The sequence below is a fragment of the Macaca nemestrina genome, chromosome 7 (assembly GCF_043159975.1).
Source record: "Macaca nemestrina isolate mMacNem1 chromosome 7, mMacNem.hap1, whole genome shotgun sequence".
Lineage (NCBI taxonomy): Eukaryota > Metazoa > Chordata > Mammalia > Primates > Cercopithecidae > Macaca > Macaca nemestrina.
In genome coordinates this window covers 69,299,238-69,443,416 of record NC_092131.1, presented here as the reverse complement: position 1 = coordinate 69,443,416, position 144,179 = coordinate 69,299,238, and the positions used below count along the sequence as shown (strand labels likewise).

At 38.3% G+C, this 144,179-nt stretch overlaps 1 protein-coding gene and 1 pseudogene across 1 annotated transcript; both read left to right on the top strand.

The window, feature by feature from the left end:
- The first annotated feature begins 32,282 nt into the window (after window positions 1-32,282).
- Window positions 32,283-33,747, top strand: LOC112425949 (keratin, type II cytoskeletal 8 pseudogene; annotated as a pseudogene).
- Window positions 33,748-40,491: 6,744 nt separating this feature from the next.
- On the top strand, window positions 40,492-112,401 carry LOC139364009 (uncharacterized). The gene is made up of 6 exons (XM_071099236.1): window positions 40,492-40,570; window positions 54,576-54,623; window positions 55,842-55,900; window positions 57,066-57,199; window positions 100,236-100,414; window positions 112,171-112,401. The coding sequence occupies exons 2-6, from the start codon at window positions 54,600-54,602 to the stop codon at window positions 112,399-112,401; spliced, it is 627 nt and encodes a 208-aa protein (XP_070955337.1). The 5' UTR covers window positions 40,492-40,570; window positions 54,576-54,599.
- Window positions 112,402-144,179: the final 31,778 nt, after the last annotated feature.

Sequence of the window (144,179 nt, the reverse complement as noted above, 5' to 3'; positions counted from 1 at the left end):
TGCAAAAGATTAATGAATCAAAAAGTTTTTTTCAAGAGTTAAACAAAATTGGCCAACCTTTAGCCTGACAGAAAAAAGAGAGAGAGAATATCCAAATAGATAAAATCAGAGATGAAAAAGGAGACATTACAATGGATACTCTAGAAATTCAAAGGATCATTAGTGGCTACTATGAGCAACTATATGCCAATAAATTGGAAAACCAAGAAGAAATGTACAAATTCCTAGACACATACAACCTACCAAGATTGAACCATGAAGAAACCCAAAACCTGAATACACCAATAGTGAGTAATGAGATCAAAGCCATAATAAAAAGTCTCCTGGTAAAGAAAAGCCCAGGACTCAATGGCTTCACTGCTAAATTCTACCAAACATTTAAGAAAGAACCAATACCAGTCCTACTCAAACTATTCCAAAAAATAGAGGAGGAAAGAATACTTCCAAACTGATTCTACAAGAACAGTATTACCCTGATATGAAAACCACACAAAGACTCATCAAAAAATAGAGAATTACAGGCCAGTATCAATGATGAACAATGATGCAAAAATCTTCAACAAAATACTAGCAAACCCAATTCCATAACTCCATAAAAGGGCCATTCATCATGACCAAGTTGGATTTACCCCATTATGCAAGGATGGTTCAATAAATACAAATCAGTCAATGTGATACATCATATCAAAAGAATGAAGAACAAAAACCATATGATCATTTAAATGGATGCTGAAAAAGCATTTGATAAAATTCATCTCTTCATGATAAAAAAAAAACTCAAAATACTGCGCAGAGAAGGAACATACCTCAACATAATAAAAGCCCTATATGGCAGACCCACAGCTAGTATCATATTAAATGGAGAAGAACTGAAAGCCTTTCCTCTAAGATCTGAAACACGACAAGGATGCCCACTTTCACCACTGTCATTCAACATAGTACTGGAAGTCCTAGCTAGAGGAATCATACAAGAGAAAGAAGGAAAGGGCATCCAAATTGGAGTGGAAGAAATCAAATTATCCTTGTTTGCAGATGATATGTTTTTGTACTTGGAAAAACCTAAAGACTCCGCCACCAAAAAAACTATTAGAACTGATAAACAAAGTCAGTAAAGTTGCAGGCTACAAAATCAACATACAAAAATCAGTAGCATTTCTACATGCTAACATGTAACTATCTGAAAAAAAATCAAGAGAGTAATCCCATTTTTAATAGCTACACATAAAATAAGATACCTAGGATTAAAATTAATCAAAGAAGTGAAATGTCTCTACAATAAAAACTGTAAAACTTCAATGCAAGAAATTGAAGAGAACACCAAAAAAAAAAAAGGAAATATATTCCATGTTCATGGATTTGAAGCATCAATATTGTTAAAATGTCCATACTGTTACATGCATTCATGTGAAGAGACCACCAAACAGGCTTTGTGTGAGCAACAAGGCTGTTTATTCACTTGGGTGCAAGTGGGCTGAGTCTGAGAAAGGAGTCAGCAAAGGGAAATAGGGGTGGGTCAGTTTTATAGGATTTGGGTAGGTAGTGGAAAATTACAGTTAAAGGTGGTTGTCTCTTGTGGGCAGGGGCAGGGGTCACAAAGTACAGAGTGGGGAGATCATGAGACTCACTGTCCAGGGGAGGGATGTCACAAGGTCGATTGATTGGTTAGGATGGGGCAGGAACAAATCACAATGGTGGAATGTCATCAGTTAAGGCAGGAACTGGCTGCTTCACTTCTTTGGTGGTTCTTCAGTTACTTCAGGCCATCTGGATGTATACATGCAGATCACAGGGGTTATGATGGCTTAGCTTGGGCTCAGAGGTCTGACACATACTACTCAAAGTGATATACAGATTCATTGCAGTCTCTATCAAAATACCAATGACATTCTTCACAGAAATAGAAAAAACAATCCTAAAATTATGTGAAACCAGAAAAGACCCAGAAGAGCCAAATCTACCTTAAACCCACACACAAAACAAAAACAAAAACAAAAAACAAACTGGAGGAATCACTTTACCTCACTTCAAATTATACTATAAAGCTAGAGTAAACAAAACAGCATAGTACTGGTATATAAATAGACACATAGACCAATGGAACAAAATAGAGAACCCAGAAACAAATCCACACACCTACAGTGAACTCATTTTTGGCAAAGGTGCCAAGAACATACATTGGGGGAAAAATAGTCTCTTCAATAAATGGTGCTGAGAAAACTGGATATCCATATGCAGAAGAATGAAACTAGACTCTTACCTCCTGCCATAAACAAAAATTAAATAAAAATGGATTAAAAATTAAATCTAAGACCTCAAACTATAAAACTACTACAAGAAAACAGTGGAGAAAGTCTCCAGGACATTGACGTGAACAAAAATTTATTGAGTAATACTTCACAAGCACAGATGACCAAAGCAAAAAATTGGACAAATTGGATCACATCAAGTTAAAAGCTTCTACACAGCAAAGGAAACAATCAACAAAGTGAAGAGAAAACCTACAGAATGGGAGAAAATATTAGCAAACTACCCCTCTGACAAGGGATTAATAACCAGAATATATAAAGAGCTCAAATAACTCCATAGGAAAACACCTAATAATCCAATCAAAACATGGGCAAAAGATATGAATAGATATTTCTCAAAAGAAGACATACAAATGGTAAACAGACATATGAAAAGGTTCTCAACATCACTGATCATCAGAGAAATGCAAATAAAAACTACAATGAGATATTATCTCAACCCTGTTAAAATGACTTTTATCCAAAAGGCAGGCAATAACAATTGCTGGCAAGCATGTGGAGAACAGGGAACTCTCTCACACAGCTGATATACAAATGGTGGTGGTAATGGAAATTACTACAACCACTATGGGAAACAGTTTGGAGGTTGCTCAATAAACTAAAAATATAGTTACCATGTGATCCAGCAGTCCTACTGCTGGGTATGGGCCCAAAAGAAAGAAAATCAGTATATGGAAGAGATAATCTGCCGTCCTAAGTTTGTTGCAGTACTCTTCACAATATCCAAGATTTGGAAGCAACTTAAAATGTCCATCAACAGATGAGTGGATAAAGAAAATATGGTGTATACACAATGGAGTACTAGTGAGTCATAAAAGAATGAAATCCTGTCATTTGCAACAACATGGATAGAACGGGAGGTCATTATGCTAAGTGACATATGCCAGGCACAGAAAGACAAACACCACATGTCCTTACTTATTTGTAGGGAAAAATCAAAACAACTGAGCTCATAGAGATAGAGAGCAGAAGGATGGTTACCAGAGGCTGAGAAAAGCAGTGGGAGCATACAGTGGAGGAGGGGATGATTAATGGGCACAGAAAAATAGAAAGAAAGAATAGAAAGAATAGGCTGGGCACAGTGGCTCATGCCTGTAATCCTAGCACTTTGGGAGGCCAAGGCAGGTGGATCACTTGAGGTAAGGAGTTCCAGACCAGCCTGGCCAACGTGGTGAAACTCCATCTCTACTAAAAATACAAAAATTAGCCAGAAATTGCTTGAACCCAGGAGGCAGAGACTGCAGTGAGCCGAGATCGTGCCACTGCATTCCTGTCTGGGCAACACAGCAAGATTCTTGTCTCAAAAATAAAAATAAATAAAACCTAGTATTTGATAGCACAACAGAGTGACTATAGTCAATAATTTGATGTATGTTTAAAAATAACTAAAATAATATAATTGGATTATTTGTAACACAAAGGATAAATACTTGGGATGGGTACCTCAATTTACATTATGTGATTATTATTCATTGCATGCCTATATCAAAACGTCTCATGTATGCCATAAATATATGTACCCACAGAAAGTAAAATTAAAAGACACACAATAAGCTTTGTTTCTCTTATTGATAAATACGTGCAAACACATGCAAAATCCATGCAGGGATTGGCAGATACTCTTAAGAATGCCCATGTTGGTAGGCACCTAAACTTCATTATCTCTTTGGTAGACAATGCACTATACATAGAAAATGCCTCAATATATATATTGAGTTCTACACTAAAGTATTTTTTTCTTTTGTTTCAATTTTATTTTTTAAGTTCCAGGGTATATGTGCAGAATGTGCAGGTTTGTTACATAGGTAAATATGTACTATGGTGGTTTGCTGCACCTATCAACCCATCACCTAGGTATTAAGTTCAGCGTGCATTAGCTATTTTTTCTGATGCACTCCCCCACCTCCACCCTCTCCCAACAGGCCCCATACACTAAAGTATTATTAGAAGAAGAATGGCAGTAGTTGTTTCCCTGGGCAATCTAAAATTAATCTGTATTTTCATGAAATAAACGGTTTGAGACAATAGCTTCTCCTTGGGTAAGACTGAATTTGTGTTACCAAAGTATAAACTTGCTCTGGAAGTAAAGACTGGATTAGGATCTAAAATTAGATTATGACTTACACAACAGATAATATTTTAAAAACTAATAACTCACTGCATAATGAATTCTCAAATTTTGAAGACTGGTTACCAAGTTAGTTGATTAATTATCTAGGCCCTCTGTCACTATTCTTCTAGCCATTTTATTATTTATCAATATGTTTTTAACAGAGAATGAAAAAAACAAGTCACAGTATATTTAACTGTTGTCAGCAGCCAGGATCCACAGGTTGGTGCCAGAGGTCTATTAAAGATTATTGAAGATTATCCATTAAAGACCAATAATTTTCTTTTCTTGGATTTGTTACCTATGTTTTCCCTGACCCATTTATCACAAATAATTGAGTTGTTTACACAAAAGAGGAAAATTAAAAATTTCTTCAAGTCAATGCAAGGTACATTTTTAAAATAATATGCAAATTTTAAGAAACAAAAGACCAAGTGCAGAGGCTCACGCCTGTAATCCCAGCACTTTGGGAGGCCAAGGGAGGAGGATCACCTGAGGTCAGGAGTTTGAGACCAGCCTGACCAACATGGAGAAACCCCGTCTCTACTAAAAATACAAAATTAGCTGGGTGTGGTGGTACATACCTGTAATCCCAGCTACTCAGGAGGCTGAGGCAGGAGAATTGCTTGAACCTGGGAGGCGGAGGTTGTGGTGAGCCGAGATCGCGCCATTACACTCCAGACTGGGCAACAAGAGCGAAACTCCATCTCAAAAAAAAAAAAGGAAAAAGAAACAAAACACCTGGCCAGATAGCTCTGCTAATAATGAACTCTTAATCTACTAGGATTTTGTTTGTTTTAGAACTCATAATCTGCCACTTGTTTGTTTTTAGCTCTAAGAAAACAATAGAGGATGCATGACGGCCATTTGCAATGAATGTGAGCACTGGAATCATCGTCTCCCTCTATAGTTGACCATAGCTCAGTAACAAAATCTTTCTTTCCAATCATTTTATGTTTAACAAGCAGGAAGAAGCTTATTCTTCTATGAAACATTCAAAACATTATTCTTTTGTCTCTTGCCTTCATCTTGTCTGTCATCCTTATACAGGATTTAAAGTTGAAACATCTCAACTACTTCATCCACCTCTACACGCTCTGCTTCCTACAGAAGCTGACCTTTTTATACAACTGTTCAGACAGCTGGATGAACCTTTTATATACAGTAAATTTTCTCCTATTTTGAAAGCTTATACTGGCTTGTTTTCTGGCACCTACACTTTCACGTAGGTAATACATAAATGTGCAAGTCTGTGAATGCTCTTGAAATCCAGCTGGCAGAAAATGCCAGTTTATAAATAAAATTTACCATGCTCATTTCATTTTCCTTTATGTGAAATGTACTCTAAAAGGAAATAGCGTCTTGCTGAACAAAAAATCTAAGAACAAAATATACACAGCTCTCTGGTCTAATGAAAGTATTTTAAATGGGTAATAAAGCATGAAAAGAGAAAAAAATTATAACACAGATCACTGAACCAAATGATCAACTAAGGAGTCCTCTCTAAAGTAACGGTCAACATCCAGCATGCACTTAGGGGGTTGTCAAGCAACAGGGATTTCAGCAGGATCCTTTCTGCTTAAACGAGTTGAAGTTCAATGAAACTGATATGAAACTCAAAGTCGTATCAGTGACATTCTACCATGGAGCAAATAACATTTTTACAAGATTGAGGTTCTTGTTCAGTGAAGTTGTAGTCACGGTATCAAACGCTTGGTTGCTTTAATAAAATAACCTAAAGAGAAATAGCAGCTATAGTTGAAAATGTTAAAAGAAATATGCTTTAAAAATACTTGATCTACCATCATTTTCCAGAGCAGAAGAACAGAAAGCCCCAAGTAACTAGGGATCCAATTCAAGAGGCCTCATCTGGGCAGGTCCTCATGCTCTGATTATCCATCTAAGAACTATCTCCTGCCACAATCAATGATCAGACCAATTACTTCCTTCTAAAGAGTACAGTAAAAAATAACTTCTAGTTCTCATTTCTCAAGTTGCCAAAACTTGGTGTAGAATATTTACTTGAAACTAAGACTGGTCGTGATTCTAGGCCAGGATCTGGAAAAATTTTCCTATAAAGGGCTAAATAGTAAATGTTTTAGGCTTTGTAGGTCGCATACAGTCTGTCACATATTCCTTGAGGTATCTTTGTATGTTTCGTGCAATCCTTTAAAAATGTAACAAACATTCCTAGCTCATGGGCCATGCAAAAATGGGTCACTGGCTGGATTTGACCCATGAGCTGTTTAGCATTTGCCAATCTCTGTTCTAAGCATTGTTCTTCCAGTGCTTACCTGCTAATTCCCCTGGAAACGGACCACACACTAGTAGAGCCAGCAGGAATCTTTGGTTTGAACAGGCACCCACGCTCAAAATGTCTGCTAAGAGATTAAGGGAACCCTTAAAGGAAGGGCTTGTGGCCCACTTGTGGGGAACGCACTCAGCAGACGGCCTCCAGGTGTCAGCTCCTTCAGAATCAGCCTCAGCTGCAGAGAGATGCTTCACTCCACATTACACCCTTTTCAGAGCAGCTTGCGTCCAGTAATTGAGCAAGGCATGAAGATAAATGTCAGGCCACTGTGTCCCAACATGGACAGTTCTGCTCGCTCCCCATTCCTTTCATAGGTCTTGATCCCTAATAAACACCTTGCACCGAAACTCCGTCTCAACGTCTGCTTCTGGAAAGTCCAACCTGTGACGAACTTAAACTCTATATATGACAACTGAATTATTCAATATGCTACACCAAATTAATGAATACCATTTTCCCAATTGCGAACCAAAAAGGTCACTTTCAGTATCACAACTGTATATAATCTTTTTGTTACTCTAGTCAACATCTTACATTTTTTGATTTTTTTCATATCTAAACTTCAAAGAAGAGTAGAAACTAATTGTGATCTTATTCCTGTGTTTTATGAGATTTCTTACCTCTTTAGAAGTCCTTGTTTGAGTTTCAAGTTTGTGGTAAAGCCCTCAATCATTCTTCAATTCCTCAAAATTATTTTAAAGATTTTTCAACACAAAAGAGAGTTATTTTAAAGATTTTTCAGTATGCCAGTCTCTCTCCATTAACCTATCAAGTCTGCTCTCTACTCATGGGCCCTTCTCCAAGATAAAGATTTTTAATGATTGTGCTTTAATGTAAGGTCACTCACTCACATTGAGAGACACCATAATAAACAGTGCTGTGAAACCTGTCAGTGTTTCTGTTGTAAGGACACCTGGAGAACGTTCATCATTAAATTGAGCAGTGTCATCTTCATGAGGCCATTCAGGGGCAATGTTTCTTATCTCACTATCAGAAATTGTTGTGCTTATCTTAAGCAATTCATTTTCTTTTATCTTACCTGTATCATGTAGAACTCATCACGTGAGACGGCAGTCCAGTGGAGTGGTTAGACTGATCCAGACTGCTTCATAGCCTAGCTCCGCTGCTTGCTTGCTCTACAACTTTGAATGAATCACTTCAACTTTCTGTACCTTACTTTCCTCATCTGTAAAATGGTAATAATAGTACCTTCCTCACAGAGTGATACCAAGAGCTAAATGATGTATATAACATGTACGTAATACTTAAAAGTCCTAGCACAGAGAACACATTCAATAACTGTTAAATTATAATTTCCTTTTTAAATTGGACTACTTAAGGCCAAATTCGTCTTACTTCATGCCGTATATTTTATGTTCTCTGCTCACTTCCCATGTCTTTTTTGTTTGTTTGTTTTGTTTTTTTGGTTTTTGTTTTTGTTTTTGTTTTTTTTTGAGACGGAGTCTCGCTCTGTCGCCCAGGCTGGAGTGCAGTGGCGCAATCTCGGCTCACTGCAAGCTCCGCCTCCCGGGTTCACGCCATTCTCCTGCCTCAGCCTCCCGAGTAGCTGGGACTACAGGCGCCCACCACCACGCCTGGCTAATTTTTTGTATTTTTAGTAGAGACGGGGTTTCACCGTGTTAGCCAGGATGGTCTTGATCTCCTGACCTCACGATCCGCCCACCTCGGCCTCCCGAAGTGCTGGGATTGCAGGCGTGAGCCACCGCGCCCGGCCACTTCCCATGTCTTTTTTGCACTTGGTTTTCACTGTGCCTTAAATTTCTCAACTTCCTCTTTTTGAAATGTGTAATATTCATCATCTTTTTCTGATTATAAAATTAATAAATCTGTAAGGTCTAAAATTTATAAATCTGAAATTATATAACGTTAATTATTGATATAAATACTATTTATTAAATACTTGGTATATGCTAAACACTATGCTAAACGTTTTGCATATATTAGCAAATTTAGCCCTCACAGCAACTGTATTGTTATTTTCTTCATTTTATATATGAAGGAATTAAGACCTGGAATAACAACAAAATTTAACCAGAATCTCACAGTTAGAAGTTGGACCCGCATCTATTTTACCATTTCACCATCCTAAGATAACTACTGGAAACATTTCAATAAATTTTCTTCACTTACATGTGTTCTTTGCCTATAAGTATATATACAATAGACATATTTTTAATTAAGAAAATTTATATAATTTTAAATTTATTTATGGTTTCATGTCATTAATTAGTATTTAAATAGAGGTTTTAAGAGCTGCATAATACTCTGTTTGCGTCAAAATGTGTTTGAGCCAGTTGCCTCACTGATTTTGCCAACTTCGATTTTTTTGTTTTTTTAATAGAAGGGGTCTCACTCTATTGCACAGGCTGGGGTACAGTGGTGCAATCATGGCCCACTGCAGCCTCTAACTCCTGGACTCAAGTGATCATTCCACTTCAGCCTCCCAAGTAGCTTGGGACTACAGGCATGCACCACACCATCACACATAGCTAATTTTTTTTTTTTTTTTCATTTTTAGTAGAGACAAGGTCTCACGATGTTGCCCAGGCCAATTTTCTTTATAAAGCTTTGACAAACATTCTTAAACATGGAGTTTTATTAACACTTCCAATTACGTATCTAGTATCCAAACTGGAAATATTAAGAGATCTGAACATTTTAAGATTATTCACATTTTCCAAATGTATTCAAGAAACATTGACCAGTTTATTCTCATACCAAAGTCCAAAGGCCTTATGTATCATGTCCAAAGTCAAATTTTGAAATATGTGTGTATGTATTCAATCCTATTGAATTTTTATTGGAATTGTATTATAAACATAAGCTCACTCAGGGAAAAGTAAAATCTTTACAACCAAGAGTATGGCATGCCCCACCATTTATTCAAGTCTTCTTTCATAATTCAGTAAAGCTTTATTTTTCTTTATATAGGTTTTATATGTTTGAGGTAAAATGTATTTCTAGATATTTCATAGTCTTTATTGTTACTGTAAAAGTGGTTTTTCTCCATTGTATTTTATACTTGATTTTCTATTGAATAAAGAAAGGAAAGCTATTTGGTTATGGTTTTATTCCTTTTATTAATATTTAACTTGTAACAGAAAATCTTATTTCTCATATTAGTACTATTCACTGCTTAGATGGTTTTCTTATATTCCTAGATGCCAATTTGAAGATCAGTAAAGAAGCAAATATTATCTACTTGCAGCTTCCATCCCCTCCCTCTTCCTCTGCCTTTGGACCTGGTGGAACAGTCTCTTGGAGCCTTGGCATTAAGGGGAGAGCAGGAATTGGTGTGGTCGGCCCCAGCAGGGAGTAGTATTTTCTCATTGACATGGCTTAAATGTCCAAGCTCACAGCAGCAGCTATGCTCTCTGTGCCCTGGGCAGACTCTCCCACCACAGCCCCTGGGTAGCCACAGTTCTGTAAAGGTTCTGAGAGGGCTTCTCACAGGAGTATGCTAGTAGGAGATCATACCTGGTTCTACATGGCCAAGAGTGGACAAAGGAATAATAAATTCATTAAAGTACCCTAATATTTTTCAAAATGTAGACTATCTGTAAGGTGTTTTAGTCTTTTTTTTTTTAATTTATTTATTATTATTATACTTTAAGTTGTAGGGTACATGGGCATAACGTGCAGGTTTGTTACATATGTATACTTGTGCCATGTTGGTGTGCTGCACTCATCAACTCGTCATTTACATCAGGTATAACTCCCACTGCAATCCCTCCCCCCTCCCCCCTCCCCATGATAGGTCCCGGTGTGTGATGTTCCCCTTCCCGAGTCCAAGTGATCTCATTGTTCAGTTCCCACCTATGAGTGAGAACATGCAGTGTTTGGTTTTCTGTTCTTGTGATAGTTTGCTAAGAATGATGGTTTCCAGCTGCATCCATGTCCCTACAAAGGACTCAAACTCATCCTTTTTGATGGCTGCATAGTATTCCATGGTGTATATGTGCCACATTTTCTTAATCCAATCTGTCACTGATGGACATTTGGGTTGATTCCAAGTCTTTGCTATTGTGAATAGTGCCGCAATAAACATACGTGTGCATGTGTCTTTATAGCAGCATGATTTATAATCCTTTGGGTATATACCCAGTAATGGGATGGCTGGGTCATATGGTACATCTAGTTCTAGATCCTTGAGGAATCACCATACTGTTTTCCATAATGGTAGAACTAGTTTACAATCCCACCAACAGTGTAAAAGTGTTCCTATTTCTCCACATCCTCTCCAGCACCTGTTGTTTCCTGACTTTTTAATGATCGCCATTCTAACTGGTGTGAGATGGTATCTCATTGTGGTTTTGATTTGCATTTCTCTGATGGCCAGTGATGATGAGCATTTTCTCATGTGTCTGTTGGCTGTATGAATGTCTTCTTTTGAGAAATGTCTGTTCATATCCTTTGCCCACTTTTTGATGGGGTTGTTTGTTTTTTTCTTGTAAATTTGTTTGAGTTCTTTGTAGGTTCTGGATATTAGCCCTTTGTCAGATGAGTAGATTGCAAAAATTTTCTCCCATTCTGTAGGTTGCCTGTTCACTCTGATGGTAGTTTGTTTTGCTGTGCAGAAGCTCTTTAGTTTAATGAGATCCCATTTGTCAATTTTGGCTTTTGCTGCCATTGCTTTTGGTGTTTTAGACATGAAGTCTTTGCCCATGCCTATGTCCTGAATGGTACTACCTAGGTTTTCCTGTAGGATTTTTATGGTATTAGGTCTAACATTTAAGTCTCTAATCCACCTTGAATTAATTTTCGTATAAGGAGTAAGGAAAGGATCCAGTTTCAGCTTTCTACTTATGGCTAGCCAATTTTCCCAGCACCATTTATTAAATAGGGAATCCTTTCCCCATTTCTTGTTTCTCTCAGGTTTGTCAAAGATCAGATGGCTGTAGATGTGTGGTATTATTTCTGAGGACTCTGTTCTGTTCCATTGGTCTATATCTCTGTTTTGGTACCAGTACCATGCTGTTTTGGTTACTGTGGCCTTGTAGTATAGTTTGAAGTCAGGTAGCGTGATGCCTCCAGCTTTGTTCTTTTGACTTAGGATTGTCTTGGAGATGCAGGCTCTTTTTTGGTTCCATATGAACTTTAAAGCAGTTTTTTCCAATTCTGTGAAGAAACTCATTGGTAGCTTGATGGGGATGGCATTGAATCTATAAATAACCTTGGGCAGTATGGCCATTTTCACGATATTGATTCTTCCTATCCATGAGCATGGTATGTTCTTCCATTTGTTTGTGTCCTCTTTGATTTCACTGAGCAGTGGTTTGTAGTTCTCCTTGAAGAGGTCCTTTACATCCCTTGTAAGTTGGATTCCTAGGTATTTTATTCTCTTTGAAGCAATTGTGAATGGAAGTTCATTCCTGATTTGGCTCTCTGTGTGTCTGTTACTGGTGTATAAGAATGCTTGTGATTTTTGCACATTAATTTAGTATCCTGAGACTTTGCTGAAGTTGCTTATCAGCTTAAGGAGAATTTGCGCTGAGACAATGGGGTTTTCTAAATATACAATCATGTCATCTGCAAACAGGGACAATTTGACTTCTTCTTTTCCTAACTGAATACCCTTGATTTCTTTCTCTTGCCTAATTGCCCTAGCCAGAACTTCCAACACTATATTGAATAGGAGTGGTGAGAGAGGGCATCCCTGTCTTGTGCCAGTTTTCAAAGGGAATTTTTCCAGTTTTTGCCCATTCAGTATGATATTGGCTGTGGGTTTGTCATAAATAGCTCTTATTATTTTGAGGTATGTTCCATCAATACCGAATTTATTGAGCGTTTTTAGCATGAAGGGCTGTTGAATTTTGTCAAAAGCCTTTTCTGCATCTATTGAGATAATCATGTGGTTCTTGTCTTTGGTTCTGTTTATATGCTGGATTATGTTTATTGATTTGCGAATGTTGAACCAGCCTTGCATCCCAGGGATGAAGCCCACTTGATCATGGTGGATAAGCTTTTTGATGTGTTGCTGAATCCGGTTTGCCAGTATTTTATTGAGGATTTTTGCATCGATGTTCATCAGGGATATTGGTCTAAAATTCTCTTTTTTTGTTGTGTCTCTGCCAGGCTTTGGTATCAGGATGATGTTGGCCTCATAAAATGAGTTAGGGAGGATTCCCTCTTTTTCTATTGATTGGAATAGTTTCAGAAGGAATGGTACCAACTCCTCCTTGTACTTCTGGCAGAATTCAGCTGTGAATCCATCTGGTCCTGGACTTTTTTTGGTTGGTAGGCTATTAATTATTGCCTCAATTTCAGAGCCTGCTATTGGTCTATTCAGGGATTCAACTTCTTCCTGGTTTAGTCTTGGAAGAGTGTAAGTGTCCAGGAAATTATCCATTTCTTCTAGATTTTCCAGTTTATTTGCGTAGAGGTGTTTATAGTATTTTCTGATGGTAGTTTGTATTTCTGTGGGGTCGGTGGTGATATCCCCTTTATCATTTTTAATTGGGTCGATTTGATTCTTCTCTCTTTTCTTCTTTATTAGTCTTGCTAGTGGGCTGTCAATTTTGTTGATCTTTTCAAAAAACCAACTCCTGGATTCATTGATTTTTTGGAGGGTTTTTTGTGTCTCTATCTCCTTCAGTTCTGCTCTGATCTTAGTTATTTCTTGCCTTCTGCTAGCTTTCGAATGTGTTTGCTCTTGCTTCTCTAGTTCTTTTAATTGCGATGTTAGAGTGTCAATTTTAGATCTTTCCTGCTTTCTCTTGTGGGCATTTAGTGCTATAAATTTCCCTCTACACACTGCTTTAAATGTGTCCCAGAGATTCTGGTATGTTGTATCTTTGTTCTCATTGGTTTCAAAGAACATCTTTATTTCTGCCTTCATTTCGTTATGTACCCAGTAGTCATTCAGGAGCACGTTATTCATTTTCCATGTAGTTGAGCGGTTTTGATTGAGTTTCTTAGTCCTGATTTCTAGTTTGATTGCACTGTGGTCTGAGAGACAGTTTGTTATAATTTCTGTTCTTGTACATTTGCTGAGGAGTGCTTTACTTCCAATTACATGGTCGATTTTGGAGTAAGTACGATGTGGTGCTGAGAAGAATGTATATTCTGTTGATTTGGGGTGGAGAGTTCTATAGATGTCTATTAGGTCTGCTTGCTGCAGAGATGAGTTCAATTCCTGGATATCCTTGTTAACTTTCTGTCTCGTTGATCTGTCTAATGTTGACAGTGGAGTGTTGAAGTCTCCCATTATTATTGTATGGGAGTCTAAGTCTCTTTGTAAGTCTCTAAGGACTTGCTTGATGAATCTGGGTGCTCCTGTATTGGGTGCATATATATTTAGGATAGTTATCTCTTCCTGTTGAATTGATCCCTTTACCATTATGCAATGGCCTTCTTTGTCTCTTTTGATCTTTGATGGTTTAAAGTCTGTTTTATCAGAGACTAGTATTGCAACCCCCGCTTTTTTTTGTTCTCCATTTACTTGGTAAATCTTCCTCCATCCCTTTATTTTGAGCCTATGTATGTCTCTGCGTGTGAGATGGGTCTCCTGAATACAGCAGACTGATGGGTCTTGACTCTTTATCCAGTTTGCCAGTCTGTGTCTTTTAATTGGAGCATTTAGTCCATTTACATTTAAGGTTAAGATTGTTATGTGTGAACTTGATCCTGTCATTATGATATTAACTGGTTATTTTGCTCGTTAGTTGATGCAGTTTCTTCCTAGCCTCGATGGCCTTTACATTTTGGCATGTTTTTGCAATGGCTGGTACCGGTTGTTCCTTTCCATGTTTAGTGCTTCCTTCAGGGTCTCTTGTAAGGCAGGCCTAGTGGTAACAAAATCTCTAAGCATTTGCTTATCTGTAAAGGATTTTATTTCTCCTTCACTTATGAAACTTAGTTTGGCTGGATATGAAATTCTGGGTTGAAAATTCTTTTCTTTAAGAATGTTGAATATTGGCCCCCACTCTCTTCTGGCTTGGAGAGTTTCTGCCGAGAGATCTGCTGTTAGTCTGATGGGCTTCCCTTTGTGGGTAACCCGACCTTTCTCTCTGGCTGCCCTTAAGATTTTTTCCTTCATTTCAACTTTGGTGAATCTGGCAATTATGTGTCTTGGAGTTGCTCTTCTCGAGGAGTATCTTTGTGGCGTTCTCTGTATTTCCTGGATTTGAATGTTGGCCTGCCCTACTAGGTTGGGGAAGTTCTCCTGGATGATATCCTGAAGAGTGTTTTCCAACTTGGTTCCATTTTCCCCCTCACTTTCAGGCACCCCAATCAGACGTAGATTTGGTCTTTTTACATAATCCCACACTTCTTGCAGGCTTTGTTCATTTCTTTTTCTTCTTTTTTCTTTTGGTTTCTCTTCTCGCTTCATTTCATTCATTTGATCCTCAATCGCTGATACTCTTTCTTCCAGTTGATCGAGTCGGTTACTGAAGCTTGTGCATTTGTCACGTATTTCTCGTGTCATGGTTTTCATCTCTTTCATTTCGTTTATGACCTTCTCTGCATTAATTACTCTAGCCATCAATTCTTCCACTTTTTTTTCAAGATTTTTAGTTTCTTTGCGCTGGGTACGTAATTCCTCCTTTAGCTCTGAGAAATTTGATGGACTGAAGCCTTCTTCTCTCATCTCGTCAAAGTCATTCTCCGTCCAGCTTTGATCCGTTGCTGGCGATGAGCTGCGCTCCTTTGCCGGGGGAGATGCGCTCTTATTTTTTGAATTTCCAGCTTTTCTGCCCTGCTTTTTCCCCATCTTTGTGGTTTTATCTGCCTCTAGTCTTGATGATGGTGATGTACTGATGGGGTTTTGGTGTAGGTGTCCTTCCTGTTTGATAGTTTTCCTTCTAACAGTCAGGACCCTCAGCTGTAGGTCTGTTGGAGATTGCTTGAGGTCCACTCCAGACCCTGTTTGCCTGGGTATCAGCAGCAGAGGCTGCAGAAGATAGAATATTTCTGAACAGCGAGTGTACCTGTCTGATTCTTGCTTTGGAAGCTTCCTCTCAGGGGTGTACTCCACCCTGTGAGGTGTGGGGTGTCAGACTGCCCCTAGTGGGGGATGTCTCCCAGTTAGGCTACTCAGGGGTCAGGGACCCACTTGAGCAGGGAGTCTGTCCCTTCTCAGATCTCAACCTCCGTGTTGGGAGATCCACTGCTCTCTTCAAAGCTGTCAGACAGAGTCGTTTGCGTCTGCAGAGGTTTCGGCTGCGTTTGTTATTGCCCTGTCCCCAGAGGTGGAGTCTACAGAGACAGGCAGGTTTCCTTGAGCTGCTGTGAGCTCCACCCAGTTCGAGCTTCCCAGCAGCTTTGTTTACCTACTTAAGCCTCAGCAATGGCGGGCACCCCTCCCCCAGCCTCGCTGCTGCCTTGCCGGTAGATCACAAACTGCTGCGCTAGCAATGAGGGAGGCTCCGTGGGTGTGGGACCCTCCCGGCCAGGTGTGGGATATGATCTCCTGGTGTGCCTGTTTGCTTAAAGCGCAGTATTGGGGTGGGAGTTACCCGATTTTCCAGGTGTTGTGTGTCTCAGTTCCCCTGGCTAGGAAAAGGGATTCCCTTCCCCCCTTGCGCTTCCCAGGTGAGGCAATGCCTCGCCCTGCTTCAGCTCTCGCTGGTCGGGCTGCAGCAGCTGACCAGCACCGATTGTCCGGCACTCCCCAGTGAGATGAACCCAGTACCTCAGTTGAAAATGCAGAAATCACCGGTCTTCTGTGTCTCTCGCACTGGGAGTTGGAGAGACTGGAGCTGTTCCTATTCGGCCATCTTGCTCCGCCAATCGTGTTTTATTCTTTAAAAATAACTGATTAAATCAAAAAGGACCCTAGTTTGCTGCCTTACCAAGAGTGAAGGTGTTTTATTATTTTTAAGACCACAGTAGCTCAAACATTATCCCCATATATTGACTTATCTTTGCTTCAGAAGCCATGTGCACTCTAAGTTTGGGATTTTCTATGTGCTCTGGATATGTATGTTTCCTGGAGAACTGCATATTGTGTTTCTAGTTTCATGAACTTTGTCTTAGGAAACCTAAAGCACATTGTTACACACACACAGACGCACACCCCTAATCTCAATGCTGAGGTCACTGCCTATGAGTTAGGAGAGTGTGGCTCTATCTCGTGCTCTGCTACCAGCTTGATCTGCTATGATCTTGGAAAATTCACTTATGTCTCAGCCTTGTTTTTCATCTTTAAAAGGGAAAAAGTCAGGTGACAGTATTTCTAACATTCCTTTGATTCTATAACAATCAATGCTCCAAACAGCCAACTTTTAGTTTCTCAAAGATGTATTATCCAGCTTATGGTTAGTTGATGCTTTTTCTTATCTTTTTCTGCCCACTATTAAGCATGCCATTTGATAAAAGCCAGTCACAAAAGGTAAAGCCTCGAAAAGCCTAGATCATGAAATGTAAGAACTTCATATCTGTCTTCTTCTGAGTTTCCCATCAGATAGCTAACTGCATGGGGGCGTCTGGATTCCTTCATGTGATTAGCATCCCTGCACCTGTTTTGTTCTCTTCCACAGCATTGCCACTTACTAAACTATGACAGCAAAAATCTATCCAACTGCTTGCTTTCAGTGCTGGGAAATGTATCTGGTTTAAGTAGGAAATTAAATGAAAATTGCAATAAATATTTTTAAGTTTATAGGCACTTTTATTTAAAGCTTAAGGTAAATCTATAGCAAAACTAAACTACTCTGAGTGACAAAAGGAAAATTACTCAAAATTTCATTTCTTAGAATCCTGCTATAACATCTAAACATTTACTACATCATTTTCCTGCCTTAGAAAATACGAAAAAGGCTGGGTGCGGTGGCTCATGCCTGTAATCCCAGCACTTTGGGAGGCCGAGGTGGGCGGATCATGAGGTCAACAGATCGAGACCATCCTGGCTAACACGGTGAGACCCCGTCTCTACTAAAAATACAAAGTTAGCCGGGCATGGTGGCAGGCGCCTGTAGTCCCAGTTACTCGGAGACTGAGGCAGGAGAATGGCATGAACCTGGGAGGCGGAGCTTGCAGTGAGCCGAGATGGCGCCACTGCACTCCAACCTGGGCAGCAGAGCAAGACTCCGTCTCAAAAGAAAAGAAAAGAAAAGAAGAAAGAAAGAAAAAAGAAAATACCAAAAAAAAAAAAAGTCTCCTCAATGGGTTGTATCACTTACACATCACTTACACATCTTCAAGGAATTATAGAAAGGGCATGTGTATTAGTCGGGGTTCTCTAAAGGGACAGAACTAATAGGATATATGTATATATGAAAGGGAGTTTATTAAAGAGAATTAACTCACACGATCACAAGGTAAAGTCCCAAGATAGGCTGTCTGCAGGTTGAGGAGCAAGGAAGCCAGTGGTGGATCAGTCCAAGTCCCAAAACCTCAGAAGTAGAGAAGCTGCCACTGCAGCTTTCAGTCTGTGGCCAAAGGCCGGAGAGCCCTTGACAAACCACTGGTCTAAGTCCAAGAGTTCAAAAGCTGAAGAACTTGGAGTCTGATGTTCGAGGGCAGGAAGCATTCAGCACAGGAGAAAGATGAAGACCAGACGACCCAGCAAGTCTGCCCTTCCATCTTTTCCTGCCTGCTTTATTCTAGCCACAGTGGCAGCCGACTAGATGGTGCCCACCCAGATTGAGGATAGATCTGTCTCTCCCAGTCCACTGACTCAAATGTAAATTTCCTTTGGCAATACCATCACAGACACACCCAGGAACAATACTTTGCATCTTTCAATCCTATCAAGTTGACATGCAATATTCACCATCAGAGCATGTTACTATCCCGGTCAGAAAATGAAGACCTGACTCACCCATGCTGAGATGTGAAAACAGTTTATGGTTATTTTCTTCCATATATCCCTCATGGAGAGATCTTTTGAAATGACAACATGGTTATGCATTATGGGTGCTTACTTATCAGCTCTATATGTTATCTTATGAGGTAATGAACTATTACTATTTTATTTCATGGTTATTTTATCTAATTAAGTCAACTAACCTCCTGTTCTTTCACATAACACCTAAAGCTTTGAAGTTGCATATTATTACACACAGAGAGAGGAGAAAAGAGCAAGCTGCCAATGTATGTGATCTGCTGAGCCCTGCTGCCTTTCCCCTGCAGAGAAGCAATGCAGGGCAGAGGAGGAAGACTCTAAACCAGATATCTTGTGTTGAAACACACTACCCAGGAAACACTGGGCAATCGGCATACCCTCTATGCCTCTGACCTATAAAATGAGAATAATACTGACATTGGCCTCACAAGGTGGTAGTAAGGACTTGAGTTGATTGATGGCTCCTCCTGATACATTGGGTGTGCTATATAAGCATTTTCCTGTATCTTCCTTATTGGTGCCCTGCTCCAGCACCCTGGGCTTCTTTAATTCCTCGAACATGAGGAGCACACTCCTTCCTCTAAAACTCTGCAGTTTATTTCATAACACTCACCACATAAGTAATGATGTGTGCATTTGTATGACTATTTGCTTAAGGTCTGCCTTCTCCCCTGGTGTAGCTTCCATGAGATCAGGAACTCTATTTTGTTCCTCACTGCATAACCAGGACTATGTCAATGCTTGCAATGGATGCTCAATAGATGTTTGTTGAACATGGAGTGAATAAATAGAAAGCCTAAAATAATAAAAGCATCTAAATAATTTTTAAACCATTACTGGGTTTGCTAAGTCTTCATGGTTTAAGTCAGTTCCTTATCTGCAGTATCATATATTACCATATCAAATCTCAATTTAGCTTGAAACCTTAGAGGTATGCTTTCACATATTTTCTTTCAAAGTGCTTCTTGAGAAACCATATTGCAGAAGTTAATCATGTCTTTTAGAGAACTACATAAATATAGGATCCCTGAGATTACTTCATTTTTTTCTTCTTTGGAAGAAATACCATGAATGAAAATCTAATCAAATTGGATCAATCAGTAGTAAACACAGTGTTCCCAGAACAAAACTTCTTAGCAGATGATGCAGGACTTTGAAACTCAATGTTTTTCCCTTTGGGAAGCAGAGACAAAACTCGAATAAGTTCACTGTACCCTAATGATACTGTTATTTTGGTTTAGGGAATGCAATTTTTAATGAGGATGTACATGCAGAGCAATAAAATGATGTTTTGTAGGAACTATATATTTGATTTTTCACATTACTACTATATTATTATAATACTACCTATGTAAAAAAAATTAGTTCCCTCAAAGAGCACTTTGAACCATTCTGGGAGAGGATTTTATATAAAAATATTATTCAAATCATCATTCAAAATACACTTAGAGCGTTTAGTAAACCTCTGACCACAGGGAAAGCAAATACGTTTGTCAAAGGCTCTGTTGAGATAGCAATCTCAGAAGGCATCACTATGCCTGCCTTTTATTCAGTTCATTCAAATACACAACCTAATTACACATTTATATTTTTCAATTATTTTTTACCTTACTATACATTTTCATTTATATTTTCCCTAGCTACCTTGCTACTCAAAGTGTGGTCTGCAGACCAGCAGCATTGGCATCACCTGGGAGCTTGTTAGACATGCAGCCTAAAAGACCACACCTGATGTACTGAATCAGAATCAGCAATTTAACAAGATCCCCAGGTGATCTGTATGCACATTACATTTTGAGAATCACTGCTGTAAATAGTTTTACCCAAAGCAATGAGAGTTAAATTAAGAATTTCAGTGCAAAGAAGAAATATAGTACTTATGAAAAAAAGTGAATTTGTTAAACAAAGTGCAGGAGAATGGTCATGTAGCAGCTGATGGCAATAGAGTCAGACAGATCTGCCTCTCACCACCTTATGTACATCAAACACTTCTTAGTCCCACCACACACCCTCTCAATCTGCCTTTTTACTCCAGCCATTGCTGTGGGAACCAGCACTGCAAACCTGTAACCTGGTAATACCTGACCTCAGCTGCTCTAGGTAGCTATCACTTTCACCCAGGGTTTCACTGCTGCCCCCATGAGAGATGCCTTTGGGAACCTGCTCAGTCATTTTGAGCCATCTACATGCCTTGAAGTCAGAATTCTCCCCCATGGGCAACCCTTGACCAACCCTGAATGACAGCTGCATTCCATTCTAAGGTGCATTTTATGAGACCTCTCAGAGCATTCCCAGCAGAATAAGCCCCATTTGCCCATAGCAGTGGCTAACTGTATATAGAACTGTGGCTTTCTTCTAACCAGCAGAATATGCAAAGACAATAGAACGTCACTCTTGTGATTACATTATATTATATACAGCTCTCTCGGTAACAGACTCACTAGTGATTCTCTCTCCTTAGCTGGCTCTGAATAATTAAAGGGTCATATTGGGAAAGCCACATGGCAATGAGCTGAGGGTGGCCTCTAGGAGCTGAGGGTGGCCTCTAGGAACTGAGAGTAACCTCCAGCCAACAGCCAGCAAGAAGCCAGAGCCCTCAATCATGACACAAGGAGGTGAATTCTACCAACACCGCAAGTGAGCTTCAAAGCAGATTTTTCCCCAGTTGAGCCATTGGATAAGGATGCAGCCCAGCAACACTTTTATTCCAACCATGTGAGGCCCTGAGCCAAGGACCCAGTAAGCCATGCCCTGCATCCTGCCCACAGAAACTGTGCGATAATTAATGTTTGTTGTGTTAAGCTGCTAATTATGCAGCAACAGAAAACTAATATACTCTCCATTTTATTCTGCAAGCTTCATGAGGTTAGGGACCGTATCTGAAATGTCCAGTGCCTAATAAGAGTGACACATAGCAGTTGTTCAATAAATATGTTATATGTATAAACATATCTCTGAGTTCCCTAAAACAGAATTCACAGTACACATGTCTAAAAGTATATTCTTCCAGCATTAATATGGTATAAAAAGCAATAGCCATATATTAAATCCCTATTATCAGGTCACATATTATACAATTATAACACAAACAAAACAGGCAATCAAAAAGGAAACAAACCCAGAAATAGTGTTTGCTTTCAGTACTCCTAAGTGCCTGACCAAGATTTGCCTCAATATTTTGTCTCAAGGTTTAATGCTCCAGGCTTCAATCACAAAAAGACACAATTAACATTCATTTCCTTCTAGCCCGTTTTCCTATACCTTAAAAAAAAAAAGCAGCTGAGAACATGCTATGCATAAAATTGATATCTGGGTTATTTCTTTCAATATCCTATTATGAGCATATTCCTTGTCATAAATCAGCCATTTTCACAGACACATTTGAAACACTAGACCTTGTATGATTTTGGTAATGTTCTCCCAGCATTCTCTGCCTGATATTATCTTATATAAACAGTCAGTCATGCAGAACAGGTGTGACACAGCTGACTTCTGCTTTGGTGCAGCCAACTAGACCCAAGTTTGCTAATTTTAGTCATGTCTCCTTCCCCTCATCAGAACACTGATTCAGTGTTCCAGATGAAACCCTAACACATTGAACATCACAACAGTCTAGTTTATAATAAACTTAAATCCTCTTCTGGCCTAAAGCTCCTTGCCAAGGCCTGTTATAACTACTGCAACAAATTGATGCTAAGTTGTTTTATATACATATATAAACATTGGTAATTTGGCCATGGACATTCACTTCCTGGATGAATTTTTCATTTTCTCACTTCCTTGCCTTAATCTCAGTATGGATTTCCCATCCAGATGTCATATTCAATGTGTGCCAATAACTAGCATGAGTTGGGCTCAAAAACCACTTGCTTATATTGTTATCTTGTTTACTTAGTGCCCTTTTACAAAGCTAGTGACAAAAAATGATTAAATATTCTAGGGAGAGGATAAAAGACACAAAGTCAGAGCTATTGGTTACTGTCAAAAGATCAGAATCAACAGGTGTTTGGATCAGTAAGTCTAATTACTTACTTTTCCTTATTGAAGGGACTTTCTAGCCAGAGAGAATCTATTCTTACTGAAAATCCACCAAAAACAAACCAAAACAAAAACCTTCTTCAGAAATAAAAATTTCATCCTTGTTTTGTTATTGGTTCTTTGACCAGGAATGGGTCTTCTCTTAAATATCTCAGGGTTTTTCTTTTTTATTTTTTTAATTAAAGGCCATTTCTCTCATTTGATTTCCCAAAAACATTGAGAACAACAGCTAACATACAGTCAGCCCTCTATATCTGAGTTCCATATCCATGGATTCAACCAACCATAGATGAAAAATATTCAGGAAAAAAATACATTTGTACTGAACACGTATAGATTTTTCTTGTCATTAGTCCCTAAACAATACAGTATAACTGTTTATGTGGTATTCGCATTGCATTAGGTATAACTAATCTAGAAATTATCTAAAGTATACACAAAGGTGTGTGTAAGTTATATGCAAATACTATGCCATTTTTTAATTTTTTTTTTTTAGACATGGGGTCTCACTATGTTGCCCAGGCTGGCCTTGAACTCTCGGGTGATCCTCCTACTTCAGCCTCCCGAGTAGCTGGGATTATATGCATGCACCACCAACCTGTCTTTACTATGCCATTTTGAAATAAGAGGATTTTGGCATCCTGGAGGGGTGGGGGGTATGGGGGTTTGGCACCAATCCGCCATGGATACTGAGGGACGATTGTACTTGAAAATGGTAATCAAGTCATCACTTTCAAGCCTGTTGAATCCAGCGCTTCATCTACTCCACACCTGCACCCACACAGCTGAATGTGTCTGAAGGAAAACACATAATTGTACTGATTAATCTCACTTTAAATTCATGACCACCCATTTCCAAACAAAGCTGACCCCCTCCATTCGAACACTTAAATCTAATTCCATCTCTCCTGCTCAAGGATATAACTCCCACAATTGCCCCTTCCTCCTACATGTTTTATTTTCCCATCTGTACTCAACATGCAATATATCTATAATTTTTTTAAGGCACTCACAATCCCACTTTCCTGTCCTTGTATGACCCCATATCCACACTTTGAAACAAATGAATAGACTTGCTCTGTCCAATTTCTCTCTTCCTGTTCTCACTTAAACCCACTTGGAGTATGCTTTTGCCTGATTGCTCCATCAAAACTGCTCCTGCCAAGCTTTCCAATGAGCTCCACAGTGGAAATTCAGATTCCTCATCTTGCTTGACTTAGCAGCCTTTGATGTGGTTAAATGTTATTTCCTTCTTGAAGCACTTTCTTCACCTGACTTCTAGGACACCACATGGTCTCAAAAGCTTCCTCTCAGTCTTGGCTGGTTCCTTTACTCCCCAACCTTTTAATGTTGGAAAACTCCCAGGCTCCCTTGCCCTGGAACTTCTCTTTCCTATTATCTGTCTACATCTCTAGCTTCATCCCTCTATCCATCTATCGTGATCCCCATTCAAGTCAGAACAGGCTATGTCTTCCTGGGTTAACAACAACCAACCTCCAGTCCCAGTAGCTTAAGAAAGATTTCTCACTCATGCTCCCTCCCTTTCAGTTGTGGTTTGCCTGGGTGTTCTATCCCATGTTGTCCTTTCTCTGGGACACAGCTCATAGAGCAGCTACCATAAAGAGTACTGCCAGCTGCTGTGACAGAGATAAGAATGTGACATTGTGCATTAATTACTAAAGCTTCCATCCAGAAGTAACACGTATTATTTCCACTTGATTTTAGTTGGACAGAGCAAGTCACAGGGCCATAATGAGTAGGAAAATACAATTCTAACATAAAACCATATTAGAAGATGAAATGGAAATATTTGGTGAATGACACTAGTGATTACCAAAACTCCCAAATGTATATCTCCTGCCTAGGCTTCTTCCTAAACTCTTTTTTCATGTACCTAACTCTCTGGTCAGCATCTTCACTTAGATATCTAACTAAAACCTCAAACTGGCCAGGCACAGTGGCTCACGCCTGTAATCCCAACACTTTGGGAGACCGAGGCGGGCAGATCACCTGAGGTCAGGAGTTCAAGACCAGCCTGGCCGACATGGTGAAACCTTGTCTCTACTAAAAAATACAAAAGTTAATCCCAGCTCTTTGGGAGGCCGAGGCGGGCGGATCACGAGGTCAGGAGATCGAGACCATCCTGGCTAACACTGTGAAACCCCGTCTCTACTAAAAATACAAAAAAAATTAGCTGGGTGTGGTGGCGGGCACCTGTAGTCCCAGCTACAGGGGAGGCTGAGTCAGGAGAATGGCATGAACCTGGGAGGCAGAGCTTGCAGTGAGCTGAGATCGCTACTGCACCTCCAGCTTTGATGACAGAGCAAGACTCCGTCTCAAAAAAAAAAAAAAAATACAAAAGTTAGCCAGGCATGGTGGTGTATGCCTGTAGTCCCATCTATTTTGGAAGCTGAGACAGGAGATCACTTGAACCCAGGAGGCAGAGGTTGCAGTGAGCCAAGATCGTGCCACTGCACTCCAGCCTGGGAAAAAGAGTGAGACTCCATCTCAAAAAAAAAAAAAAAAAAAAACTCCTCAAACTAAACATCTTCAAAACTGAGGTCTAGTCTTCTCCTTACTCCAAACCAAACCTCTTCCTACAGTTGTTTAATCTCAGTTCGTGGCAACTCCATGAACTCCATATATAAGCCTCGTGAGGGTTTATTGTTGTATCCCCAATGCCAAACAAAATGTGTGGCAAAAAGTAGGTTGAACAAATGACTTGATGAATAAATATTGTGTTTTTGTCTCAGGTCACGCTCTGATTTCTTCACATCTTTAAAAAATGGTAAAGTAGAAACCTTACTTAAAAAGATTCTGACTAACTGAATATAATGATCAACACCGTAGCTCAAGCATACAGGGCCTGTTACTATACCAAATATTGGGTTGAGTTCCTTGCATTCTCTGTCTCCCCCACCCAACAATTAGCCTACAAGTGCTGTACTAGTAGTTCTCTGACATTGTTAGCCTCCTGAATCCGAGCCTTCACTGCCTGCATCCCCTCCCTCTTCATCCCATATGGCCATTCTCTCTCCATATGTGTATACAAACCTTTTGGGAATCCATTGCATATGTCACATTTTTTAAACAGGTTATCCTGTGATCCCCGTTTAACATTTCTAAGACCATTTACTACAAGGTCGATTTTTCTTTTAGAACTTATTATATTTACTTCTGGACTCAACACATTTTTTCTCATTAAGCGTCTCAAGTCATCTCTCCTTACTCATCAGACAAATGCCATGCCAGCTGGAGAATTTTGTGTCCTAAAAGCCTAACTTTTTAAAGAGCTATTTGCAAATTATTGTTATTTTCTGGATCTGACTGACACACCAGGTGAGAGAGTTGTCAGCTGTTAGCTGACAGTTGCAAATCCAGAGGCCTTAAGTCAAGACTCCAAATAAGAAACACAGCAGCCCAAACTAAAGGTACTATTTCCAAATACATGTCAAGGCATTTGCTTCCCTTTTTAAAAATAAGATCAGATTATATATAAAGTCTATTATTCCATAGTGTCTCTTTCATGAGGTCTGTTATGGTGATAAAAATCAATAAATATATGTAAAGTGCTTAGAATAGTACAACTCAATTTAAGTATGTGTTGCTATTTTCTTTTCCTTAAGATGACTAATTATTTAATAGTCTAAGTGGGTACTATATTAGGGTTCTCTAGAGGGACAGAGCTAATGGAATAGACATATATATGACGGGGAGTTTATTAAGTATTAACTCACATGATCACAAGGTCCCACAATAGGCCATCTGCAGGCTGAGGAGCAAAAAGAGCCAGTCCGAGTTCCCAAACTGAAAAACTTGGAGTTCAATGTTTGAGGACAGGAAGCATCCAGCGTGGGAGAAAGCTATAGGCTGGGAGGCTAGGCCAGTCTCTCTTTTCACATTTTTCTGCCTGCTTATATTCTAGTTGTGCTGGCAGCTAATTAGATTTGTGCCCACCCAGATTAAGGGTGGGTCTGCCTTTCTCAGCCCACTGACTCAAATGTTAATCTCCTTTGGCAACACCCTCACAGACACACCCAGGATCAATAATTTAATCCTTGATTGAATCCTTCAATTCAATCAAGGTGACACTCAGTATTAACCATCACAGGTACACTCTCTTAAATTATAATCCAAAATATAATCTTCATGTGCTGTTATTAACATTTTTAATCTTTGGTAGATTAAAATAGGATTTAAGTAGTTTAAATTCACAGTGTAATTGTAACTATACATATGTTTGGAAACCTGGATATATCAATGCAGCATGTGAGACAGGAAAATAGTTACGTTCCAAAGACGGTACAGATGCAATAATTCTGTCCTGTTGGAGCACATAACAGAAGAAAAACACAGGGGAGGTAACACTGAGACCTAATAAAAACAACCAAAAGGAACTGCCCAGCTGAGAGGTAGACACTCAGACGCAGCAGTTTTGGCCGCATAACTGATTGACTAAGCAACCTGAAGCCAGTAGTGAATCGGTGTTTTATTCAGATGTGAATAAAGATGACTGCCCCAAATTTTAGTTACCCCAGTGTGAAAACATTCATTTTTCACTGTCAGTCAGTCAGAAAATATAAATTCTGTCTTAGCTATGTCTCCAGACACACTCTCAGCCATGGCTGGAGTAAGCTTTGATTCCATCTAGGCTGGGAATGTAACCTACTCCCTGCTTGTTTCCTCACACTGTACCACGGCCATCCCAATACAGGCCTCCAGGAGGCAGTGTCTCTTTATTGTAACCGAGTGCATGAATTCTTCCAGTTCTTCAATATTCTTAACTTCTGTCTTCATTCTCCTAGGAAACCTTTCTAGTCCAAGAAAAATTATTCTGTAACGGTAGCCCTCCCACTGGCCCACCCATTATGGAATAATGCATCATGACTTTGCTAGGTTGGGTGAGTTCGTTCAAAGATCACACGCAGGCCTTTGGTTTCGGGAAAGGTAGAGAGAAGGGGACCACAATTTTGAAAGTAAAAGGACTGAAATTATTTTTTGTTTGCAGCACTTGAGGGAAGATGTGATTTTTAAAATAGAGCTTAAAAACCTAAACAAAAAATTGTTGGCCCTCATATATGTATAGGTTGTCCTAAGGAATGCCTTTATTGCTTTACATAGGACAACCAAAGTTCCTGTTGAGACCTTAGGTTGACCCTTTGTCACTTTTCCCACTGAAAGTTGCTTTTGATGTTCATTCTCACTGATTTTTACCTTCAATCAAGCCCTTGGATATGATGTTAGCCATTGCCACTATCAAATACCCTAGAAGAGTGGATATAACCCTTTTTTGATCATGAGTGTCTTTGAAGTTCCAATGAGATATATGTGTATTGCTGAACCTACACATATGTATATATCCTTATGCTTTGCTAACAGTTTCAAGGATCTGCTAGGTTTTGTTCAGTAAGGTCTTCTAGGTGAAGAAGAGAGAGCCCCTTATAGCTCTCTCACTGCTATCCTAGGTCAATTAGATTAGTCTGGTTATCAAGTGGCTTTTTGTGAACCAGTAACTATTGAAAGCCAAATATCAACAATTCGGGAAAATTGTCTTTGACTTCTTTATTTGGAAATACTCTGTAAAGAGAGAATTTTTAATTACCACACAGGACTGATGTTTTATTTGTAGCTTGATCACCAGGTAACTGCTTCATTCATTCATTTCATTTACTTTTACTATCATTACCTCACTTTACATAATAATATTTAACAATTACTATAATCAGGACACTATTCACACTTTAACCAAGTATCTTTTATGACACTCCTGAGAAAGAGATATCTCTTCTGGATAACCAAGCCAGAGAAGAATAGTTCAATAGCTTTATTACTGTGATAGTGAAAGTTGATGTCAATGCTAAATTGATGACCCTCAATCCTAGGATCATCAAACCACACCTTTCTCCTTTACAAAAGTTAGCAATACTTCCACATTTGCTAATTTCGTAAATGATTTAGTAATATCAACTAATACAAAGTATTTGCAAAGCATCTGAAAAAAAAATCATGTTCAGACAAAATCTCATCAAGCTTAAAATTTCATGTCCTAAATTTAGAATATTATATTCACACAAACTACCTCCGTTTTATTGTAAATAAAGTGTCTATCGATGTCACCACCATTGTCATTGTTGCAATTGTCATTCATTGGTTCAAGCTTTAAGATCAGAGTGGCCCCTAGTGGTGCATTCTTTTTCTTTTCCCCCTCTTTTGTTCTGCTTCAAATTATCAACAGGTACACACTGAATACACATTGATTACTCATTATAACAACAACTTTATTAATGAAATGCTTACTACCACCACTTCCCTAAACTTATAGAAACAAATTATTTTGGAATTTGAAATCTCATATTTTGAAAATATGTGACACGAAAATGTTGACAGAATGGAAGCTCACTGGTAATATTTACTGACAATGAAAGTTCTAAACTAGAATATAAAAATGAAACATTTCTTTAAAAATCAAGAAATATAAAAGGCATGCTAATAATATGATAATGGCCATCCCAAGACAATAACTCAAGAATTAACTGTCTGCAAATAATCATCTGTGTAAGCAGTACCTTGACTTTGAAGTCCTTAAAAATGCAAGCTCGAAGACAAGGGAGCTAATCATACTAATTAACTCACTGTGCCTTGTAACAAATTAATTTTGAGTAAAGGAACAGGCAACTAGAGAAAAAGTCCAAAATCTCAATTTGTTAATCTGAATAGAACATAAATACTCTCAGAATTTATTTGGCCTTTAGAATAAGAGTAGAACCAGGAGGGTGGGAGCAGTGATCGCTCCATGCTGACAGCCTGGAATTGTTATTTATGACACCGTTTTTCAGTTCTACGTTCCAATGGGAGAATTTACCATATTTGGGCAGCAGAACATGACAGGTTGACGTAGACTATCCATAATAGGCTCCACCCTCAGAGAACTAATCTAACCTGAAACTTTAACAAGTTCTTCCTATTACTAGGAACAATAGCTTAGCTTCTGTTTAAAATGTGTTCCTGACAGGCAAACTTTGTAGACTAGGTCCTGCTCAGTACTGTCAGCGTTCGTTTTTAGTCATCAAGTTGTAGCTAAAGGTCCTTTACATACCTGCTACCATTCTACAAAGACTATATCACCATTCTTGACTTTTTCTAATAAATGCTGATATTTTGAATGTTTACAAAGTAAAAATATAAAGTAAGAGTCACTCCTTACTCCTAGAGGATCTAATTCTTGTATCTGCCCATTCCTGTCTCCTCAACTTCTTCTTACATAGGTTTGAGCCTCCAGGTCTTCAAACATATTCAGGTGTTACTGGCTGAAAAGCTGTGTTTCACTGATGTTACCATATCTCTCTCCAGCCACCATCCTCAATGTAGCCTTCCTTTCACAAAGTTCTTTAAAGGATATTCTAAATACAGTGTTTTCATGCTCTCACACACACACACCCCTTAAAATTCCTGTCATAACCAGCCCCTCCCACCCCATATTCATAAATAAAAATAAAATAAAATAAAATAAAATAAAATAAAACCAGGCTTCCCAAACAACTTTTATTCTGAAATCTGTCAAGGCTGACCGATGACCTCACCAAATCCAGTAGTGTTTTCTTAACCCTTAGTTTTCAAGGCCTGTCTGTTCTAGTAGACATTATTGACTACCATCTTCTCAAAATGCTTTCTCCTCTTGGATTCCAGGACACCACATTTCTCTGATTTTCCTCTTCCTTTTACAACTCCAGGACATATATCATATATTCTCTGTCTGAGTACTATATACTTCTATTATGTGAGTGACTACAGTGTTGACCACAATTATGTATATTTTTTTTCTTTAAGGAAGAGAAGAGAATACAAGGACAATGGAATGATGAGGGAGAGGGACAACAACGTACTTATTGGCCAATTACACCTTTGCGTGATGTCTGCAAAGCACACCCCATTCTGAGTAGCTAGATATGTGGTTTAAAGGAGAACTTGGAGACTCACAGGACATAGGAGACATCTGGCCTTCTGAGAACAATTGGGTGCATTCTAAATAGCTCCTGAGCCCCCAGTAGGCCTACTAACAGATATGACCTTGGGTAGACTACACTGATTCATAGCCTTTTCTAATAACTTATTTGTTTTTAACATTATCATTTACTGTGTCTAAGATTTCTATTCAACAAACTTTTAAGGAAAAAAGTTTTAAACTGTGAAACCATAAGGATATGCTCTGACCATTTCTGAAATTATCAGGTGTCACTCTGACCAAAATTACATGCCCTGAGTATATTCTTAATATTAAAATTATAAGTGTTTTGTCCTTTATTTAGATATTCAAGTAAGCAGAGGAAGCCATGTTCTCTAAAGGCAATTAGAGGAAGCTTGTTGAAATGATCATTTTGGTTGTTTTCATTCTGTTATGAAATGCCATTCTGTTATAAAATGTCATTCTGTTCATTTCATTCTCTAACAAACTTCATCCTGTTAGATATCTCAGAACTCAAACTATGAAGAACTTTAGAGCAAATGAGTAAGTTGATTGTGAAAACATGATGCTCTGCATAGCACACTGATGGCCTCTGTTCAGAATTGTTTTGTTTCCGTTTTGTTTTTTAATAATGAAGGTCAATTAAGCCATAAAATGATAATCCAAAAGAAGCCCCTATGGAAGATTCAAGGCAGGCCCAGAAGAGGTGATACTAAAATTGAAAGGGAAGAGCAGCTCTACCGGCCATCTAGAGTAAGTAGGAGACACAGGCAGTAAATATCCTAAATCCATCTATTAGCCTGCATCCTTCCACCTTTCTGGTCCTCTCTTAAGATGATTAATTGATACCAATAACTTCTTAGGGTGTTTTTTTCCCTTTTTATGTACATATGAATGTATGTATGTATTTATTTTAGAGATGGGTCTTCCTATGTTGCCCAGGCTGGAGGGCAGTGGCTATTCACAGATGCAGTCATAACACACTATAGTCTCCAACTCCTGGGCTCAAGTGATCCTCCTGCCTCAGCCTCCCAAGTAGCTATGACTATGGTGCATACCACTGTGCCCAGTTAACATCCTGTATTTTGATATATGAGCTTATTTTTTCCACACTAATAATCTGTATTGTCCTTTGACTTAGAAATTCTGCAGTCTCATTTGGAGAATGGGATATGAGCAGATAATAAATGTTGGAATTCTTCCTCTTCCACAAATGTATTATGTAATTATAATAATTTCTATCATTTCTGAATGCTTACTCCATATCAGATACCGTGTGAAGCACTTTGTAGACATTATCTCGTGTGATCACAACTATTCTGCGTGGTAGTATTGCCCTTAATTGATTGACAAGAACCTGTGACTCAAAGAAGTAAAAAAAAAAAACCTTGCTTACTTCCTAGTAGGCAGATTCAAATCAATCAATACAAACTCACCTAGGAAGTAGCTGAGCTAAGATTCCCAATCTGAATTTTTTTTACCCTGAAGGAACACGCTTTTCCCAACTAAATTAATATTGCTGTTCACCATATTTCTGATGTATAATCACTGGACATTGGAGTAGACACATATTTTTAGCACCCTAATCCAGATAAGGAACTTTAAATGCTCACCAGCCCAGGCTGTGTATCCCAGCATGTTAGGAACCAGGAGGGAAGTTAAGAATACTAAAAGAAATAACTAGACCAAGAAGCAGCTTATCCGCCCCTTCTGGAATCTCTGCCTGGTTCAGCCCACCTGCCTCCACTCCTGCCTCCACCATGTCCATCAGGGTGACCCAGAAGTCCTACAAGGTGTCACCTCTCTGCCAGGGGCCTTCAGCAGCCACTCCTACAAGAGTGGGCCCAGTGCCCTCATCAGCTCCTCGAGCTTCTCCCAAGTGGGCAGCAGCAGCTTCCAGTGTGGCCTGGGTGGAAGTTATGGTGGGGCCAGCAGCATGGGAGACATCACCACTGTCACAGTCAACCAGAGCCTGCTGAGCCCCCTTAACCTGAAGGTGGACCCCAACATCCAGGCAGTGCGCACATAGGAGAAGGAGCAGATCAAGACCCTCAGCAACAAGTTTGCCTCCTTCATCGACAAGGTACAGTTCCTGGAGCAGCAGAACAAGATGCTGGAGACCAAGTGGTGCCTCCTGCAGCAGCAGAAGATGGCTTGGAGCAACATGGACAACATGTTCCAGAGCTACATCAACAACCTTAGGCGGCAGCTGGAGACTCTGGATCAGGAGAAGCTGAAGCTGGAGGCAGAGCTTGGCATCATGCAGGGGCTGGTGGAGGACTTCAAGAACAAGTACAAGGATGAGAACAATAAGCATATAGAGATGGAGAATGAATTTGTCCTTATCAGGAAGGATGTGGATGAAGCTTATGTGAACAAGTTAGAGCTGGAGTCTCCCCTGGAAGGGCTGACTGATGAGATCAACTTCCTCAGGCAGCTGTATGAAGAGGAGATCCAGAAGCTGCTGTCCCAGATCTGGGACACGTCTGTGGTCCTGTCCATGGACAACAGCCGCTTCCTGGACATGGACAGCATCATTGCTGAGGTCAAGGTGCAGTACGAGGAGGTCACCAAGTGAAGCAGGGCTGAGGCTGAGAGCATGTACCAGATCAAGTATGAGGAGCTGCAGACGATGGCTGGGAAGCACGGGGATGACCTGCAGTGCACAAAGACTGAGATCTCCGAGATGAACCAGAACATCAGCCAGCTCTAGGCTGAGATTGAGAGCCTCAAAGGCCAGAGGGCTTCCCTGGAGGCCGCCATCACAGTTGCTGAACAGCCGGGGAGCTGGCCATTAAAGATGCCAACACCAAGGTGTCCGAGCTAGAGGGTACCCTGCAGCAAGCCAAGCAGGACTTGGAGCGGCAGCTGTGCGAGTACCAGAAGCTGATGAACATCAAGCTGGCCCTGGACATCGAGATTGCCACCTACAGAAACCTGCTGCAGGGCGAGGAGAACCAGCTGGAGTCTGGGATGCAGAACATGAGTATCCACAGGAAGACCACCAGCGGCTATGCAGGTGGGCTGAGCTCGGCCTAGGGGGACCTCACAACTCCCAGCCTCAGCTATGGCCTGGGCTCCAGTTTTGGCTCTGTTGCAGGCTCCAGCTCCTTCAGCCAAACCAGTTCCACCAGGGTCATGGTTGTGAAGAAGATCGAGACCCGCGATGGGAAGCTGGTGTCGGAATCCTCTGATATCCTGCCCAAGTGAACAGCTGCGGCAGCCCCTCCAGCCTACCCCTCCTGCGGCTGCCCCAGAGCCTTGGAGGGAGGCCGCTGTGCAGGGGAGCACAGGGAACAGGAGACCCACCTGAGGCTCAGCCCTAGCCCTCAGCCCACTGGCAGGGGAGTTTACTGCCTGGGGAACCCCCTTGCCCATGCCTCCAGCTACAAAACAATTCAATTGCTCTGTGTGTGTGTGTGTGTGTGTGTGTGTGTGTGTGTGTGTGTGTCTGTGTGTTTTCAAAATAAAACCTCAGCTAGCTCTGCCCAAAAAATAAATAAATAAATAACTGAGGACAAACAGCCTTACTTCTCCCCTTCTATGGATAATGGCCCCCACTGTTTATCATAAGATGTGACTTGCCTTAGTAATCAGAGAAAACTCAATTGGGAAAGAATGGGAAGCAGTACTATATTTTGGAGAGACACTTTATCCATATAATTTTCTGTGAAAGCCTATTCCTATAAGCAGGACTTGGAATGTGTTGCTTGCTCTCATAATCATCAAAACCATGAAATAAATACATCTTTTATAAACCTACAGGCCAGACTGGCCTCCATCTTCAATTCTAGGCACTCCTGCTAATGCCAGTAAAAAGAAGAAAATTAATTCATGCCTTAATTAGACCAAAATTATTATTTCTCAGTGGATCTCTTAAAGTAAATCTCAAATTGATTTGTGTTGTGTGTGTGTGTGTGTGTGTGTGTGTGTGTATTTTAAAAGCATAATGAGGTCATATTTTCTCAAATGTGCACATTTTGGCACAAGCAAGTCTACCAGAAGTCTTCTGAGAACATAGCTTAGTAGATTATACAATTATTAAAGATTGACCTCCTCTGTTGTGTTCAATGAACCAGAAATTGCATTTTTAACCTTGGCTGATGTGCTGTCTGATGTCAATCGTCTTTTTTTAATCTATCTGAAATAGACAACAAATTAAATTGGTCCAAAAACTAATTTATTAGGCCAGAAGAGGGGCAAAAACAGCCAGTGGTAATGGAGAAAGACTTCAAGGAAGATTCGTTCTGAAGTCATGTTAAGAAGATGGCAATGGCAATGGCAATGAGAATGACTGATTTACATACACAGTCATGAGAACTATTGGCGGAGGGGAAATCCTGTAGCAGGGCCTTGAAGCCCTTGTAACTTGCATGTAATACAAACATGTACTGAAAGCCCGGTGAAGACCGCTACACACCAGACACAATCCCAACAGTGTGAAATGTATATTCTCAAGCCAAATTATACCTAAAACAAGTCTATCACTAAGCTTACAACACTTTTTACCATTGTCTATCATTGCATTTTATAACTTTCAATGTAAACATTTTGTATATATCTCCCTTACCAATCAATTGACCATTTCCATTTCAAACAGAATCTATTTGCTGCACAGTATTTCATGTGTTAGGAAAAGTAAACATCTTCATTAACTTTATAAAACAAGCATCTCCATAATGCCTCCTTTGTTTTGTTCATACCATTTTTTCTTCCTATTCCTTTTTAAGGACATTATTCAGTTTGCAAAAGATTTCTAGTGAATAAACTTGTGACCTCTGCTTCCCCCCCCCCCCCAAGCTTCTTAATACATTGCAGGTGAGATATATCTGTGAGTTGAAGCTACTTGTATGAAATGTTGGAATAATGAGTGAGTGCAATCAATTCTGCAAAACAGCTGGTCAGTTCTGATAGGCGAAATATAATCAATTTAACAAATTGGACACACATTCCACTTTAGACACTGGTGCAATGTGTCCCATTGACTCAAGAACAAACAGAAGCCAGCCTCTGTCCTCAAGGAGCTTGGAGTCCTGGGGTAGGAACAAAATGTGTGTAAATGACTGTAAGTCCTTTGGTGTTAAGCTAAGAAGGTAAACTCGAAAGTTGATAAAATATGTTTGCTCAAATAAAATTATCATCTTTACTGGTTCATTTGGTTTATTTTAAAGGAAAGTAACAAGTTTATTTTTCAATACATAGAGAAGCATAAGAAAAAGAGGTGGGAGAGGCATTTCATAACTTGTCAATTTACGATTTTTTAAGTCTTATTTTTTACACACACACACACACACACACACACACACACACACAGGTGATGGGGCTGCCTTCCCTCCACTATCCCTGGCAGTAAGGCATCCCAGTGTGAACAGCCAGGGACCACACAAGGAAGGGGTCAGAGCAGGGCAGCACCCCAGCAAGGTCAGGAAATTACTTATTGGAGAATTGAGTAAATAAGTAAAGATATCAAGAATAATGATAACTAGGCTTTTCACTGTCAGAGAACATGAGGTACAAATTTGAGAAGAGGGAAGGAGAAACAACCCCTGCAGCATTAGATTGGAATTAAAGTTTGTCTGGACGAACTCATGGTTTTCAGTGTATACCTAGATAGATACAGAGATATAGAGAGATGAAAATGTGTATATACACATGTGTATGACACATTATGTGTGCAGATATGTATATATTATGTAGGTGTGTATGCATGTATGTATATACTTGCATAGATTTCCTTTCTCTGACCACTGAGAGGGCCTAGGGGCAGCAACATCTCAATAGCAATAATGCACACCAAGCACACAGATCTTGACTTTTGAATGCCACTTCTCCATTTAAAAAAACAAAAACAGGACATCTTAGATAAATGGCTGATTCCAGGGTGGTTAGCAGCAAGGAAAGAAGACGTGCTTGTGCACATCTTGGTATATCAGGTTTAGGAAGCTGTCACTGGTCAAATCAGGGACAACTTTGAACATCAAAATAAATAATCGTTGTAATGGATCATAACTCATCGATGTAAGTCTCTAAGTACACACTTATATCAATACATATGTACATATACACATACATACATCTTTACAAACTACTGAATGGCAACTAATAATGGCATTTGGCAAACTGTTATGCTAACAATTAACTCAGGCAAGAAACATCAATGGAGGCTAAAACTGGTAGATAAAATTGAGATGAGTAGATTTTACACAGTCTCCAAGTGACTCTCCACAAAATACCTATTGTTACAAAGGGAAAGATAGATAGGTTTGCAGCAGAAAAAAAAAATGTCAGACATCATGTTAACTAATGAATCAGTGTTAACTTCTCCAGCAATGAGACAAGTAGGCAAACAGCTGCCAAGAGAGGATGAAGTAAGAACACAGCATCACTTCTGTGACATTCTGGCCAAAAATTTTGGGTGTTATCATAAGGAAACATCAAACAGACCCAAATTGGCCTTTAATCTTCATAACTCTTCAAGGTCATGGAAAGTAAAAAAACTAAAGAATTGCTTCAGGTTTGAAGTTTGAGCCACATTACAGCTGGGTGTAAGGTCCTGTCCTAGATCATATCCCATTGTTATAAAGGAGGCTAAAATGGAGTCTCTGGGGGAAGGATATATTTGAGTCATTTATACTATTTAACTTTTCTGTACATTTGAAAATGTTTCAAAATTAAAATTATAAAAAGAGGTAATGAGTAAAAGCAATTACTGTAAGGGTAATGGAAGTAAAGTGAGGTGGGGTTCAGAAGCTAGAGAATCCCATTTCCATAGTAACAGAGCCCAGGTCTGCCTTCAGTATTACTGTATCTTGAGAGCCCAACCCAGTCCTTCACATAATTGGCATATGTTGAATGAATTCTTTGGTTAATTGAGCACAGAGAAGGGGAGGTGTCAGCCAAGAAAGTTTCATGAAAGAGACAGAGGTGAAGAGGGGGCAGTGTAAGCACGGGAAAATGAATAAAGGTCACAGAAGTGAGAAAGCAGATAGTACATGAAGCAGCAGGTGGTTGGAGTAGAGCAAATGTTTTAGAACACAAGAGGGGTGATGGTTAGGAAAAGTAGTTCATACAACATAAGAAATAACCTACAATATCAGGGTGAGGTAAGGAAGGAATACTCATTTTGGAAGGCATTTGAAAAAGCTTGTTAGTCCTTTCTAAGCAAAGTCCATTTAATCTTTTTTTTTCTATCTTTGTTCTAATAGAGGTACCAATGCCCAATAGGGTATCCAAGGAGGAAAGAATACAAACAAAGATTAGGGTTAGTCTGCAGTTACATGACAAAATCCCCCAGGGAATTCTACAGGCTTATGTTCCATAGAACCCTATGTTAGTGTTTTGTGATGAAATAATTTTGAATTGGGCTAAATTAACCATATTTTTCTCCTAAATGACTCCTTACTGGGATATTCCAAAAGGAAGAGAATATGCAATTTGACCCAAGTTAACCTCAGTACCATTCCCCACTCCACCTCCATCCACCAGGAGTCTCTAGAGGAACTGCAAAAGCACACTCCAGAAAATGTTTGTGTGGATGAGTAGAGGGGAAAAGGCGTATGCCAGGTATTTGTGAACAGCCAGCTAAACCCTGCAAGGCATGTAAGGATTTTAAGTGAAATCAGAGATGAAGTATAAAGTGATTGAACTCAAATGGTGGCAGAGGAGCAAGGCCCTGCACACTATAACTTGCCTACTTCTTTCTTTCGAGCTCTGTCAGTTTCTATGTAAACAGCCACACACAAAGATTGTAAGGATAAAGTCAAGCCCTCCCAAGGGGTCACATGAGCTGACCTCTTTGTGGCACTCTGCTAGCTGTGGCTGGGTTACCATGGATATCAGAAGAGTTAGAGGAAGCTTGCAAGAAAGCATTGATTCATGAACGGGTAAGGGTAGTGCCTATGGCAGTTGGGGTGTAAAATAAGGCAAAAACAAAAATGAAATGAGTGGGGAGAGATTGAGAGGCCAGTTTGATGGAGTCTTAAAGTGCTGCAGGCCTATACTCATTCTCTCATTCTACCAATGCCGACAAGAACACCTTCTTCAGTGAATGTTCCTATTCAGGGTCTGGTGACTCTCACTGATAGAGATACATTCAGCCCAGAACGGGGAATGACCAATGATGTCTGTGGAATTGAAATTCAGCAGCACGTAAAGTATGCACAGTGCCTCTTCAGTGACCATTTTGGACAATTACCAAGTTGAAAGATACATAAGTGCCATGTAAACTTTTCAAACATTCAAGGAGCAAATAGCTCTTCCCTGCATAACTGTGGTTCTTCCTATGAGAAGGAGGAGGCAGCAAGAACTGGTAACAGCAAAAAGCAAGAGATAAATGGAGAAAAAGTGAGGAAGGTCTTTATGGTTTCTCCTCCAGGTACCACGGAGCAGAAAAGAGGGAAGATGTGAAATGGAGAAGGGAGGAAGCCTGCATATGCCTGCAATTAATTTTTTGAAGAGATATAAGATGCCCCTCTGTGATTCTCAAACTTCAGTTTGCTCTGGAGTTCCCTGGTCAGTTTGATAAGAAAGCAGATTGCAGGGTTTCACATTCCATAAGGTTAGGGCTCACTAGGTTGGGGTGTACACTCAGAAGTCTGAAAGATAAAAAGATCTTCAAATGATAATGATGCCAGCGTCCTTTGACCACGGTGTTATAAATCCTGGGCTATGACGATCTAGTAAAAGTTATTTGGGCTGAGGGTTTCCTGAGACTGTAATGAGTCCATGACTGATTGAGCCAAAGCTGATAAGCAGGCTAACAGAAGGCTCCTACTACAGGTGACCAGAAAGGGATAAAATATAATCTCTTTGTCATCTATGTATGGGTCTATGTCAAGGTCTTGCATATCAGTGGAGAAATATAGCTAGATATAGATATATAGCTAGATAGAGATATATGGATGGGGAGGAAGGGACCCACTTTAGTTAAGAGAAGTATTGAACAGGAGAAGAAATGTAATATGGTCCAGGTCTTGATGTTATTATACTTGAATCCAAGTAAATTAATACATAATCCACCCTAATTATTTAAAACAATTGAGCTCAAATAAATCCTTAAAATGAGGGACTCTATTCCAAACAGTCAGCCACATGTGTTCCTTCACAGCCATGTCCTGGAGGCAGCAAAGTACTGAGGTGAGAGCCCTACAAGAACATGTGAGTGCATATATCTTGACAAGGTGGTGATCTTATTCCCGTCAAGTATATGGCCAGAGGGTGATTGCTGGGCCATATGGTACTTTTGTTTTTAATTTCTTTAGAAATCTCCATACTGTTTTCCATAGTGGTTGCACCAAGCTACATTCCCATCAACAATGTACAACTGTTCCCTTTTCTCCACAGCCTCAACATTTATCCTTTGACTTTTTAGTAATAGCCGTCCTAACAGGTGTGTGAAAAGGGTAACTTTGTGAGATGATGGATATGTTAATTGCTTCACTGTAGTAACCATTTTACTATATATAGTATCCCCTATTATGGTTTGTACTCTAAATAAACACAATAATTTTTTTGAGCCCTGCATGATAGTCAGTCTGCCTGGTTTCAAATCTGGTTCTGAAACTTCCTTGCTATGTGACTTTGGACAAATGAGATCATACAACTATCTGAATCATAACTTTTTTTAATAAGGGGATTTTAATATAGGAAATTGGTTGTACATGTTTTGGAAGGGCTAAAGAAGAAAAAGAAGGAGAGGTGCTGTAGGAGAAAGGAGGAAGAAGGACTGACACCTAAAGATTAGAAGCTGCTAAAGCCCCTGGATTGGAGCCCTTTAGCAGGACCTGCTACCGTGCTGTTGGAAAAACTATCTCAGTTGGTTCTGCATTCATCAAAAAGTTCCTGTGACTGGGGTTGGAACCACAGAAAAGATGTTGACTTGGTCCAAGCGTCGGGACTTCAGAACCTCTCTAACTTGTTGTCATAGCAACAAACAACAACCGCCACATTATTAGTGTCAAAAGCAGGAAGCTTCTCTCGGTCCACTTCTGATCTTCAAATGGGAACTTTAGATTCCCATTAGCATAATTGAAAGGTAAGTCAGCTGGCAATGGAAGCTGGGAAATGTATAGTTTGCAGACTTCAAGCCCCAGTAGTATAAAATATAGCATAATTGGGCAGATGTGAAGCTGAGAAAGATGAGTAAATAACTAGCACAAATGCTCATGAGACAAATTGGCCTGTAGTTTTCATTCTCATAGTGAATTTCTTCATTTGTTTTAAACAACTCTTTATTTTACCATATATTTAAGGTATATAGCATGATGTTTTGATATACTTATATATAGTAAAATGGTTACCATAGTGAAGCAAATTAACATATCCATCATCTCACATAATTGCCCGTATGTGTGTGCGTGAACACATTTAAAAATCTACTCTCTCAGCAAATTTCCAGTATACAATTGTTATATTTTCCTCTAATTTGGTCTTGAGGTCTCTCTCCGGAAAGTGGTACAAATTCCAGTGCTGCACTCACAGGACTCCAGGGTAGATGGTCGTGGATATTTACAGTGTGCTTTCACAGGGTACTTCTTTATTCTCATAGATAGCCTAATGCCCAAATGTTCAACCCATGACCAGGTGTCTCTCACACAGGAAAATCTTCATTCTAGCAGACACCCTTGTGGGACTCTTGTCTGACCTGTGGATAGCCACCCTCTAGGAGAGTCCTGGCCAGGAAAGAAGTTAGGTTCAGGTGTATTGGTCAGGTGAGACACAGAGGAAGCAGCACAGCAAAACATAAAATAGCAGAAGCAGTTTCTTACCTACAAATCCCAGATGGAAGAGGGCAGCACATCTTGTAGGGCCAATGGGAAAGGGGAGCTTTCAGGACATGCACACTCAATCAGTGGGTAGGGAGCAAGAGAGAGAGTGAGGGACTTATGGTACCTGTCTTTCATATGGTTCAGGGCATTGCCCTAACAGATGTTCCTCAAGGAGTTCTAATTGGTGGGTTTAGAGCAAACAGGCTTCAGTTCCCAGGAGTTATGCTATGACTGAAAGGTGGTCACTAATGGCATATGTGCACATTCCATGAAAGGTATGGGCTCACTAGGGCAAGTCAAGTAAATCATATCTAGCTTTACCATAGGAAGGAGGTCCACGCCTCCAATTTGTGGATCTTTACACCGTTCAAGTCTCTACTTTCTATGATAGGTGAACCTCATCTTAAATGCTTACTAACAATAATACTGGCCTGGAAATCAGAAATCCCTAGTTGAAGAACTGACATACTAATGATGTTGAAAAAGTCATCTTACCTCTTTGAATATCAGTTTCTACTTCTAGAAAATAGAGCTCACACAACTCCTGTTGGAAGCTGAGAAGTTCAAGATCAAAGCCCTGGATTGGAACCCATTAGCAGCACCTGCTAATGGGCTAGTGGGAGAAACTATCTCACTTGGTTCTGCATCCATCAAAAAGGTCCTGTACTGACTGGGGTTGGAACCACAGCAAAGATGTTGACTTGGCCCAAGCTTCAGAGTTTGGAATCTCTCTACCTTTGCTGTCACAGGTCATCTTACCTCTTTGAACATCAACTTCTACTGCTATAAAATGGAGCTAACAGTAATCCTTGCAAGCAAGCAGTTAGATCACATGAGAATGCAAATGTCCAGATACTCTATAGACTATAACACTGTAGAAATTTGAAGTACGAGCTGGTTACTATTCCTATTAAAGTTTTTAAGAGTAGTTCGAATTCTGATGGAGATGGGCTTTTCAAGACTGACCAGGAAACTGTGTTCACACTTAAAGCTATTATCAGTTTCAGCTTGAATATCACTCATTTATTTAATTCAGAATGATTCACTTTCTGTCACATGAATCAAGAACCCATTGCTATATTCTGAATGTTTGTTTTCCCCAAAAATTCATGTTGAAATCCTAATTCACAAGGTGATAGTATCAGGAGGTATTAGAAGCTGAGGCCTTTGGGAGGCTCTACCCTCAGGAGTAGGATTAGTGTCTATATAAACGAGGCCAAAGGAACTCATTCACCCCTGCCACCATACAGAGGTTTTAGAGGAATGTGACTCTCTATGGACCAGAAGACAAACATCGGTTCTGCCAGCACCTTGATCTTGAAATTCCCAGCCTCCAAAACTGTGAGAAATTTCTATTATTTATGAGCCACCCAATTTATGGTATTTTGTACAGCAGCCCAAACTGACTAAGACACAGAATGCATCTGCCCAACTAAATAATTTTTGAGTCCTGTGAGAAAAAGAATAGCAGAGACTTTGAAGAGAGTCGAGCCTGAACCTAGTCTGCCATCTTACTTTGCTTACAACACAGAACACAGGTCTGCCTGGTATAGAGGTAAGAGACTTTGTGCCATCCCCTTCAGTGGAGTCTATGGGCAGAGCCAGGGCATGATCAGAGGACGGGTGTTCAGGGTGCTCTTCCAGAGCAAGCTGCCCCAGCCTTGGCCAATGAACAGAACAGTCAGGGCAGCAGCAACTACAAATCATTCCCAGCCACCCAGAAATTGCTGGGTCTGAAGGAAGCCGACAGCTATCAAAGCTGCCGTGGCTGGCTGGCTGCTGCTCACCAAGGCAAAGAACAGTTTCCAGTTGAGGGCTGGGGGAACGGGGCTGAGTTCTCTGACAGCACAGGCATGACCTCTACAAGTCACCCTCTTCGCTGCACTGTTGAGACTTAGAAACTAGATAATTCATGCGAAACACATAAGAAACATCTGAAAGTCCATGAGAAAGAGGGCACAGAGACTCTGTCAAACTCGGAAGGAGCAGTTGTTGGCAGGCCCAATAACAAACTTTGCAGTCCTTTTTCTCTAACTGATATTTTTTAATAATCGCTTTACTCACAAGCAACTCAGAGATATTAGGTTTTCTGTGTTTCCAGGGGTTGCTAGGCAACATTTCTAGGCAGCTGGAGATATTTCCGTAGTAAGCAAGTCATGTTCTACCACAAAGGCCATGGTTTGAAAAACACATTTTTCATCTATCATCTATAAACCCAGTGTTTTAATACTAGGAGTCTTTTATAATAGCTAAAATGAGATTCAGCATTTGATAATAGTAACTACAGCATGCTTTAGCATCGAGCCCTGATATAACTCTGCTCTGAGAACATGCATACACCAAAGAGTGCGTCAGTTTTCACAGGTACCATCCATCAGTCAAGCATGGCCAACAAGATGGATCAAAAAAACTCACCTAGACAGATATTTTTTTTAAATAGAGTTTTTAAAAGAGCTTTTAGAGGTTGGTTCTTTGGTTTTTGTTGTTAGTTTCAAACTGAAAAGATTTGTTTTCCCTGATTTTCTTTATTATTACTTCAAAAAATGTGAGATAACCTCTAATACAATGAAATTTACTTGTAGGAGTCTCCATTTTTCTAATTAAAATTTAATATATACCAGTGATCTGTACATTTTTGCTAAGTTCTAATTTTGATTCTCTTTAGTTGGATGCTTACAAATCTCTTCAGTGTGTGGGATACTTTAGAAAATTTAAACATTGACTGTGCCTGGAGGTATTTTTAAAAGTCTCCAGAAACCCTGGGCTGCATCTCTGCTGTTACAGAAAATTAGCTTTTAACAACAAACATGTTAATCAATAGTGGATTAAATTATTTCTCATTCTTTGCTCATTGCCATTCTTTAGAGCCATACAGTTATACCCAAAGCAGAGCCTTCTCCTCTGAAAGGCATGCAGTGCCAAAATTCTAATACCCAGGTTTTGAGAGAGTTACATATCCAGAGTCCCAAATAGTTTTGCAGAATTGGCAACCACAAAAGGACACTTCTAGAGCTGTCTTAAGCACAAAGTCACCCACTCTCTTTTCACCAGCACACACACAAAAAATACATGTTCTAAGTCAGCAATTGTTGTTTGCTGGTTCCTCAAGATACTAAGAATAACAATTAAGTTTACCACATGAAAACCAAACTCTTTTTGGACCCATTTCTCTAATGCTTTCTTATTTATGTAGCTTCAGAAGGCGAGTTGATTGCTTCCAAAATAACACATTTATATCTGATTCTTTTCTAATTGGGTTTTACATAGATGAAAAACAGGCATAAAATATAATTAAAGATAATAAAATTATCTTCCACACGTATATGCTATCTGTTTCGAATTTTTCTTGCAGCAGTGGGTGCTTCACAGAACAAAAGTGTCAGAGGCTGAGAATTTTATCTTCAAGAGAAGTAGATGAAGTGGCGCATTTTTGCACCAAGAATAAGTTTCTTCTGTAATGGACAATTTTCAAAATCAGGCAGATCTACAGAATTAAAGTAACTTTAACATTTGTATTCTTAACCAAGTCTTTGTGTTATTAAACCACAACCACAATTAGGAAAATAATTTTTTCTTCTGCTAAGCAATAAAATCTCATTGATTCATCCAACAAATCTCGAGACCCTACTGTACATCAGGTATCCTGTCCATCTCTAGGGATATAAGTGAAGAGAATGTTTTCCCTGCCTTCAAGGAGTTTACGGCCCAGGAAGGAAATGCAAATAAATAGCCAGGCAATTATAGCTGTGCAATAAGCACCAGATAGAAGTAAATATAGGGAATTACGAGAACACAGCAGAGCTCAGGAGAGCCCTCCAAGCACCTCCAAACTGAGACCCGAAGGATCCACAGAGTTAGCCAAGAGAAGGTGTGGGGGAAGGGGAGGAGGGAGGGCAAGAGTGTTTCAGACAGAAGGAGCCATAAGTACCAAGAAAAGCAGCACCTCTCTCCTTCGCTGGGACTAGTCATCTTCTCCCTGTGTCTGTGTCCCAATCTCCTCTTCTAATGCGACACCAGTCACAGGGGATTCGGGCTCACTCTAATGACCTTGTTTTAGCCAAATTACCTCAAAATTATCTTATAAATAAAAAGACCTTATCTCTGAACAGTCACATTCTGAGTTACTGGGACTTAGAACTCCAACATATAAATCTTGGAGGAACAAATTTAACTCCTAACAGTCACTTTGGCTGTAAAAGTGGAGAAGGTAAAACTAGGGGATAGACACAGGACAGGAAAACCCAGAGAGTGTATTTCCAGGAGGAGGGGGAGGAGTTAACAGCACTCCAAGTGCCTCCAAGGTCAATAAAAAGGTAAAGACTGAAATTGTCCTTCAGAATTAGGGGCAAGGAAGGGACCATGACTTCGATAAGTGCTGCTTTGGACAGTGATGGGTGCCAAAGGCCAATCTCAGTTTATGAAATGTCTGGGAGTTCAAAGGTACAAGCAACCCCTCAGGAAATTTGTCTGAGAAAGCCAGGAGAGAGCTATAGGTAACTGAAGACAGAGTCACAAGAGGACTTATTTTGTCAACAAATAATTATTAAATTCCCACTGTGCACACAGGGCTGAGGAAGTACATTAGATGAAACCTTGCCATTGGCAAGATCAACGTTTTGAGTTAATGGAGAAATTGCAACTATGTTTAAGAATTTCCATATATGATCAAAGACTGGAATACACAAAAACGATATCAGATGCTGAGTTTGGGAGTCAGGAGTAATCTATTTTTTTTTTTATTGTTAGCAATTTGTTTAATGTAGTAATAATAAAAGCTATCACTAAGTATCACGTATTAGGCAATGTGCTAAGTGCCTTACACTATCTCTTCTAATTCACATAAAAACTGTATAAGGTAACTAGTATTATTTTCTTCATTTTACAAATAAGAAAGCTGAGACTTAATGAAATTAAATAACTCAGTGAAGGTCCAAAAGCTAGTAAAAGTGGACCCAAACATCATCCATATCCATGCTATTAAAAAGAAATGCCAAAAACGCATTTCAAAAGGAGTATCTGTGTTTGAAAACAGATGTGCTGAGGGGAGGTATTTTGTGTAATGTGGGAAAAATCAAGACAGAAACTATGTTATATAATTATGGCAAAAGAAAAACTGTTTATAGAGTCTCCCAGCACTTGTCATCTGCATTAGAGTGCAGACCTTGGCCGGGTGTGGTGGCTCAAACCTGTAATCCCAGCACTTTGGGAGGCCGAGACGGGCGGATCACAAGGTCAGGAGATCGAGACCATCCTGGCTAACACGGTGAAACTCCGTCTCTACTAAAAAGTCCAAAAAGTAGCAGGGCGAGGTGGCGGGTGCCTGTAGTCCCAGCTACTCGGGAGGCTGAGGCAGGAGAATGGCGTGAACCCGGGAGGGGGAGCTTGCAGTGAGCTGAGATCCGGCCTCTGCACTCCAGCCTGGGCGACAGAGCGAGACTCCATCTCAAAAAAAAAAAAAAAAAAATAGAGTGCAGACTTTGGTTAAATTCTATCATGAATCAAAGAATCCTGGGAGTTCCATGTTGTATGTATACCTCGCCTGCCAATCTGACATAAATTTCTCAAGAGTAGCTATGTCTTTATTACCCTTTGTTGTTCCCACCAAGCCTAGCTCAGTGATTTCACTGTAGGAGTCTAACGCTGAATAAATGTTTGCTTGAATTACTGAATGTTAAACAAAAATATTGAAACAGACAACAAAACAGTCCCAGTATCAAAACAAAGGTGCTGGGAGCTTTTGAGAAAAACATTCCCCTTCTGAGACACCATTTTCTCCTCCTTGCTTAAATACACTGGGCCTTTGATGATATTTGACATCATTTCCTAGCACTGATTCACTGGCTCTGGGAGGGAAGGGTGAATCTCTTCTCTCCCACTGTTTCTTAGCAATGATAAAAGCAAGCCATTTCTATCATTTTTGGAAATGGAACAGAGATGCTTTACTTCCAGCTGCTTATTAGACATATAAATCAACACCAACAATCAATTGTACATCCTCACTTTGCTGTTAAGATCACTAATAGAATACAGTTGGCTCATACTATTAGCAGTCAAGGGTCATGCATAAATCTAACAGTAACCGGGAACTGCTTAATTCCAAAATCACATTTTTAAAGATGCATCAGAAAGAAGCTATTGTAACCCTTCATGCACCAAACTGGATTGGTTCTACTTTTGTAAATCCCTAATAGCATTTCTTCAATCGTTAGTACACTCCTATTTGCATGTGTAGTGAGGCATATAATGTCTAATGATAATTTGGGTGATCATGGTGTTATAATGCAATAGCATTTTAAAAGTAAAAGTTCACATGTATGAGAGGAATTTTCTGTCTCTAGACAACTGAAAGATTATTCAAAGGTCTAACTGCTTTTTCACATACATAATTCCAGCCACCAAAATTGATACCTTGGAGGGAAGTGTTGAAGAGTGGTTACATGTGTGGTCTGTGGAGTTAGACTACATAGGATTAAATCCAAGGTTTACTATTTATGTGATCTTGGAAAGTCAGCCTCTTTTACCTCGATTTCCTCAACCCTAAAAAGAAATACTATTCAATCATAAAACAGAATGAAATCCTGTCATCTGTGGCAACATGAAGGAACCTGGAGGTAACTGTGTTAGTGAAATAAGCCAGACACAGAAAGACAAAACCACATGATCTCACTCTTATGTGGAATCTTAAAAAGTTGATTTCATAGACAGAGAGAGAATAATGGTTACCAGTGGTTGAGGAGGAAAAGCAGGAAGGAATACCAGGAGAGGTTGGCCAACTGGTACAAAGCTACAGTTAGACAGGAGAAATAAGTTTTGGTGTTCTATTACACAGTAGGGTGACTATAGCAAATAACAATGTAGTGTATATTTCAAGGTAGTGAGAAGATTTTGAATGTTGTCATCACAAAGAAATAAATGTTTATAGTGATGGGTATAATAATCACTCTGATTTGATTATTATACTATGTATACATGCATTGAAACATCACATTGTACCCCAAAATATGTACAATTATGTTTTAGTTATAAACACATACATTAAATTTAAAAATAGTACTGACATTTATTTGTTGCTTTGTGGTTAAAAATCAGATTAAAAATAAATAAAAATAAAAACAGGGTGAAAAGAATCAAAAATAAAAACATAAATATGAAACATTGATAAGTAAAACAGTCATGTAGGTGACTTTCTAACCAGAGAGACATCTCATGTTTTATTGAAGAAAAATAGACATCACATAAAACTCACTATTTTAACCATTTAAAATAGTACAATTCAGTAGCTTTTAGTGCATTCACAATGTTGTATAACCATTGCCATTACCTAATTTTAGAGCATTTTCATCTCCTCTAAAAGGAACCTCACACCCATTCAGTAGACAGGCAGTCACTCTTCATTCCCCCATATCCCAGCCCCCTGGCAACCAGGAATCTGCTTTCCGTCTCTGGATTTGCATATTCTGGACTTTTCATATAAATGGAATGGTATGAGAGAGAGTCAAGTAAATTCATTAAGCAGAAGTATTAGCATATATCTAGAGTTTTGAAGATAAATACCCAAAGAATTAGAAATAATTAAAAGGGTTTCTTCTGGGGATGGGGGTGGAACTCAGGATAGAGAGCGGCAGCATGAAAAGGTGCTTTTCACTGAAAGTTCTTTAGTGTTCAGCATGTGTGTATAGTGCTTTGATAATTTATTTTTCTTTCAAAAAGAAATTCTGTTTTTAAAAATGAGGATAATATTAGTATTTAATCAGGTTGTTAGAAGGTTGAGTGACATAGTGGACATAACACCTGTGAAATAGTTGGCTCAGTGCCTGACGCACGGGAGATATTTGATAAATGTTAATTATTAGTATTATTATTACCACTAATAATCAGGTTATCAGTGTTATAGAGCAATGGAAGCAGAGCCATTTTGGGGTCAGATCCCAGGGCACTTTGAAAATGAACAGTGCAGTACTGTGTATTTTATAGACATACCACTAATATAATATCAAAATAGTTCTTTAAATATAATTCTTAAGTTTCCTTCAGTCTTTTAGATGATTAAATTTTGATTGAGAAGAAAAAAGTCTTTAAAACTGAAACCTTAATGGAGTTCTGCTACTTAAGTGTCATGCTGCCTAGTGAGTCATTGTTCAACCAGGTGGAGGGAAAGGTACTCTGGGCAGCCAACAATACATGGCAGGAGGATGGCGTTGAGCTTCTGACCAAACAAAGGTCATAAGCAGAGATGTCTCTTTCCTCATTGTGACTTTCTATAGAAGTTAACACGTCAACACACCTTATTTTGGAACATGCTTTATCAATTCCACCAACTAAATGTTAACGACAAAGTGACAGGTGAGGGGCATCACGCTGAAATGAGGCTAACTGCCAGCACTAAAGTACTGCTTATCACAACCCAAATCTATGCTATGAGTGGCAGGTGGGTTGAAGATGCTCGGAACTATAATAGACCTTGGTAACAGTATTAGTCAGTTTTCACATTGCTATAGAATACCATCTGAGACTGGGTAATTTATAAAGGAAAGAGGTTTAATTGACTCACAGTTCTGCATGGCTGGGGAGTCCTCTTACAAGAAATTTACAATCATGGTGGAAGGCGAAGGGGAAGCAGATACCTTCTTCACAAGATGGCAGGAGGGAGTGAGGAAGTGAAGGGGGAAGAGCCGCCCCCCCCCCAACCCCCCTTATAAAACCATCAGCTCTCTTGAGAACTCAATCACTATCACGAGAATAGCATGGGGGAAACCACCACCGTGATCCAATCACCTCCCAGCTGGTCCCTCCCTCAACACCTGGGGATTACAATTCAAGATGAGATTTGGATGGGGACACAGAGCCAAATCATATCAGTAACCAACCCTCCAACTCTTAAATCCATTCTACCACATAATTTCCAACACTCTGCCCAGAAAACCAAGTAGTTGCTGAGGAATATGCTGCAAGCAATAGAAGTAGCCACAAGCAGGGAAGACAAAAGCTTTAAGGATTCCCTAAATAATAGGTCTCTTCTGGGAGACAAGGAGCTGTAGGTATTACTTAGAAAAGACTTCAAGCCTCTGTAACTTGAGACACAGCACCAGAAAAAAACAGAGCATGCTCCGGGGTTAAAATCCCAGCTCTGTCCCTTACCTTAGTTGAGTGTCTATTAGGTGAGGCTATTGAGAATCCAATGTTATAATATTTGTGAGGATTCATTATAATAATAATAACCCTTGGAAAGTACTTAGTTCTATGTCAAATAGTAAGTGCTCATTAAAAGTTATTATGTTTAACACTAGAAATATTTCTAATCAAAGCCACATACTCATTGAGGGAAGTATTCTTTTGACACAAACTGGACTGTTCATGTCACAATTGCAGAAAAATTACACTCTGTCAAATAGTTTTTACCTTAGTACAGTTGAAGCCATTGGGAGAGAGAAACCTGAAAGTAGCCTCACTTCTTCCTATTGAGCTTAAGAGAGCGTTCAATGCTCCCTGATGAGCTGAGATTGGAATCTTTTTCCACTTCTAGGATTCTTACAGTACCTGTGTATGAGTCAGTTCTAGAAAAGAACAAACAAAACAATCACCTACTTACCTTGGACGGTATCCAGACAGGAAGTCAATAAGGCAGTCTGCATGATTTGGGAAATATAAAGTCATCGCTGGTATGTTTCTTTATAGGTATTATCGTCATTTGAAATATTGGTTTCAGTTGCTCTTGTGAAACCTATTGGCTTTTAGCATATTTCTCCTCTCAGATCTGTTACTGGGCATGAGTCTACATTGTTCCATAAAATCTCAAAGCGGGAAAGGATGTTAAAGAATTTCTAGTTAAGCCTCTTTATGTTACAGATGAGGAAACTGAGGCATGAAGAGATTAAATGAGTTCTCCAATATCAAGATTAGAATATAAGCCTCTGGAATTCCAGTGCTAGTTCTTTTTTCTCTGTCATAAAGCTCTCATTTATTAGAGATGGAAATCGAGCACAGGAAGATTGATTTTAGCCAAAGCACAAAAGAACTAAATGCTTTGCTAGTTATTAGCATCCAGAATTACTGATTCTTGGTTAGTGTGCTAACTACAGAATAAAACTCTATTCCTAGCTACCAAAAGCAAGCAATTTAATAGCAAACTATGCTGAAATGGTTATGGTCACTGTTTACTCTCAACCACCATAGGATGCCAGGTAATACTAGCATGCTAATTAATCCTGCCCATCTGGCCAATGCAGTCTTCATAATTTATAATCCAAAGCCTTTGGGCACAAAGACCTATTAACATGCTAATATACCTTCTCATTCTAGCTGCTTTTCAATTAGTAATTATCTATAGACTGAGCCAAGGAGAGGCAATTTTTCCAAGTGATTAGCACGTTGGAAATCACGGTCAGCCTGGTTGCTGATTAACATTCTTTAGTTTTGGCAGTTAGCATTTCTCATTCCAGCAAATTACTCTAGTGGGTTCAGTTGGCAGCTTGGGGCCATGGAAACCCAAACCTATTCAATGGCCAATGACTATTTCAAGAAAATATAATTACTACATTTTAGATATCAGAACTTGATTCACTTGACAAAATATATGAAAACATTTGTTTCAGCTCTCAAAAACATTCTGGGGACAATTACAAAAATGTGAATATAAATGTATATTAGATAATATTGTTGAGTTATTTATCATCTAAGGTGTGACAATGATATGGTATATAAGTCAGATGTTAAAGTATTTACAGGTGGAGGTTCATGATATCTGCAACTTACGTTCAAATGGTGCCGCCACAAATTAGATAAATTGAAAGAAACTGTGGCAAAATGTTAAACATGTTTTCGTTTCAAATAGATCTATTACTTTACCTTCACAAGGAAAGATTTGTACAATAAATGTTCATTTACAGAAAACTATATATTATATATGCCTAAAACACCATATATATAACCAATATTTGGATCAAGTGTCACTCCTTTAGTTTGTCAATGTTTTTCTCCCCTTCTCTCTGAATTGTTAAAAAAATAGGATTTCAAATGAAAAAAATGCAAAACATTCTAAACATATATAATGGCTTCTACATCTTAATATCTGTTGGGCTATAGAGATATCTAAGAAGACAACAATGTTCCCGCCACCAAAGTGTACAGCTGTAGTACATATTCTGATCATGCCATCCCAGCCTTCGGCTGCTTCAAAAATGCCCACTGACACAGATGTGAATGTTTCAGAGGCATCTACCAAGTAGCCACCTAGGCCACTCATAACACCTATTATGCTTTTACTTCAGAATCACCTTCACTTTTATTTGGTGTTAGTCACTCAGGATCAAACAGCAACATGCTTGAAAGCATGGCTTCATACAGCTATAAACATAACCAACTTTATATTCTCTTTTAAAATTCTTTTGAAAACAACATAATTAACTGATTTGAATATAGTGGCAGAGTAATAATGGCACTGAATCTAATCTACTTGCCATAAAAATAAAAGATGTGGATGAGCAGACAAGTATTCCAAATATATTAAACCCCACAGCCCCCAAACAACCATAAGGAGCTTTTATCAAATGTGTTAAAGATGTAATCCCGAACTAAAAGCAACCACTGAGCGATGATTCAAGTAGCAAACATTCATTGAAACATCAGAGTACCATAGTTGACATTTCCATGTGCATTATGAATCCTCCTAATATCTCTTGCTGTTGATAAGACAAGCATGAAGTCATGTCAATGCAATACAATGTTGTAGCTATTTTGAAAACAGCCCATTTCTCATTTAATAGCAAATTAATCAGGCCTAGACACTTTTCAGAGGACTAAATGTCAATAAATAAAATGTAAAATGTCACATTATATATTCATCTGCACCTTTGATGACACTAATTTCTATCCTTTATTTTTTCCTAAAGGAAACTAATTACTAGTAAAGAAATGAGAAATGCATTGTTCTATATTAAAGAAATAGATTTAACAATAATGCCAAGTACTCTATAATTACCTCTATAAAGTTAGAAATTATATACATTTCATTAAGGATGAACTACAAACCCTCATTATAGCCAGTTGTTGGTATACTCAATGCCAACACACACATGAAAATATGCACACACACAAACACATGCGCATACATACACACACAGAGAGAGAGAGAGAGAAACACACACATACTCTAGCCATTTGCAGTTGATTCCAATTTTAAATAGAAATGATGACCTACCCCCTTCCCTCCTCCAAAATAGACCTAGGTTAATGGAAAAGTCAAAATATATAGAATTCCAAAAATATTGTGTCAACATTTAACTAAATGGAATTTAAAAAAAAAAAAAAAGAAACACCACAAAGGTTCTAACCTAAGTCATGCCTGACCTAATAAAATAATAATTAAACCAAATGGGGGGAAAATGTGATTTTTTTTTCTTTGATGTTCATGCAAATCTGTACTTCTAAGAGAATTCTTAGTCTTATAGAACTTTATGTTTATGAATTCTTATGGTATCAGAAATGAGCTCAAAAAGAACAAGGTTAATCAGGACGGAGAATGAAGTATGTGAAAAGAAACTGGAAACAGAGGAGTACAAAATTGGTGAACTCAAGAGAATTGCAGCTCAGTGATTTTTAACATTTAATCCTTTTTATTTTTTAGCACAGAATAATATTCTGACAAATCAAGTGAATGCAAAGATCCAAGATCCATTTTCTTGGATAGGATTTTTATCTCCTGCATTTTCTGAATGATTTCCATTGCTTCTCCTTGCAAAGATCTTCTTTAAAACAAAGCAATCCTCTAAGTTTAAGATGAAATCTCTCAGTATTAAATGCTAATTTATTAGATGGTTGTAAAACTGCAATACCATCAACTCCAGCAATAATGAATCCCCATGGTCTCTCAGTTCACACAGAACTTGACATATAATCTGAAAAAATGAAGAAACATAATCAAATGTCATTGTTAATGACATTCAATTATTCCACCTGTGACCTGAGCTATTATGACTGTTGCCTTACAATTGCAGCTCATCCAGTGGGAAAGCCAACTTCAAACATTATCATATCTTAAAGGTCACTCAGAAAGTATGCAATTATAACAAAATTTTGTGATAGTTATGAAAATGAATTCTTTTTTTATTCTTAGCTCCAGATAATATTTGTTCTTTTAAAAATAAGCCATAGAATATGAGTTAAAGTATTATATTTACAGTATATTTTCCATCTCTCATACATTTTTTAAAAGAAATCAAGAACAAATTTTCCCTGTCCTTTGTCCAACAATTTTTTCTCTTTTCTATGCAGCAGCTGTCATCAGTGACTTTAATCTCCATGGGACCTGCTAGGCATTTGCAGGTACAGAGTCAATTCGTTCCCCACTTCTTGCCCTGCCTCTCACTCCTCTCTTCCCTCTGTCTTCTTGAACTTGGCATGGACATACTCTTAGGCCTCTGGATCACTTCCAATAATAAGGAAAAAAAGAGCAGTGAGTAAAAAAGCAGTTCCCTGTTTTTCATTAGCCTAAACAAAAGAAATTTCCTGATTTTTACTAGTCTAAATCCAAGCTTTACATATAAAAATAAGCAAAACTTGAAAATAAGCTCTACCATTTAATTATATTTAGATCCTCATAACTTCCATTTGTTGAGAGCTTTCCACATGATAAGTACTGTGTTAGGTACTTTACACACATCTCATTTATCTGCTTCTTTCTTTCTCTTGGTTTGATTTTCACATGCAAAAATGCTCACTCGAAGTTACTGTCCATTGAGGAATTGATAAGAAAGAGAGAAATATTAGGATTTCCATGTCCAAATAACCTTAGCATCAATTATTGCAAAACTGTCACTGGTACTTATATATTTGGCTAAGAATTCAAAGGGGGAAAGGGGTGGGAATAGCAGAAGCAGAAGCAGCCCAGGAGTTTCTGGGCCTCCTCTGAGTCCCAAATTACAGGACAGAACAGGAAGAACTCTCGCCATGGTGAGGAGGTTGTAAAGCAAATCTAAACTGCAATGTTGGTCACAGAAGGAAAAGGAACAGATTAGACCAATGACAGATACTGAGTGATGAAGCCTCAGTAGGAAGTTAGAAGAACAAGAGAACTCAGGGTCCTGGAGAAGTGGGAACTGCAGGAGGGGCCCAGATTTTTCTTCGTACAGAATGTCAAGGCCTGCTGCAGGTTTTTATCTGCTTTTTTGAAATAGTTTGACTGTTTTCCCCAATGAGTTGACTGAACTGAGCAATTATTTTATTATAGAGATGGTGAGACAGTTACTGTTAGAATGAGATAGGAATTTTGGCACCTTATTTCCAGAAAAGCAGCACTAACTCTTTAAAAAAATTGTTTTTCATTTGAGAAAGATTAAAAGTAATATATATCGACAAACACAAATGTTAACATAATACTGATGAAAAATAAATTATGTATGCTTTTTTGTACATTCAAAGCACAGAAAAAAATAATGCTATATATTGTTTATAAATGCATTTATATGTATATAAAAGTATTGAAATTGACTGGAGTGACTTCTTTTTTTCTCCAACATTAACTTTTTAACAATGTTTATTTAGCAAAACAATTGTTCAACTTTAGTCAACTATGTTTCTGCGGCTGGGGTCCAGGGAAGGAGGTAAGTAATTGGTTAAATTGTTGTCAGAAATTATTTAGAAAAAGCATCAATAGATAAATATTTTTCTCTTGAGTGTTTTCTTACACATGTGATCCAGTATTCTTTTTTTCTTTTTCCAGTTTATATTCTTGCTTTACCTCCACCTACGAATGATCATAAAATTAGACTCATCAAATGATTAGAATGAGTCCAACTTTCAGGAGAAAGTGATGACTTTCATTCTATTTAACCCTTTTCCAGTGGTTTAGCAAAATCAGACAGATAGACATTGTCCTCTTTCATGTAATTATAACTTGCAACAAGTAGTAGCAGGTAATATGGTGACATAAGCAAATTTATGATACTGTTTACCTATTCCCATTATCTATAACTAAAATTTTTAGTTTAAGCCCAATTAAAAGTAGCATGATTGAACTGTTGATGAGTCAAATTTTACCTGATCTATAAATTAAAATACCTATAAAACATTTTTATGCATAGATTGCTGTAAAGAAATAAAAACAGTGTTCGATATCCTTGGTAGGCCAAGGTTCTATACAAACACACAAAGAAAGCAGTATTTCTAGACATAACTCTTTTAAAAGGGGAGCTTTTTGTTTTTAATGTGTGGGGGATGGGGGTAGTTTTTCAGTTCCACTGGACAAATCAATCAAAACATGCAGATTGATCTGAACACGGAGTCATAGCCTGAATCCAGCATCCATTCTGTGATGCAGAGGAAATTTCTACATTTGTTAAACTACTCTGCCACAGTGTCTTATCTTTCTCAGAGCATCTCTCGGCATCATCACAATCCATCAAAAAAAGTACAGTGACTACATAAATGAAAGTAGCCATTAGAATGAACTATTTCAGAGAGCAATGCCTTGAGGAAAGAACTGTTTGCATTACACACGGCCTTACACTCAGTGGCCTCCCCAGACCACAAAGGGAAGATGGATATTCCTGGTCACAGGAACAGTTTATGAGGCTCCGTACTATAAAGAGACATCTCCAGGGCCTTGTGTATGTACATTGGAAAACTTTGAGATATTTTATGTTACAACATACATATTTCATGTGATAATAAAATAGCTTATTTGTTTCAAAGTATCTTTTTATCCTTGCTTATATAACCAAACAGCTTGATGCTATTGGCTAAATTTTCAAAACTTACTATTCACAGTAGCAGTGGGAACATGCCCAACTTCCACAGATATATAAATCCGATTCGAGAAGCTAAGGACACATTCAGGATGAGTAATGTGACATCCATCTGGGAACACAATGTTGAGGATCGAGGAAACTGTTTAAGGCCCAGTGAGTTTCCTTAGTTTCATATTGTTTCTACAGGGAGATATTATTTTTTTATTTCCAAAAATAGTTAAATTACAAGCCAAAAACTATTCAGTAAATTGAACATACCAACATAAAAAAGCAAGGGACCCTTTGGACAATAGGCAGAAGTAGCACTAAACTAGTAAGGTGAATGGACAAAGTGTTGAAAAATCAGATCTTCAAATAAAAATTTACTTGAATGGCACCAAATGGCATTTTACTACACGACCAATGTAGGCTACTTAAAGACTTGCCAGATCATCTTCATGCTATCTGTTACTGACAGTGCAGTTATTAGTCGGCAGAAACTCCTACTGTAAATTATTTTCTAGAACTAGCATGAGAAAGTCCTAGAGAAATGAGAGTCAATGTTGAGTCTTACAGGATCCCGAAGATTGAAATGTAAATAGTGGGTTGAATATCAAGCAGCACATTATTTCACAGCCAAAATATGACAAGGAAGTGAACTTACGCATCTGTCTTGCCTTGCTTTATTCTAAAGGTAGCCCAAAATGATGTTTAAAAAGAAATGTTCCTGAGTTATAGTGTTGAGTGGATCACTTAAGACAGTGTATTATAAGAAAAGAATAAGAATCTCAAATATTGTTCTATACTATTTGGAGAAAATTGCTTAAGATATTATTAGAGTAACTGCTTAATCAAAATATTTACCCACTTTGATCTGAGGCTATGTCTTCATAATCCAAAAGATTTGAGAATTTGAATTAAGTTTGGTAATTACTAGTTTAATCTACATAGCAATCAAAATTTATAACTCAAACTCTTAGGCTAATTTTTACTACATTAATCATATTAAGATAACAAATAACAGGTCTATTCATTTTCCTTTGGGAAAGACAATTTTATTCTAATATGTGTTCTTGGCCTAGCCTTTTTATGTAAATAATATAAATAAATAATATTTTTATTGATTTTCTATGAATGCTTTCTCAGTTTTTTTTTAGTTTTTATCTAATTATATGGTACAATAATATCTGTTAGCATTGATCTAGGTGAGATGTTTTAAATGAAGCTCACTTACCATTTGATAGATGGACATTCAATAGTGTCATCAAAGCTACAAGAACTTTTAAATTGAAAGAAATAAACTTTTATCCTAATTTTCCATTTGTCATAAACTTTAGGTGGTTAGTGTCTTTCATAGTCTGACATTATTGCACATTACAGGACAATGGAAATGGCTATTTTGCTTTAAAACTGTCCCCTAATCTAACTTGAGCATTGCTTTATTCCACTTACTGAGTATCTCTGTTTAACTATATTTTTTATTTACATTCCTCTTTGATAGCCAAAAGGCACTATGGGAAATAATTTCAGTCACTGTTTCTTGTATCTTTTTTGTTGTTGTTGTTTATAGTTACTTGAGAAAAATACAAAAATATAAGTCAGGTCAAATTATTCCCTGTTTAAAAATCCTCTCACCACTTCTTGTCTCACTCAGACAAAAAAACCAAACTGCTTACAATGGTCTATAGGGTCCTTTACAACTGTCCTACTCTCTCTCTCCTGACCCCCCAACTCCTCTGACCTCATCTCCTACCACCATCCCTTTGGACCCTTTTTGTGGTCTGGAAAGATGCCAAATACATCCTGCCTTAAAGTCTCTGTCTGTGCTGCTCTGTCTGCTGTATGGAGACTAGACCACAAAGAAGCAAGGTAGAAACAGAAAGCAGAAGCGGTGATACTGGAATAATTCAGGTGAAAGATGATGGAACCAGGATGGTAGTGGTGGAAGTGGTAAGAATGGGAAGAAGATAATTGTTCTTTTTATTGTTATTGTTATTTCTAATAATTGTTATTTTTCTTCTTTGAACTTGTCTTTTTTTTTCTTGAGTTGTATTTTATTTTATTATTATACTTTAAGTTCTAGGGTACATGTGCATAACATGCAGGTTTGTTACATATGTATACTTGTGCCATGTTGCTGTGCTGCACCCATCAACTCGTCAGCACCCATCAACTTGTCATTTACATCAGGTATAACTCCCAATGCAATCCCTCCCCCCTCCCCCCTCCCCATGATAGGTCCCGGTGTGTGATGTTCCCCTTCCCGAGTCCAAGTGATCTCATTGTTCAGTTCCCACCTATGAGGGAGAACATGCGGTGTTTGGTTTTCTGTTCTTGTGATAGTTTGCTAAGAATGATGGTTTCCAGCTGCATCCATGTCCCTACAAAGGACACAAACTCATCCTTTTTTATGGCTGCATAGTATTCCATGGTGTATATGTGCCACGTTTTCTTAATCCAGTCTGTCACTGATGGACATTTGGGTTGATTCCAAGTCTTTGCTATTGTGAATAGTGCCGCAATAAACATACGTGTCCATGTGTCTTTATAGCAGCATGATTTATAATCCTTTGGGTATATACCCAGTAATGGGATGGCTGGGTCATATGGTACATCTAGTTCTAGATCCTTGAGGAATCGCCATACTGTTTTCCATAATGGTTGAACTAGTTTACAATCCCACCAACAGTGTAAAAGTGTTCCTATTTCTCCACATCCTCTCCAGCACCTGTTGTTTCCTGACTGTTTAATGATTGCCATTCTAACTGGTGTGAGATGGTATCTCATTGTGGTTTTGATTTGCATTTCTCTGATGGCCAGTGATGAGGAGCATTTTTTCATGTGTCTGTTGGCTGTATGAATGTCTTCTTTTGAGAAATGTCTGTTCATATCCTTTGCCCACTTTTTGATGGGGTTGTTTGTTTTTTTCTTGTAAATTTGTTTGAGTTCTTTGTAGGTTCTGGATATTAGCCCTTTGTCAGATGAGTAGATTGCAAAAATTTTCTCCCATTCTGTAGGTTGCCTGTTCACTCTGATGGTAGTTTCTTTTGCTGTGCAGAAGCTCTTTAGTTTAATGAGATCCCATTTGCCAATTTTGGCTTTTGCTGCCGTTGCTTTTGGTGTTTTAGACATGAAGTCTTTGCCCATGCCTATGTCCTGAATGGTACTACCTAGGTTTTCCTCTAGGGTTTTTATGGTATTAGGTCTAACATTTAAGTCTCTAATCCATCTTGAATTAATTTTCGTATAAGGAGTAAGGAAAGGATCCAGTTTCAGCTTTCTACTTATGGCTAGCCAATTTTCCCAGCACCATTTATTAAATAGGGAATCCTTTCCCCATTTCTTGTTTCTCTCAGGTTTGTCAAAGATCAGATGGCTGTAGATGTGTGGTATTATTTCTGAGGACTCGGTTCTGTTCCATTGGTCTATATCTCTGTTTTGGTACCAGTACCATGCTGTTTTGGTTACTGTAGCCTTGAAGTATAGTTTGAAATCAGGTAGCGTGATGCCTCCAGCTTTGTTCTTTTGACTTAGGATTGTCTTGGAGATGCAGGCTCTTTTTTGGTTCCATATGAACTTTAAAGCAGTTTTTTCCAATTCTGTGAAGAAACTAGTTGGTAGCTTGATGGGGATGGCATTGAATCTATAAATTACCTTGGGCAGTATGACCATTTTCACGATATTGATTCTTCCTATCCATGAGCATGGTATGTTCTTCCATTTGTTTGTGTCCTCTTTTATTTCACTGAGCAGTGGTTTGTAGTTCTCCTTGAAGAAGTCCTTTACATCCCTTGTAAGTTGGATTGCTAGGTATTTTATTCTCTTTGAAGCAATTGTGAATGGAAGTTCATTCATGATTTGGCTCTCTGTTTGTCTGTTACTGGTGTATAAGAATGCTTGTGATTTTTGCACATTAATTTTTAAAATTTAACAAAATTAACATTTTTAAAGAAAAATACTGATAACAACTCCAAGATATATTTGAGTGGAATCTAACAGAAGCTAATGGCCATTTGAAGGAGGTGGAGGAGGGACAGTCCTTTAAAAAGGTTTTCAAGATTTGGTTTGAGCAGCAAGAATCATGCTACCCGTAATCAAAACAGGAAACGCAGAAGACATAACAAGCTTTAAGTGTTATGACATTGAATTCAGGTGCCCACAAAACAGAGCTAACCAAGCACTATCTAGACAGCAGTTGTACTTTTGGGTTGAAGAAAGTGATCTGGGTCTGAAATATAAAGTTCAGGAATCATTAACAGCAAAGTTGTTGTTAAAGCTTTGTGGTAATAACTGAAGAAGAGTGTGGACTCAGAGAAAAGGGAATGACGCCACGAAAGAAGAGCAGCCTGTATGTTGGACAACAACAAGGGGACATAAAAAGAGATGCAGAAGAGAATGGTGTCTCAAAGACTCCAGAATAAAGATGTATTAAAACTCATGACAAAACTGCAATTACTTTTGCACCAACCTAAATACTCAGGAGTACCAAACTTCATATGTACTACCACTATGTCAATTTATTTGACTCAGTGTAAGGGTCCATGCAGCTCTGAGAAAGATGTTTACAAGTGTTTTAAGTCCCTATTTAAAAACAGAACTTAGGTGTAGCAAGTTCCTTTCCATTATAAACTTGATAGACATAAAATTTGAACAAGCCTTTGATACCACCTTAGTATTTGTTTTATAATTTATATAATGCTCTTATTGTCTTATTTTAAGTGTATCCTTATAAAAGCCTTTCTGAACATTATTGGCTATATAATCTATAGTATAATGCCTGCTTTATAATTTAGATCTCCATTTCTATCCTATTAAGCCATCTGCAGTCTTCCTTAATATTCTTACCTTAAACACTGTCACTCTGAGCTTGATTCAGGTCAAGAAAGACTGTGGATGTTTCACCCGTCCAACTCTAAATGCAGAAATAGAAGTCTATGAAAACTTGCTTCGTTTTTATCTATTCCACTGTAAGGGCAAGTTCACACACTGCTGCTTTTTATTTTTTATGCATAAAAAAGTTTATTTGATATAAACTTTCTACTGAAATTTTCCTTTGACTTTAGTAGATATTTAAAACACCCTTTTTCCCAGTCAATCTGTGATTGGTGGGGTATAACAAGAGAAAAGGATGCCCTGGCAAAGAGCCTATTCTCTTATATCATAAAATATATTTATAATAAAAAAGTGATAAAATAGAACAGTTTGAGCTCTTCCCAGTCACTGAATGTTATTCCATCCATACACCTACAAAGCCTCAGTTCTCATCTGTACACCGTAAGGAAGAAATTGACAAGGTAAATTTCTCATTTTCCTAATTTAAGGTGACTGAAGCCCTAGAGTCTCCTATAATTGATGTTCATGGACATTTAGGATTTACACTCTTCAGGAAATAGACAATTCATACATTTTAACACTCAAATCAACCTTGAGTGCCCTTCTATGCCTCTATAAGTAATAACGATGTGATGATCAATTTTGCACATTTTCTTACTGGCATCTTACATGGGCTGTGAAACTTTAATAGGGGTCTATTTCTGAAAATTATGCTATGTTGCTTCAGCTATTCTGATACTCAAGGATTTGGAAAGGTGAATCATTCATTCTGTTGCTTAGAGAGATATTTACAAAGAAAAGGAATCTGAATTTCCTTCCAAATCTAAAATTTTCTTTCAAAATGTGCTTTTGTTGAACATGTTATTGCTTACCAGGTGTCCCCTAAATAATGTCTTCTTTCTTAGAGGATAATTTCAGACTAGCACATTTGCAAGTGACCAACCTTTGTATGAAGAAATTTGTTTCTGTCAGCCAACTATCTCTTCGATCAAATGCAGTTGTGTTCATTTGGCCACACAGTGTTGACTTTCTCAACTATAAAATTGTACCAAAGAATGGACTTTTGTGTTCACCTGCTTCCTTCAGCCTGAAAAAATATATATGTGTATTGCATACACAGCATTAACAGGAAAATGAAACGAATGCACTGACTCTGAAGTATGATCTGCAGACAATCAGCATCACGGAACTTGTGAGAAATGTTCATTCTTGCCCCAGCCCTCAGACCTAGTGAATCATAATATACAGGAGTGGGGCCCAACAATCTGAGGTTTAATAAACCCTCTAAGCAATTCTGATGCAAATAAAACACATGTAAAGCACATTTTTAAAAATGATAATGTAGGGGGAAGTGGAAGGTGAGTCATTTCCAACTAATTAAGTCAAAATTTCTGGGGCTGGGGCCTAGACAATTATTTGTTTTTAAAGCTCCCAGGTAATTCTAATGAACAGCCAGATTTGAGAGCCACTGCTCTAGAGACACCATGTCTCAAGTGGTGAAAACCACTCACCAAATTACTGGTTTTGCAATTTACTAGTTCTATTTATTGAGGTGCTTATTTTATTGCCTTACTAGCTTGAGATGAGATTCTAAGTATTATTTGTATCTCGCCCCCGCAGTGCTTAGCACAATCCCATGCACACACTTTAATGAGAATAGGTTTCAATACTTGATTCACAAAGAACGATTCTACTTGGTTCTTGCATCAAACTTCTGAAATAGGCAGATTATTATTATTTTTTTAAAAATAGGGTTCACAGAGAGTAACTGGCTGACTTTCTCACAACTAATCACAGCAGAACCTTCACCACCAACCCAGATATCTTTCTATCACAAAAGTTTCTCCTTTTCTTCAACTTCCTTTTGGGATGCAATTTCCACACTGCAAGTCTTTCCACTTAAGATTATAGGACCTTCTCCTATCCCATCTCCCTACTACCACTTCAGGGCCCAAATTTATGTCTTTCAAAAGGCACCCCTAGGTTTCAACATTCTCAGCAGCTTCGGAGAGTTAGAGCTATATCCACCCTGCAGAGACATGAGGCATCATTCATTTCAAGTTGTTAAAATGCTGCAAATAAAGAACACAATCTTTACTAAGAAAATTCTCAAAAGGGAGGGAAGTAGGTAATAAAATGAACATGTCTCCGGGTTTATTAAGCTTTACCACCAATAAAAGAAATCATCAAGTGGATGTGACAGTATACTTTTTTCTAAAAGAATTTTCCATGGTTTTAATCAGAGCTTTCAGATGGCTCAACACTTACTGTCATAAAAATGTGGACCCAATAAAGTTATAACCTGAGTAGCATGCAAATATTTCCCCATGAGGGCCATGCACCATCTGCAAGAAAGGCCTGTAAATAATCCTTCTTTTCCTTCCAAATCCAAACGATTATACAGTACACAAGCCTTATTTACAGATGGATCACTGTACACACTCTCATTAGAAGCTTCCGAGTGTTATTTCCTTTTTCCTAGCATCTAAATTTTGAATAATCGGTCTGCGTTCCTCAGAGTGTGGGTGGGCTATGTGAAATATTTTAGGTCTTGATCAAAAGTGTATTCGGGGGGCAGCCTCTGCCCTTGGACAGAACCAGCATCTGTCTCGATTATCAGTGTGCTAAAGAAGTCAATCTTAAGGCATATATTATGTTTTTTCCAGAAGTTGTACAATTCCAAAGACTTTGTAAGTTTTTTTACTGCATTCCCATAATAAAATTTAAACCTTGATAATCCAAATAGGGAACAAAGCTAAAGAAACAGGATTATGTAAGATTATATCTGCATCCTTGATTCAGATAAGAAGATACATTACCATTCAGGAGGGGGAAAATCCATGAACCTGCCAGTGAAGATGTTAATGCTGCAATGTTATATGAAGTCCTCTGGTGTCAGATCACACTCCCTCCTATGACCAAGAAAAGCCACACCTTCTCCCTGATGGTCACCAAATAAGAAAAAGGAAGTGAGCTGGTAAACAAGCAGAAAAGGATATTACAGTAAAACTAAAATTAAAGATTTAAGACAGAAATGATAAGAAGTTGTTAACAGGATAACCCTCATGTAAGGAGCACTGAGAAGAGAAGCTAACATGAAAATGCTTCTTCATAATCAAAATGTAGAGGTTACTAATACAAGATATAGAATCAATAGCCTAAATTCTAATTGTGAATCCACTAATTTGTGTGATCTCTGATAGCTTATTTCACCTTTCTATGCCTCAGTATCTTGATCTGTGAAGTGGGGAATGGTTTCCATGAAAGACGCTTGGCACATAGCACACAGTAATATTTGCTATTATTATTCCTTGAGACCTTCTTTAGACTAAGAAGAGTATAATGTAAAACCTACAGAATAGAAATTGAAGGTGGCTCTTTTGGCTCACCCTAGCTTTAACCTTGTACTCCTAGCCATGGTAATAACAGCTTCCTCTTCAGTAATTCACACCTGTGGCCTCCTTACTTTTCATGACCATCTTCAAATATCTTCAGCTCTTTTCCTCCCTTATGCTTAATACATATGTTGCAAAGACTTTCAAGTCTAAATTATTTTAATTGTACAAGAACTCTATCCTGCAGATTATGCAAGAAAACGAATGAATTTTGCTAATGTAGGGTATAAATATCATATGTAACTTTCAAACCTATAGTAAATCAAGGGCTACTCCATCTGGAAAGACTGCCAGCAGAGATGAGCTGACTTCGCTCATATTTATTTTGTAGAAAAAGTACCCAGGTCAAAATAACTAATATTTGAGATGGACCCAAGAACTACTGAGGTTCAGGACAAGATTTAAATAGCTGGGCTACATCATGTATGTATACACCAAGGCAAGCATCTTCCAAATTCCACTGTGTTATTTATACCCAATATGTTTCCTCTTCTATAATGTTAATCTACTCAGTAAATACTTAAAAATAAAGCTTAAGAGAGGTTCCAAGATGGCTGAATAGGAAGAGCTCCAGTCTACAGCTCCCAGCATGAGCGACACAGAAGACAGGTGATTTCTGCATTTCCAACTGAGCTACCAGGTTCAACTCACTGGGGCTTGTCGGTCAGCGGGTGCAGCCCATGGAGTGCGAGCTGAAGCAGGGCAGGGCATTGCCTCACCTGGGAAGTGCAAGGGGTCAGGGAATTCCCTTTCCTAACCAAGGGAAGCCATGACAGATGGTACCTGGAAAATCGGGACACTCCCACCCTAATACTGCGCTATTCCAATGGTCTTAGCAAACGGCACACCAGGAGATTATATCCCGTGCCTGGCTCAGAGGGTCCCATGCCCATGCAACATCGCTCACTGCTAGCACAGCAGTCTGAGATCAAACCGCAAGGCAGCAGTGAGGCTGGGGGAGGGGCATCTACCATTGCTGAGGGTTGAGTAGGTAAAAAAAGCCACCAGGAAGCTCGAACTGGGTGGACCCCACTGCAGCTCAAGGAGGCCTGCCTGCCTCTGTAGACTCCACCTTTAGGGGCAGGGCATAGCTGAACAAAAGGCAGCAGAAACTTCTGCAGACTTAAACATCCCTGTCTGACAGCTTTGAAGAGAGTAGTGGTTCTCCCAGCACAGAGTTTGAGATTTGAAAACAGACAGACTGCCTCTTCAAGTGGGTCCCTGACCCCTGAGTAGCCTAACTGGGAGACACCTCTCAGTAGGTGCCGACTGACACCACATACAGCTTGGTGCCTCTCTGAGACTAAGCTTCCAGAGGAAGGATGAAGCAGCAACATTTGGCGTTCTGCAATATTTGCTGTTCTGCAGCCTCCACCGGTGATACCCAGGCAAACAGGGTCAGGAGTGGACCTCCAGCAAACTCCAACAGACCTGCAGGTGACAGTCCTGACTGCTAGAAGGAAAACTAACAAACAGAAAGGACATACACACCAAAATCCCATCTGTACGTCACCATCATCAAAGACCAAAGGTAGATAAAAACACAAAGATGGGGAGAAACCAGAGCAGAAAAGCTGAAAATTCTAAAAATCAGAGCGCCTCTTCTCCTCCAAAGGAATGCAGCTCCTTGCCAGCAATAGAACAAAGCTGGATGGAGAATGATTTTGACAAGTTGAGAGAAGAAGGCTTCAGACGAATGGTAATAACAAACTTCTCTGAGCTAAGGGAGGATATTTGAACCCATCACAAAGAAGCTAAAATCCTTGAAAAAAGATTAGATGAATGGCTAACTAGAATAAACAGAGTAGAGAAGACCTTAAATGACCTGACGGAGCTGAAAACCATGACACGAGAACTACGTGACACATGCACAAGTTTCAGTAGCCAATTCAATCAAGTGGAAGAAAGGGTATCAGTGATTGAAGATCAAATGAATGAAATGAAGCGAGAAGTTTAGAGAAAAAAGAGTAAAAAGAAACAAACAAAGCCTCCAAGAAATATGGGACTATGTGAAAAGACCAAATCTATATCTGATTGGTGTACCTGAAATTGACTGGGAGAATGAAACCAAGTTGGAAAACACTTTTCAGGATATTATCCAGGAGAACTTCCCCAATCTAGAAAGGCAGGCCAATATTCAAATTCAGAAAATACAGAGAATGCCACAAACATACTCCTCGAGAAGAGCAACTCCAAGACACATAATTGTTAGATTCACCAAAGTTGAAATTAAGGAAAAAAATGTTAAGGGCAACCAGAGAGAAAGGCCGGGTTACCCACAAAGGGAAGCCTATCAGACTAACAGCGGATCTCTCAGCAGGACCTCTACAAGCAAGAAGAAAGTGGGGGCCAAAATTTGACATTCTTAAAGAAAAGAATTTTCAACCCAGAATTTCATATCCAGCCAAACTAAGCTTCATAAGTGAAGGAGAAATAAAATCCTTTACAGACAAGCAAATGCTGAGAGATTTTGGCACCACCAGCCCTGCCTTACAAGAGCTCCTGAAGGAAGCACTAAACATGGAAAGGAACAACCAGTACCAGCCATTGCAAAAACACGCCAAATTGTAAAGACCATTGATGCTAGGAAGAAACTGCATCAACTAATGAGCAAAATAACCAGCTAACATAATAATGACAGAATAAAATTCACACATAATAATATTAACCTTAAATGTAAATGGGCTAAATGTCCCAATTAAAAGACACAGACTGGCAAATTGTATAAAGAGTCAAGACCCACCAGTTGGCTGTATTCAGGAGGCCCATCTCACATGCAGAGACACACATAGGCTCAAAATAAAAGTATGGAGGAAGATCTACCAAGCAAATGAAAAACAAAAAAAACCAGGGGTTGCAATCCTAGTCACTGATAAAACACACTTTAAACCAACAAAGATCAAAAGAGACAAAGAAGGCCATTACATAATGATAAAGGGATCAATTCAACAAGAAGAGATAATTATCCTAAATATATATGCACCCAATACAGGAGCACCCAGATTCATAAAGCAAGTCTTTAGAGACCTACAAAGATAGTTAGACTCCCACACAATAATAATGGGAGACTTTAACACCCCGCTGTCAACATTAGACAGATCAATGAGACAAAAAGTTAACAAGGATATCCAGGAATTGAACTAGCTCTACACCAAGCAGACCTAACAGACATCTACAAAACTCTCCACCCCAAATCAACAGAATATACATTCTTCTCAGCACCACATCGCACTTATTCCAAAACTGACCACATAGTTGGATGTAAAGCACTCCTCAGCAAATGTAAAAGAACAGAAATTATAACGAACTGTCTCTCAGACCACAGTGCAATCAAACTAGAACTCAGGATTAAGAAACTCACTCAAAACTGCTCAACTACATGGAAACTGAACAACCTACTCCTGCATGACTACTGGGTACTAACGAATTGAAGGCAGAAATAAAGATGTTCTTTGAAACCAATGAGAACAAAGATACAACATACCAGAATTTCTGGGACACATTTAAAGCAGTGTGTAGAGGGAAATTTAAGGCACTAAATGCCCACAAGAGAAAGCAGGAGAGATCTAAAATAGACACCCTAACATCACAATTAAAAGAACTAGAAAAGCAAGAGCAAACACATTCAAAAGCTAGCATAAGGCAAGAAATAACTAAGATCAGAGCAGAACTGAAGGAGACAGAGACACAAAAAAAACCCTTAAAAAAACTGATGAATCCAGGAGCTGGTTTTTTGAAAAGAAAAACAAAATTGATAGACCACTAGCAAGACTAATAAAGAAGAAAAGAGAGAAGAATCAAATAGATGCAATAAAAAATGATAAATGGGATATCACCACTGACCACACAGAAATACACACTACCATCAGAGAATACTATAAGCACCTCTATGCAAATAAATTAGAAAATCTAGAAGAAATGGATAAATTCCTGGACACCTACACCCTTCCAAGACTAAACCAGGAACAAGTTGAATCTTTGAGTAGACCAAAAACAGGCTCTGAAATTGAGGCAATAATTAATAGCCTACCAATGAAAAAAGTCCAGGACCAGACGGATTCACAGCTGAATTCTACCAGAGGTACAAAGAGGAACTGATACCATTCTTTCTGAAACTATTCCAATCCACAGAAAAAGAGGGAATCCTCCCTAACTCATTTTGTGAGGCCAGTTTCACCCTGTTACCAAAGCCTGGCAGAGACATAACACAAAAAGAGAATTTTAGACCAATATCCCTGATGAACATTGATGCAAAAATCCTCAATAAAATAGTAGCAAACTGAATTCAGCAGCACCTCCAAAAGCTTATCCACCATGATCAAGTGGGCTTCATCCCTGGGATGCAAGGCTGGTTCAACATACACAAATCAATAAACATAATCCATCATATAAACAGAACCAAAGACAAAAACCACATGATTATCTCAACAGATGTGAATTTTGTCACTTCGACAAAATTCAACAGTACTTCATGCTAAAAACTCTCAATAAACTAGGTATTGATGGGATGTATCTCAAAATAATAAGAGCTATTTATGACAAACCCACAGCCAAAATCATACTGAATGGGCAAAAACTGGAAGCATGCCCTTTTAAAACTGGCACAAGACAGGGATGCCCTTTCTCACCACTCCTGTTCAACACACAGTTGGAAGTTCTGGCCAGGGCAATCAGGCAAGAGAAAGAAATAAAGAGTATTCAATCAGGAAAAGAGGAAGTCAAATTATCCCTGTTTGCAGATGACATGATTGTATATGTAGAAAACCCCATCATCTCAGCCCAAAATCTCCTTAAGCTGATAAGCAACTTCAGCAAAGTCTCAGGATACAAAATCAATGTGCAAAAATCACAAGCATTCTTATATACCAATAACAGACAGAGAGCCAAATCATGAATGAACTCCCATTAACAAGTGCTTCAAAGAGAATAAAATACCTAGGAATACAACTTACAAGGGATGTGAAGGACCTCTTTAAGGAGAACTACAAACCACTGTTCAATGAAAGAAAAGAGGACACAAATAAATGAAAGAACATTCCATGCTTATGGATAGGAAGAATCAATATCGTGAAAATGGCCATACTGCCCAAGGTTATTTATAGATTCAATGCCGTCCCCGTTAAGCTACCAATGACTTTTTTCACAGAATTGGAAAAAACTACTTTACAGTTCGTATGGAACCAAAAAAGAACCCGGATTGCCAAGGCAATCCTAAGCCAAAAGAACAAAGCTGGAGGCGTCATGCTACCTGACTTCAAACTATACTACAAGGCTACCGTAACCAAAACAGCATGGTACTGGTACCAAAACAGAGATATAGATCAATGGAACAGAACAGAGCCCTCAGAAATAACACCACACATCTACAACCATCTGATCTTTGACAAACCTGACAAAAACAAGAAATGGGGAAAGGATTCCCTATTTAATAAATGGTGCTGGGAAAACCGGCTAGCCATATGTAGAAAGCTGAAACTGGATCCATTGCTTACACCTTATACAAAAATTAATTCAAGATGGATTAGAGACTTAAATGTTAGACCTAAAACCATAAAAACCCTAGAAGAAAACCTAGGCAATACCATTCAGGACATAGGCATGGGCAAGGACTTCATGTCTAAAACACCAAAAGAAATGGAACCAAAAGCAAAAATAGAAAAATGGGATCTAATTAAGCTATAGACCTTCTACACAGCAAAAGAAACCACCATCAGAGTGAACAAGCAACCTACAGAAAGGGAGAAAATTTTTACCCTCTACCCATCTGACAAAGGGCTAATATCCAGAATCTACAAAGAACTTAAACAAATTTACAAGAAAAAAATCAAAGAGTCCCATCAAAAAGTGGGCAAAGGTATGGACAGACACTTCTCAAAAGATGACATTTATGCAGCCAACAGACACATGAAAAAATGCTCATCATCACTGGCCATCAGAGAAATGCAAATCAAAACCACAATAAGATACCATCTCACACCAGTTAGAATGGCAGTCATTAAAAAGTCAGGAAACAACAGGTGCTGGAGAGAATGTGGAGAAACAGGAACACTTTTACACTGTTGGTGGGACTGTAAACTAGTTCAACCATTGTGGAAGACAGTATGGCGATTCCTCAAGGATCTAGAACTAGAAATACCATTTGACCCAGCCATCCCATTACTGGATATATACCCAAAGGATTATAAATCATGTTTCTATAAAAAGACACATGCACACATGTTTATTGTGGCACTATTCACAATAGCAAAGACTTGGAACTAACCCAAATGTCCATTAATCATAGACTGGATTAAGAAAATGTGGCACATAATCACCATGGAATACTATGCAGCCATAAAAAAGAATGAGTTTATGTCCTTTGTAGGGACATGGATGAAGCTGGAAATCATCATTCTGAGCAAACTATCACAAGGACAGAAAACCAAACATCGCGTGTTCTCACTCATAGGTGGGAATTGAACAATGAGAACACTTGGACACAGGCTGGGGAACATCACACACCAGGGCCTGTCAAGGAGTTGGGGGAGCGGGGAGGGATAGCATTGGGAGATATACCTAATGTAAATGACGAGTTAATGGGTGCAGCACACCAACATGTCACATGTATACATATGTAACAAACCTGCACGTTGTGCACATGTACCCTAGAACTTAAAGTATAATAAAAATAAATAAATACAAATAAAAATAAAGCTTAGTATAAACTTGATATATGGTCTAATCAACTCTCTTCAATCTGACCAAAATCATTATGTTTTAAAGCCAAGATTCTGGCCATGTTTAAGAATTGGTGCTACCAGCAGGGCGCGGTGGCTCACGCCTGTAATCCCAGCACTTTGGGAGGCTGAGGCAGGCAGATCATGAGGTCAGGAGATCGAGACCATCCTGGCTAACACAGTGAAACCCCGTCTCTACTAAAAAATGCAAAACATTAGCCGGGCGTGGTGGCGGGCGCCCGTAGTCCCAGCTACTTGGGAGGCTGAAGCAGGAGAATGGCGTGAACCTGGGAGGCGCAGCTTGCAGTGAGCCGAGATTGCGCCACTGCACCCCAGCTTGGGCGGCAGAGCAAGACTCCGTCTCAAAAAAAAAAAAAAAAAAAAAAAAAATTGTTGCTACCTATTTCTTTCTAAAACTAATATTCATGGTCCTGTGTATTAGCTAAGCTTCTTCCAAAACGTTTGTGTATCTATCATGAAATAAAAAACAACCAACTATTTATTTAGGCAACTTCCCGATGTCTTTTTCAGTGCTGAATTGATAATTAATCTGACTCTGAGACACAATAGAGAAAAAATGTTAATATATTAGTGCGCTTCTGACTGGATTTAATTTTTAAATTACCTCAAAGAGCTCAATAGCATGTTGGTGATTTATAGGGCAATTTCTATGTGAACAATTATTAGACTCCTAGTGACAATCCAACACATGAGACATCCTGTTTTATGAAGAAAGGAAGGAGTAGTCAGAGAGACCTGAGGTGATTTCTACTTATTTTCTTTTTTGGAATAAGAAAAACCAGTGTTTCTTTGCATACCCATTCTGCTAGACAAACATTTCTCAAGTGGCATTCCACAAAATGCCAATCTTTCCACATTTGCCACTGCAAAACTGAAGGGTTATTCTGCTTCTGTTGGGGATATACTGGAATACAGGGAATGATAACAAAATGAAAACTTTCAAGAAGATGATTAGGTGAGACCAGTTCCACAATCTACTTGTTCAAATCAACTCCATTACCTCTAATAGGTTCAAAAGCCTGCTTGGGGTAGAGCCTGGTGTTTGGTAGTACAGAGTACCAACACATAGTAATCCTAGATCCAATCCCTATTCTGGAGTCTCTGTTATTTCATTATATATTATGGTGATAGTGATACCTATTTTCTAGAGTCACTATGGAGATTATTTTGGATAATTCATGTAAAAAGCCATCCATATAACAGGTACTCAATAAAGAACATACATTTTCCTACTTTCTGTGCTTTTATTTCCTTCAATGGGTTTTTTTCCTTTTAATATTATTTATTACTTGAATTAGATAAGTGTGAAATATTAAGTTAATTCTTGGGATATCTGAAAAATTAAAGTGAGGGGTAGGTTGAGGAAGAATCCAATAACAGGGTTAGAGGGAGTCTAAGATCATTGGGAAAAAATCATAGCATCTTCGATTTGCAAGGATCTATATCTCACAAGAAAGTAAAGATCGTCGGAAAGCATTGAATGAGATTTGAAAGCAAGACTAAATTAAGCCATCGAGCAGACGTTTAGCTGTGCATAACAAGCAAAATGAAAGATTAACAGGAATCACTTAGACAACATAAATCAGCAGAACAGGGCCTTGCTTTCCTCAAATATTCACATATTTCAGAACAATAGTCTGTTCTCTTCAATTATTCAGTAATTGCTTCAATTCTGTAATTCGTTTGCTACACATATAGATATGGCCTATTTCTTTGAGATTCTACAAAGAAGAAAATGGCTACTTAGTTGTACTCTGGTCATGAAAAAGCAATTTAAAAAGCAATCAAGCCATTTGGTTAAAGGCAGACCAGGAGAGTGCAAATCTAAGATTACAGTGCACTTTTATGAGTCATCCAGGGCTCAAAGAATATTGCAGCTTTAGGATCAACCTAAAGAACATATCCCAAACTTTATGGCCTCTGTGTAGTTAAGGAAATACAATTTCACTCTTTCCTTCTGTCCAGGCACTATACAAGATTATTTATCAGGTGGGAGGCAGAAGAAATAGACAAACCCCTAAGGCCTGTCCCATCAGAGTCTGCTTTGTTCAAAGGTACATTTCCCTTTATTAGCCTGTACTCTTAGGCTATGGCTGTTAACAGAATAAACAGTAGAACTGAGGCTACTGTCCAAGTAGTTCACTAAAACTCCTGCTTTCATTGCAAATGTCTCAGTGCTTTTCACCCTAAATTATACATATACTATCATAATTTTATATTACATTTCATTTTCCATGTATAGATAGACAGACATATGTTAACTAAGGAGTTCATCTGAGATTATAATGTATTCTGTTTGCCATGCTTGGTAATGAAGAACAAGGCATTGAATTACAAAGTTCCTAACGTCATTGACATGGCAAGATGAATTCCATTCTGGTCAGTAAAAAGAGAGTTTATTTTTCTAAGGTCATGAAAACCAAGTTAAGTTTGTATAATTCATGAAGTTTTGTTTAAATTATTTTTAAAAGCAGAATTATATGTAGCTCAAAAGCTAAATGACACTATTTTTGAAATACATTTTCTGTCTTATCCCTTGATATGTAGTTTCATTCCTATTGTCACTATCTTAGTTCAGACCTTGATTTTTTCTTATCATGACTATTGTGATGGTCTTTTAACTGGTCATAATGTCTCCAAGCTTGTACCCTTCCAATCTATCAGTTCATGCTGCCACCAAATTTTTAAATTAAAATCCCAATAATAAAGCACCATCTAAAGTGTTTCAATAACACCCCACCACTACTATCTTTATTGCTTAGAAGAAAAAGTCACACAGTTACACAGCATATATGTGACTACTTCAAGGCCTGTAGAACCTTGAACAATTTCCTCAGGCTCATTTCTCACCAATTATCCATTAGCATCGATTACTTGCACTTCTCCAGGTATGACGCATTTCATGTCCCTGTGTTTGCGTGTTGCTTCCTTCACTTTGTCTGCAAATGAATAATCATCTTTAATACAACCCTGGTTTTTCTTTGGTGTTTTCCCTGGTGTCTATCCATCTCCGGGATGAACTGACCAATTCATCTTTGGTGTCCTGATACTATGGAACTCCATTTGTTGAAATTATATTCAATCTTCAAAGCCAATATTAAATGTTTTCTCCCTAAATAGGATAACCATGTGATATTTCTTCCAAACTGGAATGCTTTAAAGAGTGTAAGAGGGCCTACTAATAGTTATCCTAGGACAATAGACGTAAACTGGAGGTATCCCACACAAACCAGGACATATGCTTGTCCAATCCATAAAGACCCTGTTTGATGAGCAAAACTGAAAGAGTCCTTCCACCTTATACTTCTCTTATACCATTGCATCCTTGCAGTATTCTCATGTTCGTCTTATCCCTATCAATGAGTCATATGCTCCTTAAGGGCAGGAATTGTATTTTATTCATCTTCATATTCTCTACAACACCTGCCACTTTGCTTCACATATAAAAAGTATTTAATAAATACTTGTTATCTTAATGGATAAGTGTGATGCTATCTATGGCAGTATGAAGAAACACAGCTAGATCTCTTAAATGACAGAACTTGTCAATTTCACTCTAATTAGCACCATGTTCATAACTAAACTAACGAATCTGTGTCAACTGTGCTTTGAAATGCCAGCAATTTGTTTCACACATTCTTGAATTTGAGAAATGCTTTCTTCTGCATTGGGCTTCTGATATGTCTTGGTGATGAAGACAGACATCTAAACTTATAATTTTTCCTAAATAAAATTACTTTTGAAAAAATTATCTTCCAAAATTATTTGGCTCATTTAAAAACAAATTGTGCTTTCACTTGTTTTTTAGAAATATTATTCCATTTAATTAATTTGGTCACGTGCCAAAATACTGAGAATTTCAAGAAACGGCTAAATTATTTGATTCCAAAATAAAAAAATGTTATAAGTACATACCAAAGAGAAATTTTATTAACTAATAATTTTGAAGATGTCACATTCAGTGACTAGATTATAGCTGATCATTAGAAAATTTTTACAGATACATTTTTTCCAGAAACTTATAAATTTCTCAAGGAATTCAAACACAGCATCTCCTATTAGAATCTTTAATCTAAAATACTTTTTAAATATAGTCTAAGGAGAAAGAAATGCTACTTTTCTTAATTTTGTATCAAGTGGCTCTGTGTCTAGACAGTTAAATACTATTTGTGGAGGAACCATGAAAGGAAACCAGCCCTGAACCATACCGTTTTCTGATTAGATTATGCCTCCAACATGGGAGGTTATCCATTGCAGATAATCAAATGCATTGTCACATTTCACATTGCTATTGTCGATGGACCAGCAATCCAGACTCAAGGAAATGTTACTTCCAATAACTGAGATCTGGCTTTTGTCAGTAACTATATATCTGCTTGAGGAAGAAACAATTCTACTTTTCAATCTCTGCCAATTTGTCAAGGCTTGATTACTTCACACCATTTTCTGAAGTTAGAATTTAATTTATTCCACTTGACTTAAAATATAAGTACTTAGTAATATCTAGATTATAGGACTCTCATAGTGCGGTAGACAGTACTTAAAGTTATTATTAAAAAAACATGTATTTGAGTAGAACCTATCCAGCACATCTCCCCCAGACTGATCTTAACAAATTTGCTCACTTCCCCTTCCTACCAACTGCAAAACACAACAAACACAATACCTATGGAATAACATCACAACCAATCGCCAAATGTCACCCTCATTCTCAAGCAATAGATGCTGGATACTTTTCAATAACAGGTAAATCTATTTTCATTCATTTATATCTTCTGCCTAGTTAAAGGGAATTTATAGAGGCTCATAGAAATGCATACAATAGAATGGGTTTTTTTTTAAATAAGTAGATTTTAAAAAATTGAAACGAAAAGAAACTAGGATAGGGTAATATGAAATCAGGATTCAAATTAGACATAGAAATGTACACCATAAGCCCTATATACTTACTGAAGATGGCCTGTAAATTTGACTCAGGCTTCTAGCAGCCAAAGGAAAAAGAGAATTCTTAGAGTTAATATAATAGAAAACCGTGATTTCTCAGGAGAAGCTCCAATTTCTCAACTCTGATTTTTTAAAGAAATCTCCCCAAGGGCACTCATTAAGGGGATTTTATGAGTTAGACTGGACGTTGTTCTTTTCTTTCCACTTCTAGTGAGTGAGTGAGTGAATGAGTTTTAATGATGTAATAAGCATCTGTGAATCTACCACAGATGACCAGAGCTAGGACCTTGACAATAACCTATACCACCTCTATGCTCCCAACCCAGCCCAATCCAGACTCCTCCAAGAAAAGTAACCATCATCCTGTATCACATGCTCCTCATTACCTTGGGTTTCTTTATATATATATATATCATTTTATATGTACTCCTAAAATTTTACTCTCTCCTATTTTAATTGTTTGCAACTTTATAAAAATGGGTATCATTTTGTATGTGATTTTAGGACTTATTCTCTCACTTAACATTGTATTTCTAAGATTCATTTATAATATTGTATGTTGCTATAATTCATTTGTTTTGATTCCTTAATAAACTTCCATTGTGTGACTATAATGCAGTTCCTTCATTTACTCTCTTTGGTGGATGTTTGGATTATTTTGAGGTTTTTGCTATTGTGAATAGTGGTACTGTGAATATTGTGTACATGACTCCTGCCAAAAATGCACAGGAGTTTCACTTGGTAACATATCTAAAAGTGAAATTGCTGGGTCATCAAGTATGGATCATATTTAACAACATCCCCTTAATAAATATAGCCACTTACAGATAAGTGCTCCATAAAGGGTGGAAGTTCACACGGTGCATAAAGAGGAGGACATCAGAGCATAATTCACTTAAAGTCATTCACTGCTCTCCTATAATGTGACTTGATCCAGGGGTAACATTTATTAAGATAAATAGATAGATTGCCTGTCCCTCTATGAATATTATTCCCTAAGTGAGCTTTAGGAAAGAGTTGAGCAGCAGGGAACTCAAGGTTAATGTTTCTGTCAGGAACCTAAAAAGTAGATTGACTATGTGGTTGATTAAGATTAGGAAAAAGTATATGCATTTGTTCCTACACAACAGTGTTGCAGGTAGTTACCCGTTCTTCCTTGAAGGCTTTTTTCCAATGTCCTTTAAATTTTCCTAATGGTATCAACTCTGCCTTTCTCCTTAGCACATTGGACTCTCCCTGTAAACAAAGTGCTTCTTCTCTGAACTAGACTAGATAGCCAGACAAAGATGGGACAGAGGAAAGAGACTGCTGAGCAAGAGACGGTGTGGATGAAGGTTTAGTGGTGAAAGCAAGCAAGCCTCTATGAGGATATGCATGACAGTCACTGGTCTAGAGCAGAATTCAAATTGGGAACCAGAGAGAAAAAAGCTGGAGATGTATGCAGAAGCCAGAGATCAGGGAGGAGCTTGTAAAAAAGGATATTGGTCAGCATCTACTTGACTAATTAGGAGCACTGATGGTCCCAGCCTCAACCTGACTCTGTATTTCCTGTGCCATCCTGATATGAATCCTGTCATTTCTTGGTATTTGACCTTGACTTCCTTTTCAAAGGCCTGGTGTTATTTTCAGTGGTACTGTCCCTATCACTTCTGAGCAAATAGTTCTGACTAGGTCCTGCCTGGCACCCTCGTCCTCCAGCGTGTCTGTCTCAGCAAGTGGCAACCGGCAAAACTGGCACTAGATAACAGGAGATAACTGAACATTTACCAAACACATGAAAAAGATGTGTTACTGAAAAAGTAATGTCCAGAGGTTACTGTTCCTCTCTCTTGTGTGTATGTTTTTTTAAGTCTTCAGTGGAAATGACTGAATCTTTATTAGAATCAAATCTTAGTTATCTCCTGGAGGAGTATTCATTTTGTGTGAAAGGTCCAGAAGTATTCCCTGGCTTTTCATTTGTTGAATGTGTACAGCTCACTTGGAGCTGGAAGGGCAAACAACTTGAGAAATCTGCCTTCTCTTTAAATATCCAGATCTAACCACACACACACACACACACACACACACACACACACACACACACAAAAGCATTTAAAATAAAAATAGACCCTCCCATCTTCTCCTTTCCAAACAATATACACTAAACAATCAGAGAATCGAGGGCAAAGGTAAAGCTCAGTGTAAGCAAAATAAAGCTTCACACTGTGGAGGAGGAGTTGCATAAGCAAAGGGAAGAATTAGAAAGTGAGACAATTTTCCGTGTTCTTCTGAGTTCTCATAATGACTTTATGATTGTATTAGAAACATTATAAAGCCTGAAATAGCTCATAACACAAGTGCACAAAATGGAGATTCAGCCAGGTATGTTTCCTTTATATTATCCACAATATTCCTTCCCTTAATTTCCATGGCTAATGGAGACTGGTCTAGGCTTTTATGATATTGTGCCTCTATCACTAGGGGATACTTCTATAAAAGAAAAAGTTTAAAGGTGAGATTAAAAATGAGAAAGAACATAATAAACATTATCTATTCTAGAAGACTGGTAATCTTCCCAAATATGAAAGAGGTTTCCCAAAGATTACAGCAAATATCAGACACAGTGCCCATGAAAACAAGCAAATTGCTATGTATTCAGGGTGTATACAAATCATGACATCCTCAGAGGAAATTACATGGCAGCCTGAATAATAACACATAAAGCTAAGAGAAATTTGAGTCTCTGACACACATATCTCCTCTCTTTATAGTTCACCGAAGTTGTACTTGTGAAAAACTTGGTAAAAAAGTAAAATGATGATTGAAAAAAATTATCCGCATAATTCATGATCTAAAATACATATTTCCCCGCAACATCTAGACAATTCAAGTAAATGGGTGGGTGGAGGGGGTTCTTTTTGGTTTAAATTATCTGCATAAATGCCTTAACACTCTACCTCAAAGTGGAAGGTAGACTAAGCCTTCATATGCATGATACAGTAAGATGACTGACGCATTTCCTTAATTGACAATATCAGGAAAAGAAGTGTGACCTAAAAGTGTACGCCCATTCTGTGCCATCTGGATTTCATTCCCAAGTGCTTGGCTGCCCTAACTACCTATAATGCTTCCAAGTCCTTGTCTCTCTTCCCCATTTATTCTATTTGAATTTGTATGTATGATAAAGGCTAGGACAAGAACCCTACTCTGAACACTAAGTAGCAGTTATACCTACTGTAACCTGCTATTCTTCATGTAGCCCCTGAGCTTGTCTACAACAACAAAGTACATTAAATTGCATTCATATATGTGTTAAAAGACAAAGTTAGACACATTCAAACATTGAAGAGTTTATTTATGAAAACAGCGATACATGAATTGTACAGCACCAGACTACAAGCTGCTCTGGAAAGGATTTCACAGGGTGAATGCAGAAGCAAGGCAAAGAGTATATCCCAGCAGGAAGTTCCAGGTGAGAAGTTAGTTGGCTGTTTCTGAATGGCCTAGAATATGACCAATTACACTGAGTTAAGTTTTGGTTTGCTTACCTAGGATCCCAGGACACTGGAACCACCTCAGTCCAATGCCTTCCCAATTAATGATCCTAAGATAAACAACATCAGTGAATTGAAAATAAAGCAACTTTCCAGGACAACCTTATATTGCAGGAGGAAGAAAGACTAGAGAGGGGCATAAGTGGAGAGCAAGGGCTGAAATTATAGCTAGAAGACCCCGAGATGGGCCCCCTAAATCAGTGGTCCCCAACCTTTTTGGAACCAGGGACCAGTTTTGTAGAAGACAATTTTCCTACAGACAGGAGATGGAGGGGACGGTTTAAGGATGACACTTTTACCTCAGATCATCAGGCATTAGTTAGATTCCTATAAGGAACATGTAACCTAGATCCTTCCCATGCACAGTTCACAATAGGGTTGGCACTCCCATGAGAACTAATGGCCTTGCTGACAGGAGGCAGAGCTAAGGCCGTAATGCTTGCTTGCCTGCTGCTCACCTCCTGCTGTGTGGCCTGGCTCCTAACAGGCCACGAACTGGTACTGGTCCATGGCCAGGGTTTGGGGACACCTGCCCTAGATGGTAACCTAGAAATGACAGATATGACTGAAGACCATACTGTGCAGCCTGCCCAACAGTTACCAAAACAAACTGATATAAACAGAAATAAATGAAATAGAAACTAGAAAAACAATAGAAGAGATTAATGAAACTAATAGTTGGTTTTCTGATAAACCATACAAAACTGACAAACCCTTAGCTAAACTAAGAAAAATGAGAGAAGATTCAAATAAAGTCAGAAATGAAAGGGAGACATTACAACTGACAGCACAGAAATCCAAAGATCATAACTGCTGTGAATAACTATATGCCAACAAACTGAAAAACCTAGAAGAAATCGATAAATTTTTAAAAACATATAACCTAACAAGACTGAAAAATAAAGCAATTAGAAATCTGAATAGACCAATAACAAACAAGGAGATTGAATTAGTAATTAAAAGTCTCCCATCAGGGCACTTCCAGTTCCAAAATGGCAGCAGAGAAGCAAGCTGGCTTCACTTTTTCCCACAGAAAACAGAAAACAAATATGCAGTGCTGAGATGATCACCAGAAATATTCTAGAACTCATATATGAAGATGAGACAGATTCCCAGGGCCACAGGGAAGTGAAAAAACTCCAAGCAGGGGACAGGAAAATTAATGTTCCATATCCACAACACCCCTCCCTCCATTCTGCCTAGCACCAAGCATGTGAGAAATTTTTCCCCAACTCACAGTTTCTACACTAGAAAAAGTGGGATCTATGTGGACAACCAGCTTGCCCATCATCTTAAGTTCCCTGGCAAGAGAACTGTCTCTGCCCTAACCAACAGGAAGATCATGAGTGTGTGAAGAGAGTAACATCCCTGAGGACAGGTAGAGAATGCAGCAGTGAGGGGAATACCACCTCCAGCCCTGAAAACTTTAATCTCTATCTCAGCCACAGGAGATGCCAGATCAGAGTGGTTGTATGCCGGCAGAATGCTGTAGAAAGTGTGTTCCATGGGTCCTCTGAGCACAAACACCAAGACAAGGAAATGAAAAGTGGGTTTTCTGAAAAGATAAACAAAATAAAAAAGCTTTAGCTAGACTAAGAAAAAAGGGAAAGGACTCAAATAATTAAAATCAGAGACAAATAAAGGAGACATAACAACTGAGGCTTCAGAAATACAAAGGATTGTTAGGGACTATTATGAACAACTATACACTAATGAATTGGAAAACCTAGAAGAAACAGATAAATTCCTGGACATACAAAACCTGCCAAGATTGAACCATGAAGAAATACCAAATGTCATCAAATCAATAATGAGTAACAAGATTTCAATCGTAATCATCCCATCAAAGAAAAGCCCAGGATCTGATGACTTCACTGCTGAATTTTACCAAACACTTAAAGAAGAACCAATATCATTGTACTTAAATTCTTCCAAAAAAAATTGAAGAGGAGGAGATACTTCCAAATTCATTCTATGAGGCCAGCATTACCCTGATATCGGGGTATCCAGCATACCCTGATAACCAGACAAGGACTCAACAAAAGAAAGAAAATTACAGGACAAAATCACTGATAAACATCAATGCAAACATCCTCAACAAAATACAAGCAAACCAAATTCAGCAACACTTTAAAAAGATCATTCACCGTGACCCAAGTGGGATTCATTCCAGGGATGCAAGAATAGTTCAACACATGCAAATAAATGAATGTGGCACACCACATTAACAGAATGCAGAATACAAACTCCATGATTGTTTTACAAGATGCCAAAAAAAATCTGAAAAAGTTCAACAGCCCTTTCAGATCAAAACCCTCATCAACATGGGTTAGAAGGAACATACTTCAAAATAGTAAAGGCCATATATGGCAAACCCACAGCTAATATCATACTGAAAAGGCAAAAATTAAAGGTATTTTCTCTAAGGACTGAAATAAGACAAGGATGCCCACTTGGACCACTTTTATTCAACATAAAGCTGGAAGTTCTGACAAGAGCAATTAGGCAAGAGAAATAAACAAAGTTCATCCAAATTGGAACACAGAAGGGTATGGATGTTCCTCCAAAACTAAAAACAGAACTACCATATGATCCAGCAATCCCACTGCTAGGTACATACCCAAAAGAAAGGAAATCAGTGTATCAGAGATATCTGCAATCCCATGTTTATTGTAGCATTATTCACAATAGCCAAAGTATGGAATCAACATAAGTGCCCATCAACAGATGAATGGATAAAGAAAATATGGCATAAATACATAATAGAGTATTATTGAGCAGTTGAAAAAACTGGAATCCTGTCCTTTGCAGCAACATGGATGGAACTGGGGTTCATTATGTTAAGTGAAATAAGCCAAGCACAGAAAGGCAAATATCGCATGCTCTCATTCATATGTCGGAGCTAAAAACAAGTGGATCTCATGAAGATAGAGAGTAGATTGGTGGTTACCAGAGGCTGAGGAGATAGGGAATAAAGGGAGGAAGAGAATTTAATGAGTGGGTACAATCACACAGTTTGATAGAAGAAATAAGACTTAGTGTTAGATAGATTAGTAGGGTAACTATAGTTTACAATCCTAAATATCTACAAGAGAATAATTCAAATGTTTCCAGAATAAAGAAAAGTTAAATATTTAAGGTGATGGATATTCTGACCACACTGATTTAATCTTTACAAATTATATGAATGTATTAAATTATCACATGTACCCCCAAACTGTGTACCTCTATTATGCGTCAATAAATAAAATGTTTTTTAAGAGTCTCCCATCAAAGAAAAGCCCAGGACCAGATGGCTTCACAGTTCAATTCTACCAAACTATTAAAGAATACCAATCTTTCTCAAATTCTTTCAAGAAATTGAAGAGGAGGGAACACTTTCAAACTCATTTTATGAGGCCCCCATCACTCTGATACCAAAGCCAGACAAAAACACTGCAAGAAAATAAAACTACAAGCTAATGTCCCTGATGAACATAGATGTAAAAAGCTTCAACAAAACACTAGCAAACCATATTCAGCAGTACATTAAAAGAATCATTCATCATGATCAAGTGGGATTTTTTTCCTGTGATACAGATTGGTTCAACATACAAATAACAATAAACGCCATTTACCATATGTGATGGTTAATATTGTGTCAACTTGACTGGATTGAAGGATGCAAAGTGTTGTTTCTGGGCGTGTCTGTGAGGATGTTGCTAGAGGAGATTAACATTTGAGTCAGTAGACTGGGAGAGGCAGACCCACTCTTAATCTGAGTGGATACCATCCCCTGGGCTGCCAGTACAGCTAGAATAAAGCAGGCAGAAGAAGGCGAAAAGAGCAGACTTGCTGACTTCCGGCCTTCATCTTTCTCACGTACCAGATGGCTCCTGCCCTTGAACATCAGACTCCAAGTTTTTCAGCTTTTGGACTCTTGGGCTTGAACCAGTGATTTGCCAGGGGGTCTCGGGTCTTCAGTCACAGACTGAAGGCTGCACTGTTGGCTTCCCTACTTTTGAGGTTTTAGGACTCTGACTGGCTTCCCTGCTCCTCAGCTTGCAGAAGGCCTATTGTGGGACTTCACCTTGTGATCGTGTGAGTCAATGCTCCTTAATAAACTCCCCTTCATATCCTATTAGTTCTGTCCCTCTAGAGAACCCTGACTAATACAGCATATTAACAGAATAAAGGACAAAAAAAACCCTTAAGGTTATCTCAATAGATGCAGGAAAAAAAAAAAAGAAAACATTTGAGAAAATTCAAAATCCTTTCATTATTAAAAAAATGCTTAATAAATTAGGTTGAATGGAAGAAATTTTCCCCAATTTAATAAAGACTGCATATGACAAACCCACAGCTAACATCATACTTAACAGCGAAAAATTAAAAGCTTTTCCTCTAAGATCAGGAATAAGACAAGGATGCCCACTCTCACCATTTCCCTTCAATAAAGTACCAAAAGTTCTAGCCAGAGCAGTAGGCAAAAGAAGAAATAAAAGGTGTCTAATTGGAAATAATGAAGTAAAATTGTTTGCTGATGACATGATGTTACCAATAAAAAATCGTAAAGACTTCATGAAAAAAACTTTTAGAACCGATAAACGAATTCAGTAGTTTCAGGGTACAAAATCAACTTACAAAAATCAGCAGTGTTTCTCTATACTAACAACAAAGTGTCTGAAAAAAATAAGAAAACAATCTCACTTATAATAGCATCAAAAAGAATAAAACGCTTAGGAGTAAATTTAACCAAGGAAGTGAAGATCTGTATATTGAAAACTATAAAACATTGATTAAAGAAATTGAAAATGACACAAAGAAGTGGAAAGATATTCCATGTTCATGCATTGGAAGAATTAATATTGTTAAACTGTTGATACAACCCAAGGCAATCTATAGATTCAATGCAATCCTTATCACAATTCCAATGTTATTATTCACAGAAATAGAAAAACATAAATCCTAAAATTTGTACAGAACCACAAAAGACCCCAGAAAGATAAAACAATCTTGACCAAAAAGAATAAAGCTAGAGGCATCGCACTATCAGGTTTCAAAATATATTGCAAAGCTTTAGTAACCACAACAGCATGATACTCACATAAAAACAGACACATCAACTAATAGAATAGGATAGAGAGCTGTGAAATAAACCTACACATCTATCATCAATTGATTTTCAACAAAGGGGCCAAGAACACACAATAAGGAAAGGATAGACTCTTCAATAAATGATGTTGGGAAAACTGGATATCCAGCACATACAGAAGAATTAAAATGGACCATTATCTCACCCCTTATACAAAAGCCAACTCAAAATGGATTAAAAGCTTAAATGTAAGACTTTAAACTATCATACTGGAGTAAAACTGAGGAGAAAACTCGATGACATTGGTCTAAGCAGAGATTCCTTGGATGTGACCCCAAAAGTGAAAATAGGCAAATGGAATTGCATCAAACTGAAAACCTCCTGCATGGCAAAGAAAACAGTTAATAGAGTAAAGAGACAACCATGAATTTGGAGAAAATATTTGCAAATCATGAATTAGATAAGGGGCTAATATCCAAAATATGTAAGGAACTCAAATTACTCAATAACAAGAAAACCAATAACTCTATTTAAAAATGGGCAAAAGACTTGAATAGACATTTCTCAGGAGAAAACGTACAAATGGACAACTGGCAAATGAAAAAAATGTTCAAAATCTTTAATCATCAGAAAAACACACAAAAAAAGAATGAGATATCACCTCATACTTGTTAGATTGGTTATTGTCAAAAAGATGAAATATAACAAGTGTTGGCAAGAATGTGGAGAAAAGGGAACCCTTATATCCTGTTGGTAGTATTGTAAATTAGTATGGCCACTTTGGAAAATAGTGTGGAGTTTTCTCAAAAAAACTAAAAATAGAATCATATAATCCAGCTTTCCCATTACTGAGCATATATCCAAAGGAACTGAAATCAGCATGTCAAAGAGATGTCTCTACTCCCATGCTCGTTGCAGCATTATCACAATAGCCAAGATATGGGGAAAATTGAGTGTTCATCAACTATGAATTGATTTTAAAATGTGGTATACATACACAATAGAATACTACTCATCCTTAACAAAGCAAGAAATTCTGTCATTTTTGACAACACGGATGAACCTTGAGGACATTATGTTAAGTGAAGTAAGCCAGGCACAGAGAGCTAAATACCATATGATCTCACTTATATGTGAAATCTAAAAAAGTCAAATTCATAGAAGTAGAGAGTAAATTGTGGTTACCAGAAGCTGGTGGATGGAATGGATCGGGCAAGGGGAGACATTGGTCAATAGGTATAAAGTAACAGATAGGAGGAATACATTCTGGTGTTCTATTGCATAGCAAAGTCACTACAGTTAAAAATTACATTATACGTTTCAAAATAACTAAAAGAGAAGATCTTAAATGTTCTCACCACAAAGAAATGACCAATATTTTACGTGATAGATAAGCTAATTAACCTGTTTTGATCATTCCACAATGTATATAAATATCACATCATACCCCATAAATATATACAATTATCATTTGTCAATTAAAAGTAAAACAAAGGCCAGACGTAGTGGCTCATGCCTGTAATCCCAGCACTTGGGAGGCCGAGGCGGGTGGATCACCTGACGTCAGGAGCTCGAAACCAGCCTGGCGAAACCCCATCTCTACTATAAATACAAAAAAATTAGCCTGGCTCAATGGTGGGCACCTGTAATCCCAGCTACTTGGGAACTGAGGCAGGAGAATCGCTTGAACCCAGGAGGCAGAGGTTGTAGTGAGCCAAGATCACACCATTGCACTCTAGCCTGGGCAACAGAGAGACTCTGTCTCAAAAAAAAAAAAAAAGTAAAACAAAAAACTGGTATATATTTTGCAGTGTGAAATTGCAAGTAGAAAACCAGTTTTGATATTTTAACATCAATTGACCAGAAAGTTTCACTATTATGTGTGCATGCTGTGTACACACACACATATACAGAAATACATGTTATTTGATAGTCACTACTTAATGGTCAGCCCTTGTGAAAGTGTACAGAACACACCTGATTGCAAGTTGATGAAATTATTTTGAAAAATATCATTTTTCTTGAGTTCTTGATAAAGAACCCAAAATGTCCTGTAAGCAACAAGGCATACTTAAATATCTGAAGTCTCATATTGATCAGCTCAATTGCAAACAGTGAAGGTACCAATAATGTGATATTTTCTTTGAATTTTAGATTTCTAGATAGAAGAGATAGCATCCGATCTTTGTACAGCAATGGTAAATCTTATTGGGTGTGGCTGATACTGGCAAATCTTGTTGCCTGTGTCTGATAAATTATGAAATATATTTAAATGCAGTTCCTATTCTAATACTCTAATTCTCTTCTTAAAACTTTAAAATTCTACATACTGTAGCTTCAAAGATCATCCAGGATATATGCTGCATTTACAGATACCCATATTCACCATGAGTCAGCACTGTTTATCACTCATCCCTCAATTGTTAACTAAGTAATAAGATCCATGTATGTGGGAAGAAATAGCATGTGTTTATGTAATTTACATTTATGATGATTTACATATTATATTGAATGGTTTTATCATCTAAAATTCACATAAAAAAAGATACCGGCCTTTCATACTCAAATGTGCAGAACCAAGTGTGATCTAATACTAAACTTCTATGACAAGAAGTTTTTATAAACTCTCTTCACACTTACCAATTCACAATGGTGAATCATATTCTAGTCATGTTAGGGGTCACCTTGTCCATTTATATTAAATTCTAATTTGCTCTGGGCCTGTGAGCCTAGAGACCTTAGCAATAGATGAAATATTTCTCGGTAAAAAAAATTCCATTTGAAAGACATTATTCTTTCTAGCACTATGCTCATCAGTACTTTGAAAAGGGGCTATGTCCCTATGGTAGTCGTTAGAACTGTTCACACACATTCTGTTTTCCCTTATTTTGGGCATGTGATGGCATAGTACTTCCCTGCCACTTTGAAGTTAGGCATAGCCCAGTGATATCCTTGCCCAACAAAATGACTAAAAATTACATACACCCTTCTGTGTAGAAGCTTTAAGAGAAAATATTTAATTCACCAAGTTCCTTTTCTCTTGTCTTGTTAAGTATGGAAGAACATAGTGTGATAAAAGCTCCAGCTGGCTGCAATGAATCTGTGCAATAACTCACAACAGACATTTAGTATATAAACATTTTCCAGAAATAAACATATACTGGTAAAGCACTGAGAGTTGGCAGTTGTTTGTTACTTCAGCAAACTTAACCTATCCTGACTAAATAAAGATTCTTAGTGGTTCCAGTAATTTCTAGAAGTCCCCTCACAAAGCAAGTGTAAGACATCTATTTAAGATTCTTTAAAATAATAAATCACAGTAAAACCATAAATATGATGTTAAAAAGCTAAGTGCAGAGTGTTGTACATTAACTTTATCAATTACTACAGAAAGTCTCAAGCAATAATTCAAGTAGTAATTCCAGATCATCACACTCTAAAAAATCCAAGTCTGATTAATGTCTGTACCCTAAATAAAGTTGGACATACTAGTAAGCCAAATGGCAGATTAAGACACCTGAGGAAACCCATTAGATAGATGTATAATAATTTTTAAAATTTTTTGTCTCTACATTCTCCCTCTATAAATTATCTCGACATGTCACTGCCATATACATTGTTCTAAGCTATTATGGCATCTCTCTAATTCAGAAACCACAGTATATTCCTACTATTTTTTAATCAAAACCAAACTCTTTGACACTGGCCTACAGGCCTCCTCAACTTTACCTGTATTTCCCACCACAATCCAGTGTACACCCCTGCCATTCTTATCCATCCTAATTAACTGGTTTCTTCACCACACACACTGTATTCTTTTCAATCTGCTCTACCCATCGCCCAATCTCTAAATTCTTATGATTCTTCTAGTATACATGTAACCTGGCATTTGATTATAGATGATGTTTCCATTTATTATTGTGGATATAAATATGTTATCGCTTTCTATCCCCATTAGACTGCTGGCTCCCCAAAGGAAGCAACCTGTCTTCCAATGCCTAGCAAACTACTGGATACATTATATATACTTAGAAATGTCATGTTAATTTGATACAGCTTTTGACAACAGCAGCAATGAATGCAAAATAGCAAAGATGCACCAAACCAAAAAGCAGAAAACAATGTTAAAGATTTTAAATTATTTGAAAACAACAAAATCTTGCTTATGCTTCCTTAAAAACAGAGGATTTATTTTTCAAATAAAAGCTTCCTCTTCAAAATAAAACAGCAGACTGACTCCCACAAGAGAGGATCAATGTGTCTCCAGAAGAAAATTAAAGTATATGTGTGGATTTGCCCAAATAGGAAATCCAAGGTCTTACTGGAGAAAGTGGAACTTACTGAGAGAACAAGGTATACTTCTTAAGAACTAGACAAAACATCAACTTTACTTATTAGGCAAAATGCATCCATTTTAACTGCCAAGCCAACCTGGAGCATACACAGGCAGCTTCACACAATTCTAATACACAGCTCCCTAGAGGTGCAGGGACAGATCAGCAACTCAGTGAGCTGGATCACTGAGTTCAGTAACAACCCTTGCCACAAAGACAAGTCAGTCCAAAACTCTGTTCATAATGAGCTCAGGGCAGAAATATTATGTAGCTGGCTTTTCAGCCTCATGGTAATGAGCCATGCTCTAAAGAGTTTATGCACTAAAACCATTGAGCTGCATATTCCCTTTGGTAAATAAGTCAATAAGTTTGCATTTAGAGAAATATTGATTTTAATATCACTTACACATGATCAAAGAGATTCCAGATGGATTTTACCTTATTATATGCCTATAGTTTTATTAAATGTAATGAAACAATCTAAAATGTATTATTACAATTAAATTTGTGCAGATAATAGACCTTTCCTCTTATCTGGTTGGAACAAATCTGTATGAAGGACTAAGAAAAAACTCTGCCCTGAAGGACTTCTAAATGCGGAAGTAATTGTATCCCAAATTGTATGGATGGCAATATGTTTATTCCATGGTGATACATTTTCTTTTCTTTCTTTTTTATTGTTATTTTTATTTTGTTTTTTGAACGGAGTCTCATTCTATTGCCCAGGCTGGAGTGCAGTGGCGTGATCTCACCTCACTGCAACCTCCACCTCCCAGGTTCAAGAGATTCTCCTGCCCCAGCCTCCCGAGTAGCTGGGATTACAGATGTGAGCCACTGCACCTGGCCTCCACGGTGATACATTTCTAATGGATCAAGACTCTTTTTGAGGCCAGGCATGGTGACTCATGCCTGTAATCACAGCACTTTGGGAGGTCAAGGTAGGCAGATCACCTGAGGTCAGGAGTTTGAGACCAGCCTGGCCAACATGATGAAACCCTGTCTCTACTAAAAATACAAAAATTAACCAGGCATGGTTGTGTACACCTGGAATCCCAGCTACTTGGGAGGCTGAGGCAGGAGAATCGCTTGAACCCAGGAGGCTGAGGTTGCAGCGAGCCGAGATCAGGCCACTGCACTCCAGCCTGCGTGACACAGCAAGACTCCATCTCAAAAAAAAAAAGGACTTTTTTTTTTATTCATATTTTCACATTGAAGACTTGAGTCCTCATCCATAGCTTCATTTTCCTCAAGAAACACTTAGTATCCCCCATTTTTCAAAGCCTTTTGTGATCAACAGCAGTAGAAGTAGAATTTTCTGTTTACCACTCCTTAGTTCTGGGCAGAATTCTCAGCGGTAGCACCATCCAGGTCCTGGATGGAAAACCAAGAGGACCTTCTATGTATGACGTGGCCTCCCTTATGAAGCTGCCTCTGGCAAAGACGCAAGGAAAATATCATAGGCCAACTTCAGGACACTGCTGTTTCACAAATTCTGATTATGTCCAAGGAGCAAAAGATTTCTTTCAATATGTGCATTTACATAAAAATTGAAATGAAATTTGTGGGATTCTTATGAAATATGTTAATGAAAGAAAATAGCCTTTGTTGTGATCATATAATGTTTGAGGTAAAAATGTTTATTTAGCTGAATCATTCATGTATTTGCCTTGCTTCTACATTTCTCTCTGTGAAGATCATTACTGCCACTCATTTGAAATGTGCTAGGATCCTTTCAAGACAGGCAAGCATATTGGCAAAGACGTTATTGTATTGTTAGATCACCTTGATAATATATTCGCGCAGACAAGCTCATACTTCTGTTAAACAATTCTATTCCCCCAGAGGTGCTTTATAATTCATCTATAACTTAAATATTTAGAAGACAAGATATTAATAATAAAAAGGAACACCAAAACAAATCACCAGGCCATCTGATGATTTTCATAAAAGAAGAACATAATTTTTAAAATACCATTGTAGTGTCTAGTTCTGCAGAATGAAGGAGAAAAACAAAGCATGGCTCAATTCAGGCAAAGCACACTCACATATTGCAGACTTTGAGCAGATCATCTGACTGCTCTGTATGTACGTTTTTTCTTCTATTGAAAATATCTGGCCTTACTAATACACTTAATTATCATGTGAATAAAATAAACTCTCAGATACATAAATATAAATAAGTAAATATATGTAAGCACAAACATTTACGTAAATTAAAGTAGAAACATTTTGTATTTCACAATAGTCATACATGATTTGGAAATATTTATATTCTTTAACTCAATAAATACACATCTAGAAAAACCTATACTAAGAAAATAATCAGTAGTTATCCAAAGATTACGTATAAAAAATATTTACTGAAGCACACTTTTATTTAGAAAAAGATGGAAACAACCTAAATGATTATTAAAGTTCATAACATGCAGCTATTTAAAGTTTTCAAAGACTGGTAATGACTTGGAAAAATGACACAATGTTACATTTAACATTTTACAAACTGATATCAATTGTGAAATATATATGTACATAAATAATGCACAAACAAAAAACTGGAAGAAAATGTATGAATATACTAGCCATTTTATTTCTGGGTAATTTTTATTTTCTTTACTATACTTTCATATTTTTAAATGTTCTAAATAACCATGTATTACTTTTTAAATTTAAAAAGAGAAGAATGTTATTTTGAAAAAAATGTTTACCTGCAATAATAAAAACAAATGGAAGCAAAATGAATAGTTTATCATTTAAATTTGTTACAAAATAGCATACTAGGCTGTCTAGCGGGGGTGCACCTACTCTTGTTTTGGTATGCAGTTTAAGCCCCTCTTTTAGGAAGCACCACATGACCACTGCATAACCACGCCTCACAACCAGATGAATCTCTTCCCCACTGCACACCCCAACCTCGGGTGCACCAGCACCCTGGGACCCACTGCTACATCCCTCATCATACTGCACATGGGCAGTGAAGGTCTGGCACTTCCATGTTAGCATAATGTCTTTGGCCAATATTTAGGGATAGCTTAAAAAACTAGCCTATAAAACAACTCCTTCTATTTAATGTGAAGACATTTTCAAATGCAAAATATTGTTCCCTAATTATGCACACTCCTCTCATGAGGATCATTTGGGAGAAATTCTCTCTGGTCTCAATTTCAGGAATAGTCAAACTTCTTTCCAACATGTTTGACTCGAATCTTGTGAACATCATGAATTGTTTAATCATGCTTCTCTCAGCTTGTTGGCTGCTAGAAAGTTTAGCGCTCATTCTGTGATCCACCTCTGGCAAAACAAAACAAAACAAACAGCATGTTGTTTTGTTTTGTTTTGTTTTGTTTTGTTTGAGACAGAGTCTTGCTCTGTCGCCTAGGCTAGAGAGCAGTGGCACGATCTCAGCTCACTGCAACCTCTGCCTCCCAGGTTTAAGCAATTCTCCCACTTCACCGTCCCAAGTAGCTGGGATTATAGGTGCGTGCCCACCATGCCTGGTTAATTTTTGTATTTTTAGTAGAGACGGGGTTTTGCCTTGTTGGCCAGGCTGTTCTCGAACTCCTGGCCTCCTGTAATCCACCCACCTCGGCCTCCCAAAGAGCTGGGATTACAGGCATGAGCCACCACGCCCAGCCCCTAGCGTGCATTTAATGTGTGACTCTTGTGCAGAGTTTCATTCTACTTTCAGGCATTATTTTTCTTCCTTACCACTCTGTCCTCATTTTTAAAAAGCTATGCTATTTTGGTGTTTGAATTTATGATTGCAAGACTCTTTTGAAGCCAGACACACTATATATCAATGAGCTAGTTAACCAAACAACTTCAGATCATTTTTATACTATTATTTTTTGTATAGTTGTATAATAATTTTACATCTTCTATGTATGAGGCAATGTTGCCTGATTGCTGAATTTATTTAATTTTTCTTTGTGGAGAAAAAGTATTTCTACATTGCATTTTTTTAAAAAGAAAATTTAAATAATTACTTGTGAGGGGTGTTTGTTTTTTCTCCAGATGTTTGGTGACTTGTCAAGAGGGCCACTATGTGAGCGGTACTATTTTTCTGCCACATCATAAAATGATTAGGTAGAAATTTTAATGTATTCTAATGACCAAAATCTTAATTTACAACATTCACCATGTTTTAAAATATTCAAACATCTGTTCCAGTTGCATTGCAATGGCAAAGATTCATTTCTTTCTTATTTGGCAAGCACTACAAATATATCTGTTATTTACAAGCGTGTTGCCTCATATATCAAGGTTGCTCAGAGCAGACAGCATTTAGTGACTAAGTACAGCATGGCAAAGAATGATAAAAAAGAAAAATGATTCCAGCCATAGTTATGTTAATTCAGGAATGTCAACTGTGAAATGTTAAATCTCCCATCAAGTAAGCATTTCCCAAAAGGAAGCTTGACCACCATCTCAATACAAACTCAATAAATATAATTAGTGCAGTTGAAATTGTGTAGTCGAAGCAATCATTAGTGGGTTTCTTTCTTTCTTTCTTTCTTTCTTTCTTTCTTTCTTTCTTTCTTTCTTTCGTTAGTTGGTTCCATATCAAAGTCTCAAATTAAACCGCGACTTCTAGAAACCCCAACAGAGAAGCCCACAGCAAAATTAAATGGGTAATGACAATAGCGAGAGGAAAATATTTTAATTGAACATTAGATTTCATGAATTTAGGTTCTCTCACATATTTTCCAAGGCACATTTTATATCTTTGGTATTTGGGGTTTTTTTCCATTTTATTTCATATATCTCTCTAGGGCATCGCTCTAAAGGATATCTGGAGGGGCAAAGAAAATGGCATCGGATATTAGTCCCCTTAGAACACTTCTAAATAAGGCCCTCCCCTGGATATTTATGGATACGCAATTCTGCTTTCTCCTGGGCATTCCCCCACATGATTAAATAAAATATAGTAAAGGTATTTTTAGATACAGAGAAACCATGTATAAGGAGATACCTATGGGACAGAAAAAAAAAATAGATGTAATAACTTTTCATTTAGATAGCTCATAGGCAAATGCAGCACCTAACTTCCTTAGGAAGAATCAGGTCTGAAAATTCTGTCAGGTAGTATAAAACTGTTATGCCAGAACTTGGTTGACCCAAGGTCAAGGTTTGGAGGAGCAAATAAGCTTGGAAGATTCAGGCAGAAACTCTTAAGGCCAGACAAGCAGGGAGCAAAACCAGAAGACAGAGATTAGCTAAGACAAAAGAGTCCCAGTGTTGCCAAAGGTTTATGCAATCTTTTGTCTTACGGCATGGATTGGGTGGCTAAGTACTACCATTTATCCCAAGCACAATGTGAGGCCCCAGGCCATCCCCAGAACAGCACGATGTAGTCGGAAAAAGTAGATTCACAAAGATAAAGTAACAACAATGATAGCCAATTCTATTTATTAGCATGTGCGCTACACCAGGCACTGTGCTGGGCATTTTATTTTCCTTTCTCATTTTGTCCTTCTCACAACCCTCTCTCCTGGGCCACACTCCTAGCCAAGGAGAGCAACCTAAGCATGAGGCTTGCCAGCTTCCACAGGGCTACCCCAAGGAGGCAAGCACCATTATTTCCCCCGCTTTACACTGAGGAGAGCTTCAGAGAAGCCAAGTAACTTATAAAAGCAAGGCAACTAGTGAATGGTACAAGCAGGCCTCATAACAATATTTTCAAGCATGTCTGAACTATCAGGCGACAAGAACAGGTAATTGATTAAAGAAGTAGTACAAATGACCAGCAAATCCACGATAGAAATGTAACCTCTCTGATAAAGAAAGAATGCTAATTAAAATGAGATCACATTTGTCATTGATCAAACTGGGGACATTTTATTTTGCTGCATATCTTTTAAGAAAGTAGTAGGTGCTCATATCCTGCCAGTAGAAGCTCAAAATGACCACTTTCTAGAACATAATTTTATAATGGGAACTGGTCTAACAAAATGAATATATAAAACTAACAATTCAACTTCTACATTTTTACTTTAAGAAACAAAAATAAGACCTAATATTTTCTATGTATATATTTTCCGGGCACTTGGGATAGAATGGTGAGCAAGATGTAGTTGGTCTCTGTCCCTATTGAATTTAAGGATAATGATGCTCATTATGGTATCATTCACATAATAGCCAAAAAAATAGAATGAATGGGGGTTGAGTAAATAAACTATGACACACCCATATAATAGAGTAAATTGTACCTATAAATGAAATACTATGCTGTAGAATAACTTTAAGGTACTAGCAAATGTTCATAATATTGTCTGAAGAAGTAGATTATAAAACACAAGGCTGTGAAACAGAATGCACGTTCTTTATAGTCCAAATTGTGTACATTGTTTAAATGTGTTTATTCACTTAACAAATGTTTATTGAAAACATATTTCATGGCAGGCCCTAGGGAAAGAGTTATAAATAAACAGATAAAGGTTTTGCCTTACTAGAGCTTACATTCTAATTAGAAGAAGGGACAATAAACAAAAGTAATAAATATATGATACAACATTATTATGAAAAAAATTGAGTACTATATTATCCAGAGAAGAAAGCTCTGATCAGGAAACATTTGAGTGAAGACTTAGAAAGGTATAAAAAGTGAGCCCTGAGGTAATCTGAAATAAGAGCCCTAGAAGCAGAAAGAACAAGAAGTGCAAAGGCCCTGAGGCAGAATGGGCTTGTGTTCTAGGAACAGCAGGGTGAGTGAGAGAGAATGAGAGAGGATTATAGGAGACAGCTAGTGGAGGGGTCAGACCATGTAGAGGCTTGAAGGTCATGGTAAAGAATTTGGAGTTAATTTTGAATTAGATAAGAGAGTTAGGCAAGTTTGAAGAATAGACTTTAGCAATGGCAAAAGGAAGATGTTAGACTAGCTGGTAGTGGAGCTGATGAGAAGACCCTGGAGTTGACCTGACATTGACTGAAATAGAGAAACTAGGGGAGGAGACATTTTACAGTAATAGATGGAAGAAAAAAAATCAAAAGTTTGTCCGGGGACATATGGCAGCCATGAAAAAATGCCTCTCAGATCTCCAGCTGCAGTGAGTGTGTTGAACCACGGCCCAGCTGCTGGATCCATTCACACCGAGGCCATGCTTTTTCCATGCTGCTCCCAGCTGAGGACTCCTAGGGATACTAAGTCATGCTCATCACAAGAAATGTGGGATTTCTCCAATGGTGATTTTGGCTCAAGGACCCCATGCCAACTTTGTTGAAACTTTCTTAGGACTGCACCAAAGTCTAAGTCTTCCTACCCTAAGTCCTAAGACTTTCTTCCCTCTGTCCCCAACATGGGGTAGCTCTGCATCCCAGTGTGACAGCTCCCCCAGCCTCCTCCAGGTCCCCCACTCTTCTCCAGTTCCCTCCCCATTTTTTCCTCACAAGCATTTCCCCCAATAAATAGGACTGAATCTCTAATCTCATCTTAGTATCTATAATACTTCTCAGCGGATTCAAACTTATACCAATGTTGAGTTTAAGATGCTAATAAACACCCAAATTAAGATGTCAAGTAGACAGTGTAGAGTTCAGAGTTGGGAATAGAGATATAAAATAGGAGCCATCCACACACAGATGGCATTTAAAGCCAATGACCTCGTTTTATTCAACCTTCATTTCCTTCAGTGCCCAAATCCTAGCTAACCACATAGGGATAACCCTAGTAAGTTATTTCATGCTGAAGTGTGCTTTGTGATGAATGCCTTCCTGGCAAGGGCCACCCCTGTAGGAATGTCTGCATTTACCTTAGGATGTTCATGAAGTGAACCCAAAGGATCAACCTCTCCTGGTGGAATTTCAAGTCCCATGGCGATTGAGTCAGTGGGATTATTTTTTGCTTTCTCTATGTCCATTCAGAGTCATACTCTTATCACTTTTGACTAAATCAAACTTGTAGATATTTTTGTTCATTTCCCTTTGGTTTTTATCCTCCAGTTTCTGCTCTCCACTCCAAATCATCCCTTCACCTTGTCATCCTTCCTTTTTTATTTTCCTTCAGTGATAACCACTTTATTCCTGGAATTGGTTTGTAAGCAGTTTCACTAACTATGCTCACGAATATGTAGTTAAGGCCCCTAAATCTTCCTGCAACGTAAAATAAAGGAACGTGCAATATCCTCTACCCAAATAAGCCAATAGAAAGTCTATTAGCTAAGGAAAGTTCAATTTGTAGAAAAACTGAAAAATATGATGAAGAACAAGAAAATAATATGAAAGTGGAACAGTTAAAGTTAGACAAGGATAAAAGAAATGTTATTTATATAAAAGTAATAGCCACTCTTTCCCCTACCCCCTTATTTTTATCTAGCATTTCCAGCAAAAAAAAAAAAAAAAATTCTCTAAATTCATCCTTTCCTCTGGTTCCTGTCAGTTGTTATATTCAGTTTCCATCTGCCTTCCTCCATGTGTGAGTGTACACTTATTTCCTCCCTTTTCACATATACACAGGAGAGATAAACATTCTCTTGGTAACAAAAATCAATAAACTAGATATAAAATTTATGAAAACTGTATTAGCAAAGTTAAGGAAAATCATATCTATATCCTCTTGACTGATGAATAAACATTATGCATTTCTCAGTGGTGTCTTCTTCCATTTACAATGTTAACATCTCTCAAAACCCAGTGACAGAACACATATTCTGGAAAGCATGAGTATTCTTATGGAGGCAATGGAGCAGAATATTAAGATCTAGTTGTCCTCAGAAGTCCAAAGTGTGTCACCACTGTGCCTAACTATTACATTAATTTAAAAGCCTAGGTCTATAGTAACATCTCACTTGGGCTCATGGTGCTGCTGCAACTAGCCCCTGGCTCAGCCCATGTACTGTTAGGTTAGTGTGAAAGTAACCGCAAAAACCACAATTACTTTTGAACAAACCTAATAGCTTAGAAAGGCAGCCAGGACCTTTCTGCAATGCCAAAGGGCCTTGGGGAATTTTTAGAGTTAACCTGATTTTATTGTGAAACCCCAAAATAAACTACCACTGAGACTAATAATCCCAGGAAACATTGCAGTGCAATACCATGAAGCTGGTCTTGATGTTTTCCCTTTCTCTAACCAAAGCTATAATTAAGATCATTATGGGATTTCCCTCTGCCCCCAGGGAAACACGATTCCAATTTTATAATGCAGTCAATGGAACAGTAGGATTCAATTTGAAATTTTTGAACAGAGTCTTTGGCAATACACACATCTACTTTATAAATTGAGGTATACCTCAATATACACAAACTCCCTAAAGCTCCAAGAATATCAAAAGTAATTTGGAAAACAGGATTGATGTTTGTGTGAAAAAATAACATCATTTAACACATTTAGCTTGCCCAAGGGAAGAAGAATAGCTTTCTGTGAACTGTAAACACTACAAAGATTTTATATAGAGAAAATGAAATTAAGAAAAATTAAATGTAGATTGGCTATCAGGAAAAAGAAAAACTGTCTCCATATCATCATTATCTCCCCCCTTGGATTAATTAAGACATTAAATGGACTTACTCAAGAACTAGTAATGACTCTAACAGTGGGGATATGTAATAGCTTTAAATTAGTCATGAGGACAGGAACAGTCTATGTGCCCATTCTTGGGTCTTTACAGTTTTTCTTCACCCTTGGTTTCAGGAAGGTCAAAATTCATGGAAAAAGGAGGAAAGGAGAACATAGCTGACAGAATGCAGCATGCAATTCAAAAAGCTGCAATTCCTTATGGCAGCCTCCAGTGAACATGGAGCACTCACTCTCCACCCCATCCATCCCCAGAAGGCAGCCTCACTTGTATGGATAACGTGCTTCTCTTCAATTCTGCTTTAACAATGCCATGGCTCTCACTCAGTGAAAGCAGAATGAAATGTATCATCATTCTCGAACCTCAAAGATTTTAGTTTTATGGAATACTGAAAAATGACACTGCTGGCATAGATGTTACTGTTCTTAGGAAGAATAGTTGGGCAGAGACATTGCTTCAAACGCCTTTACACCAGCAAATACACACAAGTGGCAAAACATGAGGAGATTTGTTCATAAATCCATGGGAGGCACTCTGTGTACACACTTGTAGAAATATCTGGGGAAAAGATATTTTGCATGGAGTTAGATGTCCTGTCCAATGGGGGGTGCTACACCACCAGCAGCATGCAAGCTATTATCATTAGGGGAATTTCACTTGTACCCACTGACAGGTGAAGACTTGGAAAGTCTGTATTTCATACCAAAGTTTCCATTTGGATAACTGAAAATTTTCACTTTATTTATGTAATCTGAACATTTTTATCCAATTTATTCAATACTAAAGTATGATGCCATTAAATGAAGAATGGAAGGATTCCTTACTGGTTCATCACTTGTGTTTCTAATCTACAGGTGGCGAGAAAAGATGTAACAAGAACCTCTTCTGCATACCATCAGCTGTAGTGCTCCATGTCAAGATCCCAGTAATCCTACTCAAAAGAAGACATTCACTTGCTAGCTCTAGTGTTAACACAAAATCTGTGTACTGTCCTATGCTGATAAACTTGCCTCTGCCACATGGGAAATGCAAGGTTCATTTCAAACACCTAACTCAATAGTCATAGCAAACACATAGTGCTTACCACATCCAGACACTCTTCTAATTGTCCTACACATTGTAATTTATTTAATTTTCACTTGGCCCTATTAAGTAGTTGCTATTTTAATCTCTGCCTTAAAGAGAAGGAAATCATTGCACAGAAAGTGAAAAGCTAGGGTGTGTAAACAGGCAATCTGGATCCAGGGTCTTAGCCAGACCTGAAGACTTAGGCAGCTAGCCCCATTGCCACCTGCTGCTCCAGGTTCTGCTGGAGAGAAGTTAGTGCTAGCAAAAAGAAGGACTGCTGGGCACAGTGGCTCATGCCTGTAATCCCAGCACTTTGGGAGGCCAACGCAGGCAGATCACCTGAGGTCAGGAGTCTGAGACCAGCCCGGCCAACATGGTGAAACCCCATCTCTAGTAAAACTACAAAAATTAGCCAGACATGGTGGCAGGTGCCTGTAATCTCAGCTACTCGGGAGACTGAGGCAGGAGAATCACTAGAACCCGGGAGATGGAAGTTGCAGTGAGCTGGGATAGTGTCACTACACTCCAGCAACAGAGTGAGATTCTGTCTCAAAAAAAAAAAAAGAGAGAGCGAGAGAGAAGGAGGAGCCATTAAGCTGCTTAAATATACCAAAGACAAATTCTAAGAGGAAGACATGATGCAAAAAAGAAAAGCAAAGATCCAAAGTGGGCTGATATGCTTTGGCTTTGTGTCCCTGCCCGAATCTCATGTCGAATTGTAATCCCCAGTGTTCGAGGAGGCGCCTAGTGGGAGGTGATCTGATCATGGGGACAGTTTCTAATGGTTTAGCACCATCCCCTAGTGCTGCTTGCTTAAAAGTGTGTAGTGCCTCCCCCAACTCTCTTTCTCTCTCCTGACGGTGATGTGAATATGTGCTTGTTTCCCCTTCACCTTCTGCCATGACTGTTTCCTGAGGCCTCCCCCAAAAACAGCCTGCAGGGCCATGAGCCAATTAAGCCTCTTTTCTTTATAAATTACCCAGTCTCAAGTAGTTCTTTATAGCAGTGTGAGAATGGCCTAACAGAAAATAAGCCACCAGAGGCAGCACCAAGCTGCCTCTATCTCTCATCTTTTCACTTTTACAAAAAGCAAAACCTTCTTTCTTAGTGTCTGTATTCTTGACCCATGCCAAAGCTTGTTTAGTGACAGTGATCTAGTGATTTTTTAAAAAACAAGTTGCTACAACAATACATCCCAATATGTCCAAGACTACCTCACAATATCTATGCTGTGGCCATGAGGAGCCCCGTCAAGAATGCCACTCTACCTCAATGATGTCAGTGTAACAGGGCATTTCTGGCAGGCCATGTTACTACTCAGAAGTTGTAAACATCTCATTTCTCCCTTTTCTGTCCACCCACTCCAACCTGTTTGTGTTCACTGATGTGCTTGGGAGCTCTGGTTTTGTAAATAGAGAAGAGAGGAGTTTTGTTGGAGAGGGACGGGGGAAAAGCTGATGCTCCGTAAGGGATAGAATGGCATCTGGCCTTCGCTTAATCTCTTGAATTGATTTTGAGCCCCTTTGGAGAAGGAGACTAGAGACTTTGTGAGTCTCTGGCACAAGCAGAGCTGCACTGGGGTCAAAGTGACCAAGTGTGGCCCAGAGTTGGAAGGAGCCCATTCTATTCAGCAATACTCACCACTCCAATAACCAGGGAGCATCCAGATGTCTCACCCTTGGCATGAACACTGGCATGTCATGATTGGCAGTGACAAAAGCAGTTTTGTAGGTAATAAGGGTGGACAAGGGAGCACCAGGGCAATGAGAACAAATTTCATTTGACAGCTGACAGGCTGCTTGGTAGGCCTACATGAGGCATACCTTTGGGAACATCAAATCCAGCTAATAGGGCCTTATCTCTCCTAATTTTAGGTAGGAAAAGGAACTGTGGCCTTGTTTTGTAATCAATGCTAGTGTGTGATGCAGCATATTTATTTAAGTGAGCATCCATCTAAGCTTCATGTCGCCTCATACTTGAACTGCAGTAGCCTCTCTGCCTTCAGACTCTCCTTCCTGTAGGCTGCATGATATTTCCAATAATTTAATTTCCTTGCCCAAAATGACCTCTATTCCCCAACATGAGATGTGCCTGTGGGCAAGATAAAATGTAATTGTAATTACTGAAGAGAGCTGGTAGGGTGATCAATCATCCACATATTCCCAGGACTATCCTGGTTTTCCCATCAAAAGTCTCATGTGCTGGGAAACCCCTCATCCCCAACAAACTGAAAAGCTTGTTTATCCTTGCTGACCATTGCTTTGGCTTGGGTTTAGCATAAAGGTATGTGGGGATATATATATATTTCTAATGATGTGCTCCAACACAGAGAAGAAGCATTAATAGATGCTATTTTTACACCAAGGAGCAATGAAATTTAGTTGCTTACTTCATATAGGCAGCTTGGTTGCTATGGCAATGGTGAGTGGCAAACTCAATTGTACCAACATATAAAATCGACAAAAACATGCTTGTTTTATACCTATAACTTTTATATTTGCTACCACAGGCTAAGGCCCTCAGATTGTGAAATTATATTATAACACTTTAACATAATTATTTGCCTTTCAAAATATTATTACCAACCTATTTGGAAACTAATTACTTATCATATTTATAACTTCTGTTTAAAACAAGTCTTTACTTTGGGAAAATTTTTAGGCCATCATTTTAATTCTAGACATGAATTATAAACTCTCTGAGGACAGCATGTTTGAACAACTACTAAATTCTTGGTCCACAGGTGGTACCTAATGTACACCCACAGTTACAGGGAATAGTCTGCACATTTTTATGTGCTGAAGTTAAGACTCAGAAATCATTTATTTATTTAGGCCCTACCCTATAAAGAATTTAAGGAGGCTTTAAAAATATAAGATAAAGCAAGAAAGGAAGAAGTGAGTACAAAGTGAAAATGTGGATAGGAAAGAAAATTGGCTCCATGAATAAGGTTAGTACAAAACAAAATGCATGTCAAGAAGTTGCATTTCCTCACAAAATTCTAAATAGGGGTTACATGTGTATTTCTGAACCATCTAACAGGCAATTGAAAGGGGAAAACATGCTCTATTATAAAATTCAGTATCCATTTGGTAAAAACAAACCAATTACCTAAAAATAGTATAAACATTGATAGAAAAATGAAAGATATTTATCATATGGTCTTCACATAAAGGATACTATTCAAGACGGTAAATATCTAAATCAATTGCCAAGTATCTAACCTAAGACTGCTGTGTGAGGAGAATTACACAATTACTTAAAAGGAAAAATATCTTATTCATCTAAAAAGAGGAGAAATGGGCAGCTTGAGAAAACATAAAATAATGATCTCAATTAATAGTAATTAAGACCTAAGTAACAAAGTAATTCTTTGTCACAGGTAATAGATAATAACCACATGGCTTTAAAAAATTATGTAAAGAATTTTATTTTTCTCTGTTAAAATAATGGGCAAAAAGGTAATACCTATGTGCCCCCAAATACCCTGTGAAACACTGTATACAATAAGCTATACTAATAAAAGCAAATACTTTCTATTTGATAGAAATTATAGATCTTTCTAATGTACAACAGGTTTTACATGCAATATTTCATTGGTTCTTTTATGACACTAATCATACAACACAGGAAACAAGCAACTTTTTTAACTTGAAAGTTGATCTCAGATTCAAACTTATTTCTGAATCAAGCCTATATTCACTCCAATACCTCTGACTAATTAAATAAATTAACCACATAGTTCATAATATAGAGATTCTTTAATAAAAATATATTCAAGTTACAAACCATAATCTTAGTTGTGACATTATACCACAGTTAGCCTTCCATTTCTTCATTTTGTGTATCTGCAGATTCAACCAAATATAGATGGAAAATATTTTAAAAACTAAAAAATAACAATATAACAATAAAAATAATATAAATAAAAACAGTAATAATACCTATTTACATAATATTCTTATTGTATTAGGTATTTTAAGTAATCTAGATTGATTTAAAGTATACCTGAGGCACTGTCCACCCCGCCAGCAACCCTGCCCCCACATACTGCTAAGGGACCTAAAGACCAGCGTGCCAGAGGCCCATCACCACTCATGCTGGTGACTCCACATCTTCCAGCAGTAAGGCTGCTGCACGTGCCACCCAGGGGCCCAAGAATCAGCACACCTAGCATCCCTATCCCCAGCAAATCTGCACCACAGCCTCCACAAACAACCTCAGTTTAGGCCATCAAGGAACTCACAAACACTGCAGACATTGATTACGACTAAAGAAAATATACAGAGACTACCCTAATGCACCCACCCAGAACCAAAGCCAAAACACCCTATCCAACTAACACCATAGACACATATATAAGAAAAAGACTTTCCCTACAAAAGCTACTTCATAAAATTGGAAAAGCAACTGTTCCAACAGATATGTATATATTAAGATAGGTATATAAGAAACACAGAAAAGCAAGGAAACATGCCACTTCCAAAGGAATACAATAATTCTTTAGTAACAGAAATCAAAGAAACAAAAATTGATGAAATGACTGAAAAGAACTTCAAAACAATGCTCTTAAGGAAACTCACCAAGATACAAGAGAACACAGACAGATGATTTGATGAAATCAGAAAAACAATTTATGATCTGAATGTGAAATTTAACAGAGATAGATATAAAAAAGAACCAAACATAATCTTGGAACTGAAAAATTAAATGAGTTAAATTAATAATACACTTAAGAGCTTAACAATAGTCTAGATCAAGCAGAAGAAAGATATCTAAACTTGAAGACAGGTCTTTTGTTTGTCTTTGTTTTTGAGACCAGGTCTGGCTCCGTTGCCCAAACTGGAGTGCAACGGCACAATCTCAGCTCACTGTAACCTCCACCTCCCACAATCAAGCCATTTTCCCACCTCAGCAGTAAGGTTCCACAGATCATATGTTAGGCCACAAAACAAGTCTTAACAAAATTTTAAAAATCAAAATCATATTAAGTATCTTCTCAGACCACAGTGGAATAAAACAATATCAATACCAAGAGGAACTTGGGAAACTTTTCAAATACTAGGAAATTAAACAACATGCTCCTCAATAACCAAAGGATAAATAAAGAATTAGGAAAGAAATTCAAAACATTATTGAAACAAATGAAAAATGAAACACAACATACCAAAATCTATGGGATGCAGCAAAAGTGGTCCTAAGAAAGAAGTTTACAGCAATAAACACCTACATCAAAAAAGGAAAAAGACCTCAATAAACAACTAACATGCCTCAAATAACTAGAATATCAGGAACAAACCAAGCCCAAAATTAGTAGAAAGAAAGAAATAATCAAAGATCAGATAAGAACTCAATGAAATAGAGACAAACAAATTTACAAATCTGAAACAACAAATATTTAAATATTTGTTGATATTTAAAATATCAAAAAAATGGAGGTTTTTTTTGAAAATATAAACAAAATCAACAAGCCATTAGCTAGACTAGCTAAGTAAAAGGGAAAGAAGACCCAAATAAGGAAAATCAGAAACTAAAAAGAAGACATTACAACTGAAACAACAGAAATACAAAGGGACTACTATGAACAACTCTACACCAATAAATTGAAAAACCTAGAAGAAATGGATAAATTCCTGCACTCATATAACCTACCAAGACTGAACCAGAAAGAAATTTTTAAAACTTGAATAGACCAATAACAAGCAATTATATCGAATCAGTAACAAAGTCTCCCAACAAATAAAAACCCAGGACCAGATAGATAAATCTATCAAACTTTTCAAGAAGAACTAGCACCGATTCTCCTCAAGGTATTCCAAAAAAAAAAAAAAAAACTTGAAAAGGAGAGAATCTCCTTAACTCATTCTATGAGACTAGAATTACCCTGATACCAAAACCAGACAAGAATACAAAAAGAAAACTACAGGCCAATATTCCTGATGAACATAGATGTAAAAATCCTCAAAAAATACTAGCAAGCCAAATCCAACAGCACATCAAAAAGATAACACAGGCCAGGCACGATGGCTCACACCTGTAATCCCAGCACTTTGGGAGACTGAGGCAGAAGGATCACGAGGTTAGGAGTTCGAGCATACAACATGGTGAAACCCCATCTCTACTAAAATATGAAAATTAGCGGGCGTGATGGTGCATGCCTGTAATCCCAGCTACACAGGAGGCTGAGGCAGAAGAATTGCTTGAACCCAGGAGGCAGAGGTTGCAGTGAGCTGAGATCGCGCCACTGCACTCCAGCCTGGGTGAGACAGTGAGACTCCCTCACAAAAATAAATAAATAAACAAATACAAACACAGCATGGTCAAGTGGGATTTATCTCAGGGATGTAAAGGTTGTTCAACATACATAAATCAATAAATGTCATACATTGCATCAACAGAAAGAGGGCAAAACTATGTGATCATATCAACAGGCACATAAAAAATATTTGATAAAATTCAACATTTCTTTATGATAAAAACCATCACCAAACTTGGTATAGAAGGGGCATAACTAAACACACAGAAATGGCCATACGTGAAAAATCCACAGTTAACATCATATTGATTGAGGAAAAGGTATAAAAGCCTAGACTTCAAAATCACAGGCAACAAAAGCAAAAAGACACAAATGGAAGCATATCAAACTAAAAATTTCCACATAGCAAAGAAACCAACCAACAGAGTAAAGAAAGAGACAATCTGTAAAATGGGAGAAAATATTTACAAACTATTCATCTGATGAGGGACTAATATACAGAATATACAAAGAACCCAATAACTCAACAGCTATAATAATGCAAATCATCCAATTAAAAGATGAGCAAAAGATCTGAGCAGACATTTCTCAAAAGAAGACATACATATGGCCGCAAGTATATGAAAAACACTCAGCATCCCTAATCATCAGAGAAATATAAGTCAAAACCGCAATGTGACATCATCCCACCCCAGTTAGAATGGCTATTGACAAAAAGACAAAAAATTACAAATGCTGGTGAGACTGCAGAAAAGGGAACTCTTACATACTGTGAGTAGGAATGTAAATTAATACAGCCATTATGAAAAACAGTTTGGGGGTTTCCAAAAAACAATTAAAAATGGAACTACCATATGATCCAGCAATCTCACTACTGAGTGTTTATCCAAAAGAAAATAAATCAGTATATCAATTTTCTACACTTCCATATTTTTTACAGCACTATTCCCAATAGCCAAGATATGGAATCAATCTAAGTGCCCATCAACAGGTGAATGGGTGAAGAAAACATGGTATATATACACAATGGAATACATTCAGCCATAAAAAAAGAAGGAAATGCTGTCATTCACAGTAACATGGATAAGCCTGGAGGACATTACATTAAATCAAGCACAGAAAGATAAATATCACATGTTCTCAAACATATGTAGAAGCCTAAAAGTTAACCAAAAACAGAGAGAATTGAAAGTTAACAGAAAGTTAACCAGAGAGAATTGAGGTTATTAGAGGCTTGGAAGGGTAGGGAGGAAGAAAGGATAGGGACAGGTTGGTTAATGGATACCAGATTACAGCCAGATAGGAGGAATAAGTTCTAGTGTTCTATAGCACTGTAGGATAAATATAGTTAACAATACTTTATTGTATACTTTCAAAAATCTGAGTGAGGATTTTGAATGTTCATAACACAAAAAAGATACATGTTTATGATGAGTATGCTAATTACCCTGATCATTGCATGTTTTATGCATGTATTGAAATATTATATTGTATTCCATAATTATTACATAAACAACTAATACATGTCAACTAAAAATAATAGGAAAGAATTATAAATAAATAAATATAAACTGTATGGGAGGATATGCATAGATGATTTGCAAATACTATAACATTTTATTTAATAGATTGAGCATCCTTGGATTTTGTTCTCTGTGAGGATACTGAAACCAATCCCTCACAGATATCACCGGACAACTGTATAGATGGCAAGGGAAGGCTGAGTGAAGGATATACAGAACTTCTCTAAACTGCCTCTGGCAAATGCATGTGAATCTGCAATTACCTCAAAATAAAAGGTTTTTAAAACAATAATCTTTCTAATATACTTGACAAAAGCTTTTTTCCTTGTGAGGTTAGGTTAAAATTTTTTTAAAATAATAAATTAATTTTTAAAAACTTCTGGTCTACAGTTTGATCTTCACGCATTAAGAGAAAAACAGCAACAATAAAGATAACAATGATAATAGAAAACAGGAACGTGTGAAAAGGGAAATAAGAGAAAAAGTGGATATGGATATGCATTAAAATTGCACCTAAAAAAAATCCAGAGGAAATAAAATTTAAGAAAGTAGATTTAAGAAAGAAGGATAAGGAAAACTTTCTAATAATCTTTTTTAGGATGGAACTAAATATTTTAACAGTGCTACAAAAACTACCCGTCTGTCTTAGACAAGGAGGGTTCACCTGATTAAAAGAAAGAGCCATATATGACAAATCTGCAGCTAATATCATACTGAATGGGCAAAAGCTGGACGCATTCCACTTTGGGAGGTCAAGGCAGGCTGATAACCTGAGGTCAGGAGTTCAAGATCAGCCTGGTCAACATAATGAAACCCCGTCTCCACTAAAAATACAAAACAGTAGCCAGCCATGGTGGCATGGTAATCCCAGCTACTCGGGAAGCTGAGGCACGAGAATTGCTTGAATCTGGGAGGCGGAGGTTGCAGTGAGCCAAGATCATGCCACTGCACTCCAGTCTGGGCAACAGAGTGAGACTCCACCTCAAAAAAAAAAAAAAAAAAGCTGGGAGAATTCCCCTTGAAACCCAGCACAAGACAAGGGTGCCCTCTCTCACCATTCCTATTTAACATAGTATTCAAAGTTCTGGCCAGGGCAATCAGGCAAGAGAAAGAAATAAAGGTATTCAAATAGGAAGACAGGAAGTCAAATTGTTTGCAGATGACATGATCCTATATCTAAAAAACCCCATCTTCTCAGCCCAAAAGCTTCTTAAGCTGAAAAGCACCTTCAGCAGTCTCAGGATACAAAATCAATGTGCAAAAATCACCAGCATTCTTATACACTAACAGCAGGCAAGCAGAGAGCCAAATCATGAATGAACTCCCATTTGTAACTGCTACCAAAAGAATAAAACACCTAGGAATACAGCTAACAAGAGAAATGAAGGACCTCTTCATGGAGAACTACAAACCACTGCTCAGGAAAATCAAAAATGACAAAAACAAATGGAAAAGCATTCCATGCTCATGGATAGGAAGAATTGATATCATGAAAATGGCCATACTGTCCAAAGTAATGTATAGATTCAATGCTATACCCATCAAACAACCATTGACATTCTTCACAGAATTAGAAAAAATAAATAAATTCATATGGAACCAAAAAAGAGCCCAAATAGCCAACACAATCCTAAGCAAAAAGAACAAAGCTGGGGGCACTATGGTACCCAACTGAAAACTATACTACAAGGCTACAGTAACCAAAACAGCATCTGGTACAAGAACAGACATTTAGACCAATGTAACAAAATAGAGAACTCAGAAATAAGACCAGACACCTACAACCATCTTATCTTCAACAAACCTGACAAAAACAAGCAATGGGGGAAAGATTACCTATGTAATAAAAGGTGCTGGAAGAATGGCTAGCCATATACAGAAAATTGAAACCTCACACCTTATACAAAGGTAAACATAAGATGAATTAAAGACTTAAAGGTAAAACCCAAAACTATAAAAACCCTAGAAGAAAATCTAAGGAATACCATTCGGGACATAGGCATGGGCAAAGATTTTATGACAAAAAAGCCAAACGCAATTGCAAAAAAAGCAACAATTGACAAATGCGATCTGATTAAACTAAAGAGCTTCTGTACAGCAAAAGCAACTATCAACGGAGTAAACAGACAACCTACAGAATGGTAGAAAATTTTTACAATCTGTCCATCTGACAAAGATCTAATATCCAGAATCTACAAGGAACTTAAACAAATTTACAAAAAAAAAAAAACTTAAAAAGCAGGCAAAGGATATGAACAGACACTACTCAAAAGAAGACGTTCATGCGGCCAACAAACATGAAAAAAAAGCTCACCATCATTGATCATTACAGAAACACCAATCAAAACCACAATGAGATGCTATTTCACGTCAGTCAGAATGGCTATTAATAAAAAGTCAAAAGTCAAGAGATGCTGGCGAGATTGTGGAGAAAAAAGGAATGCTTTTGCACTGTTGGTGGAAGTGTAAATTAGCTTGACCATTGTGGAAGACAGTGTGGTGATTCCTCAAAGGCCTAGTGACAGAAATACCATTTGACCCAGCAATCCCATTACTGGGTATATACCCAAAGGAATATAAATCATTTTATTATAAAGACACCTACATGCATATGTTCATTGCAGCACTATTCACAACAGCAAAGACATGGAATCAACCTAAATGTTCATCAGTGATAGACTGGATGAAGAAAATGTGGTACATACACACCATGGAATACTATGCAGCCATAAAAAGGAACAACATCACCTCTTTTGCAGGGACATTGATAGCGTTAGAATCCATCATTCTCAGCAAACTAATACAGGAACAGGAAACCAAACACTGTATGTTCTCACCAATAAGTGTTAGCTGAATGATGAGATCACACGGACACATTGGAGGAACAATACATACTGGGGCATGTCAGAGGGTGGGGGCCGGGAGGAGGGAGAGCAATAGCTAATGGATACTGGGCTTAATAATACCTAGGTGATGGGATGATCTCTGCAGCCAACTATTATGGCACATGTTTACCTATGTAACAAACCTGCACATCATGCACATGTACCTCTGAACTTAAAATAAAAATTGAAAATAATAATAATAAATAAATAAAGAGATTGCATTCCATCATGGCAGATGGGAAGCAGGACAAGATTGCAGCTCTGACTCAGATGAAAAGAGCAGCTTGAGGAGTCCCACATTGAATTTTAACTCCAAAACGACCACAGGAATAAATCAGGAAACCCAAGAGGACCCACAGACTCTCCAAAGGAAGTGGATTGCTCATGCAGGGCCCACGAGGCACCCCAAATACTGTGCCCAAACTGTGGAAATGGGAAAGGGAAATCCTCCTTAACAAAACACACATCCCTACTGGAGAAACTTAAGGCCTAGTTTGCAGAAGATTCCAACCTTAACTGGAGCTGAGTCCATTTAGAGAGCCAAGTGAAATACAGGGGTAGAGGAAGCAACAGCAAAGTCCCTGTGAGCTCCCCAAGCAGGCCATTCCTGCCTGACACCACAGGGATCCTTCAGGAGGGCAGCCAGAGGCACAGGGAAAATGCCACAGGGAGAAGAAAATCTCCAGCTAAACTTAGTAACAATTTGAACTGGTTGAGAAGCCTCCTGGCCAGAACTAGAGAAGGGTGGGAATCCAGCATGTAGACTCCACAGGCAGGGGAGGAACTAAAGCCCTACTTTCTTTTGCAGCTGGGAGGTGGGTAGCCTAGGACAGATTCTCAGCCCTGCTTGCCTGCAGCCGGGAAACAGACTCATTGCTGTTAGGAGGGCACTGTGGGAGTGAGACCGGCCCTTTGGATTGCATGGGAGCTGGGTGAGGCCTGTGACTGCCAGCTTTCCCCCACTTCCTTGACAACCTGCATGACTCAGCAGAGGCAACCATAATCCTCCCAGGTAAATAATTCCATTGACCTGGGGAACTCACACCATCCCCCACAGCAGCCACAGCAAGACCTCCCCAAGGAAAGTCTGAGCTCAGACAGCCTAGCCCTGAGACCACCTGATGGTCCTTCCCTATCCACCCTAGTAGCTGAAGACAAAGGGCATATACTCTTGGAGGTTCTAGGGCCCCCTCTACCACCGGTTTCTCTCCGTACTACCACAGCTGATGCTTCCTGCAAAGCGCCACCTCCTGGCAGGAAGCCAAATAGCACAAAAATAGAGCATTAAACCACCAAAGCTAAGAACCCTCACAGAGTCCACTTCAACCCCCTGCCACATTCACTAGAACAGGTGCTGGTATCCACGGCTAAGAGACCCATAGATGACTCACATCACCGGACTCTGTGCAGAAAACCCCCAGTACCAGCCCAGAGCCTGGGAGACATGCTGTGTGGCTAGACCCAGCGGAGAGATAATAATCACTACAGCTCAGTTCCCAGGAAGGAACATCCATAGGAAAAGGGAGAAAGTACTACCTCAAGGAAACACTCCATGGGACAAAAGAATCTGAACAATAGCCTTCAGGCCTAAACCTTCCCTCTGACAGAGCCTACCCAAATGAGAAGGAACCAGAAAACCAACTCTGGTAATATGACAAAACAAGCTCTTTTACAACCCAAAAAAATCACACTAGCTCACCAGCAGTGAATCCAAACCAAGAAAAAATCCCTGTTGCCTGAAAAAGAATTCAGGAGGTTACGTATTAAGCTAATCGGGGAGGCACTAGAGAAAGGCAAAGCCCAATGCAAGGAAACCCAAAACATGATACAAGAAGTGAAGGGACAAAATTCAATGAAATAGATAGCATAAAGAAAAAACAATCAAAACTTCAGGAAACATGAGACACACTTATAGAAATCCAAAATGCTCTGAAAAGTCTCAGCAATAGAATTGAACAAGTAGAAGAAATTCAGAGCTCGAAGACAGGTCTTTGAATTAACCCAATCCGACAAAGACAAAGAAAAAAGAATAAGAAAATATGAATAAAGCCTCCAAGAAGTATTGGATTATGATATTAAACAACCAAACCTAAGAATAATCGGGGTTCTTGAGGAACAGAAATCTAAAAGCTTGAAAAACGTATTTGGGGGAAAAATCGAGGAAAACTTCCCTGGCCTTGCTAGAGACCTAGACATCCAAATACAAGAAGCACACAGGAAGCTGGGAAATTCATCACAAAAAGATCATCACCTAGGCACGTTGTCACCAGGTTGTTTAAAGTTAAGATGAAGGGAAGAATCTTGAGAGCTGTGAGACAGAAGCACCAGGTAACCTATAAAGGGAAACCTATCAGATTAATAACAGATTTCTCAGCAGAAACTCTACAAGCTAGAAGGGATTGAGGCCCAATCTTCAGCCTCCTCAGACAAAACAATTATCAGCCAAGAATTTTGTAACCAGCAAAACTAAACATCATATATGAAGGAAAGATACAGGCTTATACATATACTTTAAGTTCTACAGTACTTGTGCACAACGTGCAGGTTTGTTACATAGGTATACATGTGCCATGTTGGTTTGCTGCATCCATCAACTCATCATTTACATTAGGTATTTCTCCTAACGCTATCCCTCCCCCAACCCCCTACCCCTCAAAAGGGCCCCAGTGTGTGATGTTCCCCTCCCTGTGTCCATGTGTTCATGTGTTCTCATTGTTCAACTCCCACTTATTAGTAAGAGCATGTGATTTTTGGTTTTCTGTCCTTGGGATATTTTGCTGAGAATGATGGTTTCCAGCTTCATTCATGCCCCTGCAAAGGACAGGAACTCATCTTTTTTATGGCTGCATAGTATTCCACAGTGTATATGTGCCACATATGGAAAGACACAGTCTTTTTCAGACAGACAAAAACAGAGATTTTGCCACTACCAAGCCACCACTACAACAAGTGCTAAAAGGAGCTATAAATCTTGAAACAAATCCTGGAAATACATCAAAACAGAACCTCTTTAAAGTATAAATCCCACAGGACCTACAAACCAAAAATACAATTTAAAAAACAAAAACAAAAAACAAAAGTACACAGGCAACAAATAGCACGATTAATGGAATGGTACCTCACATCTCAATACTAACATTGAATGCAAATGGCCTAAATGCTCCACTTAAAAGATACAGAACTGGAAAATGCATAAGAATTCACCAACCACCCATCTGCTGCCTTCAAGTGACTCACCTAACACATAAGGACTCACATAAACTTAAAGTAAAGGGTTAGAAAAAGGCATTCCATGCAAATGGACACCAAAAGTAAGCAGAAGTAGCTATTCTTATACCAAACAAAACAAATTTTAGAGCAACAGCAGTTAAAAGAGACAACAAGGGACATTATAGAATGGTAAAAGGCCTTGTCCAACAGGAAAATATCACAATCCTAACATATATTGGACCTAACACTGGAGTACCTAAATTCATAAAACAATTACTAGTAGACCTAACAAATGAGATAGACAACCACACAATAACAGTGGTTGACATCAATACTCCACTGACAGCACTAGACAGGTAATCAAGACAGAAAGTCAACCAAAAAAATGGCTTTAAATTATACCTTGGAACAAATGGACTTAACAGATATATACAGAACATTCCATCCAACAACAGCAGAATTCACATTCTATTCAACATCACATGGAACTTTCTCCAATTAGACCATGTGATAGGCCACAAAATGATCCTCAATAAATTTAAGAAAATTGAAATTAAATCAAACACTCTCTCAGACCACAGTGGAATAAAACTGGAAATCAACTCCAAAAGGAACCTTCCAACCCATGCAAACACATGGAAATTAAATAACCTGCTCCTGAATGATCCAATGATCGGGAGCAAAAACAAAATCAAAATGGAAATTAAAAAGTATTCAAATTGAACAACAATAGTGACACAACCTATCAAAACCTGTGGGATACAGCAAAAACAGTGCTAAGAGAAAAGTTCACAGCCCTAAACGCCTACATCAAAAAGACTGAAAGAGCACAAACTGACAATCTAAGGTCACACCTCAAGGAACTAGAGAAACAAGAACAAACCAAACTCAAACCCAGCAGAAGAAAGGAAATACCCAAGATCAGAGCAGAACTAAATGAAATTGAAACAAAAAAAAAAAATAGAAAAGATAAATGAAACAAAAAGCTGGTTCTTTAACAAGATAAATAAAATTGATAGACCTTTAGCAAGATTAACCAAGAAAAGAAGAGAGAAAACCCAAATAAGCTCAGTGAGAAACGAAATGGGAGATATTACAACTGACACCACAGAAATACAAAAGGATCATTCAAGGCTACTATGAACACATTTATTCGCATAAACTAGAAAACCTAGAAGAGATGGATTAATTCCTGGAAAAACCCTCCTAGCTTAAATCAGAAAGAATTAGATACCCTGAAACAACCAATAAAAAGCAGCGGAATTGAAACGGTAATTTTTAAACTACCAACATAAAAAAGTTCAGGACCAGATGAATTCACAGCAGAATTCTGCCAGACATTCAAAGAAGAATCGGTACCAATCCTATTGACACTATTCCAAGACAGAGAAAGAGGGACCCCTCCCTAATTCATTCTATGGAGCCAGCATCCCCCTAATACCAAAACCAGAAAAGAACATAACCAAAAAAGAAAACTACAGACCAATATCCCTGATGAACATAGATGCTAAAATCCTTAAAAAAAAATACTAGCTAACTGAATCAAACAACATGTCAAAAAGATAATCCACCATGATCAAACTGGGTTTAATACCAGGGATGCAGGGGTGGTTTAATATATGCAAGTCAATAAATGTGATACACCACATAAACAGAATTAAAAACAAAAATCACAAGATCATCTCAATAGATATAGGAAAAGCATTTGGCAAAATCCAGCATTCCTTTATGATTAAAACTCTCAGCAAAATTGGCACACCAGGGACATACCTCAATATAATAAAAGCCATCTATGACAAACCTACAGCCAACATAATACTGAATGGGGAAAAGTTGAAAGCATTCCCTCTGAGAACTGGAACAAGACAAGGATCTTCACTCTCACCACTCCTCTTCAATATAGTGCTGGAAGCCCTAGCAATCAGATAAGAGAAAGAAAGGGAATCCAAATTGGTAAAGAGGAAGTCAAGAATTCAACCCCTTTTACAATAGCTGCAAAAAAATAAAAATAAAATACTTAGAAATATACCTAATCAAGGAGGTGAAAGACCTCTACAAGGAAAACTATGAAACAGTGCTGAAAGAAATCACAGATGACACAAACAAATGGAAACACAACCCATGCTCACGGATGGGTAGAATCAATATTGTAAAAATGACCATAGTGCCAAATGCAATCTATAAATTCAATGCAATTCTCATCAAAATATCACCATCATTCTTCACAGAATTAGAAAAAAAAATTCTAAAATTCATAAAAAGAGCCCACATAGCCAAAGCAAGATTAAGCAAAAAGAACAAATCTGGAGGCATCACATTACCTGATTTCAAACTATACTGTAAGGCCATAGTCACCAAAACAGCATTGTGCCGGTATAAAAACAATCACATAGACCAATGCAACAGAATAGAGAACTCAGAAATAAACCCAAATACTTACAGCCAACTGATCTTCGACAAAGCAAACAAAGACAAAATGGAGAAAGGACATCCTTTTCAACAAATGGTGCTGGGATAAATGGCTAGCCACATGTAGGAGAATACAGCTAGATCCTCATCTCTCACCTTATACAAAAATCTACTCAAGTTAGATTAAGCACTTAAATCTAAGACCTGAAACTATAACAATTCTAGAAGATAACGTTGGAAAACCCCTTCTAGACATTGGCTTTGGCAAGGATTTCATGACCAAGAACCCAAAACCAAATGCAAAAAAAAACAAAGCTAAATAGCTGGGACCTAATTAAAGAGCTTTTGCACAGCAAAAGGAACAGTCAGCAGAGTAAACAGACAACCCACAGAGTGGGAGAAAATCTTCACAATCTATACACTGGCAAAGGTCCAGAATCTACAATGAACTCAAACAAATCAGTAAGAAAAAAACAAACAATCCCATCAAAAAGTGGGCTAAGGACATGAATAGACAATTCGCAAAAGAAGATATACAAATGGCCAACAAACATGTGAAAAAAAAATGCTCAGCATCACTAATGATCAGGGAAATGCAAATCAAAACCACAACGTGATGCCACCTGACTCCTGTAAGAATGGCCATGATAAAAAAAAAAAAAAAAAAAAAAAAAAGTAGATGTTGGTATGAATGCGATGAACAGGGAGAACAGGGAACACTTCTATGCTGCTGGTGAGAATGTAAACTAGCACAGCCACTATGGAAAACAGTGTGGAGGTTCCTTAAAGAACTAAAAATAGAACTACCATTTGATCCAGCAATTCCACTACTGGGTATCTACACAGAGGAAAAGAAGTCATTATACAAAAAAGATACTTGCACACTTGCACGTGTATGTTTATAGTGGCACAATTCACAATTGCAAAATCATGGAACCAACCCAAATGGCCATCAAGCAACGACTGGATAAAGAAACTGTGATATATATATATCTATATATCTCTATATATATATATATGTGTGTATATATATATTCCACATATATATATGGAAGACTATTCAGCCATAAAAAGGAATGAATTAATGGCATTTGAGTGACCTGGATGAGATTGGAGACTATCATTCTAAGTGAAGTAACTCAAGAATGAAAAACCACATGTCATACGTTCTCACTGATATATGGGAGCCAAGCTATGAGGACCCAAAGGCACAAGAATGATACAATGCACTTTGGGGACTTGGGGGGGGGGGGTAGGGCAGGAGGTGGGCAAGGGATAAAAGACTGCAAATAGAGTGCAGTGTATACTGCTCAGGTGATAGGTGCAGCAAAATCTCACAAAGCACCACTAAAGAACTTATGTAACCGAACACCACCTGTACCTCAATAACCTATGGAAATTTTTAAGAATAAATAAATAAATAAAGAGGTATTTTCAGCAGGTGGCCTCTTTTGGTTCCTCTGCTGTTCCACAAGGTAAACAGAGTCATGTAGGAAAAGAAAAGCATATTTGAATGCTGACTATCATTTTTTGGTAATGGAACTTTAGCAAATCAAGTAATCTCCCTGAGCCTGTCTCTGTTTTCTCATTTGCCTCATTTGTTTGTCTCAGTGACAAAGGAATCCTGCTTTTTGAAAACTGCAAAATGCTAGAGAAATACTAGTTATTATTATTATCTGCTAGTCTAAAGTGTTCAAAGAGACATACATGATTTCTATGAACATACCAGAGATAACTTTAAGAACAGGAACAATGGGTTAATCATCTAAATGATATAGTGGGATATGAGGGGGCTAGAACCCAACTAAAAAAGAAATAAGCCCTTCCCTTACCCCTCGTATACCAAAATACTTGATATTAGATCACTGAAAATTCAATTTTCTCTAACAATTCAATTTCTCAAATAGTGTCAACACCTCAGGGCAAGCTTAGCTCCTATCACTGCATACCCATATTTCATAATGCCTAACACAGAGTAGGTGATCAAAAAGTACTGGATAACCATGGAAAAGGGTTTGTCTCTAGAAATTCCAAGTTTAAATTCCAAGAGGATTGCAAGGTATGTTGAGGTTTTGTGAATCATTGACTCTTTAAATGGTGACCTACTGTAATGGATGCTACAGTGCAATGCTCAGACCACTGCACTGGAGAACGGAAGCACGCATTCCCATGGCTACAGGAGTGTTGAGTACTGGTGGTCCAGAGCTTTCAGCTAACTCCCTTCTTAGACTTGCCATCAGCTAAAAAGAACCACCTCACCCAAAATCACACCTTCCCCCTGACCCCACACAGGGGTATAAAGGCCCAGCTTTCATGTCTTAATGTGGGCCCATTCTAAAGGGCAGTCCTACTCCAGAGCTCTCTGTGGGATCAGCTGAAGTTTCTGTTACAACTTCATCAACTTCTCCCTGTACCCAATCCTGCCTCCTTCACTCTCCAATAGGTGTTGATCCCTAGATCATTCCCAGTAAACTTCCAGCTTATAAAATGTTTATCTCAGGGTCAGTTTCCTGGGAAAACTCACCCATGTTACCTACTCCTCCCGTAAATACAGTTAACTCTAATACTTTAGTTTTCAAAGAGCTTGAGATGGTGCAAAGGACACACATCCATTTTGATGAGTGAGCTCAAGTAGGAAACCATATTGTGAAATCAGGCCTGCCTTTTGTGCCATTAGAAACCTAAGAACTATACCAGGAAGATGGTAATTATGGCCATGCTTTTACAAGAAAGCTTAGCTTTCATCAAACCTCTTATTTTTCCTCTTATGCCATGTTAAGAAGACATCCAAGTTCTGAATTTTCTTGCTGTGTTTTATCAGGACAGCATGAAAATGTAATTGCTGATCAATAAGAACTAGGTTTGTGGTATCTTTTCACACTGTCTCTTTGAGTCACTGGAATGTAACTGTGAAGCTGCTGGTATATTTTCCAAGCTGAGTTATTTGGCTTTTGTAACTTTACACATCGAGTAAGTGTTAAAATTGACGGGAGCAGAATCATTTTTATTGCACTCTGAGAAAAACTATTAATTTAAAGGAATAGTTTACTAAATGTCATTTATTGCATTGATTTTAATCTATAGAAAGTTTATGCATAAATTATACTTATTTAATTACATTAAAGAAGCATCAACACATACAACCTGGAAAATACTTGATGTCAAGGGATACTGAACAGAGAACTTCACTATTTGTGTCATTTAAAGGCGGCATACCTGGCATTCACTAAATTTAGTTCATCCATTTAACAAACATCATTTAAGCCTACTTTGTGTATTAAAACTCCATACCATTCCAAGAATATGAACAAAGTGGAAATCATTTTCACTTTTACTTTGAAAACATTTTGCCTGACAGAGTTTGTTATTCCTGTCAATCTGCTCAACATCTTCAATCACGAAGTAATTCCAAACCAGAAGGAAAGATGAACAAATCAAGCTTGGTGGGCTGTCCTTCTTTCATGACTTTTAAAAATTCTTAATGAGAACCAAATCATCACTGGCTCTGGAACTATATTCTCTCTCTAAAATCTTAAAGGTTGGTCACTTAGACCCTCCTTCAATCTCCTTAGAAGATTTTAAAAATCAGGTAGGAAAATACATTTTTAACTTCACAGCCCTGATTGAATATTTTTAGCAGACTCAAGCCTGGGTTCCAGCAAGGTAATTTAATGGTCTCCATGGTAAAAGAAATGTAGAGTTCTTTCTTAACAGCACGGTACATTAAAAAAATAAAAATCATTCCTATGCTTGATGTAGTAGAAGATACAAACACTTTGATTACACTCAGTCATTACCTTTTTCATGTCTCTGCACAAATAAAATGTCAAGGAAATAAATATTTTATATACATACCATCATGAACAAAATGAAGATTTTATTACCATAAAATATGAATAAACTTCAATTTAAACTGGACAGTGTTACTGCAACTTAGCCCAATATTTAAAACAGAAATATGATTAGATGAGTTAATATGGATGAAAATGCTTGGTAAACCCAAAGAATTAGTAAAAATGTATGATCGTTACTAATCAGCTATGTGACTAATTTGTCATACCAAATAAGAGACTAAATTTTGGCTAGCACTACAAAACCCCTCCTGTAAAATCCTGCATACTTGAGTCTGAAAATGATTGATGCTGACAAATTATAGGTTCCTTCTGAATATTCTTCCAAGAGTGACATATTTTCAAAACAAGTAGGAACCAGCCAGCTTGGAAGATGACAAAAACACATAATGTGTGCTGTTAATTGCTGACATTTATATAGAGTTGACACCAGATATCGCTTATGATAGCAATTATTAATAGCAATTTGCATATCCAGAGCCCATAATGAAATTTTGCTAAATTCAATTTTTAAAAATTTATTTTCAACCTTCATGCTAATGTTCTTTTTATTAATATGAAGTATAGAACAAGGCTTCTCAGCATTTTTTATTATACACACAAAAGCTGATAATGTTTGTACCAGTTCTCTCCCGACCACCCTGAAGAATGAGAGAACTGACATTTAGGCACACCTAAAACCAAAGTGGGGTAGTATCTTAACATAGTCAGTTTTGCAGAGATCATCTGTTCTATAGTTCTGTAATGCAGCAAACCATGCCAAGCAAAGAATAAGTTCTAGATCTTTATAATTAAGGTAAAATCTTATTTTAAAAATTATCTTACAACTTTCACGTTTTTATTGAGTTAATTACAGTGAATTATATATAACACATGGTTCATGGCCATGTCAGTTCTCCTTGTCTATAATACAATGCTTCTATTTTGTTGTTTTATTAGGAAACATAGGTGGCATCCTTGCCAGAAAAATCTGGAAGGCAGGAGTAAGTAACAAGTTGATTAACCACTTTGGCTATTGCAAAAATGAAGCTCTGTTACTTAATCTAAAAAGAAGCCACCCTTTTTCCCACAGTGGGTCCAAGAGCATGAGACGATTTCCTGCAGATCAAATATGGACCATTCTGAAAAACAGTCTGAAGTTGTTTGAAATGTTACCCAAGAAAATCCTACCCTGAAAGGAAGAGCAAGAAAACACCAACAGAGGTCTTGAAGAAAGGGACCACATGAGAAGAAGGGGCTGAAGGGGTGGTCCCTTCCAGCATCCCAGGGCTAGAAGAGCCCCCAGTGGGAGGCTCAAATACCCCACAAAAGTGTCCAGAAGGTAAGGGCAGCTATAAATGCCTGTCAGGCCCAAAGAGCACACCACCACCCTACGTCACTGCTGAATCAAATTAGAACATCTGGGACCTTCCCCTCCCCATCAACTCCACAGCTAGCAAATGGAAGAGGCTGGGAGGTGGAAACAAAGCTTCTTACTCCCAGTCCTCAACAGCAGCCTTAGGTTCTTGATGGGGTGAAGGGGGATTCGAGATTAAGTCACATTAAGAATTGTGATCATTGTTGAACAGACATTCTGTTTTCTGAGTTGAGACTATCTGTAGCTTAAAGTGGTGTTAGGACTATTACCTAAAAATCACCAAAAAAAGTCCTGAGACCTGCCTAGGTTTCATCCTAGGGACGGAATTATAGTCACCCCCAGTGAGAATACATTAAAAGACCATGAGGGATAAAAAATTAACTCGTGCTTACTCATGTTATAGATTATACAGAAACTTGCTTAAAACAGGACATCTGTAAATGTACTGGCTTTTCATGTTTACCTTAAACTTTATGAACCTGCTCTGAGCTGCATACCAAAAATCTGGCCTTTTCAGGACATTTTATAAGAGGAATCCAAGTTTCAAAGTTATCTGAGAATGTAATTGACCATCTGGAAGAACCAAAAATGAAATCAAAGTCTACATTAGATAAGAAAATCTTCAGGCAAACTCAGGACCTAAAGTCAATTTAAAAAAAAAGAAAGTATGGAATTTAAGTTATCAAAGAACATATAAACTAGAAAGCAAAGCTACATTTGTCATGAAAAATCAGAAAATTACTTCAAGCTATCAAAATTATGACCTAAAAATATTCCAAATAGAAAAAAAAGGTTGTTAGAGCAATGATACATCTAATTTTTTTTAACCTGCAAAATTTCTTTCTTTTGAAATTTCTTAAGTTCCCTGCTGTCAAGTAAAGACTAATTTAGTAATGATGCTAAAAGAATATGAAGCTTTCTATTCAGGTTTTCAAAAAGCTTTTTTATTTTGACTTTACATAAAATGAATTTTTGGAGAGAAATCTGGGATTTTATAGGAGTGACTTCTTCTTTGTATACAACGGTATTGACTGACCAATTGGCTTAAGAAAACATGGATGATAAGTTAGTATGGAAGAAAAAGAAAATCAAGAAGAGACAGATAATGTAGACTATTTTCAAAGCAATCTTGTTGCTTTTTTTTTTAATCACTTTTTTTTAAAAAATCACTTATTTTTAATTATGATAAAATATAAATAACATAAATTTTACTATTTTAATCTTTTGTAAAAAATTTTTAGAGACACCATCTCTCTCTGTCGCCCAGGCTGGACTGCAGTGGCAGGATCATAGTTCACTGCAGCCTTGACCTCCTGGGCTCAAGCAATCCTCCTGCATCAGCTTCCCAAGTAGCTAGAACTACAGACAGAGGCCACCATACCCAGCTAATTTTTTCTAGTTTTTGTAGAGACTGAGCCCTGCTCTGTTGCCCAGATTGGTCTCAAACTCCTGGGCTCAAGTGATCCTCCCATCTCAGTCCCAAAGTGTTGGGATTACAGATCACAAGCGTGAGCCACTGCGCCTGCCTTCTATTTTAACAGTTCTTTGTTTGTTTGTTTGTTTGTTTGTTTGTTTTAAACGGAGTTTCGCTATGTCACCAAGCTAGAGTGCTGTGGTGCGATCTTGGCTCACTGCAACCTCCGCCTCAGGGGTTCAAGCGATTCTCCTACCTCCGCCTCCTGAGTTGGTGGAACTACAGGGGCGCGCTACCACGCCCAGATAATTTTTGTATTTTTAGTAGAGACGGGGTTTCACCGTCTTGGCCAGGATGGTCTCAATCTCTTGACCTCGTGATCCGCCCACCTCAGCCTCCCAAAGTGTTGGGATTACAGGCGTGAGCCACCGTGGCCAGCCCATTTTAACCATTTTAAGTGTACGTTTCAGTGGTATTAAGTACATTCACATTGTTGTACAACCAATATCATCATCCATCCACAAAACAATTTTCATCTTGCAAATCTCAAACTCCGTACCCATTATTAAACAATATCTCTCCCATTCCTCCCTCCGCTTAACTCCTGACACCCACCATTCTACTCTCCGTCTCTATGAATTTGACTACTCTAAGTACCTCATATGTGTGGAATCATACAGTATTTGTCCCTTTCTGTCTGACTTATTTTGTTTAGCATAATGTCCTCATGGTTTATTCATGTTATAGAATGTGTCAGAATTTTCATCCTTTTTAAGGCTGTATAATATTCCACTATATTTGTATACTACATTTCATTTATTCATTTATCCATCACGGACACTTAAGTTGCTTCCACTTTTTGGACTACTGTGAATAATGCTGCTAAGAACATGAGTTTACATATATCTATTCACAATCTACTTTCAATTATTTGGGGTATATACCCAGAAGTGGAATTGCTAGATCATATGGTAATTCTACTTTTTATTTTTGAGGAACAGCCATATTGTTTTCCACAGCAGCTACACTACTTTACATGCCCACCAGCAGTGCACAAGGGTTGCAGTTTCTCTACATCATCGCCAATACTTGTTTTCTGTTTCTTTTTCTTTAATAATAGCTATCCTGATGGGTGTGAAGTGATATTGCATTATGGCTTTGATTCATACTTTCCTAATGATTTCTTAGTGATGTTAAGTATCCTTTCATGTGCCCATTGGCACTCGTACATCTTCTTTGGAGAAATGTCCATTCAAGTCCATAAAGCAACCTTGCACTTTATTCTTTGTTAACTCTACAAATGATACCATATTGATGTTTTTTAAAACTGATGTTTTCAGCAATCACCACATCTAACTAGCAGCATAAAACAGTTCAAATTTCAGATCCTTTTTTTTAATTTTTCATTTTTTATAGTACTAGTATGCAAGCCTCTTTACAAAGAAAAAAATACCAACCTAGCTACTTTGGGATCCTGTTTAGCTCTGTGCTTGTAGATCTACACAACCACACAGACAATTTAGTGCAGAAGGCACTCTATCATGTGAGATGATATAGAGCTACACTGTCCAATATAATAGCTATAAACCTCATATAATTACTGAGCCCTTAGAATATGGCTCATCCCAATTGAGATGTTTTATAAGTGTAAAATTTACATCAGATTTCAAAGATCTAGTGATATGGTTTGGCTACGTTCGCACCCAAATCTCATCTTGAACTATAATCCCCATAATCCCTACGTGTTGTGGGAGGGACCTGATGGGAGGTAATTGAATCATGGGGTCGGTTTCCCCCATGCTGTATCGAGTGAGTTCTCATGAGATCTAATAGTTTTATAAGCATCTAGCATTTCCCCTGCCGGCACTCATCTTTCTCCTGCCACCCTAGAAAGAGATGCCTTCCACCATGATTGTAAGTTTCCTGAGGCCTTCCCAGCCATGTGGAACTGTGAGTCAATTAAACCTCTTTTCTTTATAAATTATTCAGTCTGGGATATTTCTTCATAACAGCATGAAAATGAACTAATACACTTAGTATTTTATAAGTAATATGAAATATCTCAATAGTTTATAGATTGATATGTTAAAATAATATTTTAGATGTACTGAGTTCAATAAAACATATAATTAGATTTAATCTCACCTGTTTCTTTTTACCACTATAATGTGGCTATTGGAAAATTTTAAATGACATATGTGACTCTGGTTTATGGCTCACATTCTATTTCTACTGGACTGTAGATATAAATAATTGTGACTAAGTAGACCACTTCTATGATAGTGGATATACAAGTAGACTCAGAACTAGAAAATTTTTCATGTAATTCAAATTGTTTTTCACAAACAAATTCTTTTCATTAGTATATTATGTTGTACAGAATTATCTAGGTGAATGCCATTATGGTATATTCACATTTTTTAGTATAAACACTGCCTCTTGCATTTAAGTTTACCTCAAGGGAATTTCTATGCCTTGTCAGAAACAAATTGTTGGACACTCTTTTTAGTATAGTGGCAGAAGGGCAAAAAAGAGAAAAACTCTTTCCACCAAGCCCCTTTTTAAAATATAATTTCAACTTTTATTTTAGATTCAGGGAATACATGTGCAGGTTTGTTACATGGGTATATTGTGTGAGGTTTGGGATACCAATGATCCCACCACCCAGGTAGTAAGCATAATACCCAACAGGTAATTTTTCAACCCTCGCCCTCCTCCCTTTCTCCCTTCTAGTAGTACCCACTGTCTACTGTTCTCATCTTTATGTCCATATGTACCCAATGCTTAGCTCCCACTTATAAGTGAGGACACGCGGTATTTGATTTTTTGTTCCTGAATTAACTCACTTAGGATGATGGCCTCCAGTTGCATCCATGTTGCTGAAAATGTCATGATTTCTTTATTTTATGGCTACATAGTATTCCCAGACGTATATGTACTACATTTTCTTTATCCAGTCTACCACAGATGGGCATCTGGGTTGATTCCATGTCTTCACTATTGGTAGTGCTGCATTGAACATACTAATACATGTGTCTTTTTGGTAGAACAATTTATTTTCCTTTGGGTACATACCCAATAATGGAATCACTGGATCGAAAAGGAGTTCTGTTCTAAGTTCTTCGCAAAATCTCCAAATTGTTTTCCATAGTGGCTGAAATAATTTGTATTCCCACCAACAGTGTATAATCATTCCTCTTTCTCTGGAGCCTAACCAGCATCCTTTTTTTTTAACTTTTTAATAATAGCCACTCTGACTAGTATGAGATGGCATCTCATTGTGATTTTGATTTGTATTTCTCTGATTAGCGATGGTGAGCATTTTTCCCTGTATTTGTTGTCTGTTCATCAAGCCCTTTTATAATGGCCTTAATCCATTCATAAGGGTAGAGTCCTCATTACCTAAACGCCTCCCAAAAAGCCCCACCTCCCAACACTATTGCACTGCAGATAAAGCTTCCAACACATGGGTTTTGGAGGACATATTCAGATTATAGCAGTGAAGGACACAAAGGAGGGCTAAGATTATTAGATTATTTAAAGATAATTTTTAAAAACTGAGGCAAATCAGTCATGGTGTTACATTTATGTGACAAAAAATATTTTGTCAGTATTGTTTGAAATATTTTCTAATTTTATTGATATAAAATCAAACTTACATTGGTAAATTCTCTTTCCCTTCTAACTTGTAAGAGCAAGTTATTGGTAAGAAATAGAAATAATTGACCGGGCGGGGTGGCTCACGCCTGTAATCCCAGCACTCTGGGAGGCCAAGGCGGGCAGATTACAAGGTCAGGAGATCGAGACCATCCTGTCTTAACACAGTGAAACACCATCTCTACTAAAAAATATATAAAAAATTAGCCGGGCGAGGTGGGGGGCGCCTGTAGTCCTAGCTACTCGGGAGACTGAGGCAGGAGAATGGCGTGAACCCGGGAGGCGGAGCTTGCAGTGAGCCGAGATAGCGCCACGGCACTCCAGCCTGGGCCACAGAGCGAGACTCCATCTCAGAAAAAAAAAGAAATAGAAATAATTACAAGCTACACTTTTTCAGTCAGACTGGTAATACATTTTCTTTCAGCCTATTATCTGAGAAATGTTATGAAATCTCCATACCCAGTATTAACTAGATTTGCCTTTAAGATATATTTTGCAAACAACGATCCACTTTTGATTCGGGGAAGTTTCTCTAAACTTTCTTCTTATTCAAAATATCTGCTGCTGTCACAGCCTTCTTTCTTTCACTGCTTTCTGCAATAATAAGATCATCCTATAAGCTCCGTGAGCTGAAAATAAATATATTTCTGAGGTAATCCTCTCTGGTCCCAGGTTTCTAATTAAAACATGGTACTCTGGTGTGCCTCTGTTTATAATCAGAGAACTGAGAATATATTGAGAAAGGTTCTCCATTCCCCGATGGTCCCAGCCCTCCACACACAATTAAAATAAATAAATAAATAAATAAATAAATAAATAAATAAATGGTTTTAAAGCTACGGGAGGCAGGGTGTTTTGAAAGTGTTCAAAATAACTGTAAATATTCATACATGCCGGTACCAACACAGTTTACACCTCTTTGCTTTTCATTGCAACAGCACCTTTTACCAGGGAATCTGAAATTCTTTAGATATTTACACTTCACCTCACCAGTGCACACCGATTTTGCTAGATCTCACATTTCCTACTCAATTGCGGCTCAACCTGTCTCTCCATTTCTCTCCCTTCACTTTCCCTCCCTCTTACCTACTTCAAATTCAGTGTGCCTGAGCCTGAGTCATAGCATAACAGAGAAGCATCTCTCCTCAGTTTGAACATCCTGAATCCAAGACAATGTTTATAAGTTCAGAATTGATTGAATTATGAATGCTTTCCATTATCTGCATTTTAAAAATCTATCTTATGTCAATTAAGTGAATAGTAAATAAATCAGCTGCTGATTTAATTATTTTGTTAGTTGTTACATTTGCATCGTGAAGCTCTTTCAAATCTTTCTGTAGTGGTTCCACCAAATCCTAATATCAAGTACCTATCTGAATTTACAAACAATTCTAAAAGAAAATTCATCACGAAATCCTTGTTGTTCCATACATTAAAAAAGAATAAACACATAGCCTTTTGTACACAAGGTTGACTTCCTAACCAACACTTACGGCAAGTAGGTGAACTACTTCAATTATCCAGAAAATTCCTTTTTAAAATGTGATTGCTATATTTGAAGGAAAAAAAAATAACAATTTACACAGACCTTAATACTCTAAATACAATGTTTTGTGTAAACAGACAATTTTTCTGTCTGTGGATTCACCAGGCTGGTGTTTAAATTGTAGTCTACAGATCAGAAGCGATCAGTGAGAACCTCTCTTTCTGCATGTAGTGCTGCTGCTGGGAAGAAATCGGTCATCATGAATATTCATTGGATACCACCAAGTGCTACCTCAGACTGAGATGGAGAAGGAGAAAGAGAAATGGTCCATCAAATTAGAAGAAAAACCCTTTTAACGATTGATGAAAAAGAGAACTATGAAACTTTATGCACTACAAGATTTTATGTCTTTTATGTCAACCTATGAATAACTTTTCCTCTGCAATATTCCAATTTTATTTTCCCTTTAATAATACAACTTTTAAGTACTAAGGATACATAAGATACTTTGTATTAATGATACTTAGTCAGTCATGGATGCCTGACTTGTAAAGGAATATTTAAAATATTCAAATATTTATGGTAGTAAATCTACTTTAGACTACAAGGAAGAGTTGCTATCTGACTGCTTGTACAATGCTGTTCTGTCCACTACCTTCCTGTCTTTTTTTAAATTAGGTTGTATTGCCCAACTTGCCTGTTTTAAACATTTAGCCAATGTCTTTGAAAAGTTTTCATCATTATCAAGTGAAAATCTGAAAATGAGAAAAGTATTAGTATTAGTATCTACAGCTCTCTATTTTTGTCTTTAACTTATCATGCACCTATTTTGTGCTATTATATATATTCAGTATCTTACATATACCCTTATTTAAAGAGCATGGCATCATTGTAAAGCAGATACATTAAGGTCTCTGTTTTACAGATGAAGAAATCAAGGTTCAGCAAGGACTTGCTCAAAGTCACACAACTGGCATGTGACAGAGACTGGATATGAACTGAGTCAGACTCCAAATTTGGACTCGAAAAAGACACTACCTTTGTGCTCTATCAAGTGCATTCATTAGGGCCTTTATCATGCCAGTCTGTCAGCAATTGTGCTCCCCCTGGCTCAGAGCCTTTCCTCCACACTTCAATCAAATAGAAATCCCTCATTGCAGTTTAGACCAAAGTGGAGTTACTAGCCCAAAGTATTCAGGTTAGCTCTATGGATAGTTCCCAACTTGACAAAATCATAACTGACCTGTTGAGAAACGCAGATGATTCAGGAGATAATTTTTATCATACTGTACTGGGAGGTGAGTGGTAAAAAATACCATAGGATGAGGGAAACAAGGGGAAAATGAACATAAACTATATCCATTATAAAAATACAAAAAGATAAACTGGCACACCAAACATTATTGTTATTATGAAGAACTATTTACCATCTGAATCTGACCACAGTTAGAAAACCTGCCACATCACAAGTGCCTTGGATAATAAAAATATCTATTTCAAATGTTTTCTTAGAAAGCATTTTAATAACAAGAAATGAAGAATAAATAAGATCTCAAAACAGAAAAAAAATCTAGCTGCATAAACTGAACACAATGCTGAATACTATCCTCATCCAAACTGTCTTTCCTTTATCTTACTTACCTATCACCTTCAATACACAATAAAAGTTCAGTCACAAAATCAGCTTAGAAAGGAGAATTACCTGGCCTAACTGCATAGATTGATTTAATAGCAAGATACTTTCCTGCAAAGACATTTATGTGTTATCTGGAAGAACTTTTAGTGCTTCATTTTATATTTTACCAGCGATTGATTTATTGTAGGAAAAAGGTTCAATCTTTCCTCTTATTCTCAGCAAGAAGTGTCAGCAATGTGATTTTTTTAAGAAACAACAAACCGAGCATGAGGGTTCATGTCTGTAATCCCAGTACTTTGGGAGGCTGAAGTGGGTGAACTCAGGAGTTGGGTTCACCCAACTCACTTGAGCCCAGGAGTTTGAGATCAACCTGGGCAACACAGTGAAACCCCATCTCTACAAAACAATTAGCTAGGGGTGGTGGCACATGCCTGTCATCCCAGCTACTTGGGAGGCTGAGGTGGGAGGATCACTTGAGCCCAGAAGATCAAGGCTGCAGTGAGCCATGATTGTGCCACCGCACTCCAGCCTGGGTGACAGGGTAAGAGCCTGTCTCAAAAAAAAAAAAAAAAAAAAAGACAGGTTCAGTTGATCAAATAGGAAATCAGCGTCTGTGGCTTCAGCTGGATCTCCCAAGTTACAGTGTTCATCTTCTGAATATGCTGCTATTCTTCCTCTTTTTGACCTGTTTCTGCACTTCCTAAGGTCTCTAGCCCATAATCTTGCTCTGGAGACTACCATCTTTGAAATCTAACTTTCTCTTGTACTCTTAGATACATTTTTGGTTTAGATGCTCATTGCCTAACTCTCAAACTAGAACACCTGTTCTTTTCAAGCAAGGTATCTTTTCTTTCCTATTTACTTTTGTTTTTCCAAAGGCTAGCACAAAATTAGCACTTAAAAATAACTTTTGACTAGCTGACTATTTCAAGAGTTCCAAATGAGTTGGATGGAGACATGATTTTAAGTCATCAAAGGTCCATGACAACATATAAACACTGGACTGTTTCAAGATGGAGGTTTGACTGGTGGTTTTTCTTCCCTTTTTTGGTGCAATAGAATTTATATATTTAAACGTTAGGTCAGTTACCTAGAATAAGTTAAACATGAGACCAGTTACTTAGAAAGAAAACTTGTTTTGAGGTTGCTGGTAATTTGGTTTCCAAGTTTAATGAGCCAATAAATCAAATATTAAAGAACAAGATAATTGAATTTGAGAAGACAGTAGAAATAAGGATGCACCCCTTGGAGAAACAAGGAGTTCCCCTAGATAAACAGAAGAAATGGACAACGAGCAATAGAAATGGGGCAGTGAGTACAACGCAATCTCCAAAGTCTGGAAGTAGTCCTTGGGGAGTCGTTCAAGGAAGGTAAGGGCCACCGCCTCATAGGAGTAGAAAGAGTAACTGACAAAGGACCATTAAGCCCAGAAGTTGACTAGAACGTGAGTTGCTCAGGCAGAATACCCAGCCCTTATTCAGCAAGAATGTCCCATTTCATGTGCCCAGCAATGGCAACCAATTGTTCTTATTGACCTATATGCTCAGAACTTCACTTCGTTATCATTCAGCACCTCAACCACTGATTACCCTGTGTGGACTATTTTCCTTAAACCCCATCAACTTGTGCTAATGTACCCCAAGAAAGGGAGGTGGGGCTGTGGACATCTGGTGGGTAAGGAGGATTATCAGCATATCTGGCAGGTAGGGAGAATTATCAGTACATCTGTACTGTATGGGATGAAATGAGCAAAGGGTGGTAAGATCCCTACTCTACTGGCATCAAAACAGTTGAACCATCTATTCTCAAGTGTGGAATCCTTGAGGCTTTCAATGTAACAATTTCTTTGCAACTTACTAGTGAGGCTACCCATGGTAGTTTAAATATACCTGCTTTACTCTATTCCATCCTAAAATATCACCAGAATAATAACAGAATAGTAGAGGGGATAGCAACAGATAAGAGATACTATAATTTCAGAAGACAGAAAGTAGATAGACCAGTGTTAACTAGCAAAGCAGAGGAAATGAAACCTAAGTGCATGAAACTGGGAAGCCAATAACAGGTAAGCTAGTTGGTGCTCCAGAATCCCAGGAAGCATGAGGAATTTGAGAAATTGCTTACTACAGAGGATGAAGGGTGAAGAGTGAGACTAAAAACAAGAGTGTGGCTGAAAACCTATATAGAGGGCAGTTATTTCCCAGCCTTTCACCCACCCCATCCAGCCAGAAAACTTCCCATACACTATTTCATCAGGAAAGGAGAGGTTTATTCTAGATAATTAAACCATCAATCCCCTTCTCCCTATCAACTTGTAAAATACTGGAAGTCAGAAAATTGGGGAATTCTTTTCTGGAGAACTTGATCAGCTCAAGGGAAAAGAACTAATATTGAGAGCTGGGTGTCTTCTCCCACATAAACTACTAGATCTTTGCCCAATGAATAAGCCCAGCCAGATTTTAGTGTCTCAGTCAGATTCTTAGTGCCTCATTCTTTAAATACAAACAGTAAGCCAAGCATGTTAGTCTTTTCAGGAAAGCTTCAACATGAAAGAGACCTAAACAAATAAGCAAAAATTTTAACAAAAACAGAACTCAAAAAATAAAAGCAATATGGAGAGAAGCAGCAGCCATTTGTAATAAATAACCTCACAGGAATTAAGAGAGCATTACAGTCATAAAACAAGGTCAGGATGCTATGTTTCAAAAAGAAAATTCAGTGAACAACAAAGCACTCTTCAAATTTAAAAATAAAATAAAATTTTACATTTTAACAAAAGAACTGGAAGATAAAATTTTTCATTTGAGTATTTCTTATAATGTTTGAAAAATACAGACATGAAAAAATAGGAATACCACTAGGAATTACAGACAGAGAGAACAGGGGGAAAAAAAATGTATCAAAGAAATAAGGTAATTCCCAGAATTGAAGAATATGAGTTTTCAAACTGAAAGGTTACACTGGGGGCCAAGGAATGTCCCTTTGTAGTACCTTTCAGATCCCAACAGCTTTCAGATTAAAAAAATCATACACAAAAGTTCAGCATAATAATAGCATCAGACTTCTCAACAGCAATACTATACTAGAAGCTAGAAGACAATGGAGCAATGCTTTCAAATATGACAGGCAATTTAGAATTCTATACCCAGACAAACTATCAAGAGTGACAACGAATAAGACATTTTCAAATATGTAAGTTTTCAAAAAATAAATTACCTTCCATGCATCATTCTCAGAAAGCTATAGGAAATTGTAATCCACTAAAACAAAGTGTTATTAAACTCTTGATAGATATCCTTTTGACACATGAAATACCTAGAGTGATATCCCCTCTTTTATTCTTTTTTTTTTTTTTTTTTTTTTTTTTAGACAAGAGTCTCTCTCTGTCACCCAGGCTGGAGTGCAGTGGCGCAATCTGGGCTCACTGGAAGCTCCGACTTCCGAGTTTACGCCATTCTCCTGCCTCAGCCTCCCAAGTAGCTGGGACTACAGGCACCCGCCACCACGCCCGGCTAATTTTTTTCATTTTTAGTAGAGACGGGGTTTCATGGTGTTAGCCCGGATGGTCTCGATCTCCTGAGCTGGTGATCCACCCGCCTTGGCCTCCCAAAGTGCTGGGATTACAGGCATGAGCCACTGTGCCCAGCCCCTCTTTTATTCTTAATATTAATTTCTGTTTTCTCTCTCCTTTGATTTTCTATTAATATTTCATAATTGTATATATTATATTTATATTACTTGATATGGTTGTCTAGCATATTAATCTTTCAAAGAATCCAATTCAACTTCATTGATTTTCTTTTTGTTATTATTTTCTTCATCTTACTTTAGTTTTCACTCTCTCTTCTTTTTCTGACTGCATAAGGTAGAAACTTGCACCATTTATTTTAAACCGTTCTTCTTTTTCTAATATGAGCATTTTAAGCTATAAATTTCCCTCTAGGTACTTTTTTAGCTGCTTCCTACAAGATTAGATATATTTTCATATTAACTTATTAAGAAATATTTTCTAATTCTCCTTATGACTTCCTCATAATTTATTGAAAAATATTTTCTAATTCTCCCCATGATTTCTTTTTTGACCTATGAGTTAATTCGTATTATTTAATTTCCAAATAATGGAGGATTTGTCAGATATATTACTGTCACTGATTTATAATTTAATTGGTTGTGGTCAGAGAATATACTGTATACAATTTCAATGTTTTGAAAATTTATTGAAATTAATTTTATGGTCTGGCATATGGTTTATCTTAGTGAATGTTCCATGTGCCTTCGAAAAAAATTGTATATTCTACCTTGTCAATTAGATCATGTTGATTAACAGTGTTTTCCAGATCTCTATTCTTATTTTTTTGTCTAGTTAGTCTATCAGTTTTTGGAAGAGAATTGTTAAAAAAATATTCAGCTATGATTTTCCTATGTTTCTACCTGTATTTAGTTGCTTCCCTATGTCTTCAAATAGTTGTTTTTCATGTTTTGTTTAGAGTTTATTATTGTTAACTGCAGGATTAATCTGATACAAGCTGCTCCATCATTACCAGAGGCAGAAACCTAAGACTCCATTTTGAGAAAAATATTTGTATTCTAATGTTTAACTCAAATTTCTAAACATATTGTTGCATTTCCCAACTCTGCTTCCCACCCTCAATCCTGCCATGATATCATGAAAGGTTCTGATACCAAAATATATAATTCCCTTAGTAGACTTTAGAATTACTTTCTTTCCATTTTGTTTCTGTGAACAAGCATTATATTGCCCTCTATTGAAATGCCTTTTAAGGTTTATTGAAAATAGATAAATATAAGACAAGAGGAAAATCTTCTCATTCCACTAGCCTGCCCAATTTCCACCTCTTCTCTCTAAAGGGGAAAAGGAACAATTATGAGAAGACATAAAAGATACAAGAGACCCTGTCTATATGGAAAATATTTTCTAGAAATTCCAGAAAAGAGAAAATTCATAACCATGAGAGGGATCGGTCCTGACCAAACTACAAGGTAACAGAAGAGATTGATATCTGGCAATCAGAAGAATTGAAAAGGCTGTGCTGAGATTTAAAGGGGCAGTTTTGGAGAGAAATGAGAACTGCCTGCTGCTATTAAATACATGTACTCTTCCTGCACAGTCCGAAAATCCAAAACCATGAATCTCAAAATCCCATATCATAAGTTATATCACCATTATAAAAAGCAATTTTGCCAAAGCATCTATTTTATGTGGCAGTATCCTAAAAGCTCGTAAATATTTGAGCTGCAGTCAGACATTTTTCTGAAAATTGAAACCAACTTCATAACTCTGAGTTACCTTTTGGAAGGTGTAGAAGTAAAACTTATCCAGCCTATAAGACAAAGTCATCTGTCCTATTCTTATCCCTGTGAAAAGCTTTTTTTCTAGCTGAGCTTTTTTTCATGGGAGCACATGAGTCCTCTCAAGTTCTGGCACATTTAATTGCCCCACATCCACTCTGCAATAGTCCAGATAGGAGATCAAAGAAGAGAAGAGAAGAACTAGTCTGTCTTGAAAAGAAATCACTCTAACTTCTTCGATTACTTTAATGAAAAAGAGAAAAATAAAGAGGAAAAGAGAACATGTGGTTCAGTAGAGAACACAAATAAATTCAGAATCCCAAAGTTCCAATATTAACTCTGTTATTACCGTATGTGATCAAGCCATCAGTAATGTTTATATTGTTCATCTGTTAAGTAAGGGCACGTACAGAGAAGGAATGAAACATAGGTCATGAAAATGAATGCAAGTATTGAACATGTCCTGATACAACCATTCCTTTCTTTCCATAGAACTACTGAAAACGTTGAAAAAGCTGGACTTTTATACTTTTCTCCAAATCTAAGACTGGCAGGCAGTCTCTTCAAAAAGACCTTCTTTAGCTACAACCACCGCTAACCTGTCATTCTCTGTTCCTTATTCTATATTGCTTTTCCTCATAGCATTTATCACTGAATATATATATACGTGTGTGTGTGTATATATATATAGGAATATATACATATATATGTGTGTGTATATATATGTGTATATATATATATTCCTCTCTTTTATTATTCAGACTATGATCTCCACTAGGAAAGAAAGGCACTTTCATTCCCTGCTATATCCCCAACATTTGGAAGCCATACCTAGCCTAGCCATAGTAGAGACTAAACAAATGTTGATTGAATAAATGAATAAATATAATGCTAGTAGTCAAAAAGAATACATAATGAAGCAGATTGAACTAATTCAGTATTTCTCATACTGAGATCTTGAATTATCTGAAGTCAGCTACAAGTACAATCACACTGGCCCGGCACAGTGGCTCATGTTTGTAATCCCAGCATTTTGGGAGGCTAAGGCGGGCAGATCATGAGGTCAGGAGTTTGAGACCAGCCTGGCCAACACAGTGAAACCCTGTTTCTACTAAAAATACAAAAATTAGCTGGGCATGGTGGCGGGCACCTGTAGTCCCAGCTACCCAGGAGGCTGAAGCAGGAGAATCACTTGAACCCAGGAGGCAGAGGTTGCAGTGAACCGAGATCGTGCCACTGCACTCCAGGCTGGGTGATAGGTGAGCCTCTAAAAACATTTCATCCTAGGCTGTGACAATTCCATAATAGTTCACTGCGTTCCTGGTACCTTATACTGCTGAATGACTTCTATGGGCTAAATTCAGTATTTTTGCAACTATTCCAGTTCTCTATAGTCTACTCACATAGCTTAACTTAACTAAGGATTTTCACACTGGGTACTTAAAATAAAAGCAGAAGGATATCCATATATTGGGCATGTGGACAAAGGAAGAAATAGAAATACCATGAATCGACCCATCCTACAAATTCCACTCTGGGTCTCATAATAGGAGATCCTTATGACTGTAGACACATTTTCCTTCCTGGATTGTGGATTGGCTTCTTGGCCTTCCATCTTTTCCATTATCAGTTAGAGACATAGGATATCATACTAATGAATAGATACAATGGCAACAACAGCAATCTCATGCTACACACACACACACACACATACACTCTGCTCCTTTAGAACAAAACTAGCTTCTCTCTACCTCAGAGCCCATTTATCCCAAGGCCCAACAAAGAGGATAGGGTTTTTACTACCTTCAACTGACTCAACTGCTCTATCTGGCTGAAGGAAGTTCAATAAATCATATTATTTCTGTGTGCAGCTCACTACCATTTGATTGATCATTTTGAGCCAAATTATCTTCACTGTCTAAATTCACAATATTATTATTGACTTTATTCCCTTATACTTTTTTCCTAAACAGGGAGGAAAAGTCTACCTATAAAGAAAAATGTTCACATGAAATAAGCCAGGCATAGAAAGACAAACATTATATATTCTCACTTTTTTGTGGGATCTAAAAATCAAAACAATTGAACTCATGGACATAGAGAATAGAAGGATGGTTACTAGAGGCTGGGAAGGGTAGTAGGGAGCCGGGGAGGGTGTGGGATGGTTAATGGGTACAAAAAAAAATAAAAGAAAGAATAAATAAGACCTACTACTGATAGCACAATAGGCTGACTATAGTCAATAATAACTTAATTGTATATTTTTAAATAACTTAAAGAATATAATTGGATTGTTTGTAATTCAAAGGAAAAGTGCTTGAGGGCATGGATACCCCATTGTTCATGATGTGCTTATTTCATATTGCAGGCCTGTATCAAAACATCTCATGTACCCCATAAATATATACACCTAGTGTGTACTCACAAAAAAGTTTTAAATAATTTTTTAAAATTCTTTTAAATGTTTATTCATACACTGAAATCCATTACATCTTTTCTTAAACCCAACACCTAAGAATAGATTACCACATGATATGGTTTGGCTGTGTCCCCACCCACATTTCTTCTTGAATTGTAACTGCCACAATTCCCACGTGTGATGGGAGGAACCCAGTGGGAGGTGATTGAATCATGGGGGCAGGTCTTTCCTGCACTGCTCTTGTGATAGTGAATGAATCTCATGAGATCTGATGGTTTTAAAAATGGAAATTTCCCTGCACAGACTCTCTCTTCTCTTGTCTGCCACCATGTGAGATGTGCCTTTCACGTTCTACCATGGTTGTGAGGCCTCCCCAGCCATGTGGAACTGTAAGTCCATTAAATCTCTTTCCTTTGTAAATAGCCCATTCTTGGGTATGTCCTTATCAGCAGCATGAAAATGGACTAATACAGTAAATTGGTGCCAGTAGAGTCAGGTGCTGCTGAAAAGATACCTGGAAATGTGGAAGTGTCTGGGTAACAGGCAGAGATTGGAATGGTTTGGAGGGCTCAGAAGAAGACAGGAAAATGTGGGAAAGTTTGGAACTTCCTACAGACTTGTTGAATGGCTTTACCCAAAATGCTGATAATGATATGAACAATGGAATCTAGGCTGAGGTAGACTCAGATGGAGATGAGAAACTTGTTGGGAACGGGGGCAAAAGTAAATCTTGTTATGTTTTAGCAAAGAGATTAGTGGCATTTTTCCCCTGCCCTGGAGATTTGTGGAACTTTGAACTTGAGAGAGATAATTTAAGATATCTGGTGGAATAAATTTCTAAGCAACAAAGCATTCAAGAGGTGACTTGGGTGATGTTAAAGACATTCAGTTTTAAAAGGGAAACAGAGCATAAAAGCTTGGAAAATGTGCTGCCTGAGAATGTGATAGAAAAGAAAGTCCCATTTTCTGAGGAGAAATTCAAGTTGGCTGCAGAAATTTGCATAAGCAATGAGAAGCCAAATGTTAATCATCAATACCATGGGGCAAAAGTCTCCAGGGCATGTCAGAGAACTTTGCAGCAGTGGGGAAAATATCTCCAGGGCATGTCATAGACCTTTGCAGCAGCCCCTCCCATCACAGGCCTCAAAGTTTAGAAGGAAAAAATGGTTTCTTGGGCCAGACCTAGGGTTCCTCGGCTGTGTGCACTACAGGGACTTGGTGTCCTGCATCTCAGCCACTCCAGCCATGACTAAAAAGGCCCAAGGTATAGCTCTGGCTGTTGCTTCGGAGGATGGAAGTCCTAAGCCTTGGTAGCTTCCACATAGTGTTGAGCCTGCAGGTGCATAAAAGTTAAGAATTGAGGGTTGGGAACCTCCACCTAGATTTCAGAGGATGTATGAAAACACCTGGATACCCAGGCAGAAGTTTGCTGCAGGGGTGGGCCCCTCATGGAGAATCTGCTAAGGCAGTGCAGAAGGGAAATGTGGGATTGGAGCTCCCATCCAGAGTCCCTACTGAGTCACCACCTAGTGGAGTTGTGAGAAGAGAGCTACCATCCTCCAGACCCCAAAATGGTAGATCCAGCAACAGCTTGCACCATGGGCCTGGAAAAGCCACAGACACACAACACTAGCCTGTGAAAGCAGCCAGGAGGGAGGCTATATCCTCCAAAACCACAGGGGCGGAGCTGCCCAAGACCGTGGGAACCCATCTCTTGCATCAGCCTGACCTGCATGTGATACCTGGAATCAAGGAGATCATTTTGGAGTTTTAAGATTTTATCATCATGCTAGATTTTTGACTTGCATGGGGCCTGAAGCCCCTTTGTTTTGGCGAGTTTCTCCCATTTGGAATGACTGTATCTACCCAATGCATATACCCCCATTGTATGTAGGAAGTAAATAACTTCCTTCGTATTTTACAGGCTCATAGGCCGAAGGGAATGGCCTTGACTTAGATGAGACATTGGACTGTGGACTTTTTTAGTTAATGCTGAAATGAGTTAAGAGGTTGGGGGGAAGGCATGATTGGTTTTGAAATGTGAAGACATAAGATTTGGGAGGGGCCAGGGGCAGAATGATATGATTTGGCTGTGTCCCCACCCAAATCTTATTTTGAATTGTAACTCCTACAATTCCCACATGTGTGGGAGGAACACAGTGGGGGGGGGGGGTGATTGAATTATGGGGGCAGGTCTTTCCTGTGCTGTTCTTGTGATAATGAATGAATCTCATGAGATCTGATGGTTTTAAAAACAGGACTTTCCCTGCACAAGCTCCCTCTTCTCTTGTCTGCTGCCATGTGAGACATCACTTTCACCTTCCACCATGATTGTGAGGCCTCTCCAGCCATGTGGAACTGTAAATCCGATAAACCTCTTTCTTGAATAACTTGCCCAGTCTCCAGTATGCTTTTATCAGCATTGTAAAAATGGACTAATACACCATAATAAAACGTTTCAAAAATATTGTCTATTGTCTATTGTATAGTAAGCAGCAATGCATATATGCTGACATCAATAGAATATGTGCCTTAGAAGTCAATACCTATTCATTTTATGAGCAACAACTTAGTTTCAACAAAAGAACATCTTCTGCGGGTGCAGAGGGCTGCAGGGGACGTGGGCAGGTGTTAGGCAGGAATCTAGACCCAACATGGGGTATCACCCGGCATGGCAGGCCTTTTGTTAGGTCTTCTCGCAGGCCCTTTGTTAGGACTTGCCGCCCTTCACTTCCTGCTAAGACTCTCAGCGCTGAAAAAAGCCGGCGCCCACCAAAGAACCCCGGCTGTGTGCAAGCTCCTGGACACGTCATTCCCCAGAAATCGAAACCTAACTCAGGAAAACCAAGATCTAAAACCCCGCCTACCTCGCCCTATAAAAGGCCCCCATACCCGCCCCCAATGCTGGGCCCCGAGCGCGACTTCCTTGGCCCTCCCCCTAGAGGACCCGTGACCCTCGCCCGCCCAGGAGCCCAATAAAGGCTACCTTTGTTCTCATCTGCCTCGTGTCTTCTTGCTCGGCTCCCCATTTACATTACAGCAGGGAGCCATGGGGGTCCTGTGAAGAGGGCGCCCCTTTCCCATCCCTGGTCCCAGCGAGAGGCGTGCCTGCCCCGCCCCACCCTCCAGCAGTCCTGGTAGGGCCCAGGCCCATCCGTGCTCTGCAGTGGGAGGTCCTCGTCGCCCCTCGTTTCCAGCAAGAGAATGGTGGCCCTTGGCCTCCCGGTGCAGAGCGTCAGTCCTGCGCTGGGAGCATGAAGAGTTGTGTGGGAAGCAAGCCATTCTTGAAGTGGGGCCAACAGAGAGAAGTCAGCAGTTCCTCAGCCCTCAGGCTTCCAAGGGACAGAGAACAGAGGAGAAGCCTGCAGGCAGAAAAAAGAAGACGCCGACCTCGAGGGAGAAAACCGATGCGCAGAAGAGCATGCTCAGAGAGAAAGCATCCGGGGACAGAAAGCCACTTGAGATGCCCACTGTGCCCAGGAAGCCCCGCACAGAGCCCCGCCTGAGTCCTGAAGAAGAAGAGCACATCTTTGATGCCTTCCACGCTTCATTTAAAAATGCCTTTGAGGGGGTTCCCGTGTTCATTCCTTTTCAGAGGAAGAAACCTGATGAGTGCAGTGAATGCAGGCAGATCTTTAAGCACAAGAAAGACCACATTTGCCGTCAGAGGGTCCACACCAGAAAGAAGCCCTTCAAGTGTGAGCAGTGTGGGAAGGCCTTTCGGCACAGCTCCAGTGTCACCAAACACCAGAGGACTCACACTGTTGGCCTTCATCAGACGTGTTGCCTGGCGGGTGTTCTGCTCTTGGGACCGCACTGGAGGGGCCACCCCAGGTGCAAGTGGGCAGGTGAACCACCAGAGGGGAGCCGTGGCACTTATGGCCTCCTGACGGTCCTGCCACCACAGTCACTGCTGGAAGCATGGCCTTCGTGGCTTCTCAGTGGACCTTGGTCCCGATGAGGGGTAGGTGGCATATCTGTGGTGTCGTGTACCTGCCTCTGTGACGACTGCATCTCGCACTGCTGGGTGTGTGCTGGGGAGGCCAACCTCCCTGTGGGGCTCCCCAGGGCTTTTTCAGCTCACTGCTGTCAGCATGAGGGTGAGGGAGCAAGCGGGAGTGGCTTCGGCTTCACCTGGATAGACTGTCCCTGGATGCCGCCGGCGGACAACAGCCGGCGTTGCTCCCCACAGGGCAGAACATCTTGGTGGGCCCCTTGTCCCAGATCTCCTTAGGCATCTGTTCCCAGTGTGATCTGAGGCCGGACGGCCTCAGCCAACTGTCACCAGGAGAGGAAGGCTCACTCTCCCAAAAACGGACATCTCAGGAGGTGAAATTGTTCACAAGCAGGCATCAAAGCACATGTGATATGTGATCCTGAATCAGAAGAGTTGTTGTGAAGGACCTTGCTGAGACGTTTGGCAGACCTGGAGTGTAGACCAGGCACAGTCGGTTCCAGCTCAACAGTGACAGGGCAGTCCTCACTGACGTCCTGCTACTACAGATGCACACTGAGGCTCTCGGCTGCGGACCGTGACTGCAGTTCACGCCAACAGTGTGTGCATGTCACTGGAGAGTGACAGAGGAGACTGGCTAAATGTCAGTCACTGGGGAATCTAGAACACAGGGCTGATAGGATGGACCACCAGATGCAGAAAGATATCTCACCAAATGCCAGCCCTAGGTCATGCCCACAGAGACACCAGCAGCAGCGCATGGCTGGCACAACCATCTCCGCCTCTCTAGCAGCAGGCAGGCTGGTAGAGCAGATCACCCCCAAAGAAGGAAGTTCCAGATGAAATATGAATAGCCCATTTTTCACTTCATGAAACATTGTTCCCTTTGTACCTGAAAGAAAATTGAAATACTGCTTCTCCCTATTATCTACACCTCCCTCAGAGACCATCCTATAAGCCAAACAGCAAAACAGGCAGCTGACCCCTAGACAAAAGCACTGATTTTTAAGGCAGCAGAATGTTACTGAACTATCCACATACTCCTAACCCTACCCCACCTCTACCCTCAGACACCATATTCTTACATGCAGGGAGTTTGAACTCCCAGAAAACATCCAGACATAAAAAATGACTCACTGCTCTAAAGTAATTATGTTTCCATAAAAAAAAAAAAAAGAAAAAAATAACTTCTGCAAGTGAATGAGGTAGGAAGTGCCCTGGTAACTGTGCAAGGGAAAGGCTGCAGTCTTTGCATAATCTGTTTCCTCAAAGTGTCAGAGAAATACACACAGAGATAGGAAACGATCACAGTTACATGCAACAGAGCTGCCCTAGATAAGCACCTGATAGTGAGAACTGAGCTACGTACGTCAACTTACCTTCATGCTATAAATATGAGGAAAGGCTTTGACTGACACCTAGATCCAAGGAGCACATCCAGTGGTAGAAACTAAAAGAAAAACAACATACAATCTATTTTTTTTAACTTCACAAAAAAAAAAAATTATCTTAAAGATTAAAGGGAAGAAGAGTCCTCTGAAAACAATTTGCTACAGAAACCAAAATAACATTCTAGAAAACTTTTGACAATAAGATACAGGACCTGAAAGTCACAAGGTCAGAATATGCTGAGACGAAGTGGAAAACAAATGAGATTAAAGGAAAAAAAAAAATGAAAAAACTAAAATGAAAATGGACATATAAGAAAGCTAACAAGGCAATAAGGGTTTACTGTACATCAGAGTAGAATTTACACTGGAGAAAAATGCATTCATAATTCGAAATACAAAGTTGAAAAGTTATTTCATAAGTCAAAGGACAGGAATAAATAGTTGGAAACAATGCAGGCACACTAGATATAGAGGAGGAAGAATAAAATTCCAAACTAAGAACTATAGATAGACTTGAAAAGGAAATCAAAACAGTTGGCATAGGTGCAATAAATCAAGGAAAAATCTATTTAGCTGAAATGTATACATATCTAAAGATCTCATAATGCTCCAAATAAAGTTAATAAATAGACACATCCAGACAAATTTTTAACTTATAATAAAGAAAACATCCAACAAGCATTTAGGCCACGACACTAGTTAACCACAAATAAATATACCATAATATATACAAATAAATAAATATGCACTGTTAGGTAATAGAGAAGTTGCCACAGCATGTTAAGAGAGGAAAAACCATTTTCTACTACTCAGTCAAGTTGTCATTCATGTGTGAGGAAAATAGAAAGACATTCTCAGAAATGCCAGTTCTCATATAATATAACACTTGGGGATCTAAAATTACTTAAAAGCACAGTCCAGTCTGAAAAAAGGTGGATTAAAATTAAAAGCACAAGAATGTAAACAGGAGG

Excerpts from the sequence above, each read along its gene's own strand:
- LOC139364009 (XM_071099236.1), top strand. The coding sequence starts at position 54,600 with ATGGGACCTGCTAGGCATTTGCAG. Across the intron at positions 54,624-55,841 it reads GACCTGCTAGGCATTTGCAG|CAAAACAATTGTTCAACTTT; the intron begins GTACAGAGTCAA and ends ATGTTTATTTAG. Across the intron at positions 100,415-112,170 it reads TGCCACATGGGAAATGCAAG|CAGCCACAGCAAGACCTCCC; the intron begins GTTCATTTCAAA and ends CATCCCCCACAG.